Genomic DNA, 144,179 nt, shown 5'->3' on the forward strand with positions numbered 1-144,179 from the left:
CGGAAGTGTTCAGCGAAACGATCTCCGAGCCTGCATTTGGTCTCGTTGATGTACAGAAGTTGACACCTGGAACAACAGATACAGTCGATGAGGTTGGAGGAGGTGCAAGTGAACCTCTGCCTCACCTGAAAAGACAGTCGGGGTCCTTGGATGGAGTCGAGGGGGGAAGTAAAGGGACAGGTGTTGTATCTCCAGCGATTGCAGGGGAAAGTATCTGGGGACGGGGTGGTTTGGGTGGGAACAGACGAGTTGACCAGGGAGTTGCGGAAACAGTTTCTGCAGAAAGCAGAAAGGGGGGAGATGGGAAAATCGTAGACACACTGTCTCTTGACAGAGATGGGGAATCGAGAACCAAAGGTTTAAGGTTTTGTGTGAAAGATTTAATAGAAATCTGAGGGGTATCCTTTGCACAAAGGGTGGTGGGTGGTAGCTGTCGGAGGATGTAGTTGAAGTAGGGACTATCGCACCATTTAAACAATTAAACAGATACATCGATAGGACAGGTTTAGAGGGAAATGGGCCAAACTCAGGCAAGTGGGACTAGTGTAGATGGGACATATTGGTCGATGTAGGCAAGTTGGGCTGAAGGGCCTGTTTCCACACTATAGGATTCTGACCTGAAACGTCATCTATTACTTTTCTCCAGAGATGCTGTCTGACTCGCTGAGTTATATCAAGCTGCATCATAGTCTTGATTTGGGATAGTATTGTTTGCAATATCAATGGTGTTTACTGTAAGTGCTTCAAGGATTGTAACTAAGTGTGTTTTTTGTGTATATATACAATGTAGAAATATCAGCATTCCTATTAGTTTTCTGGTTTTCCTTTACAAATTGGGCTGAATGCAGTGACGATTAAATAAATTGAACAAATGTGAACGTAAGTTTTTAGCAAACAAGCTTCACCGTAACATAAACTGGAAATCATGTATGGTTACACAAGGTCCTAGTGAGTTTTTAATGGTGAACTAGGCTCTAATGTCTGTTTCATAATCTGTAAGGTCATAAAAATTTAATTTTATATGTGGGTGTTGTAATTTACTTCATGAATATTTAAAAACATAAGGAATTTTAAATTTAAAAGTTGCAGACTAAAAATTCACTTACACCCATTTGGTTCCTTACACAAGTGAATGTTATTTATAAACCCAGGACTGTGCAGATGTCCAGTTGCATGTGACACCTTTTCATAAGCCAAAGGAGCAGAATTAAGCCATTCAGCCCATTAAATCTTCTCCGCCATTCGATCACGGTTGATCTATTTTACCCTCTCCACCCCATTCTTTAGTCTTCTGCCCATAACCTTTGACACCTTTACTAATCAAGTACATATCGAACTCTGCTTTAAAAATAAACAATGACATGCCCTCCACAGCTATCTGTGGCAATTAATTCCACAGATTCACCACGCTCTGCCTAAAGAAATTACTCCTCATCATTGTAAAGTTATGCCCTTTTATTCTGAGTCGATGCCCTCTGGTCCGAGATTCTCCTGCTACTGGAAACATCCTCTCCACATCCACTCCATCCAGACCTTTCAATATTAGGTAGGTTTCAATGAGATCCCCACTCATCCTTCTAAACTCCAGCAAGTACAGGCTCAGAGCCATCAAATCCTCCTCATTAGGTTATTTCTGCAAAAGTAATTTGTGCATTTGAGGCCTGTGACCAACATAAGCCATTCCCACTAAATATGCCTAAAACTGGATCGTTGCGGCCTCCTGCAATGCTTGTGGGAGGGCACCATTGTTTCCTTATCCAAGACTGATGGATCCTCTTTATATTTTCCTCAGTGTTCAATCCCATCATCAATAACCCATAGTCCCAATGTCCATATGGCTTCTAATCATGTGTCCAGTGGATTTCTTTCCACTTGACTTTCGGCAGCACAGAAAGCTGCTGCCTCACAGTGCCAGAGGCCCAGGTTCAATACTGATCTCGGGATTTCTGTGTTGAATTCGCATGTTCTCCCTGTGACTGTGTGGGTTTACACCGGATGCTCTGTTTTCCTCCCACATCCCAATGATGGGTGGGTTTCTAGGTTAATTGGCCTCTATAAAATTGCCCCTAGTATGCAGAGTGTGGATGAGAAAGTGAGATAACATAGAATCAGTGTGAACAGCTGACTGATGGCTGGTGTTGATTGCTGGGCTGAATTCTGGGCTCTCTTGCATTCTCTATCTCATATGCTCTTGCTCTCGTGCCAGAGACCCGGGTTCGATCCCGACTACGGCTGCTGTTGGTATGGAGTTTGCACGTTCTCCCCCGTGACCTGAGAGGGTTTTCTCCAAGATCTTTGATTTCCTCCCACACTCCAAAGACATACAGGTTTGTAGTTTAATCAGTTTGATGTAAATGTAAAATTGGCTCTAGTGGATGAAGGATATTGCCAATATATACGGTGATCACTGGTCGATGCAGACTCGATGGGCCGAAGGGCCTGTTTCTGCGCTATATCTCTGAACTAAACTAAACTAAACACTGAGTCCGTGTCGACCAGCGATCATCCATACACCAGCACTATCCTACACACTAGGGACATTTCACAATTTTACCGAAGCCAATTAACCTACAAACCTGTACGTCTTTGGAGTGCGGGAGGAAACCCACATGGTCATAGAGAGAACGTACAAACTTCATACAGCCAGCATCCGTAGTCAGGATTGAAATCGGGTCTCTGGCACTGTAAGGCACTGTTCCGCCTCTCCCTATCATTGGATAAGCCTACGCAGAAGTTACATGGTTTGACAGCTCCAGATAGTTTTTTTGCATTATGTCAAAACTTGTGTGTGAATCGTTTAACATGTTTGACTGCTTAGCTGCTTCAGTCAGCCCGATGAGGCCTCAACCATGGGGCACCAGAGATCTAAATGAACTAATGACTGCTTGCAGCAGGTGTCTAGGAAAAGGAACATATTTGTGCAGAAACCATTAAATTATTGAGATTGAACTTTTTTGCAGTTAGGGGGAAGCAAATATTAGTTTGTTGCTGAAGATAGACAAAAATTGTTAGAGTAACTCAGCAGGTCTGCAGCATTTCTGGAGAACATGGAGCGGTGACGTTTCGGGTAGGATAATCTGATGAAAACATCAAAGATTCTTCGAGGGCTGGACTGGATAAAGTTTAGTTTATTGTCACATGGACTGAGGTACTGCGAAAAGCTTTGCTCTTGCATGCTTTCCACTCAGCGGAAAGACTATGCATGATTACAATCAAGTTGTCCACTGTGTACAGATACAGGGTAAAGGGAATAATGTTTGGTGTGAGGTAAAGTCCAATTAAAGATAGTCCGATGATTTCCAATGAGTTAGATGGTAGCTCTAGGCTGAGTTGGCTCAGTAAAGGAATTGAGGGCAATGGGCAGACTGTGGGAAAGTGGATGAGCAATGTCAGATCTGCAATAGTCTTGTTGAATTGTAGGGCAGATTCAAGAGAACATATGGCCTACTCCTTTTCTTGTTACTTATGGGGATCAAGTTTCACTCTTTGAAGAAGTTTTGCATTAGCTGGTGAATCTGAGCTGGTGAAATCAATCAACAATGTCGTCAACATTTGGTGGTCTTTAGGGTTATGGTTGACCCACACACACAAAAGCAGACACATACTTCCTGGTATTACTTCGCTGAATAAAATTGCATTTTGGTCTCTTAATATTATTCCTTTATAATGTGGCTTGTCTATTTTTATGGTTGGACATTATTTGGAGATTAAGGCACTTTGGCATTCAAATGACTAAATTTGAACACCTCATCACAAGCACTTTGGCTCCAAATGAAGACTTACAAGAACTGGGACCAAGATAAACATTAAAAGATGGTGTTTCTTGGTGTAGATGGTGTTGCCTAGCAAGATTGCCAGATCGTATTAATTAAATATTGTACTGTAGCTAATTGTAATTAAACGTTTGCACATTCAAAAGACATTTCTTTTTAAATGATTTTAGCATTACTAATTAATTTTGAACAGCTAGCTAGTATTGCCATTAACATATCAGGAAAAATAAGTTTTTAAATGTTTTTATTACAGCATGGAGTGAGATGAATATTGTTGAAAATTCTGTTTACAACTTAGTGTAAAATTAACTGAAATAGCATAGTTCCTCTAGTCTCAATGTATCGCATTAAATATACTGTCAGGATATTTTTTTAATTGTGTATCCAGAAGCTATATATATTTACTTTCACAAAAATCCTGTTGGTTTAATTTCTTATAACTACGTTATTTCTGAAACATCAGGGTCTCTCAGGGTAAATCTCCAAGTTTATACCCTCTCCCCTTTTGAAACTGCACTTCCCGACCTTCCATTGTGACTTGACAAGGTGGATGTGAAGGGCAGCAAGTGGGGCAGTTGGTAGAGCTGCTGCCGCACAGTTCCAGACACCTGGGTTCGATCCTCATCGGTTCTAGGAGCAGAATTAGGCCATTAGACCATTCGGTCCATCAAGGCTACTCCGCCATTCAATCATGGCTGATCTATCTTTCCCTCTCAACCCCATTCTCCTGCCTTCTCCCTATAACCCCTGACAATAGACAATAGACAATAGGTGCAGGAGTAGGCCATTCAGCCCTTCGAGCCAGCACCGCCATTCAATGCGATCATGGCTGATCACTCTCAATCAGTACCCCGTTCCTGCCTTCTCCCCATACCCCCTCACTCCGCTATCCTTAAGAGCTCTATCCAGCTCTCTCTTGAAAGCATCCAACGAACTGGCCTCCACTGCCTTCTGAGGCAGAGAATTCCACACCTTCACCACTCTCTGACTGAAAAAGTTCTTCCTCATCTCCGTTCTAAATGGCCTACCCCTTATTCTTAAACTGTGGCCCCTTGTTCTGGACTCCCCCAACATTGGGAACATGTTTCCTGCCTCTAATGTGTCCAATCCCCTAATTATCTTATATGTTTCAATAAGATCCCCCCTCATCCTTCTAAATTCCAGTGTATACAAGCCCAATCGCTCCAGCCTTTCAACATACGACAGTCCCGCCATTCCGGGAATTAACCTAGTGAACCTATGCTGCACGCCCTCCATAGCAAGAATATCCTTCCTCAAATTTGGAGACCAAAACTGCACACAGTACTCCAGGTGCGGTCTCACCAGGGCCCGGTACAACTGTAGAAGGACCTCTTTGCTCCTATACTCAACTCCTCTTGTTATGAAGGCCAACATTCCATTGGCTTTCTTCACTGCCTGCTGTACCTGCATGCTTCCTTTCATTGACTGATGCACGTACTAATCAAGAATCTATCAATTTCCGCCTTAAACATATCCGTTGACGACCTCCACAACCTTCTGTGGCACTGAATTCCATAAATCCACCAGCCTCTGGCTAAAGAAATTCCTCCTCAGCTCCTTTCTAAAGGAACGTCCTTTTATTCTGAGCCTATGGCCTCTTGTCCTAAACTCTCCCACAAGTGGAAACATCCTCTCCGCATCTACTCTATCCAGGCCTTTCACTTTTCAGTAAGTTTCAATGAGGTCTCCCCTCATACTTCCAAACTCCAGCAAGTACAGGCCCAGTGCTGTCAAATGCTCATCATATGTTAACCCAATCATTCCTGGGATCATTCTTGGAAATCTCCTCTGAACATTCTCCTGAACTCTGGTACTGTGTGTATGGAATTTGCGCATTCTCCCTGTGACCAGGTGGGTTTCCTCAGGTTTCCTCCCATATCCTTAAGAAGACGTGCAGGTTTGTTGGTTAATTGGACTTTATAAATTATAGACAATAGACAATAGACAATAGGTGCAGGAGTAGGCCATTCAGCCCTTCGAGCCAGCACGCCATTCAATGCGATCATGGCTGATCACTCTCACCCTCACCCGTTCCTGCCTTCTCCCCATACCCCCTCACTCCGCTATCCTTAAGAGCTCTATCCAGCTCTCTTTTGAAAGCATCCAACGAACTGGCCTCCACTGCCTTCTGAGGCAGAGAATTCCACACCTTCACCACTCTCTGACTGAAAAAGTTCTTCCTCATCTCCGTTCTAAATGGCCTACCCCTTATCCTTAAACTGTGGCCCCTTGTTCTGGACTCCCCCAACATTGGGAACATGTTTCCTGCCTCTAATGTGTCCAATCCCCTAATTATCTTATATGATGGGAGTGGATGAGAAAGTGAGATAACATAGAATTGGCATGAACAGGTGATCGATGGTCGGCGTGGGTTGAAGGGCCTGTTTCCACACCCTATCTCTAACCTAAACATCAAATATCACAATTTTGCAAGTGGATTTCATAGCAGTTTCATTTAGTACGTTGAAATATAAGCTTTTTTTTGTCTTGTTAGTTTTTTACACAATATTTTAAAAAAGGGTATCTCAAAAAAAAAATTACTCTGCAATCTTCTTAATAATCATTTCCAGTATTTTTCAAGTTGTTTCTGTTTTTTTTTACTGTTTAATATACAAAGAGAAAATTAATTACATCACTTTGGGCATTTAACAAAAAGCACAATTTTATATTTTATATTCTCAGCTCGCTGTTTGATTTTATATGATGGAAGATTGTTACCTGAAAGCTTCCCATGATGAATGTAATACTTCATAACTCTGTAACCAAATAAAAATATAAAATACAACAGTGTTCTGTACGCCCATGTTTGAGCACACCTAAGAAGACAGGTAAATCGACTATGTTACCTGTAAACCGTAATTTTAAAAAGGTATACTTCAGTCAAAGGCATTAACAATCCATTAATATTTTCATTGATAATTTAATGATGTTATGATTGTTGTGAAGTGCAACTTTAAGTTTGAACATGTTACTTGCTCCCAATCCACATATGGGTCAAAATGTGATGTTAATGGCTGGTGAGACATGTGTGCCTGCTTTATCGTCACATTGTGCATGGTTGTTGTAATTATGTACCTGCCTGGAGAAAAAAATACTACTTCTTTGGATACATGCCGCGTTTCATTGCATTTTGGAAGGCTTTATACAGTGATCACATCATTCGATGAACCATCAGCTGGGAGACTCAATTGATCACCCAATTAAGCTGGTGGACCTGGTTTTCAACAATCAACAATCTATCCTGAACATGTTTTGACATGGAATATAGAACAATACAGCACAGGAACAGGTAGGTACAACAATTGTAAAGTAAGAATAGTAGATTAAACTGAGACAGTACACAAAGAGTCGCCATGTTTCCAGCACCAGCTTGTACTCTTCAAGGTTGGTAGTTCTTAAAAATATCTAGTCATATCTTGGCGTTATAGACCTCATCCTTGCAGTGGCACAGTTTCAGTGTTGCAGAGGTCGGCGTGGGCTGGTCCACTGTCAATGTCCACTGCTGCTGCAGGGCTCGTCCGATCCGTGCGCTCGTCCGACCTCTGTGGGGCCTCCAGCGGCGCCCGATCCACACGATCGGGCACAACAGATATGTAAGAATTGTACTCTGTAAGCTGTACATAGCATGATTTTGGAACAGCTTCATCCAAGACCGCAAGAAATTGCAGAGGATTGTGGATGCAGCCCAAACAATCACGCAAACCAACCACCCTTCCATTGACTCTATCTACACTTCATGCTGCCTCAGTAAAGACACCAGCATAATCAAGGGCAGCTCTCACCTCAGACATTCCCTCTTCTCCCCTCCCATCAGGCAAGAAGGGATATAGGGAGAAGGCAGGCATGGGTTATTGATTGTGGACGATCAGCCATGATCACAATGAATGGCGGTGCTGGCTCGAAGGAACGAATGGCCTCCTCCTGCACCTATTTTCTATATTTCTACAGTAGTGTGATAGTTGGTTCTCACTATCTGATCTGACCTGACATTCCAGAACATCTCCTTTGCTGGTGGATGTTTGATTTTTGGTGCAGGAAACTATGAGCAGTTCTGAAACTAGATAACTCGGCTTCCGACCGAGCCTCCTTGCTATTAACAGTAGCAGTATGGGGGACAGCTGGCTGGCATGCATGTCTGTGGGTAGATCAGAAAAAATTGCCCCACAGAATCCTATTAAATCTTTCCTTTCAAGCATGTTCATTTCATGCAGAGCAGTGCACGATTATGGTCGATCTCCACATCCCTTGACTCCTGCTGGAAGACAATTTGCTGGGGTGGAATTGCAGGTTGGAGGTGCCACCCTTGCAGTGAAATTTAGAGCCTTGATGCAGAGAACCTTTGACTTTACTGAAATGGAGGTTGTGACCTCTGCCATGTGATGGAACACTGCTTGCATTCATGAACCTTGGCATTGAGCCACCACATCCATTTCCACAAACCATGAGCTTCATGGCTCCATATAAAGCCATGTGCAATGATGGATGAGGATTCCATTCTACTTGTGGAGATCACATGCAGGTCTTGCGGTGGCTGGACTATGCCTGATGCATCTTCATAGCACGCTCAATGGCATCCATCTACAGATTGTCCCAGCATGGACCATCTGAGTGCTCCAAGCAGAAATTCCAAGTAGGAATTTGTCATCTGTGAAGCTGCAACATAAGCAACCTACGTATTCTGTTTGACCAACAGTTGACGGCAGCACAAGAGGATGAGGGGATGATCTTACACCAACCCCTCTACTTCCTTAGAAGGCTTAGGAAGTTCGGCATGTCTCCGACAACCCTCACCAACGTCTACAAGGTGCACCATAGAAAGCATTTTATCAGGATGCATCACAGTAGTTTGTGAACAGCTCCATCCAAGACTGCAAGAAATTACAGAGAGTTGTGGATGGAGCCCAGACCATCACACAAACCAACCTCTCTTCCAAGTACTCTATCTACAATTCACGCTGCCTCAGCAAGGTGACCAGTATAAACAAAGACTTGTCTCACTCCGATCACTCCCTCTTCTCCCCTCTCCCATCATCCAAGAGGTACAGAAGTTTGAAAAAACATACCTCCAGATTCAGGAACAGTTTCTTCTTAGCTGTTATCAGGCAACTGAACCATCCTCTCACCAGCTAGAGTGTGGTCCCGACCTCATTCTACCCCTTTGGAGACCTTTGAACTATATTTAATCGGAATTTATGGCACTTTATCCTGCACTAAATAATATTCCATTTATCCTGTATCTGTACACTGTGGGTAGCTTCATTGTAATTATGTATAGTCTTTTCTTTGACTGGAAACAACAGCTTTTCACTGTACCTTGTTACCCATGTCAATAATAAATGAAACTAAAACTAAACTAAACTATAGAGGTGTATAAGATATAGAGGGGGATATATAGAGTCGATGCACAAATTATTTTACCCAGAGTATTGGAAATTAAGAACCAATTGATATAGGTTTAAGGTGAGAGGGGAAATAGGAAACTGAGGGACAACTTTTTCACACGTAGGGTGGTGCATATATGGAATGAGCTGCCAGAGGAGGTAATTGAGGCAGATTCTGCAGCAACATTTAAAAGACATTTGGACAATTAAATGAACTGGAAAGGTTTAGAGGGATATGGGCCACACATGGGACTAGCTTAGATGGGGCAACTTGATCAGCATGGGCAAGTTGGACCAATGGGGCTGTTTCCGTGCTGTATGGCTCTCTGACACATGCACAAGACATTCATAAAGAAAGACAAAGTACAACGTGAGAGATGGCTGGCAAGAAACATAATACCAGAGACAACAAGAAATTGCAGATGCTGGAATCTTGACCAAAACACAAAGTCTGTGGGAGCTCAGTGGGTCAGGCAGCATCTAGGGTGGGTTGACAGAGGGCACTGGGTTGAAACCCTTCCTCCATGCATAATACCTGCTGTAAGAGCTCCAATAAATATGTAAAAAGGAAAATATTAACAAAAGTTAATCTATTCTCTTAAAGGCTGAGGCAGGAGAAATTACATCAAGTATGTGGAACCTTGTCAACATTTTTGTACAAATTCATCTGGGTTACATAAAATTCACGAACTCAAAAATTCCAACTAAGTTTAGTTCAGTTTAGAGAGACAGCATGGAAACTGGCTCTTCGGTCCACCAAATTCACATCGACCATGGTCACCTGTTCACACCAGTTCTATGTTATCCCACCCTCTGATCCACTCCCTACAGACTAAGGACAATTTACACATACTAATTAGCCTACAAGCCTGCATGTCTTTGGGATGTGGGAGGAAACCGGAGGACCTGGAGGAAATCCACACTGTCACAGGAAGAACGTGCAAACTCCACGCAGACAGCACCTGAGGTCAGGATCTCAGGCAGATGTGAGGCAGCAGCTCAAACAGCCATTTAATAGTCACAAGTTGAAGGTCACACCTTTTCTTCAACATATGTGTGTTGATAGTGCTGACAAAAGATCATTGAGATTTATCTGTTTTTCTCTATAGAAACCGCCTGACTTACTGAGCGCTTCCTATATTTTCTGTACCTGTTCTGGATTTCCAGCTTTGCAGTTATTTTCTTTCAGGTCGGGACCTTTCTTCAGACTGAACTTTAGACAATATGTTTTTAATACTTGGTATATTTGCCATAAATTCTCTTTGATGTGGACATATGTATTGCATGTCAGAGCAACAGTGAATATTTTAAGCTGGACACAAAATGCTGGAGTAACTCAGTGGGTCAGGCAGCATCTCTGGAGAACATGGATAGAACATATGTGATGTTTTGGGTCGGGACATATGATTTTGGGTCATATCCATGTTCTTCAGATACTGCCTAACCCATTGAGTTTCTCCAGCACTTTGTGTCTTATTTTGCAAGCCAGCATCTGCAGTTCTTTGTTTCAACGATACTTTTAAGCTTCTGTTTGCAACAAGGACTTATAAACAGTGTACAAATTCTTCTGTCTGGACTTTCAGTGACACTATGTCTCTGTGGAATAGACAGTGGGCTATTTTAATTACAGATGACAACATTAGTTTGTCTTGTTTTATATTTAAGATGTGATTCAAATATACAATTTTAGGAAAATAACATTTGAGTCATAGAGTCATATCGAGTCATAGACTCATACAGCGTGGAAAAAAGGTCTTCTGCCCGACTTGCCCATGCCGAGCAACATTACCCATCTACCCCAGTCCCACTTGCCCACGTTTGACCCATATCCCTCCAACTTTCCAATCCAAATGTATCTGTCCAAATCTCTCATAAAAGTTATGATAGTATTAGTCTCAACTACCTCCTCTGGTAGCTCGTTCCATATGCCCACCACCATTCTGTTTTAACTTGCCCATTAACCTCTGCTCAACATGTGAACTGCCTGTCTTTGAAACTATAAGCCGACATGGCAACATTTGTTCCATTTCCCATCATTATCACCTCATCAATATGAAGTGTACGTTATACTTTCAAAAAAAGAGCATCAAATGCTGTTTGTTAGTTCACTTAAAGGCACCCAACACACATTGTTTGAGGACATAGGTATTCACTGATGTATTTTTAGTACTCATTTTCATCCATCTAAAAATCTTTTGCGGCCAACTTCAAACCTTTTTTTATTTTCTGTTATAGGTTTCTCAATTACAGTACCCTATTTCTAAAGGGTAGAAACGTATTTGTCCAATTGGAGCATGTATGTCAATGTATTTTCCAATTGGAACACTTAAAGTATCATATTAAAACTGCTTCTCTCATCAAACTTGCTGCTGAGGATGTAAGATTCTAGTGTTTCATTGTCATATGTATTGGCAACGGAACAATGAAATTCTTATTTGTTGCAGCCTAGCAAGCTCTTTAACACGATAATGCACAGATACTGTAATTGTATATTAATCAATAAACAATAAGTTAATAACCATTATACTAGGTGACCATAATAATGCAAAATCAAACTCCATAGCACAATCAAAGATACAGTCCATAGTTCATGGTTGCCGAAGTAGGGTTAATGTTGTGCAGTGTTCAAGAACCTGATGCGAGTTGCTGGGGAAAGGCTGAACTTGAACCTGAAGGTAACATTCTCAGGCTTAAGTATCTCCTTCCCGATATTAGTAGTGAAATGGTGGCCAGGATGGTGTGGGTCATTGATGATATTGGCTACCATTTTGAAGCAGTGCCACCTATAGATTCTTTCCATGGGGCATCTATTTTACACAGAGGATGGTGAGTGCCTGGAACATGCTGCTGAGGCTGGTGGTGGAATCGATAGTGGTGTTTAAGAGACTTTTGGACAGGCATGAATATATGCAGGGAAAGGAGGCATATGGATTATGTGCAGGCAGATAAGAGTAGGTCTTTGCATCGTGTTCGGCATGGACCCTGTGGTCCAAAGACCCTGTTCCTGTGTTGTACAGTTCTATGTTCTACTTCCTCTGATTTTTTTTATTATTGTGGCTGCCACTAACAACATTAGAGAGGTTTGCATGCATTATGAGAGAACAAGATTCTGGAACCCTAAGAGGTCTCAAATATCAGTTTTAGCATCCCTCAAATGTGGTAGGCTGTTGCTTGTCTTTCTTTTGATCCTTTGCATGTGCCAGTATGCCCTGCAAATGGTGCAAACAGCGTCCCCTGAATCAGTGGCAGCTATATCCTTAAGGGCACCTGCAATCTGTGGGCACTGCAAGTTCCCTGTGCCAAAGTTTGTGGAAACTATTCAAGAGTCAAGAGTGTTTTATTCTCATGTGTCCCAGACAGAACACTGAAATTCTTACTTGCAGCAGCACAACAGACTATGGAAACGTCGAACTCTGTAAACAATATCATAAACAAGAAAAAAAGTCCACACAAACAATAATGGTGCAGAGACCAAGTGCCCCCAAGTCTATGTAGTTCAGAGCTTATTTGGAGGTTGTAGTGTTTAATAGCCTAATGGCTGCAAGGAACTATTTATTAATTATTACTATTTAACATTGCTGCGTGTGTGTTTTTCAGCATGATTTGATATTGAATTATTTTCTGCTATCTTCAAAGCATGCACGTTTATTGGATTTCTGTCATTTGGGTAAGAAGGCTCTGGGATGTCTCAAATATCTACTTGCGGATTAATAGGAAAGGCGTTCATAAACTAAACAGATGAAATCTGTGTGGTCCATATCTAGAGTCTCCTGTGGCATGTGCAAAAGAGCGGAAGGCAGAAGCATAGCAACCCATCACATTTGAGGGATGTTAAATATGATGGTCTTGACCTACTAGGCTTTAAGAAATCCCGTTATTCCATAAACCCGCAATGCATAACTGCCTGGATTTGCATCCAGATTTACGTGCATCATCAGTTTGAGCGTGGTGTAGCTTAACACTGTAAGTTCAATTTCTTGTAATGTAATGTAATGAGAAGGAACTGCAGATGCTGGTTTATACCAGATAGAAACACAGTGCTGGAGTATTTCAGCGGTTTAGGCAGCGTCTCCAGTTTATGGAGTAACGAAGATAGACTGACAGACTGAAGAAGTCTTTTCATACCTCTCGCTTACCTCTCCGCTGACTTTCAATCTGAAGAAGTCTCGACCCGAAACATCACCCATTCTTTCTCCCCAGAGACACTGCCTGACCCGTTGAGTTTCTGCAACATTTTGTGTCTATCTTTAGCTCATTTTTTAAAACTTGTCACCATCATAACGAATTAGGAAATCTCATTACCCTATAAACTTGCAATGCATAAAGCGCTCGGATTTGCAACCCGCTTTACATGCATCAGTTTAAACATAAGGCTGCCTAAACCCGTATGTTCAATCTCTTTGGTAGACACAAAATGCTGGAGTAACTCAGCTGCACAGGCAGCATCGCTGGAGAGAAGGAATGGGTGACGTTTCGGGTCGAGACTCTTCATACAGATACAGATTCGTTACAGATTAGGAAATCTCGTTACTCCGTAAATTGGAAATGCACCAATGCCTGGATTTGCATCGTGCTTAACATTTAAACATGGGATTGGCTAAAACTGTAAATTTAATTTATTTGACTTGTCACCATCACAATGAATCTCGTTACTCCACAAGTGTAGGAATTAACTGTGCTGAAGCTGCTTTACACCGAAGATAGACACAAAATGCTGGAGTAACTCAGCGGGAAAAGGCAGCATCTTTGGAGAGAAATAATGGGTGACGTTTCGGGTCGAGACTTCTTCAGATTGAAAGTCAGGGGAGAGGGAAGCAAGAGGTATGAACTGACTTCTTCAGTCTGTCAGTCTATCTTCGTTACTCCATTAACTTGCCTAGATTTGCAACTTGCTTTCCGAGCATCATTTAAAAACGTGGGACCGTCTAAAATTGTCAGCTCCTTTCATTCGACTTGTCAGCAGCACAATGCAAAGACCAAATGAAGGGGGGAGTTTCTGGGTTGACAGCAGCGGCGCTTTTGCTGCCCGGGAGCGGAACGTTGACCCGGGACGTAGCGAGAGCCGCTGGAGGGGGAGGGGAGGGGAGGGCGGGGTGACGTCACAAAGCCACCGGGCAACCGGGCACCAAGTAACCCGCCCCACCCCCTCCCTCTCCATGGCAACCGGCGCCCTGGTTACCGGGGACTTTTAAATAACGAGCGGCTGCCAACGACAGAGCGGTGGCGATCGTCGTGACAGGAGGTTAGTGGGTGGCGCCGCCGCCGGCAACCGGGCGGTTTAACTTGGGGGGGGGGAGAGAGATAATCTATAGGCCTCTTACTCCGTAAGGGAAGCAGGCCGGAGCCTGGGCCTCGAGTGTCTTTCAACCTCTCCCGCCTCATATTTTCTCCGCCGTTTGATGGCCGAGCCGAGCCCCGGGCCGACGCCGCGATGGCCGGTGTCTTTCTTCGACGACGGTGGCCGGTTAAAGACACGAATAATCCGAGGCTTTTACTCGGAGGGACGAGGAGGGATTGACCCGCGGACATCTCGTCCGCTTGTGGGCGGGATGTCAGTCTTTTTCTCACGGAAAACACCCCCTCTGCCTCACTTTTTTTCGGGTTATTACTCTTATTTTTTTGTTATTTGGGGCGGAATTCACCTCTTCTGTCACACACTTATTTCTGTCACTGTTTTTTTCATTTGTTTCGCTATTGTTTTTGGGCGACGTTTTGATTTCGTCCTTCAGCGAGTCGAGCAGCGGCGGTGCTGGCCTTTACTGGGGCTGATGGGCACCTGGATCTGGGTGGTGTGCGGGTCGAAATAAGTTTATCTTGGGCATAGTCAGACACTGCGGGCCGAAGGGCCGGCTCCTGTGTACTGCGGTTGTTTTGTAACGGTGCAGGGGTGCTGGGCAACAGCGTCCCGACCCCGTGGCCAGCTGCTAACGTGCTTTTGTTTTATCCCCCCCGGCCGCAGCTTCCAGCTTGGTGACGGCCGGCGGACCGTTGGTTGATGCGGCCATTGTGATTATTTTCATCTCACCAAGACTCCAGGGTGACTGACGCCGGGGCTCTGCGGTCGTCGGCTGGCGGTGAGCATCTCACCGGACAGGGAGAGAGAGGCAAGAGCTTTTATGGTCATGTGCCCCGAAATGGGACAATGACATTCTTACTTGCATCGACACAACAGATATGTAAACATAACAACTTGTGCAAAACCCATAGTAAATAACAAAAAAAAGTTCAGTGTTCCGCTTTAAAACAAAATATAGATACAAGATACAAAGCATTTATTAACCAAGTATGTATGAACATACAATATATATAAAATTATATATATATATTATATTATACATATAAAAATATATAATTTTATATATATATATATATATATAAAATGTATATATAAAGAATAACGATATATATATATCCTTATTCTTTATAAACAGCACAAAAAGTAAGGAAAGTTGTGTTTGGTAGATTATTTCTTTGTTGTAACAATGCTTCTTGGCAATAAATCTTATACCGTTGGAAAGCCTGTTTATTTCCCTTTTAAATGGTGCCACATTTGTAAGGAACATGCATTTGTGGGATGAGCAGCAGAGCTGAGTATGTGGGTTGCGCCCATGAAAAATCTGCCAAATCTCTGCCAATGCCAAACAGCTTATTCTGCCATTGACTCTTGTTCGGTGTTGTTTGGTGGATTGGATGATTGAAGTCTGAAGAAACAAGACATATTGGCAATTTAACAATTTATTCATTTAATAAACAGGAGCCACAGTAGCGTGTGGAAGAACCATACACAGCCATAACAGCCTGGCACCTCCTCCTCATGCTGGTCACCAGCCTGGTCACACACTGTTGTGGGATGGCATCCCATTCTTGTCAGCACCTGGGGGTACCAGAAGCTCAAAACAAGAGTCAATAGCAACAGCAGAATAAGCTGTTTGGCATTGGCAGAGAAGATTTGGCAAATTTTTCATGGGCGCAACCCATATACTCAGCTCTGCTGCTCATCCCACAAATGCATGTTCCTTACAAATGTGGCACCATTTAAAAGGGAAATAAACAGGCTTTCCAACAGTATAAGATTTATTGCCAAGAAGCATTGTTACAACAAAGAAATAATCTACCAAACACAAATTTCCTTACTTTTTGTGCTATGTTTATATACATTTTTTTGTGCTATTGAGGTCATTAAACACTTCAACCTCCAAATAGACTCCAAACTATACAAACTTGGGGCATTACTTGTTTATTTGTCTGTGTGTGCGTGTGCATGGAAATACTGAACGCTGAGCTGCTTTGTTATTTATTATAATAGTATTATTACAACCCCATAATAAAGAAAAAAGTCCAGCATACATGTATATAGAACTTTTTTGTTTATTATAAACAACAAATTATTTAGCTTATTTATGCTAATGTAAAAAATCCAATATATATATCCAATATATACTGAACACTGAGCTTTTATTGTTATTTATTATAATAGTGTTATTAAAACCCATAATGAACAAATAAAATCCTATATATAATTGGACTTTTTTGTTTATTATGGGTTTTAATAACACTATTATAATAAATAACAATAAAAGCTCTGTTCAGTATTTCCATGCACACACATACCCACACACACACACACACACACACACACACACACACACACACACACACACACACACACACACACACACACACACACACACACACACACACACACATACACAAACAAATAAATAAACAATAATAGTGCAAAGTCAAAAATAATGGCCCAAGTCTGTATAGTTTGGAGCCTATTTGGAGGTTGTGTTTAATAGCCTGATGCTTGAAGGGAGGAAGTTGCTCCTGAACCTGGACGTTACAGTTTTCAGGCTCCTTTACCTTCTTCCCGATATCAGGGTTGAAGTAAGAGCTTGGCAAGGGTGGTTTGGCTCTCTGATGATGCTGACTTCCTTTTTGAGGCAGTGACTTATAGATCCCTTTGATGGTGGAGAGGTCAGTAACTATGATGGACTGGGCAGCATTCACCACTTTTTTCAATTTTCTTCGTTCCTACGTCCAAGTTATTGAACCACGCCATGATGCAACCAGTCAATATGCTCGTGGAAGTTCAAGAGAGTATTTGTTGGCATACTGGATTTTTGCAATCTTCTAGGAATGCACGATTAGGTGTGATGGTGTGTCTGTGTGTAAAATGCTGTGTTCCGGTAGTGCCATCATGCGATTAAACACCACTACCTCCTCCAACTGAGATCTGAACCACACAGACTGGGTGTTGTTTTTGAGTTTGCTCTATTAATGTTTGTTTTTAGAAATTGAACTTTTTTTGTTTATTATGATGTTTGCAGAGTACTAGGTTTACATACGTGTTGCGCTGCTACAAGTAGGAATTTTGTTGTTCCGTTTCAGGACATGACAACAAAACACTCTTGATAGAGAATGTGATGGCCCTTACACGGTCTGCACAAATTCACAAATAGCTTACTTCCACATTAAAACCTTCAACTTGTTTTGCTTGTCAACAATCTTTCCTATTGAGGACACTTTCTCCATAACTTTCCAGGTTTTTGGCAGATCATTAACTATATATTTTCCCCATGTAAACCATTTGACTTCATATCATATCATATCATATATATACAGCCGGAAACAGGCCCCTTCGACCCTCCAAGTCCGTGCCGCCCAGTGATCCCCGCACATTAACACCATCCTACACCCACTAGGGACAATTTTTACATTTACCCAGCCAATTAACCTACATACCTGTACGTCTTTGGACTTGTTCTGTACTTCCAGTAAGTAGGCACTGAATGTATATAGAAACATAGAAAATAGGTGCAGGAGGAGACCATACGGCCCTTCGAGCCAGCACCACCATTCATTGTGATCATGGCTGATCACCCACAATCAGTAACCTGTGCCCAACTTCTCCCCATATCCCTTGATTCCACTAGCCCCCAGAGCTCTATCTAACTCTCTCTTAAATTCATCCAGTGATTTGGCCTCCACTGCCCTCTGTGGCAGAGAATTCCACAAATTCACAACTCCCTGGGTGCAAAAGTTCCTTCTCCCCTTTATTCTAAGACTGTGGCCCCTGGTTCTGGACTCCCCCAAACATTGGGAACACGTTTCCTGCATCTAGCTCGTCCAGTCCTTTTATAATTTTATATGTCTCTATAAGATCCCCTCTCATCCTTCTAAACACCAGTGAATACAAGCCTAGTCTTCTCAATCTTTCCTCATATGACAGTCCTGCCATCCCAGGGATCAATCTCGTGAACCTACGCTGCACTGCCTCAATTACAAGGATGTCCTTCCTCAAATTAGGAGAGCAAAACTGTACACATTACTCCAGATGTGGTCTCACCAGGGCCCTATACAACTGCAGAAGAACCTCTTGGAGGCCAGTTCGTTGGATGCTTTCAAGAGAGAGCTGGATAGAGCTCTTAAGGATAGCGGAGTGAGGGGGTATGGGGAGAAGGCAGGAACGGGGTACTGATTGAGAGTGATCAGCCATGATCGCATTGAATGGCGGTGCTGGCTCGAAGGGCTGAATGGCCTACTCCTGCACCTATTGTCTATTGTCTATTGTCTTTACTCCTATACTGAAATCCTCTAGTTATTAAGGCCAACATGCCATTAGCTTTCTTCACTGCCTGCTGTATCTGCACGCCAACTTTCAGTGACTGGTGTACAGACATCCAGGTCTCGCTGCACTTCCCCCTGACCTAACCTGACACCATTGAGATAATAATCTGCTTCCTTGATTTTGCTGCCAAAGTGGATAACTTCACATTTATCTACATTATACTGCATCCACAGGAACTGATCCTGAATCTATTGAACATTGGAAAATGATCACCAATGCGTCCACTATTTCTAGAGCCACCTCTCTGAGTACCCTGGGATGCAGACTACCAGGCCCTGGGGATTTATCAACCTTCAGTCCCATCAGTCTACCCAATACTATTTCTCGCCTAATGCAAATTTCTTTCAGTTCCTCTATCCCCTTAGATCCTCTGTCCTCTAGTACTCCTGGGAAATTGTTTGTGTCTTCCTTAGTGAAGACAGATCCGAAGTACCTGTTCAACTCTTCTGCCATTTCCTTGTTACCTCCCATCTCTGCCTTCAAAGGACCTACATTTGTCTTTGCTAATCTTTTTCTCTTAACATATCTAAAGAAGCTTTTACTGTCCTTCTTTATATTCTTGGCCAGCTTCCTCTCGTATTCCATCTTTTCAGCCCGTATTGCCTGTTTTGTTGCCTTCTGTTGTCCTTTGAAAGTTTTCCAATCCTCTGGCTTCCGGCTACTCTTTGCTGTGTTATACATCTATTCTTTTAGTTTTATTCCATCCCGAACTTCCCTTGTCAGCCACGGTTGCCTCCTACTCCCCTTAGAATCTTTCTTCCGTTTTGGAATGAAATGATCCTGCATCTTCCGGGTTATGCCCCAAAATTCCTGCCATTGCTGTTCCACCGTCATTCCTGCTAGTATCCCTTGCCAATCTACCTTGGCCAGCTCCTCTCCCATGCCTTCATAGTCCCCTTTGTTCAACTGCAACACTTCCACTTCCGATTTAACCTTCTCCCTTTCAAATTGCAGATTAAAACTAATCATATTATGATCACTACCTCAAAAGCAGTTCCTTTACCTCGAGTTCTCTTATTGAAACTGGTTCATTGGACAACACTAAATCCAGAATTGCCTTTTCTCTGGTCGGCTCCAGTATAAGCTGCTCTAAGAATCCATCTTGGAGGCACTCTACAAACTCTCTTTCTTGGGGTCCAGAACCAACATGATTTCCCCAGTCTACCTGCATATGGAAATCCCTCCTCACCACAGTGGCATTACCTTTGTTACATGCCAGTTTTAACTCCTGTTGCAACTTGCACCCTACATCCGGGCTACTATTTGGGGGTCTGTAGATAACTCCAATTAGTGTCTTCTTACCATTACAATTCCTCACATCTATCCACAGTTGACTCTACCTCGTCAGTCCCTCTGTCACCCCTCGCAAGGGACAGAATTTCATCCCTCACCAACAAGAGCTACCCCACCTCCGCTAGTAACCAAAATTGCTGGCAATAGGAAGATGATTGGTAGAGGATTATGTGAAGAAAATATGAAATTAATACAGAGCATGAAAAGCATGTTACAAAGAGATACTAACACTATAAATGCAAAATATTAATATCCAGACAGAGCACTTTAATGTACAACTAGTACCTGCAGTATGGCCATTCAGGTAATGGAAATTAGTCTTTACTGCATTCACAAATCACATAAACATTTGAGATATACAATATAATTTTCTAATTGAATTCATATAGGGTTAATGTTTGCTTTACATTCAATTGATAGATCTTTAAACAGTTACCAACACAATAAGACCAAAATCTAAAAAGTACCATTAAAACCAAGTATTAGTGAACAGCCACAAAAATAGTCCGCTGAGTGTTCCCAGCATTTTCTGTTTTGATTTCAAATTTCCAGTATACAGTAAACTTTTTGCTTTGACTATTTAAATCCATTTCAGACATGGGGAAGAAAGTTAAATATAACTATACGTAGAGCTCAAGTCTTCACTGTTTGCAACTCCAAACTTTGTGCCATTTGCAAACTGACTAACCAATCCATCTACATTTTTGTTTATGATCACAAATGAACGTCCCAGCACCGATGACTGCGGAGCACTACCGGCCACGTAATGTGCGGATAGTTTTCTTTGTAATACTATTTCTAAGTCTGGAGTAAGATCTTGTGTAATCACACTATATTTCAAAACACTAATGACAAGAATGATTTAACCTTCTAATTTAGAAGGATGAGAGGGGATCTTATCGAAACGTATAAGATTATTAAGGGGTTGGACATGTTAGAGGCAGGAAACATGTTCCCAATGTTGGGGGAGTCCAGAACCAGGGGCCACAGTTTAAGAATAAGGGGTAGGCCATTTAGAACAGAGATGAGGAAAAACTTTTTTAGTCAGAGAGTTGTGAATCTGTGGAATTCTCTGCCTCAGAGGGCAGTGGAGGCCAATTCTCTGAATACATTCAAGAGAGAGCTAGATAGAGCTCTTAAGGATAGCGGAGTCAGGGGGTATGGGGAGAAAGCAGGAACGGGGTACTGATTGAGAATGATCAGCCATGATCACATTGAATGGCGGTGCTGGCTCGAAGGGCCGAATGGTCTACTCCTGCACCTATTGTCTATTGTCTATTGTCATAATTTCTTTAATTCTAATTTTCACAAATAGAATTCAAAAATACTCCCTTATCAAAATGATTGTTAACTTCTTTTAATCAATTTCCATTAATAAAATTTTCTTTGTCTGAAGCACTAGGCTGTGGAGGTTTGCACAGTTTAGGCTTGTAGATGCAATATTGTTCATAACATTTTCCAACACGCTGGGTTTTGATCCCATCTCCATTTTATGACTACGCAGTCTAGTCCATACAGACCAAACTCTCCACCATTTACACTTCACGATGTATCGGAAAAGCTGCCAACATAATCAAAGACTTGTCCCCCCCCTGTACATTCCTCCTATCTGCTCTCAGTGGACTTTGTACTTCATGCCATTAATCCTTTATCGTTTGCATGGAATAACAATAAGTTTGTTATTTCTAACTTTGCAAGTATTTTCTAGTGAACGCTGGTTGATATAAACTTCATTTTGTTGCAGAGAATTATCTCTTTGTATGGCGGATGTGTAGCTATAGGCCGGACATGTTTACACTCATGATGAATTGCTGCAGTTGGATCAAACGTCAACGAGAACCTGTCAGGTATGATTTAAACATATGATTCCTGTTAGCAATGAATTTTTCCATTATACGATACGATATGATAGAGCTTTATTTATCCCAGGAGGGAAATTGATCTGCCAACAGTCATAGAAACACAAAATACATGAAACATGAAATTAAAGCGATGAGTGGAAAGGATTGGGGATGTGCAGGGTGGGGGGAGGGGAGTCGAGTCAGTCTCAGTCTACCCCACGACAGAAGGGGGAGGCGTTTGATAGCCATAGGGAAGAAGGATCTCCTGTGGCATTCTGTCCTGCATCTTGGTGGAAGGAACTGTTGCTGAAGGAACTCCTCAGGTTGACCAATGTGTTATGGAGGGGGTGAGCTGTATTGTCCAGGATGCTCCGCAGTTTGAGGAGATTGCACCTCTCCAAGACCACCTCCCATTAATCCAGCTCCACCCCCAGTTTGTTAATCCTATTGGCGTCCGCAGCCTTCGCCCTGTTGCTCCAGTACACGACAGCGAAGAAGATGGCACTGACTACCGATTGGTAGAACATCTGCAGACTTTGAAGGAGCAGAGCCTTCTCAAAAAGTACAGCCGGGTCTGACCCTTCTTGTACAGGGCCTCAACATTCCTGGACTAGTCCAGTTTACTGTCCAGGTACACACCAAGGTATTTATACTCGCTGGTAAACTGCACATCCACACCATTGATGGAGACAGGGGACAGGGGTTTGACTGGATGAAAAGAAAATATATGAATTTCAACTGGGTTTGAAAATTTCCCTTGTGTATGACAATTTAAATGTAATAAAGGAAAGGATGTTTCAAAACTAACTTCCTTCAAAGGCAAGGACTGGTTTTCAAAACTTTGTATAACAATGATCCCTATCTATATGTAAGACAGAAACATAAATTGTACAGTCAAATCAAAAGAATTCAACCATTTCTAATGTTAAATGTTTAATAATCCATTTGTGTACTTCAATATTTTTAATGCTTTAATTTATGTAATATCCATGTACATTTGCTTAAGCTTAGTCTATTAACATTGCTTAAATGTCTGCTAAAGGCAAGTGGATATCAATGAAGATAAGTATTTATTTATCTCTTATCTAAGGATATTAGCATCTGGTAGCCAAGATATGTTAAAAAAGTATTGTGAATGGTGATAATAAATAATGTGTGTTCTATTGTCTCTTTGTTATTTTTGTAACTCTTAAAATCAATGGGTTTTTTTTGCATTAAATTTGTCAGTGCAGTGAGAAACATTTTTTGTGGATCGAATGCCACAATTTATCTTCCTCCTTTCCTTCCTTCCCTCCAACTGGTACAGATTTAAGCTTGTCTTGTGTTGCCTTGCCCCTGAAATGTATAGCAATACATTATTGCCAATTCGGCCTCGTCCAGTGTACAGCTGAGCCGTGGCATGTTTCTAACAGCCTTTCAGAAAGCAAAACTCTCATCGGTTTTCCCTACTGTCAAGTCAGTAAGAAAGTTTACATTTGTCTGGTTGTCAAAGTTCTTTGAAGCTTATTTGAATTATTTTAATAATTCAAAGAAGTTAATTAAAAATAGAAAAAAACAACATAAACAAAGTAAAGAAACCAAATTTTATATTTTATTTCCAGGATAGGAATTTGGGTTCAGTTTATTGGGGATTTCCCATTTAGACTTGTTTTGGTTGATTTTGTTCTTCCTTGCAGTGTTGGGGAATTTCAGTCCAATTTGCCACTGCCTCTAATATTTGTTTATAATTAAATATAAACTTCAGCCCAATATTTTTTTGTTGGCTCAGTTGATATTCAGGATTTGTGATCCATTGCTGAAGTTCTATCCCAACAGTTCACCAAATATATTAATAATAACTGGGCTTCTACATAGTAAATACTTTCCCTGTAATGCTATTTTACAAAGCAAAAATATAATTTGGGGAATTTCTGATTATCATGTCTCTAAGTGAAATATGTCATGATAAATATCAGTTAGGTGGGATCACTGGCAAATTACTTATGCAGAATAATTAATCTTGCCAGTTCCATTTGCCTTTTGACTTTTTGAGGATTGGTAGTTTAATAGTTTCTTGAATTTTATTTATTTCGTTCAACATGTGGCGGGTGTTGGAATTGACAGAATGTTGATAAATCCGCAGTTGGACGGGTAATCGTTGTTCGGAGCAGACTCGGTGGGGCTTGTTTCTACACTTTATCTCTAAACTAAATCATCACATCCACAAAAAATAATCTTTTACAGTCCCTTATCCTACACTTTCCTTCCAGCCAAACCCATAAAGTCGCCTCTGCTTCTTTTGTGGGTCCTGATCTGTATTTATCTTATTGTTGCAAGGAATGTTCTTTTATTGTTTCTGGCTGATTTCTACATATGTTTCTGATGATGCCTAAAATCAATTCTTCATTTATTCACAGACCCTTAACAAATATTGAATACTCAGTTAAAGTTTTGTCCCTTTGGTTTGCCATGTGGTTTGCTCCTTGTAATGTGCCAAAGGGCACATATTTTGTGCTCTTTTGGAACCATGCAACAGAATTACTGCAGTGGTGGGAATGTGATTCTGAAAAATGATTTTATTGGTAAACAATTTATAATTTCACCATTTTCCGAGCTCTGCACTTTAACATTTGGTTCACGCTTATTGTTGAATGAATGGAATAATTGTTCGCAATTAATGTAATGTGTTCATTTCACAGGAAAATAACACTCGTGCTGTTGGGTTTGGATAATTCTGGAAAAACAGCAACTCTAAGAGGGATTTTGGGAGGTAAGGAATCTCTGAAAGTACAGTGAATTGTAAATCTCTGCTTCTGTTGTAGATATTAAAACAGTAAAGTTGACTCAAAGTTTTGCCAAAATGCCGCGTTTTGCTACTAATACTCAGAATTTAATTTTAATCACATAATTGCATAATTATGTTATAGAGGTGGCATTACTTTCAACTAAGAAAGGTCTTACTTGCACAGATGGAAACCTGTATGATAAGTTTATTAGATCATTGGGATGTCAAGATATTTTTATTTAATGATCATACAATACATACACTTAGCATCTTGTGATCAGCACATTACATTTGGATTCTGCAGTCTGATCTGCTTTGAATCACCATAGAAAACCATGGCGTCTTGTTCACATATAGCTACTTCAATGCGGGAAATAAGTAATGCATTATGAAATCCACATTTCTAGAATTTGTAGGTTCAAGTGCTGCTCACGACAGCTGTTACCACAAAATTTAATTTTGGTTACAAAAAAAAATCAAGAACATTGACAGAGGGAGGTATGAAGATGAAAGTTGAGAATTTTCTTTGCATGAGCACTTTGGGGGAGGGGGGGGGGGGGGGAGAAAAAGACAGCTGGAGTAATAATATAATGAAGCAAATAAGTAATGAAAACTAAATTCTGAGTATTAGAACCAAAACAAACCATGACTATTCGACAAAAAAACAGGAGATTGGCCTCCCCTGCATTTTACTTATTTGCAACTTTTTTTGCATATCTTTCACTCATTTGTTCTATATATCTCTACATCATTGTCTATATCTCATTTTCCTTTCCTGTGACTTTCAGTCTGAAGAAGGGTCTTGACCCAAAACTTGAATTACTCCAGCATTTTGTGTCTATCTTCTCAAAATTAGCTCTTTTCCATTCATCCCTGCAGAAGCAGCTGCCAGTACCCCTCCAGATGTAGCGGCCCCTGGTGGTGAGCCACACGAGGTACATCACCTTCGGCTCGTCAGAGGTCACAAGGTGCCCCGGGGGAGTATGGGTTTTGGCGCGCGGGCGGCAGATAAGTGAGTGGAGAAGAGAGTAAATCGGTGTGCAGTGAATTAAAATGGTGTCGGATAAACTTGGTCTGCTGCCTCGTTCTTGAACAGACAGCTCCGTGTCCGCTACATCTGGTGACCCCGACGTGATTTGAACATGCAGCCTTCTGATCTGTCGATTTCCTGGGCCACCGTGTGACGCAGCACGGTGCGGTGCCCTTACCAGACAGGGTGGAGGCCATTCGCCGGTTTCCATGGCCGTCCACAGTGCCGGGCCTGCAGGAGTTTGGGGACATGGTTCAATTTTACCACCGATTAGTGCCGGCGGCGGCAAGGATACTGCGGCCCCTATTCCAGCTGTTGTCGGGTAAGCGGCGGGACGTGCAGAGGACCGACGTCACCGTGGCGGCATTTGAAGGGGCGAAAGAAGCATTGGCTCGGGCGACGATGTTAGTGCATCCACGTGTCGACGCCCCTACTGCACTAACCGTGGATGCCTCGGACTCTGCGGTCGGTGGCGTGTGGGAGCAGTCTTTTGACGGTCACTGGCGGCCTCTTACCTTTTTCAACTGTCAGCTTAGTCCGGCAGAGTGTAAGTACAGCACATTCGACCAGGGGCTGCTCGCGGTTACGCATTTTCGGTATTTCCTGGAGGGCCGAGACTTCATCGCCTTTACCAACAATAAGCCCCTCACTTTCGCTAAGGTTGCGGATCCCTGGTCCGCTCGGCAGCAGCGCCAACTCACGGCAATCTCGGAGTTTACCACGGACATCCGCCACATCACCGGGAAAAGTAACCTGGTCGCGGACGCCTTGTCCCGCCCGGTGGTGGTAGCCGCTCTCGACATGGCCCCGGGAATTGTTTATTCTGCTTTGGCAGCAGCACAGCTGGCGGACGAGGAGATGAAGGCATACCAAACTGCCATCACGGGTCTGGTGCTCGAGGACGTTCCTTTGGGTCCCGCCGGTATCACCGTCCTGTGTGGCACCTCCACAGGGCAACCGCGGCCTTTTCCGGTGGCCTGGCACCTTCGGGTTTTCGATGCCATTCATGGTTTGGCCCACTCATCTATTCAGGCGATGGTGACGTTGGTTGCTGCAAAATTCGTGTGGCATGGGTCGCGGAAGCAGGTCGGTCATTGGGTCGGGACGTGCATTGCATGTCAAACATCGAAGGTTCAGCGGCACATCCGGGCGCAATACTTTGCAGTGCCTCGTTTTGATCATATTCACGTGGATATCGTGGGGCCGCTGCCTCCGTCCCGCGGCATCTCACATCTACTTACGGTGGTGGACCGCTTCACGCGGTGGCCAGAGGCCATCCCGCTCATTGACACCTCGGCCTTGTCCTGTGCACGTGCCCTGGTGGCCTATTGGATTGCCCGTTTCATAGAAACATAGAAAATAGGTGCAGGAGTAGGCCATTCGGCCCTTCGAGCCTGCACTGCCATTCAATATGATCATGGCTGATCATTCAGCTCAGTAGCCTGTACCTGCCTTCTCTCCATACCTCCTGATCCCTTTAGCAAAAAGGGCCACATCTAACTCCCTCTTAAATATAGCCAATGAACTGGCCTCAACTACCTTCTGTGGCAGAGAATTCCACAGACTCACCACTCTCTGTGTGAAGAAATGTTTTCTCATCTCGGTCCCAAAAGACTTCCCCCTTATCCTTAAGCTGTGACCCCTGGTTCTGGACTCCCCCAACATCGGGAACAATCTTCCCACATCTAGCCTCTCCAACCCCTTAAGAATTTTATATGTTTCTATAAGATCCCCCCTCAGTCTTCTAAATTCCAGCGAGTACAAGCCCAGTCTATCCAGTCTTTCCTCATATGTAAGTCCCGCCATCCCAGGGATCAATCTGGTGAACCTTCTCTACTCCCTCTAAGGCAAGAACGTCTTTCCTCAGGTTAGGAGACCAAAACTGCACACAATACTCCAGGTGCGGTCTCACCAAGGCCCTGTACAACTGCAGCAGAACGTCCCTGCTCCTAAACTCAAATCCTCTTGCTATGAATGCCAACATACCATTCGCTTTCTTCACTGCCTGCTGCACCTGCATGCTTGCTTTCAATGACTGGTGCACCGTGACACCCAGGTCACGTTGCATCTCCCCTTCTCTTAATCGGTCACCATTCAGGTAATACTCTGCTTTCCTGTTCTTGCCGCCAAAGTGGATAACCTCACATTTATCCACATTATATTGCATCTGCCATGCATTTGCCCACTCGCCTAATCTATCCAAGTCACTCTGCAGCCTCCTAGCATCCTCCTCGCAGCTAACACTGCCACCCAGCTTCGTGTCATCCGCAAACTTAGAGATGTTGCATTCAATTCCCTCGTCCAAATCATTAATATACACTGTAAATAACTGGGGTCCCAGCACTGAGCCTTGTGGTACCCCACTAGTCACTGCCTGCCATTCCGAAAAGGACCCGTTTATTCCTACTCTTTGCTTCCTGTCCGCCAACCAATTTTCTATCCACCTCAACACTGAACCCTCAATACCGTGTGCTTTAAGTTTGTACACCAATCTCCTATGTGGGACCTTGTCGAAGGCCTTCTGAAAGTCCAGATATAACACATCGACTGGTTCTCCCTTATCCACTCTACTAGTTACATCCTCGAAAAATTCTATAAGATTCGTCAGACATGATTTGCCTTTGGTAAATCCATGCTGACTTTGTCCGATGATTTCACCACTTTCCAAATGTAATGCTATCACATCTTTAATAATAATAATCCATTAATAACTGACTCTAGCATTTTCCCCACTACCGATGTTAGGCTAACTGGTCTATAATTCCCCGTTTTCTCTCTCCCTCCCTTTTTAAAAAGTGGGGTTACATTAGCTACCCTCCAGTCCTCAGGAACTACTCCAGAATCTAAAGAGTTTTGAAAAATTATCACTAATGCATCCACTATTTCTGAGGCGACTTCCTTAAGCACTCTGGGATGCAGCCTATCTTGCCCTGGGGATTTATCTGCCTTTAATCCATTTAATTTACCTAACACCACTTCCCGACTAACCTGGATTTCCCTCAGTTCCTCCATCTCATTGGACCCCCGGTCCTCCGCTATTTCCGGCAGACGGTTTATGTCTTCCTTAGTGAAGACAGAACCAAAGTATTTGTTCAATTGGTCTGCCATCTCCTTGTTCCCTATGACCAATTCATCTGTTTCGACTGCAAGGGACCTACATTTGCCTTAACTAATCTTTTTCTCTTGACATATCTATAAAAGCGTTTGCAGTCGGTTTTTATGTTCCTTGCCAGTTTTCCCTCATAATCTATTTTCCCTTTCCTAATTAAGCCCTTTGTCCTCCTCTGCTGGAATCTGAATTTCTCCCAGTCCTCTGGTATGCTACTTTTTCTGGCTAATCTGTATGCTTCATCTTTTGTTTTAATACTATCCTTGATTTCCCTTGTTAGCCACGGATGCACTACCTTTCCTGGTTTGTTCTTTTGCCAAACTGGGATGAACACTTGTTGTAGTTCATCCATGCGACCTTTAAATGCCTTCCATTGCATGTCCACCGTCAACCCTTTCAGCATCAATCGCCAGTCTATCTTGGACAATTCACGCCTCATACCCTCAAAGTTACCTTTCTTTAAGTTCAGAACACTTGTTTCTGTATCGACTTTGTCACTCTCCATCCTAATGAAGAACTCTACCATATTATGATCACTCTTGCCCAAGGGGCCTCGCACAACAAGACTGCTAACTAACCCTTCCTCATTACTCAATACCCAGTCTAGAATGGCCTGTTCTCTCGTTGGTTCCTCGACATGTTGGTTTAGAAAACCATCTCTCAAACATTCCAAGAAACCTCTTCCTCAGCACCCCTGCCAGTTTGGTTCACCCAATCTATATGTAGATTGAAGTCACCCATTATAACTGCTGCGCCTTTAGTGCATGCATTTCTAATTTCCTGCTTGATGCTATCCCCAACCTCCCTACTGCTGTTAGGTGGCCTGTACACAACTCCCACTACCGTTTTCTGCCCCTTAGTGTTTCGTAGCTCTACCCATATCGATTCTACTTCCTCCAAGCTAATGTCCTTCCTTTCCACTGCTTGAATCTCCTCTCTAACCAGTAACGCTACCCCACCTCCTTTTCCTTTCTGTCTATCCCGCCTGAATATAGAATATCCCTGGATGTTGAGCTCCCAGCCTTGGTCACCCTGGAGCCATGTCTCCGTAATCCCAACTATATCATAATCATTAATAACTATCTCCACATTTAATTCATCCACCTTATTACGTATACTCCTTGCATTGAGACACAAAGCCTTCAGGCTTGTTTTTACAACTCTCTTACCCCTTGTACGATTATGTTGAAAAGTGGCCCTTTTTGATTTTTGCCCTGGATTTGTCTGCCTGCCACTTTTACTTTTCACTTTGCTACCTGTTGCTTCTATCCTCATTTTACACCCCTCTGTCTCTCTGCTCCAGCTCCCATCCCCCTGCCACATTAGTTTAAATCCTCCCCGACAGCACTAGCAAACACTCCCCCTAGGACATTGGTTCCATTCCAGCTCAGGTGCAGACCGTCCTGTTTGTACTGGTCCCACCTCCCCCAGAACTGGTTCCAATGTCCTAAAAATTTGAATCCCTCCCCCTTGCACCATTTTTCAAGCCACGTATTCATATGAAATATCCTCCTCGGGGTACCGTGGGGTACCGCTGGACATCTTGTCCGACCGGGGTGCCCAATTCACGTCAAAACTGTGGTCCGCAATGGCTCGCCCCAGTCCAATGGGTTGGTGGAACGTTTCCACCGCCGTCTTAAGGACACTTTGAAGGCACGCCTCTCTGGTCCCAGCTGGATGGACGAGTTGCCGTGGGTCCTGTTGGGTTTCCGCACCGCCCCTAATGAAGACTCGCAATCTTCATCGGCAGAATTGGTTTACGGCTTTCCGCTCACCGTGCCCGGGGAATTTATTCCAACCATGGGCGGTCCCCAGGAGTCACCATCCTCCATGTAGGTCTGTCTGCGGGAGAGGATCGATGCCCTGTCCCGTGTCCCAACGTCTCGGCATGGGGTCACTCCATCATATGTGCCTCCGGCTCTCGCCGACAGCTCGTATGTTTTCCTTCGGCCCGATGCATACAGGTCGCCCTTGTAGCGATCGTATGAAGGTCCTTTTCAGGTGCTGCGACATGGGCCCACGACTTTTGTATTGGACATGGGGGGTCGGCTAGGGACAGTACCGGTGGCTCGCTTGAAACGGGCCCATTTGGACCTGAGCGAACCAGTACGGGAGGCCCAGCCTCGTCGTCGGGGGCGTCTGCCATCTCGGGTCCAACCTAATTTGTCCTTACAGGGCAGGCCCCTATTGCGCGGGGACGCTTTTGCGCCCGTCCGTTTTTCCGCCTCTGGTTCTGGGGGGGGGGGGGGGGTCATGTAGCGGCCCCTGGTGGTGAGGCACACGAGGTACATAACCTTCGGCTCGTCAGAGGTCACGAGGTGCCCCGGGGGAGTATGGGTTTTGGCGCGCGGGTGGCAGATAAGAGTGAGTGGAGAGAGAGTAAGTCGGTGTGCAGTGAATTATAGTGGTGTCGGATAAACTTGGTCTGCTGTCTCGTTCTTGGACGGACAGCTCCGTGTCCGCTACACATCAATACTATCAATTCGCACTGCAATACAATAGCTAGAACAAAGGGGAAGATACAAAGTGCAGATTATAGTTCTCAGCATTGTATTGCACCCAGTTCCATAGACAAAGTCCAATGTCCACTTTGGGATAGGGGTAAATTGGACAGTACCCTAGTTTATGGAAGGACTAATTTTACAGGAAATCTTGTCATCTAAGTAGGTTTCCAACGGAATTAATGATAGGTAGCTCCCGTCACAAATTCAGAAAACAGAATTTCTTGATGGCTGCAGGTGTAAGCCATACTGGGTGTTGGCTGCAAAATGGATTCACATTATAGGAGCCACTGATTTTTGATTTTGTATTAGGTGGACATTAAGAGTAAGTGCAACTGGCTAGATTGTCTTACGATATCGGACTCAATTTCAAGTTCTGCAACTTTATCTTGCTAGTTTTTACAGTAGGTGGCAATAATGAATTTATAAATCATTCTTTCCTTACTTTTAGCTTTATTGTACTTCTTAAACACAGTTTAGGGGACCAGATGCTATGGTTATCCCTGCACGGGGAAGATGGGGCACAACATTCCCGTCTATAAAAAGTCTCTAAACCAGACCTTTTAATTTTGCACTTCAGGGTCTCGTCTTTCGCCCCCCCCCCCCCCCCCCTCTAACATGCCTTGATGGAAGTTTGGAGAACTAGTTGCTCCAGCTTTTTGTGTCTAATGACTGCTTACTTCATATCCATTTAGACTGGTCATTTGAGTACAATTATTCAGATCAGAAATATTCTATCCCTTTTGTTTTTGAGACATTTGCTTTTGTTATTTATAACTCATGTGGACTCTGCTTGTCCAATTATCATTCCATCATAACTTAATTCCTCCTGCCTTTCAATCTTGTACACCTTCAATTTTGTTCTTTGCTCCCTTTTCTCATCCTATTTTTTCTTAAAACTAGTTACATGAACAGCATTTTCTAGTTATTTTGTACAGTGCTTTTAATATAGCCTAAACATACCAAGGTTTTTTAATAGGAGTGCTAATCAAACAGAAAATTAGCAATAAGCTGCTAATTTAATTGAAATTTAATGGTGAATGGACTTTAGAGTTGGGATAACCCTAACGTGTCTGGTAGTACAGAGAAATACAGACCTTCAACCTATCAATTCCATGCTATTAACCACTCATTTACATGAATCCTACATGAATCTCACTTTATTTCCTCCACATTCTCATCAACTCTTCCTCCCCCCCCCCTCCCCCCTGGATTCTATCATTCACCACACACGGAGCAATATATAGTAGCCAGATAATTTACCAACCTACTTTCCTTTGGGATGTGGGAGTGAACCAGAAACATTAACTTTGTTTCCATCCCTGCAGGCACTGCCGGTCCTTAAATATTTCAAGCTTTTTCTGTTTTGTTTTTAAATTTTGGGCATCTAGTATTTTGATTGTATTTTCTTTTTTTTTTTGCAGAATCAACAACAGATACAGAACCTACAGTTGGTTTTTCAAGAGCTGATGTAATGAAGGGCAAATATGACATCACCATCTTTGACGTGGGAGGTGGGAAAAATATCAGAAAGATTTGGAAGAGCTATTATGCAGATGCCTTTGGAATTATTTTCGTTGTGGATTCTAGTGACATTCGGAGAATGGCAGAAGTTAAAAGGGTTGTGGCTGAAGTAGTAGATGATCCTAGGATTGCTGGCAAACCCATCCTAGTGTAAGTATCTTGCCTGGTTAGTCGGAAGCTGATTCTCCAGCAGCTTAAACATCTGGCTAATATATTTTGCTTTTGTGAACTCCAGGATTCAAGAAAATCCAAGATTTTCTGTTCATTTGTAAGATCTTAGTCTTGGAGTATTATGATTAATGTATTGAATTTAATGTCAGATTTTAAAATTCGAGCTAAAGTAGATTTTCTCCACAGGAAAAGTGAACCTTTCCATTATTAAAGCTAGACAAAAAGTACTGGCGTAACTTAGGCAGCATCTCTGGAGAAAAAATGACTAGTCTGAAGACGGGTCCCGACCCGAAACGTCACCTATCCTTTTTCTCCAGAATTGCTGCCTGACCTGCTGAGTGACGCCAGCACTTTGTCTATCTTTGATATAAAGCAGCATCTGCAGTTCTTCATCTACTTTCTGTTATTATGTTGATGCCCATCTTTTAAAGTAAAACTTGTATTTTTCCTAATTAATTTCTTGATTATTGTTATGGTGAAATATCTACTCATTCCAGAATTTTACCAAATATATCACCGAGTACAGGAATATTTTGGCAGGGAGGAAAGAATGACACATACTTGAATATAACTCTGGCAAGTGTGAAGTGAAGCACTTTGGTAAGTCCATACAAGGTCAGGACTCTTGTAGAAACGAGAAACATTGGGAGCAGGTGTTCTCTTCAGCTAGAATGGCTTGTTTTTAAATGCTTGTTTTTTCTTATCGTTCTCTTTGGTTTGGAAAATCGTTCTCTTATCGTTCTCTTCATTGGTTTGGAAAATCACCATAGAAAATCATGGTGTCTTGTTCACATATAGCTACTTCAATGCGGGAAATAAATAATGCATTATGAAATCCACATTTCTAGAATTTGTAGGTTCATGTGCTGCTAACGACAGCTTTTTTTCGACAGCACAGTGCTGGAGAAACTCAGTGGGCCAGGCAGTATCTGTGGAAGAAATGGACAGGCAGCGTTTTGGGTCAAGACAACTTCTTCAGAAAAGGAGTTCTGAAGAAGGGTCCCCACCCAAAATGTCGCCTGCTGAGTCCTCAAACACTTGCGTTTTGCTCGATTCTAGCATTTGCAGTTCCTTGTGACTCTATCTCTCAGCTTTTCTTAATTAGCCCCTTATTATTTTTAACAACTTGCTGAATTTGCCTGTTAAATTGACTACAATAAACTATTTAACTAAAATTAACATTCTAGTTACCTTTTTAATGATTAATGTGATGAGCTTCAAACATCTCTGATATAGAATAAGGAATAATTTAAACTGTTCAATCTCATTCTATCTGGCACATAATTAATTGTTAAATTAAAAGAAAATATTGCCTTTTGTCTCCCTTCTTGGGCATTTTTCCCCTTAACCCTTTCTTTCCATCCACTATATCTGTTTCTGTTCACTTTTACTTAATTCCCCTCTTCTGTTTCAATCAATTCTTTCAGCACATTTTTAGATGAGATGGGAAAATGGTTGCACTCTTCACTAAGTTTGCCCATCATCAGCTTCCACTTCCAGCAAATCACAAGGCCTTTGTTTTCTAGTTGAAGAAGAAAGCGCCACTACAATTGCTGAATTATCCAACTCCTATAATGCTCAGCCTGACATTTGTTTTCAGTTTGTAATTGATAGGTCTGACGACTCTATTTGAAAAATCTTGGATGTTGTGCAGTTATTTTCATTATTTGGTCGCAATGAAAATTGTAGTAAAAGAAATCCCCCAAGAAATGTAATTTCTCATTTTATTTTAAAGATGGTTATCTTTGTAATGTTTGGTGTGTGAGATTGCTCTTGCATAGTAAAGCAAAAGATCAGTTCACTATTACAGATTTCAGAGCTATCTGAAGTATGAACTCAAAACAAACTCATTGCTCCAAGTATCTGGTGACCTCTTGCGCAAATCCAATTCGCATAAATCTTTTGCAAATCCAATTTGCATTGACTATTTACTTGACAAATAGACATGGGGTTAGTTGGGTTGCCCATGATATTTTCAGGCTTCCTTAATAACAGTTTGTGATTTGTAATTCAAGAATCACCAGTCTCAATTTGACCATTGAAACACGATTAGTAATGTTGTTGGTTAAATTCACTCATAAATTTTGTTTTTGCACCCTGGATGGTAGAGCCTAGCTTTACTTTTATCTTTCTGTATATTTACTTATTCCTTGGAGTTACAGTGTTTGAACCATAGTCTCAGCATTCTATTAACAGATGTGGCTTAAGGTAACTGTCAAGTCAATAGTTTCTCATTGAAATTATTATCGGAAATTATTAGCGGCCTAAGATGGCGCGGCCGAGTCCAGTCGCCGTCGTGGTAGGTCCGTGGAGATTGTGCGTTTTTTAAACTTGTATATTCTTTTTTAACTTATTTTTAAGTACTAACACACTAGCACTAGTACGACCGGAAAACTCTCGTAAAACTAAACCTTAGCGTAACCGAAGATTTATTAGACATTGTACTCACCGATCCAGCGTGGCCGACGGAGATCAAAAGAGCGCGCCGCGGCAACATCAATGGGAGCGCGGCTCCGAGAAAAAGTCGGAGAAAACATCGAGGAAGGCGGGGGGGATTCGGAATAGGCTGAGAGCCCAAGCCTTCCGTCCACCTCTGCCCAGCATCCTTCTGGCGAACGTCCAGTCCCCGGAGAACAAGCTGGATGACCTCAGGGCGAGGATCAGATTCCAGCGGGACATAAGAGACTGCAACATCTTCTGTCTGACCGAGACATGGCTGACCCCGCTGGTGCCGGATCAGGTGATCTGCCCAACCGAGTCGTTCACTGTTTTCCGTGCGGACAGAACGGAAGAATCCGGGAAATCCAAGGGTGGAGGAGTTTGCTTCATGACCAACAATAACTGGTGCAACCCTAGGAATATTAAGACACTTTCTCGTTCCTGCTCGCCGGACCTGGAACATTTGACTATCATGCCGTCCATTTTACCTTCCCCGGGAGTTTAGCTTGGTGATCATCACAGCCGTCTATATTCCACCGCATGCGGACACCGACGTGGCACTATCGGCCCTACACGATGTGTTGAGTCGACACCAAAACAAGAACCCTGATGCGGCTGTGGTGGTGGCTGGAGATTTTAATAGGGCAAATCTCAAAAAGGTCATGCCTAACTTCTGCCAACACATCACGTGTGTCACCAGTGGGGAAATAACTTTGGACCACTGCTGCACTCCATTCAGGAAAGGCTACAAGGCCGTTCCTCTCCCTCCTTTTGGAAAATCTGACCCCGCTGCCATTTTCCTGCTGCCGGAGTATAAACAACGGATAGTATGGGAAACGGCGATGACGAGGAACGGAAAGCGGTGGTCTGCCCATTCAGAGGCCATGCTGCAAGATGCACTGAGCGATGTCGACTGGAATATGTTCCAAGCAAATTCCAGAGACGTCAATGAGTTTGCAGAAGCGGTTACGGACTTCATTGCAACACTAGCCGATAACATTGTCCCCACGGTAAGGGTTAGTATCTTTCCTAATCAAAAACCCTGGGTGGACAGGTCTATTCGCGTTGCCTTGAATGCTCGCACCGCTGCTTACAACTCTGGCCTGGCATCCGGCAATATGGACGACTACAAGGTGGAGTCCTACGGACTGCGAAGGGTGGTGAAGGACGCAAAAAAGAGGTACAGGGACAGGGACAGGATGAAGTCGCAGATGGAGCAGCAGGACATCAGGTGTCTTTGGCAGGGGCTACGGACTATAATTAACTACCGGTGCAGCCCCCCCTCAACCGGAAGTGCTGGCACCTCCCTAGCTGATAACTTGAACTTCTACGTACGGTTCGAGACGGGCAACATTACCCCTAGCTCGCCGTCTAAAAACAACACCGCCAGCTAGCGAGGCTGGTGGGGGATCCACCGCGGGGGACGTGCACACATTCTCGATGTCAGAGCACGACGTGAGGAGGGCTCTGATGCGTGAACACGAGGAAAGCTGGAGGCCCAGATCTCACCTCGGTGGTCATGAAATGCTTCGAGAGGCTGATCAAGAACCACATCTGTGCCTTCCTCCCTCGCAATATGGACCCACTGCAGTTCGCATACCGTCCGAACAGATCCATGGATGATGTGGTCTCCCAGGTTCTGCACACCGCTCTCTCTCGTCTTGACAGCCAGAAGGGGGGCTATGTGAGGATGCTGTTCATTGATTTTAGTTCAGCTTTCAACACAATAGTCCCCACCAGACTGGCTGAGAAGCTGCTAAAACTGGGGCTTAACACTCCCCTGTGTGCCTGGATCCTGGACTTTCTCACCACCAGGCCCCAAGTGGTCAAGATGGGGAGACATACTTCTAACCCCCTCACCCTGAACACAGGATCCCCCCAGGGTTGCATCCTTAGCCCCCTTCTGTACTCCCTGTGCAGATATGACAGTGTGGCCAGGTTCAGCTCCAACTCCATCGTCAAGTTTGCTGATGACACTGTGGTGGTGGGCCTAATCTCCAATAACGATGAGAAGGCCTACCGAGAGGAGGTGGCTGATCTGGCACTCTGGTGTCAGGACAAAAGCCTCCTCTTGAATGTCACAAAAACTAAGGAGCTGATTGTAGACTTTAGAAGGGCTCAACATCCGAGGACATACACGCCACTGGAGATAAATGGGATTACTGTGGATAGGGTGAGCAGCTTTAAATACCTGGGAGTCCACATCACAGAGGATCTGACATGGACAACACACATTGCCGTACTGGTGAGTAAGGCAAGGCAGCGCCTTTACCATCTCAGACAGTTGAGGAAATTTAGATTCTCTCTGAGGATCCTTCAGTGCATCTACTGTAGAAAGTATCTTGTATCAAGGGGCTGTAGAAAGCATCTTGTCCGGGAACATCACAATCTGGTTTGGGAACAGCTCTGCCCAGGACAGGAAGGCTCTGCGGAGAGTAGTGCGTTCGGCTGAACGCACAATGGGAACTACATTCGCCCCCCTGCAGGACCTATACATCAGGAGGTGCAGATCCAGAGCCAGCAACATTATGGGGGACCCCTACCACCCCAGCAACGGACTGTTTCAGCTGCTACGGTCAGGCAAACGCCTCCGCTATCACGCTGTGAAAACAGAGGATGAGACGGAGTTTCTTCCCACAGGCTATCAGGACTGTTAACTCTCATATCACCAGGGACTAATTTAATTTACTGTCTTAATTTATTTTTTGTATTAAAAAAATAATAATTCTATTCTGTTTTGTAGTTTAGCACAATCCACAGGCGTTGCCTCTTTCATTTCACTGCACATCTCGTATATGTATGTGACAAATAGATTTGACTTGACTGAAAAAATGGACCTGTCTATTACATGTTCTTAGTTCAGTTTAGAGATACAGCGTGGAAACTGGACCTTTGGCCCACTGAGTCCGCACCGTCCAGCGATCCCCGCACACTAGCACTATCCTACACACTAGGGACAATTTACAATTTCACCGAAGCCAATTAACCTACAAACTTGTACGTCTTTGGAATGTGGGAGGAAAGTGGAGCACCCGGAGAAAATGCACGCAGTCACGGGGAGAGCATATAAACTTTGTACAGACAGCACCCGCAGTCAGAATCGAATCTGGGTTCCTAGCGCTGTAAGGCAGCAACTCTACCTCTGCGCCACCGTGTCGCCCCATTAAATAAAGCTACAGTCAACAAATGAAACACCAACAACAGCACTGTCTGCATAGACTTTGCTTTGCGTATTTTCCTGTTTGTGTGATTTTATCCTTGCTCTTCTCAATATATTCTTTTGTGTTTCATTGTTGCTCTTTCAATGTTGTTGAGGAGGTCCCCTTGCTCTTGCATCAAAAGTGAAATCTTCACAAACAGATCTTGCAGCTCTTTGATCTGGTTCTCGAGGCTGATCAGCTCTTTATAGCGGAGTTCAATTTCAGACATGTGTCGTTTAGTAATGTTGAGGTCACTGAGGTAATTTTCATTGAAAATGTCCTACTTGTTATGTTCTACCATGATGTTTAACTCCTCTTCTGATACTTCCTTTCCAATGACTTCAAGCATGAATTTCTTGCAACTTTCCTGCTTGTTAATTTAGAACAGTGTGTATATTGAACATGGCCATCTGATATTGTTTAAACATGAAAGAATATTGTGCTCTCTTAACTCTTACAACATCTGTGTAATGGCCGTTTCTATACCTTCTCAAAGTCCAACTTTGATAGCCATTACTGCTCGGGGATGGAATGGAGGTATAGCTTACGCACACATCGCACTCTGAGATAACAAAAACGAATTCCAAACGCTGTTTCTTGATTAGTTGGTCTTTATTAAAGTAGCACAAATCAAAAGAGTAATTCATAACTTTTTATTCTTATCCTGTTTCTTCTTCAAACAATACAGTAAAGATCGTGTAGTCGTTACCGTGTGGTCGGGGTGGTTGTGTGGTTGTGGTAAAAAACTATATTCTCTCCATCCTCCGAGACTAAACTGATCCACAATCTCTGTGGCTACGCTAGCCTCCTCAGATGTAGACACTCCCCACCACGCACCAAACCACACCCAGAAGCATGCAAAAAAGACAGAAACTAGAAATATTAAACATAGCCACAATACAATGACAGTAACTAATTTAATCATAAATGGCTCCTACAAACTGCTTCTCCAAACTCTGCCATTGCATCATTTGATAAAGAATCTAACTGCTTGTGGGTGGATGCAGCGTGGACTTTGAGACATTTAATGAGGTTGGAACTGTCCTTTTTTATAATACTGAATCGTGATGTGAAAAGCATAAGAGGCAGTGCTTTGTTCATTCAGTTTCTTTATATCTTTTCTTAGTTCATTAATTTCATCTTTTATTCCATGCGTGTGGGCTAAGAAAATAACTGGTTCATTTTCAAAAATGATAACCTTGTAGCGACCATAGAAAGTCGTCCTAGTTGTCGAACCCTCAGATTGGCCAGCAAGGTCACGTGTGGGTGCGACCATAGGGATTGGTCCAGAGAGCGACACCGCTGATTGGACAGCGTGGTCATGTGTGCTTTTGGCGCCCGAAAAGAGTCAGTTGGGAGACGTCTTCGAAGAGAACAGTTAGTTTTAATGGTTGTCTGTAATCTTGTTAAGAAAACTTTGTAATCGAATATTGCTGTCGCAATAAACTTCAACAAAGAACAAGTTTCCAGACTCGCCATATTGGTGACCCCGATGTGATCCAGCCGATCACTTACCATGAGTGAATCAAACGCCTCGTTGTTGGTTCCTACGCCCAGCAAACCGGAGCTAAGCGCGGTCAGCGTTCACCTTCCGTCGTTTTGGATACATCAACCACAATCTTGGTTTGTCCATACCGAAGCCCAGTTTCACTTAAGAAACATCTCAGCAGACGCAACAAGGTATTACTACCTCGTCAGCGCTCTACCGCACGGGTGATGCGGTTCATCATCAATCCTCCGACAAAAAACAAGTACGAGGCCATGAAGGCACTGTTGTTACGGACCTTCGGGTTCAGCAGGCAGGACCGAGCTAAGCGTCTTATGCACCTACCGGATCTCGGAGATCGGCTGCCGTCCGTTCTCATGGCTGAAATGTTAACGCTAGCAGGTGAACATACAGATTGCCTCATGTTCGAGCAGGCATTCCGAGAGAAGCTTCCCGAAGATGTCAAACTTATGCTCATGGATTGTTCTTTTAAGGACCCCGTGGCATATGCAGAAAAAGCTGATGCGCTCATGGCGTCCAAATCGAAAGAAAGAGGTTCGATCAACAAGGTCTCGACATCAGCGGCCGCGCCACAGCGACATCAAGATGGCGCCGCGTCTCCCGCCATTTCTCCAAAAGCTCGCCAAAAGGATCCGCACAAGCGCGGCTGGTGCTATTACCATCTACGATGGGGTGGAGAATCCCGCAACTGTCGCTCACCTTGCACCTTCTCGGGAAATGCCTCGGCCAGTCGTACATAGAGGCAGTTGCGATTGGCCAGAACCGACGCCTCTACGTCCGAGACCGATTCACGGACACAGAATTTTTGGTTGACACGGGAGCCATTGTCAGTATCGTACTGCCGACCGACCTTGAGACCAGATCGGGTAAGACAGGTCCTACCCTCATTGCGGTTAATGGCAGCCCCATCCGCACGTATGGTACGCGGAAAATGTCCCTGGTTTTAGGCCTCCGCACTTGTGAATGGCCATTCATTATAGCAGACGTCAGCCAGGCGATCCTAGGCGCAGATTTCCTCTGGGCCTTTTCACTAGTCCCCGACGTCCGCGGTAACGACCTCCGACCCTCAGCCAGCAACGATGAGCCCGCCGCTCCGACAACCGCCACCCCGCCCAGCCCGACTGTCCAGGCCGTCGTCGCGGCCCCCGACTCGTATGCTGAGGTCCCGGCGGAGTTTCCAGAGCTGCTCATCCAGCGTTTCGACGCCCCTTCGGCCAAGCACGGCGTGGTCCACCACATCCGCACCGAGGGCCCACTCGTTTTCGCTCGGGCCCGGAGGCTACCGACCGACAAGCTGGTGGTGGCGCGGGCCGAATTTAGGAAGATGGAGGAAATGGGCATTGTCCGTCAGTCCGACAGCCCGTGGGCCTCGCCGTTGCATATGGTCTCCAAAGCATCTGGGGGGTGGAGACCATGTGGCGATTATCGGCGTCTCAACGCTGTCACCACGGCTGACCGCTACCCCATACCGCACCTGCAGGATTTCTCGTCTGGGCTGGAAGGTGCGGTGGTGTTCTCCAAGATCGATTTGGTGCGGGGATACCACCAGATTCCTGTGCGGCCGCAGGACATACCAAAAACTGCCACGATCACTCCGTTCGGGTTGTTCGAATGGTTGCGCATGCCTTTCGGTTTAAAGAATGCGGCACAGGCTTTCCAGCGACTGATGGACCGTGTGGGTCGGTATTTGCCTTTTGTGTTTATTTATTTAGATGATATCCTGGTCGCCAGCCCCTCAGTGCAGGAACACCGGGCCCACTTGCGGGCTGTATTCGAGCGGCTCCAGGCACACGGGCTCGTCATCCAACCCTCCAAGTGTCAATTCGGCCTCCTCTCGATTTCTTAGGGCACAGAATCACCCCTGCCAGCGCCACCCCTTTGCCCGAGAAGGTGGAGGCTATCCGGGCATTTCCGCGGCCCACCGCAGTGAAAGGCCTGCAAGAGTTCGTAGGCATGGTTAACTTCTACCATAGGTTCGTCCCGGCAGCAGCGCGGGTCATGCGCTCGCTCTTCCAGTGCCTTGCGGGTAAACCTGTAGAGTTGATATGGTCCCTGGCCGCGGAGTCGGCTTTTGCAGCAGCTAAGGCGGCTTTGGCAGACGCCACCATGTTGGTCCACCCGAGTGCCTCCGCCCCCACGGCCCTGACGGTTGATGCCTCTGACGTGGCGGTGGGTGGGGTTTTGGAGCAGCAGGTGGGTGGCTTTTGGCAGCCCTTGGCGTTTTTCAGCCGGCAACTGAGTTCGGCTGAGCTGAAATATAGCGCCTTTGACCGAGAGCTTCTGGCCCACTAATTAGCTGTTCGTCACTTCAGGTATTTCCTTGAAGGCCGCCCGTTTGTGGCCTTTACGGACCATAAACCATTAACTTTTGCTTTTTCAAAATTGTCCAACCCATGGTCGGCCCGCCAGCAGCGGCACCTGACTGCCATCTCCGAGTTTACCACCGATGTCTGTCATGTCGCTGGTAAGCTTAATGCCGTTGCTGACGCCCTGTCTCGGCCTGCTTTTTTCCCCATTTCAGCGGTGGACTGCGAGGTGGATCCCCAGGAGCTTGCGGAGGCACAGCTTCTGGCGGATACCGCCTCGGTATACCAGTCCACCACTTCGGGGTTGAAGTTGGCCCAGGTGGCCTGCGGGCCGGAGGGCACAAAAGTCTGGTGTGATGTTTCCCTTCCCCGTCCCAGGCCGGTAGTGCCGCCCTCCCTTCAGCGCCGGGTGTTCGATGCCATTCACGGGCTGGCGCACCCGTCCATCCGCTCCACCTCTGCCTTAGTAGCCGCTCGGTTTGTGTGGCATGGCCTGCGTAAAGCTGTTTGGGCCCGTTCCTGCGTTCCCTGCCAGACCGCTAAAGTCCAACGCAGGAACGGGCCCAAACAGCTTTACGCAGGTCCAACGCCATGTCCAGCCCCCGGTACAGGAGTTTGAGGTCCCAGCGGTCCGTTTTTTCCATATTCACGTGGATTTAGTAGGACCCTTGCCTTCCTCCCGGGGCTACACCCATCTGCTCACGGTGGTGGATCGGTTCACCCGGTGGCCAGAGGCTTTCCCATTGTCAGATACCTCTGCTGCCTCTTGTGCCAGGACCTTGGCCCTCCATTGGGTGGCACGTTTCGGGGTTCCGGCTGTTATTACCACCGACAGGGGGCCACAGTTCACTTCGACCCTCTGGGCCACGCTAGCAGAGCTGTACGGTTCCCGGTTGCAACACACCACAGCGTACCACCCCCAGGCTAATGGGCTTGTGGAGAGGTTCCACCGACAACTCAAGGCGACCCTCAGTGCGAGGCTGGAAGGCCCGGACTGGGTAGACCAACTTCCCTGGGTCCTTCTGGGCATCCGGACCGCTCCTAAGCAGGATCTCGGTGCTTCGTCCGCGGAACTAGTATATGGCTCGCCACTTCGAGTACCCGGGGATTTGCTTCCGGACTCCTCCGGCCAGCTGCCTCCAGTTCAGTCAGTCTTAGCAGCTCTCCGGGCACGCGTGGGTTCCCTGGCCCCGGTTCCGACTTCACGTCATGGGTGTCCCATGGTACACGAACCGCCTGCCCTGAAAGACTGCGAGTTTGTATTTCTGCGTAAGGATGCCCATCGTTCCCCGTTGCAGAGGGTCTATGAAGGGCCGTTCCGGGTTTTGCGTAAGGGGACGGTCACCTTCACCTTAGACGTGGGCGGCAGGAGTGAGCTCGTCTCAGTGTCCAGGCTTAAACCTGCGTATTTGGATCCGGACCGCCCGGTCCTGGTCGGCCAACCACCTCGGCGAGACCGGCCTCCTGCAGTTCCGCTCAGTCCAGGACCCCCCGCTCCGGTAGTTCCACCAGATCCGGAATCCCCTGCTCCTGTGGTTCAGGCTGCCCTCTCCTTACTCGTTCTGGTCGCGAAATCCGGCTCCCTGCTAGGTTCCGTACCTCGGGTTCTGGGGAGGGTCATGTAGCGACCATAGAAAGTCGTCCTAGTTGTTGAATCCTCAGATTGGCCAGCAAGGTCACGTGTGGGTGCGACCGTAGGGATTGGTCCAGAAGGCGACACCGCTGATTGGACAGCGTGGTCATGTGCGCTTTTGGCGTCCGAAAAGAGTCAATTGGGAGACGTCTTCGAAGAGAACAGTTAGTTTTAATGGTTGTCTGTAATCTTAAGAAAACTTTGTAATCGAATATTGCTGTCGCAATAAATTTCTTCAACAAAGAACAAGTTTCCAGACTCGCCATAACCTGGTGTTTAAAAGCCACATTGCTCCTTGTTTGCTTTAGTTTTTCACTTTCATTGTCTGTTGTAAGTTCAGTCTATTTTGCCCGTTGTCTAAGCTCTTGAAGGAGGTCCCTCATTTTGGCTCCTTTGGTTTATTACCAAAAGGTTTTGCTCTTCAGCACCACTGCTTTCTCTACAAATTTGTAGACTTTGAATCATTACAAATACTTTTGATTCTGTGCAACAAGAAGAAGAAACGTTCTTAAGTTAAAATGTAAACCATTTGAATATTTCCATTGCAACCTCTTTACAATGCATTGTTTTCCTTCAGAAGTGTAAGTAATTTGAAACTGTTCCTGTAATATTAATTTTCAAATTTCTGTGAGCACAACTTTCCTAGTCATCGTGCATTAACTTGCCCGTGTACAGATGAGGGAGGAAATGGGAAAGGGGCCAACATAAACCTTTTGTAAAAGACCTCTGCTTAAAGTAAAGATTAACGGGAAAAGATGACAGAATTATAGATTTTTGTTTCTCTTAATGGATGAATCAAAAAAATTATTGCAATGATTCTGTCATAGACACTACTGTGGACTTTTTAATGAAACCAGTTAAGAATGCAATTGATACATTTTTTTAATTTTTGTTGCATCTGGCATGGACTTTTTCAAGAGAGCAAACCCTCTCTTGCCATTTATTTACATTTAAAATGCTTTTCCAAAAGATGCATACCTACTGTAGGAGCCATTTGTATTTGTGCTAGTTGTTTTAGCATATTATATTATTTTGTATCCTACTGTATTATTTTTGGACACTAGGGGGATGTTGTGAGATGAATACATAGATGGGCATAATGGACTGGGAGGAGCCAGAATTTAGGAGTATATCTGGAAACGCAGAGATGGGAGGGGTCAGACACGAGATGTGGCGAGATAGTTCTTACCAGACCTGCAACGAGAGAAAAGTTTGGAGAGATACAAATCTGTTTGTATTACTACTTCAATAAACAACTAATTAAACTGAAACGTTTTGAAGAACTCTCTGTTGGGGCTCTGTGTCAAGATCGATCACAATCTCTGGCTTTTATTCAATAATACTCCATCTTGTTAAAACAAAAAACAACTTGTTTCTCAGAGTAGATAACTTGACAAGCTTCCAAAAGAGATTTGATCAAACAACTTGACCTTCCTAATCATGTCAAGCATGGGAATTTTTTGGGGTCTGGGAATCTAGTTCTGTCCACTGGGAATTGAATTTGGCTTTTTCTGCAGAGGAATGCATTCCTTGTTGGCTACCCTTGTTGTCGAAACAATTCCATAATTATTGCAGCAAGAAGCAGTGCAATGTAAATTAATTGATTATAGATTTCAAATGATGTTTTTAAAACTAAAATATTGAAGACTAATCTGCCATGTTATATTCCCCTTGAGTAGCCATTTCATTGAACTGGTTCTGGTAAGGATATTTGGGAACTAATTCATTATTTGTATTATGGTTCTAGTTTCAAGGTTGAAAGAAATGACAAGTCATTTTATAGATTGATTTCATCATTATAAATACATTAATTTCTGTTTTGAATCAATTTTATTTAAACATCAGTTTTTGTAATATAGTAAATTCAACTTCCTATCTTCCATAAGTTATAATCATGAATATTTTAAAATGGGGATCATAGTAACTCTGAAATCTAAGGAAAATTAGACTAGCATCCTTATTTTGTAAATCAAATTCTGAATTGCCTTTTTAAACAATATTGGGTTTAATGATAGAGGTATAAGTAGTAGAATTGATTAGTATGTCCAAACATAATATTGCAAATGAATTAAATTATATAACAGATAAGATAAAGATGCTAGGATATCCTCTGATGAATGGATGACAGTCTAATTCCTTTAATAATTTATCTTTCTCAAAGAAATGTGAGAAAATAAAAGTCCACACAAAGGCATCTTAGGAAGTTCATTTGTCAATGCTCAACATAACAATTTGTCCCATTTAATAACTGACTAATATTTTACCAATTATGTGATTAGATTTCGTAAATTAAATAGTTGACATGAAATATTAATTTATTTACTTTAGGCTGGCAAACAAACAAGATTGTAAAGAAGCTTTAAGGGATGGTGAGATCCTAGAATACCTTTCATTGAATAAAGTGGTCAATAAGAATAAATGCCACACCCATATTGTAAGTAACTATGTTCAATTACTTCAATTTAAAAGCACCTTTCTTTCCTCTCCATTATTAAAGCCTTTGTGAAATCACAGTGATCCACTTCTGTCTTCTCTATTGCTATGCCATCTAACAGTAAATGCATAGTATCAATTTTTCTCTATTGTCTTGACATCTCTCCTAGATTAAGATACCTTACAGAGAATATGAAATTGTTAGTCTAATAAATCTTTTTAAAATGTTTACCATTACTTATTTATCTTCTGTTTACTAGTTTACACACATAGATCCTGCTCTCAAACTGTTCTTGTACTTGGCAGTTTGTGTTTCTGAGACCTTAATTGTTACTGCTGCTATATTTAAGTCTTTACAGTTAATGTTTGTTCCCATTCTTGCTTTTCTTTGCAAAAATTGGTTCCTTGCATTCAGAGGAAGGCAGTACTTTTGAAGGATAGAAAGCCAACACTGACAGTACTACAAAATAACTGGAATTGATTTTTGTATAGCTGTTTACTATATCATTTAACATTGTGGATAATGGTATCATATACATCAACAATAATGTGGTAATGGTGGTCATCAACTTATTAACTAAGGTTCTTCCATCCTATTGCACATTGCTATGTATGTTGAGTAAATTAAGTAGTTGATTTATGCAACAACAACAAAAAATCTACTTCTCCTTTCTGATGAGCTGTGAAATCAAGATGTGCAACTGGCTGATATTCTGGTACACTCTTTGCAGAATTTCTTGAAGGTTGAATGAAAACCACTTTTTTAAGAGAAAAGGTATTATTGGTTGTTTTCCCCTTTTACTTTGTAAAATATATTTGTCCATCAATCTTCCACGTCTGTTGCTTCTCTGAATTACGGCATTAATAGACCTGCTGATATTCGTGTCAGTCTTCAGATGTTGGCAAACATCTTCTCTATTGCTATGCCATCTAACAGTAAATGCATAGTATCAATTTTTGGTTACTAATCAGCATAAAGGTTTTGCACCCCAACCCTGCAACCTATTTTCTCCACCCCACCCCCCCCTCCTGTCAACACGTTCCTTTGCAACTCCAGAATTCAACATACCCTCTGAAGTACAGTCCTCAATGCTCATCATCCTTCTTCTTTTCTAATAAACCCTGTCCTTATTTTAAACATTGCTAGGTCATGTTTCCACTTCCCAGCTCTCTCCCTTCCACTGTAATTTTACTGTTGTAACTCAGAGTGGAGCCAAAACCCTGACCTTCTGTACTCTACTCAATCCTCAATTGATCTTCTGGATGGCGCATTTCCCGGGCCTTTCTTTTTGCATAATATCGAATGCTACTACATCCAACTGTGTGGCCAAGCAACGACATTGCTCCCCATCCTCTATCCTGATTGCATATTTAATAATTTGTTTTTCAAATGCCAAATTTCATTGATATCATACATCTCGATCACATTCAACACTGAGTGCTGAAGCAATGGGAAATGTTCGTAGTCCTATTGATTCCACCCCACTATCAATGTTAAACAACAGTATATCCAAACTGTAAAAAGTGGTGGAAAAAGTAAATCATAGAATCCTAGAAGCTCATTATACTCTCACTGTCCTTCAAAATAGTGATGGCAATATAAAACACTTTGATGACTATGTCTATGGTCGTCATAAACAACTTAATGTCCAGATGATTTTAGTTTAGTTTAGAGACACAGCACAGAAATAGACTCTTCGAGCCATCCAATATGCGCCAACCAACACTCCCCGTATACTAACACTATCCTACACGCACTAGGCACAATTTACAATTTTACCAGGCCAATTAGCCTACAAACCTTTACGGCTTTGGAGTGTGGGAGGAAACTGGAGCACCCAGAGAAAACCCACGCAAGTCACGGGGAGAACATACAAACTCTGTACAGACAGCACCCATAGGGAGGATTGACGCTGTAAGGCAGTAGCTCCACGGCTGTGCCACCATGCACGGGAACTGCGTAACCCATGATTAAACCAGGCACCTTTTAGATCTTCAGTCTGGCGCTGAAAGATTGAGATCAAGTTCTTCAATAAATTTGTTGCCATTTCTGATTTTGTCTGTTTTTAATGCAAACAAGAGTTATATGCATTGTCTTTGAAGTGAAGTCACAATTTCCCAACGAGCATCTTTTTCTTCCCTTATTTTATATCAATAGGAACAATGTTGTGCCATTGTGGGAGACAAAATACATATGGACGAAGGTGTTAGGAGAGGTCTTTCTTGGCTTTTGAGTAACATAGTAGGCAACTATGATAACCTAGTAGAACGGGTTGAAAAAGATGTAAGTGAGCGGACTGAAGCAGAAGGAGCAGAGAGACGAGAACGTGCAGAGAGAGTACAAAAAATACGCGATGAGAGGTAAAAGACATAACAGTCACACTTGCCTGATTTCTTTAAATCATTTCTAATTAATTGATTGTATGCAAATAGGCCCCTTGGCATGCCGACTATCAAACAGCTTTTTGCACATTTCTATGTTGTTCCACCTTCGCATCCATTCCTTACACACCAGTGACAATTTGTAGGGGCCAATTAACCTGCAAACTCACACTTTGGGATGTGGTAGCGAACAACCACACAGAAGACAGAACCCGAGGTCGGGGTTGAACCAGTGTCTCGGGGGCTGTGAGATAGCAGCTTTAACAGCTCATTACTGTACTTTCCTTCTCTTCAACATTATGCCTTTGAAGAAATTGTTCTCCAGCCCCTAGGTTTTAATTTCAACCATATTTATTTGAGGAAAAATATTTTGAAATAAATTCCTTCTCTGGATACAATCTAGATTGTAAAAGTGAAATAAATAATGCAATATTCACATGCTTTCAAATCTAATAGATTGTATTTGTATAGTGCCATTAACATTATAAAACATTCTAAGCTGTTGCATGGTAAAATTATCATGAAGAAAATTTGATTCTACGTCACAAAGACGAATTAAGGCAGATGCAAGAGAGGTTCTGGGTCAGAATTCCAGAACTCGGTGCTATTGCAAACCACAAATCAGGATGAAAATTTTAATTTGCCTGGATGAGGATTGCTAGAACTTCCTGGGTCCTTTGCTGTCTTCCCGCAACCTTTCCCAACTCCTCCACAAGTCCTTGGTTTTATGTTAAGCATGAATCATCCGCTTGAATGATGCTTTATGTCACGAATAAGCTTTCTCCCACCAGTAAATAACGTGATATCCCTAAAGGCCTTTTGAGTGCCTAGGATGTCATCCAGCGAGAAGTTAGTAAATCCTTCCAATATCAAGTGTGCAATATGCCTTTAGATATTGGAGCTGAAACTGAGCCGTGCGTGTTGCCACGACACCCATTCAATCTAATTTGACAGGAAAATGGAAAAAAAATGGTTCTGTTGTAGTTACCTTAAAAGCCACTCGACTAATCACACACCCTGGCATATTTTGGGTGTATGCTCACTGATAGTACCCTCCTTTGCTCCAAAAGTGTTATGAAGTTAAAATTCAACCTTTACATGTTTTATGTTTCCAAATACACAGGACAAGATGGTAGAAATCCAAAGTGCCAAATGTCAACTTGCTCCCGGTGGTGATGGGAGGCTTATGCACTCACCTATGCTCCTCCGATGTTGAGAAAGGCTAGGCAGACACGTCATTGGAGTTATCAAGTGGGCACCTACTTTCATCGACATTTCGCTGATTGGACCCACAACGTCTCCAGTTGGCTCAGCAGTGCATTCTGGCATCCCAGAACCACCCCCCTCTGCATCTGCCTAGCCGTCTTTCCTCTTCAGCCAGAGCCACTGGCTACTCCGCTCTGCCACCCGTGATGTTTCCTTGATAGCCTGGCGTAGGGCTTGTCCGCTGATCCCCAGGCCCTTCATCAGTCATACGGTAGATGTTGCCACAAATCCTCGACATCCAACTTCTACCGGGCAGATCTTTGCTCTCCAGCCCCGCTGTTCTGTCTCCGCTGCAAGTTCTGTATATCGCAGATTCTTTCTTTCGAAGGCTTCCTGCACAGCATCCTCCCAAGGGACTGTGAGCTCCACAAAATACACCATGCGCTGAGAGTTCAACCAGAGGACAAGATCAGGCCTCAAGTTGGTGATGGCTATCTCTGATGGAACTGTAAGCCGTTGGTCCACATCCACCAGCATCTGCCAATTCGGGGCTGCCTCCAGCTGTCCAAACCTTGTCCTTGGTGGAATTTTCCGTTGCTTTTGTTCCCCCTCCCGAACAAAGTCAATTGGCATAACTGGGTTGGTTGTTCTGGGCGGCAGGGCACTGTTGGTTGTTCTCCTGCTTTCCAGAGTCGCTGCCAGGCATTTGAGCACTTGATTATGTCTCCAGGTGTGCCGTCCTTGGGAGAGGCTTACTTTACACCCAGTGAGGATGTGCTTAAGCGTGGCTGGTGTTGAACACAGGGGGCATGATGGATCTTCGCCCAGCCATTGGTTGAGATTTTTTGGGCTTGGAAGGACATCATAGGTTGTCCGAATGAGGAAACTTATCCTGCCTCCATCTCCCACATGTCCTTCCAGCTGATCTTCCGCTTTTCCACACTCTCCCATCTTATCCACTGGCCCTGTTTAGCTTGCGACACAGCCTTGGCACACCTACTCGACGACTCCTGTCGGCTGACTTCGGCTGTGACTAACTTCCGGCGCTCCAGTGAGGATGCCTTGTACCAGCAAGGTCGCTTTCCGCCAAGCCCCAAGCCACTTCTTCCGTGTTGGACTTGCCCAATCATGTCGCCTTGGTAGAGAGCAGATTTTGCCTGCTGTGTCGCATTCTTAGCCGTCCACTTCTTTCCTGTTGCCAGGGTTGGGGCAGCAGCTCGGATGACTGTCCCTCGATTCTGCCAGGGTCATCTCTAGTCTGACTTTAGTGCACTTGAACTCCTCTGTGAGGCTAGAGAGAGGCAGCTGAAGTACCCCCTGACCGTACAAGCCTACGCTGCTCAGGCATCGAGGAACACCTAACCACTTTCTCACAAAAGAGCTGATTGTTCTTTCCAGCTTCTCGACTCTTGTGAGGGTGATGTCATACATGGTTAGTGGCCACATAAGGCGAGGTAGTAACCCAAACTGCAGGCACCAGATTTTCAGCTTTCCAGGCAACATGGATCGATCGATGTTCGTTAGACCTTTGATGATTTCTTGCCTAAGCTCGTTTGCCTGATCAGTGTCCTTCAGTTTAGAGTCATACCATCTTCCCAGACTTTTAATTGGCTTCTCTGACACAGTTGGGATTGGTTCTTGATCAATGAAAAACCTTTGATCTATCAGTTTGCCTTTGATTATACAAATGCTTCTTGATTTGGATGGCTTAAATTTCATTCTAACCCCAGTGATGTTCTCTTGAAGCTTCCCTAAAAGGCGCCTGGTGCAAGGTGCTGTTGTTGTTATGATTGTCATGTCATCCATGTAGGCCCTGATGGGTGGTAGACAGACTCCATCCAGACTTCAGCCGCTCGCCTCCCACCACCCACTTGGAGGCCCTTATGATGACTTCCATAGCCATTGTAAAAATCAATGCGGAGATGGTACACCCTGCCATTATGCCAATCTCCATGTAGTGCCATGTGGTGGTAAAGGCTGGCGTGGTGAAACAGAGCTGCAGATCTTGAAAATAAGCCTTGACAAGGCTTGCGATAGTCTCTGGTATCCTGAAGAAGTCAAAGGATGCCCAGAGGAAACTGAGGGACAGTTCCGAACGCATTGGCAAGGTCAAGGAAAATGACATGCAGATCTCTCTTTTCTTGCAGTCTGGATTTGGTGCCAAATCATGCTGGTATCATATCATATCATATCATATCATATATATACAGCCGGAAACAGGCCTTTTCGGCCCAATATGTTCGAGACATCCAGAGAACCTTGGGATGCCTGCTTTTTGGACTGTTGTATCCACAAGATTGTTTCTCTCTAAATAGCTGGTCATCCTCTGAGCTATGATGTTGAAGAAGCTTTTACCCTCTACATTGAGGAGACTGATAGGACGGAATTGGCTGATATCTGTGGATTCCTTCTCTTTTGGAATCAGGACTCCACCTGCCCTGTGCCTATCTTTGGGTATAATTCTCTTCTCCCAAGCCACTCTCATTAGCCTCCACAGGAAGGGAAGAACATCAGGAGCACTCTTGTAGAGTCGATACGGAACCCCATTTGGCCCTGGGGCTGAAGATGCTCTTAGCTGCTTTACTGTCTGTTCCACCTCCCTCCACTTTGGAGGACTAATGTCCATCTGGTGCTCTGGTTGTTCAATTGGTGGAATGTCCGATGGAATAGCTGTCTTCAGGTGTCTCTTGTCATCTGCATGTATTCTTTTCAGATGCTCATCTAGCTCCTGCCTGATGTTTTCAGGTTTCCTCCCTTTTCTTTGATGAAAAGTGATTTTACGAACTTATAGGGGTCCTTGAAGAAGCGTGATCTCGTTCATCTTTCTATTTTCGTGATTTCCGCAGGTATTCTGCTCGTCTCAGGGTTGCTAAACGGCTTTTGATGTTTCCCTGGAGAATGTTGATGCCCTCCTTCTCACTATCAGAAGCCTTCCTCCACTGCTTCTTGAGCTGCCTTCTCTCCCGGATTAGGCATTCCATCTCCTTTTGCCGTCTGGACTTGCTTTCCAAAGCTGGTGCCCTTTCCTTTTCCTCCCTTGCTCAATATCGTTCTGCTCCATAGCCATAGATGATGTCCCCCATCTTGTCAAGCTTTCTTTCGACTGTACCCCTTACACCCTGTAGGATACTGGTCAGGTCTGCATTTATGGTCTCCCATTCTTTCTTCTCCGAGGCTCCAGGCCATTTAACGCGGGGTTTTCTTCGGCTGATCTTTTTCTCCATTGCTGTTTTTCTTGGCTGGATGGGCTCCATATTTTCCTCTGCCTGCATAACTGTGCTTGAGTTTCCTTCATCAGGGGGACTGATGCCCTGCGAACTTTGGTGAGACTCCAGTCGCTGGACTTCATTCGACTGACTTGATTGACTTCTCAGGAAGTACTTATCAATGCGAGGTCCCTGTTTTCCCTCCCTCAAGCACCCTTTCTTTCCTCGATGTATTTTCAAGCCCTTTGAAGATGTTATTTTCATCCAGCCGCAGGAGCAGACCTGAAGCCTCTTCTCGGATGCTCATTGTGCGCATGGTTCTTGTTGAGTGCATGTATTGCTCATGGTCTTTTCCGTTCCTAGGTCTATGGCCTTATTATCCGTCAATGAGTCTTCTTCCGCCCCCACTCTCGCAGACTCTAGGGATATTCTTTCTTTAATTCTGTTCGTAGCCATAAGCGGGTGAATCCAAAATACTGAATAGTATTGGATCTTGCTGACATGGGGAGCTAGCCCATGCCTGCCCCAGGTGGGGTCTATTTCCTCCTGTCAGCTGTCTTTCCAGCAGTCACAAGGTCTTTCCCTTGTCAGCCATTCTATTCACGGCAGTCACTGGATGATTCCAGGGTAAATGTTGCCAAATACACAAGACAAGATGTTAGAAATCCAAAGTGCCAAATGTTAACTTGCTCCCGGTGGTGATGGGAGCCTTATGCACTCACCTATGCTCCTCCGATGTTGAGAAAGGCTAGGCAGACACGTCATTGGGGTTATCAAGTGGGCACATACTTTCATTGACGTTTCGCTGATTGGACCCACGACGTCTCCAGTAGGCTCAGCAGTGCGTTCTGGCGTCCCAGAACCACCCCCCTCTGCATCTGCCTAGCCGGCTTATTTGGGAGACCAGATGGGGTATTTCCTCTTCAGCCAGAGCCACTGGCTACTCCGCTCTGCCACCCGTGATGTTTCCTTGATAGCCTGGCGTAGGGCTTGTCCGCTGATCCCCAGGTCCTTCATCGGTAGATGTTGCCACAAATCCTCGACATCCAACTTCTACCGGGCAGATCTTTGCTCTCCAGCCCCGCTGTTCTGCCTCCGCTGCAAGCTCTGTATATCGCAGATTCTTTCTTTCGAAGGCTTCCTGCACAGCATCCTCCCAAGGGACTGTGAGCTCCACAAAATACACCATGCGCTGAGAGTTCAACCAGAGGACATGTCGATCAGGCCTCAAGTTGGTGATGGCTATCTCTGATGGAACTGTAAAGCCGTTGGTCCACATCCACCAGCATCTGCCAATTTCGGGCTGCCTCCAGCTGTCCAAACCTTATCCTTGGTAGAATTTTCCGTTGCTTTTGTTCCCCCTCCCGAACAAAGGCAATTGGCATAACTGGGTTGGTTGTTCTGGGCGGCAGGGCAGGGCATTGTTGGTTGTTCTCCTGCTTTCCATAGTCGCTGCCAGGCATTTGAGCACTTGATTATGTCTCCAGGTGTACCGTCCTTGGGAGAGGCTTACTTTACACCCAGTGAGGATGTGCTTAAGCGTGGCTGGTGTTGAACACAGGGGGCATGATGGATCTTCGCCCAGCCATTGGTTGAGATTTTTTGGGCTTGGAAGGACATCATAGGTTGCCCGAATGAGGAAACATTCTGCTCGCCTCCATCTCCCACATGTCCTTCCAGCTGATCTTCCGCTTTTCCACACTCTCCCATCTCATCCACTGGTCCTGTTTAGCTTGCGACTCAGCCTTGGCACACCTACTCGACTCCTCGCCACGACACCCATTCAATCTGATTTGACAGGAAAATGGAAAAAAATGGTTCTGTTGTAGTTGCTTTAAAAGCCACTCGACTAAATCACACACCCTGGCATACGCTCACTGACAGTACCCTCCTTTGCTCCAAAAGTGTTATGAAGTTAAAATTCAACCTTTATATGTTTTAAAATAAAATACAGAAAGGTTCCAGTGGTATGTGTAAATTATATGCCTTGAGTAATATTTAAAGATAAAATAACAACATTTATTGTTCAAAAACAAATCCGGGTCACATTTACACATCTCTTCAGATTTTTATTTTAGTCAATCCTCATTTTAATGCTTCTCGTACATGACTTTGTCATTATATAAGGCACTATTTTGACTGTGTGAGCACTAGTGCTGGGTACCACTGCACCAATAATCCTGAGAGCAAGAGTTTGGGTTGTTACAAGTATGCTGTTTGAATCAAAACACCGTGTTTTTGACAATTTGAAAGTTTGCACAGTAAGACGTAGTTGTTGGGAGGTCATGCATATGCATTCTTGGGTGTCTTTCTTTTGAGACCCACCAACTTATAAGAGGTTCAGCTGTGTCAATTGCTAAACTGAAGTATGGGTAATCAGTGATGGCATTGCCAGCATAAATATTGACTGAATTAATTATTTAAAATATTAAAATTATTAAAAATATGTATATTTATGTCTTTGTAGAGAACGCAGAGAAAAGGCAGAATGTTCATATCCGGAACACTCTTCAAATCAGGAAGATAGTGATGAACATGACCAAAACAGAAACCCCTTTCAACCCATATCCAAAGTAATTAACTTGGTGGGTAGTGATATATATGCACAAACTGTTTTAATAATAATAATAATAATATATTCCTTTATTCGTCCCACACCGGGGAAATTTACAATGTTACAGCAGCAACATGGATAGCAAGAGATCATTCATTATAAATAAAAATAAATAAATAAATAAAAACATCATGCCATTGGAATAACATTCATATCTAAACTGAAGTTTTCAGTTAATGTTGATGTAATTTAACTTATCTGCCATTCTCCATCTTTAATTCTACTGTCTCTGCATGTAAGGGCCCAGACGTGCCATTTTTAGCATTTTCCTCCAGCAGTCCATTTTATGTTCACACCATTCGAGGCATACAGTATGGAAACAAGCCTTTCGGCCCACCTTATCTGTGCCAACCAAGATTTATTCTAGTCCCATTTGCTCACATTTGGCCCATATCTCTTCAAATCTTTCCTATCCATATGTGCCTGTCCAAGTGTTTTTTAAATGCTGTTATTGTACCTGTTTTAACTATCTCCTCCGGCAGCTCCTTCTATGTACGCACCACCCTGTGTGTGGAAAAAGTTGACCTGGTTCCTCTTGAATATTGCCCCTCTCACCTTAAATCTATGTCCTCTGGTTCTTGATTTCCCCTACTTGGGGTAAAAGGCTGTGCATTCATCCTATCTATTCCCCTCGTGATTTTGCACACTGTAAGGGGTTTCTGCGCCGAGCTTTCGCCCGACCTAAGGTCCCCGTGCCTTGCTCTGATCCCTTGACCAGGCCGTGCACACTGGTTCCCCGTGAGTGGTTCGACCCACTCACCCCTTACGGTTCTAAACACTGGGCTTAGATGCAGGAGCTCTTATAGTGCAGAAAAAATTCAACCAGACCAGATTTTAAAACCAGGGTTTAAATGAAAAAGGCTTTTATTCAGCACTTGGGACTATTGTCCATGAATACTTATACAGTTCTATAATACATGTCTATGAAACACATACCGAATCACACGAATACTTATAACTATGAATCATAAAACACACACGGTTCTATAAGACATATACACGAATACCTTTTACTTATGAATTCTTAAACACAGTTCTGCAAGACACATACACGAATACCTTTTACTTATGAATTCTTAAACACAGTTCTGCAAGACACATACACGACTGTAAGATGGGGAACGCACGACGCATCGCAACCTTGACCAACACAAATTTTAGTACACACCCAACGTTTATTCACAACCACTCTCCACTAAACTATGTCCAGGATATGTAGGATTTGGAATGCATGCTCACCATGGGGCTATTACTGGGGTTACTGGCTGTTCGTTTGGCAGTATTTCTCCTCGAGTTGCGTGCCTGTTCCTCTCTCTTGCATCCGTTTTTCTTGCCTGTCTTTTCTTCCTCCTGCATTCGTTTTCTTGCCTGCTTGCGTTTCTTGCAGGTTTTCTTCTAGCTTCAGCTTCTTCTTCCAGTATTTCTTCTTGAGTTTAAAACCCAAAAGTAGTGGCCAGTTATACTGTTTCTGACCCGTCCTATCTCCCGCCAGATCTTGGAATCTCTTTGTTCAAAAAGATATGTATGAGGTTTTCTTCTGATCTGCCTTATGGTCGGGGATACCGGGGATGGCCAGACGGTGCAAATTGGGATTTCATTGTGAGGTGATGGGTGTTAACTGGTTTCCCATCACCTACCAGGTAGTTTTCTATGGGCTATTGTGCCCCCTCACTGAGATGAACTGTTTAGGTCGGCTTGGGGCATTGTGAGTATGCTGATGTCAGCGCCCCAGTGTCTGGACTCCGACCTGGTTTCGTAGGTTTCTGCATGGCCAATACCCATCCTTTGTTCTGGCCGTAGCTTTGCAGAAACCTAGAGACTGGGTTGTAAGGTTTTTACTTTTTGTGGCTGGTCACGAGGTCCTGCGGCCATTTTAGGACCCACGGATTGTGACATCCTTTGTTAATCTGACCGCAGCCTTTCTCCGCTATCAGCCCCAGTCTCTCGTTTAAAATGTCCAAACTGCAGCTCTTTGGTATTGTGTTGCTTTCCAAATGAGGGAAAACTTCTCAAATCTTACAGTCCCTCCTGTTGATTTGCATAACCCCAGCTTATCGAATCAATTAAATAATGTGGTTGAGCAATGTTTTCCCGATTCTCCATATCCAGACCCCTGAGGTTTTAACTAAACTAGTGTTTCATTGCGAACGTACAGTCCCCATCTTAGGCTGACATTTACTGCCCGTGTCCCGGGCAAAACTATATTACAAGTATGTACATTTTCATGTCAGACATATACACCTACACCTTGTCCCAGGCCGATGCCTCCGCCATCCTCCTACTGGTGTCAGCTGTAATGTAGGACACGAAAACAACACAACAGCAAAACGATACATTTTGTACATTTCTTCACAATCACTCTTGATACAAATTTGAAGAAAACAATACAAAAAAACACAGTTTATACAAATTTTAAAGGGGACAATATAAAACACAGTCTACTCGGTGTGGAGGGGGGCACGTCCTCCTAGCAGCTTGCGGCTGGGTCCTGCTCGCCCACCCGCACGTAACGGTCTCTCCATTCCCCTTGATGTACCCGGTTAGTCTTTCAGTTTCCCTGGGGCACCACTCCGGCATCCGCACCTCGGTGAGGTTTAAAATCACTGAGGCTACCGCGTAGTGCACCCCCTGGTACAATACCTGGTCAGTCGGTATCAGTACCAGGCCATTCCCGGGCCCCTTAGTGGTTTTTGGGCACTCACCCTCCTGTGCTACTGCCAGCGGAACTGTGGGAGGTGTCATGCGTGGCCGTGTGATGAGTTCAGTGGCGTTTACCGGGATTGGGGAAAGGGGGACCCCACAAGCCCGTGAGCTAACATCCCACCTCATCCCCTTACCGTCATCCTGCCACTGTCTCTGGAAAAATATGCTGTTGCCCGTGGGGCAACGATACCTTGGACCCCACATACACATACACATACACATCCCCTCATCCGGTTCCCACCATTTGTCCCAACACACACTCAACTGTTCTTTAGTCCCAGAAATAGTTCTGTGAGTGTTGTTGTTAAGTCTCTCCCACTCAACAGTGGAGTTGGCCATTGTCCTGCTCGTTTTCCTCAGCCACCACCGCCTGCTCGCGGGGACCTTCCCCGTGCATACCAGGCAGATCCTTTTGCCAACGGTGGCGCTTACCCTTTGGGCGATGATCTTGACTCTCGGGCACAATAATGAAGCGTCCCGATAAGCAAAACCTGGGGCGCTGGAGTACTCTGAAGAGTTCGATCCCAGCCACCCCGGCCACCGGCCTTCATGGAAGTAAACTGCGGTCTCCTCCGCTTCTCTCCTTCCAGTCCCATCGGTCGCGATGGGAGCCGTGTCCCCGGAGCAGCCGTAGACGATGATGTCCTTGGTGCGGCCCCGATAGGTCCACCCACATCCGATCGCCGTGGCAAAGATCCACCATACGAGTGCCTCCTTCCACTCCAGAAAACAGATAAAGAAGAATGGTATAGCCAGCCTCTTGGGGAGCGCTTGGCTTTGTTAAACGCCTCTGCGGGCGGGTCTCTTGACCCCCAGCCTGCACCCCACACCCACACATCCTGGACGCATCAACTTTATTTAAACGCTAACTATCCCCACAAAACTTATCTAAAATACTTAAACTTATCTAAAATACCTATCCTTATCTATATTACCTAAAATATCCATATCTATAATAGCTTATCCTTATCTAAATTTACCTAAAATATAATACAGTGCCGCCTTCCCAGGGCGGCTCAGCTAATCCCTGTCAGGGCTGCAGCGGGTCGTCTCCTGCGGCTGCACCACGCTGTCTCCCACCTTTGATCCTCCGCAGCCTGTCGCTGCCTGGCGGGGGCTAGGTCCCCTCCGGGACGTAAGCTCCCTCCTCCCTACTTGGCTCCCGTACCTCGGGGCGTGATTGACCTCTGGCCAAAACTTCCTAAGTTGGGGTTTCCTGCTGGACCTACGGAGGATCACCTTAGACACTGCCCCCTGGACAGCCTGGCTGAGGACCGGTTCCTGCCGTGCCGCAGCTCGGGTACCCCCCGCAGCTGCCGACCCTGGCCCCGCCTCATCCAGCTCTGCCCCCTTGGTGCTGGGTATACCCGCGGCATCCGGCCTCACTCTACCTGTATCTACAGGTAGTGAGCCTTCGCTCGCTACCCCCGCCTTCCTGGTGCTTGAGTCGGGGACGTTACTGTCGTCCCCCTCCGACTCCTCTTCCACCGTAATGGGATCCAGCCCCTGGTCGAGCTGATAAGGCTCTTCCTCACCTGAATCCCACCCAAAACGGGAGACCCTCCATTCCTGGAGAATGTCCTCCCCCCTCACGCAGGCAACCTTGCCTGTCTGCGTGACCTGCCTCATCCTTGGCTGTGAACGCGCGCCAGCCTGTTCCTTCCCTGTGAACCCCGCCAGTGCGAAAGGGACCCCCGTGGACAGGGGAGAGTCAAAGGGTTCCTCTGTGTGGACCACGGTGCATGAAGCCCCCGTGTCCAACAGATAACTGCCCCTTTGCCTCTCCACTACCATCTCCACAAGCGGTCTCTTCCACGCATCGTAGCGGAGAGGACACAGATAGGCAGGCTGCGTGGGCTGATGTCATTGGGGAATGTCCAGTGCCCCCCTCACACCCGGGGAGCCGGTAGCGACTGCCACCTTCCCCTGGGCGGCCATGAGGGACTGCATCACCTCGATCATCGTTTCGATAATCTCGGGCTTAACTGGGACCTCGGCGCGCAGGGTGGTGCCAAACCTATCTTCCTTGGTGTGGGCCCTGCAATCCTTCCGCCAGTGTCCCACCTTTCCGCACCTGAAACACTTGGACTGTGCGGTAGGGTTACCCTCCTGTCGCCACTCCTTCTGGGCCAGTGCAGTAGCCTCCGCTACGTACACCTTCCCTTTTTCGAGTCGGGTAGACGTACTCCGGGTGTTTCTATACCCTACCGTGAGATGGTTCAAAACCGCCTCCTCCGTGCTATTTGTGGGATCAAACCAGGCTTTCGCCTGCTCCCTGACGGCTGCCAGGCTGTTTGACACCAAGCAACGGAGCCACTGGGCTCTCCCATTCCCGGCCAGGTCATCCCGCGCGGGGACGTGCGGGCAACTGCTCTGGTATACTGTCCACAGTCGCGCCGCAAAAACCTTTGGGGGTTCTCCCTCCATCTGGAGGGTCTTCCCTAATCGGGCAAATGGACCCTCATCGCCCACCCCCAAGACTTCCAGGACCTCGTCCCGCAGGAGATCGTAGGTCCTGGTCCCTCTTTTACTCTCATCTGAGAGGCATTGGAGGATCGAGCTGTCCAGGGAGAACAGCAACAATTTTGCCCGTTCTCCCTCGTCGCAACCGTTGATTGCGGCGATTTGCTCGATCTCCCTGAAATGTATTGAGGGGTCCCCTGATCCGGACAATTTTGTAACATGCCCGATTATAGCTCTTAAATGCTGGGAGCTGTGGGGCACCATGATCTCGCTCTGAATGGGTCCTGTGTCCCCATTGTCCAGGGGGGGTCCCCGTCGGGTTTCCAGGACCGGGCACATGGGTGCCGGTGCCGAGTATTCTACCGGGAGCTCCTCTCTCTCTCTCTCCCCTACACTACCCCTTTCCCAGGATGCCTCGTAGCTAGGGGGATCGCGGAGTTTGGGGGCTGAAACCACCACGGTCTTTCTAGGGATCGGAACCGGGACCTTCGCACCCGTTAGTGACTGGCCCGCGGGGGGGTTCATCAAACAGACCAGCCCGCTTGCTTTATTTAAAGCACCCCGCAGACCCTCTATCTCCTGCAGGCAGGCCCCGTGGTCGGCCCCTTCCGACCTGTCCTCCAAAACCATTTTGTAGGCTGCCCTAACTCCCTTAAGTTTCTCTTCCTGGGTCTCCAGCTGGTGGCTCAGGGAAGCGCACTGCTCCCTGAGCTTGCCCTTACTGCGCATAGCCTCAGTGATCTGGCACTCCATCAGATCTACCCTGGCTTCGTGGCGGTTGGTCACGACCCGGCGCTCCTTGTTTAAAGAGTCCAGAGCCTCAATCAACTGGTTCCCACCCGCAGCCTTCTCCTCTACCTCCTCCTGAAGGTCCCTGATCTGGGCTGCCTGTGCCACAACCACACGGTCCAAAAGCTGGACCTGCTTTTTATAGCAGGTCAGCCAGACCGCCTTCTCTACAGATTTCTTATGGGCTTTACTGGCCGTCCATCGGATCGCTGCATCCAGTGGGCGCTTGTCATCTAGTAACGCACACATCCATTGTTTGGTGATATTCACCTTACTAAACACATAGTCCGCAATGCGCTCGTCCATTATGTCCCTAGTTTTAAAATCCTTTTCTGGTACACTATCATCCTGCTGCCAGTGTCCCTTCGTGGTCGCCATTATCTGTAAGGGGTTTCTGCGCCGAGCTTTCGCCCGACCTAAGGTCCCCGTGCCTTGCTCTGATCCCTTGACCAGGCCGTGCACACTGGTTCCCCGTGAGTGGTTCGACCCACTCACCCCTTACGGTTCTAAACACTGGGCTTAGATGCAGGAGCTCTTATAGTGCAGAAAAAATTCAACCAGACCAGATTTTAAAACCAGGGTTTAAATGAAAAAGGCTTTTATTCAGCACTTGGGACTATTGTCCATGAATACTTATACAGTTCTATAATACATGTCTATGAAACACATACCGAATCACACGAATACTTATAACTATGAATCATAAAACACACACGGTTCTATAAGACATATACACGAATACCTTTTACTTATGAATTCTTAAACACAGTTCTGCAAGACACATACACGAATACCTTTTACTTATGAATTCTTAAACACAGTTCTGCAAGACACATACACGACTGTAAGATGGGGAACGCACGACGCATCGCAACCTTGACCAACACAAATTTTAGTACACACCCAACGTTTATTCACAACCACCCTCCCCTCTCCACTAAACTATGTCCAGGATATGTAGGATTTGGAATGCATGCTCACCATGGGGCTATTACTGGGGTTACTGGCTGTTCGTTTGGCAGTATTTCTCCTCGAGTTGCGTGCCTGTTCCTCTCTCTTGCATCCGTTTTTCTTGCCTGTCTTTTCTTCCTCCTGCATTCGTTTTCTTGCCTGCTTGCGTTTCTTGCAGGTTTTCTTCTAGCTTCAGCTTCTTCTTCCAGTATTTCTTCTTGAGTTTAAAACCCAAAAGTAGTGGCCAGTTATACTGTTTCTGACCCGTCCTATCTCCCGCCAGATCTTGGAATCTCTTTGTTCAAAAAGATATGTATGAGGTTTTCTTCTGATCTGCCTTATGGTCGGGGATACCGGGGATGGCCAGACGGTGCAAATTGGGATTTCATTGTGAGGTGATGGGTGTTAACTGGTTTCCCATCACCTACCAGGTAGTTTTCTATGGGCTATTGTGCCCCCTCACTGAGATGAACTGTTTAGGTCGGCTTGGGGCATTGTGAGTATGCTGATGTCAGCGCCCCAGTGTCTGGACTCCGACCTGGTTTCGTAGGTTTCTGCATGGCCAATACCCATCCTTTGTTCTGGCCGTAGCTTTGCAGAAACCTAGAGACTGGGTTGTAAGGTTTTTACTTTTTGTGGCTGGTCACGAGGTCCTGCGGCCATTTTAGGACCCACGGATTGTGACATCCTTTGTTAATCTGACCGCAGCCTTTCTCCGCTATCAGCCCCAGTCTCTCGTTTAAAATGTCCAAACTGCAGCTCTTTGGTATTGTGTTGCTTTCCAAATGAGGGAAAACTTCTCAAATCTTACAACACCTTTGTTCCATCTGGCATTTCTTTATTAATTTCTTGGTTCTCTTAGTTCTAAATACTCCCATTCTTCAAATCAAAAAGTATTTCTGACAACTTATGGGTTTTTTAACACTCCCTATAATTCTTCATGCCAGCTATGGATAATTCACATTTTTTTGTTGGGTTTTTGTGCATTAAAATAATTTTCTTTATTCAGGCATGTGATTTTTTCGCATTTTTAAAATCCATTTCCGCGCTTTTTGCATGGTTTCCGCGTTTTTCACTTAGCCAAATAAACGGAGAAATCGGATCAAAAAAAAGAAAGGAAAAAAAAAACTATGTACAGGCTTGTAATGAACACTAGGGTTCCACGAGAAATCCCCCGGCGCCCTAGAAGTCTCTCCGAAAATGTGGCACCTAGGCTGGGCAAGACAGCCAATCTCGACCTCATCGGGACTTCCACAGCCGATCGGTGGCAGGGCTCGTACGGTCCTTGAAAGTCCTTGAATTTGAAACTTTTTCAAGGCCTTAAGTCCTTGGATTTACCAGAGGTCCTTGAAAATCCACTTTTTATGATAAAAGTATTAATTCATGTAGAGTAATGTGGCATTTATTCATCGTTTATAATGCGTATTTTTATTAAAAGTCAGGAAACATTGTTAGACATGTTTGTCTTTGTCGCCTATATATCCCTCCTCGTCACCGACGCTCACCCCGGGGATGCGGTGCTTCTGAACAACTACAACACTTGTGTTTGTTCTTATTTCGCTGCGCTCAAGGGAGACGAGGCCGGGGAAGAGAGTGGAGGAGTGGCGCAGATCTCTCTGGCACTGGGAGAGAGAGAAGGGGGGGGGGGGAGAGGGGAGAGAGCAGCCCCCACAAATGGCGGCGCTCATTCACCGAACCCTCTGACACCCTCCCCCTCCCCGCTCTCACTTACAGCTCCCCCAATTCTCCCTCGACCCCGACTCTCGCTCTACCCCCGACACTCTCCCTCTACCCGACACTCTCCTTCTTCCCTCTCTCTTTTCCCCTCTCTTCCCCCTCTCTCTTCTCCCCTCTCTCTTCTCCCCTCTCTCTTCTCCCCTCTCTCTTCTCCCCTCTCTCTTCTCCCCTCTCTCTTCTCCCCTCTCTCTTCTCCCCTCTCTCTTCCCCCCTCTCTCTTCCCCCTCTCTCTTCCCCCCTCTCTCTTCCCCCTCTCTCTTCCCCCCCTCTCTTCCCCCCCCTCTCTTCCCCCCCTCTCTTCCCCCCCCTCTCTTCCCCCCCCTCTCTTCCCCCCCCTCTCTTCCCCCCCTCTCTTCCCCCCCCTCTCTTCCCCCCCTCTCTTCCCCCCCTCTCTTCCCCCCCTCTCTTCCCCCCCCTCTCTTCCCCCCCCTCTCTTCCCCCCCCTCTCTTCCCCCCCTCTCTTCCCCCCCTCTCTTCCCCCCCTCTCTTCCCCCCCCTCTCTTCCCCCCCCCTCTCTTCCCCCCCCCTCTCTTCCCCCCCCCTCTCTTCCCCCCCTCTCTTCCCCCCCCCTCTCTCCCCCCCCCTCTCTTCCCCCCCCTCTCTTCCCCCCCCTCTCTTCCCCCCCCTCTCTTCCCCCCCCCCTCTTCCCCCCCCCTCTTCCCCCCCCCTCTCCCCCCCCTCTCCCCCCCCTCTCCCCCCCCTCTCCCCCCCCCCCTCTCTCCCCCCCCTCTCCCCCCCCTCTCCCCCCCCCCCCTTCCCCCCCCTCTCTTCCCCCCCCCCTCTCTTCCCCCCCCCTCTCTTCCCCCCCCTCTCTTCCCCCCCTCTCTTCCCCCCCTCTCTTCCCCCCCTCTCTCCCCCCCCCTCTCTTCCCCCCCCTCTCTTCCCCCCCCTCTCTTCCCCCCCTCTCTTCCCCCCCTCTCTTCCCCCCCTCTCTTCCCCCCTCTCTTCCCCCCCCTCTCTTCCCCCCCTCTCTTCCCCCCCCTCTCTTCCCCCCCTCTCTTCCCCCCCTCTCTTCCCCCCCCTCTCTTCCCCCCCCTCTCTTCCCCCCCCTCTCTTCCCCCCCTCTCTCTTCCCCCCCCTCTCTCCCCCCCCTCTCTCCCCCCCTCTCTCTTCTCCCCTCTCTCTTCTCCCCTCTCTCTTCTCCCCTCTCTCTTCTCCCCTCTCTCTTCCCCCCTCTCTCTTCCCCCTCTCTCTTCCCCCCTCTCTCTTCCCCCCCCTCTCTTCCCCCCCTCTCTTCCCCCCCCTCTCTTCCCCCCCCTCTCCCCCCCCCCTCTTCCCCCCCCTCTCTTCCCCCCCCTCTCTTCCCCCCCCCTCTCTTCCCCCCCCTCTCTTCCCCCCCCTCTCTTCCCCCCCCTCTCTTCCCCCCCTCTCTTCCCCCCCTCTCTTCCCCCCCTCTCTTCCCCCCCTCTCTTCCCCCCTCTCTCTTCCCCCCTCTCTCTTCCCCCCCCTCTCTCTTCCCCCCCTCTCTCTTCCCCCCCCTCTCTCCCCCCCCTCTCTCTTCCCCCCCTCTCTCTTCCCCCCCTCTCTCTTCCCCCCCTCTCTCTTCCCCCCCTCTCTCTTCCCCCCCTCTCTCTTCCCCCCTCTCTCTTCCCCCCCTCTCTCTTCCCCCCCTCTCTCTCCCCCCCTCTCTCTCCCCCCCTCTCTCTCCCCCCCCTCTCTCTCCGCCCCTCTCTCTCCCCCCCCTCTCTCTCCCCCCCCTCTCTCTCCCCCCCCTCTCTCTCCCCCCCCTCTCTCCCCCCCCCTCTCTCTTCCCCCCCTCTCTCTTCCCCCCCTCTCTCTTCCCCCCCTCTCTCTCCCCCCCCCCATCTCTCCAATTTTTTGACCCCCGCTGTGCAAGCCTCTCACATGCCTGTTTATTGTTCTTGATGTAAGATTGAAGGAAAGATAGAGAAGCGAAAAAGGAAGCACAAAGAAAAGTCTACTGAAGAATATGTATCAGACAATGAAGCAGAAAAGGAATTGCCCACGACCATTGGAATGCATACTGGGGATGGTATTCAAAACCTTCACCAGGTGAAATCAGATGTCGAGTCAGCAGATGAAGAACAATTAACTGAAGATTTACAAGGAGCTAAGCAACAAAAATCAAAATTGCGTGGTAAGTAAACAAAGTGAGTTGCTTAGAAAGTATGAATACTGTTTAGAATACCAACGAATGGCATGTTGGCATTCATAGCGAGGGGATTTGAGTATAGGAGCAGGGAGGTTCTGCTGCAGTTGTACAGGGCATTGGTGAGACCACACCTGGAGTATTGCGTACAGTTTTGGTCTCCTAATCTGAGGAAAGACATTCTTGCCATAGAGGGAGTACAGAGAAGGTTCACCAGATTGATTCCTGGGATGGCAGGACTTTCATATGAAGAAAAACTGGATAGACTCTGCTTGTACTCGCTGGAATTTAGAAGATTGAGGGGGGATCTTATAGAAACTTACAAAATTCTTAAGGGGTTGGGCAGGCTAGATGCAGGAAGATTGTTCCCGATGTTGGGGAAGTCCAGAACAAGGGGTCACAGTTTAAGGATAAGGGGGAAGTCTTTTAGGACCGAGATGAGAACGTTTTTTTCCACACAGAGTGGTGAATCTGTGGAATTCTCTGCCACAGAAGGTAGTTGAGGCCAGTTCATTGGCTATATTTAAGAGGGAGTTCGATGTGGCCCTTGTGGCTAAAGGGATCAGGGGGTATGGAGAAAAGGCAGGTACGGGATACTGAGTTGGATGATCAGCCATGATCATATTGAATGGCGGTTTTCCGGCCCGAAGGGCCGAATGGCCTACTCCTGCACCTATTATCTATGTTTCTATCCCTTTGCAATGACTGTTGAAATGTGGGACATGCACTGTTTAAAAAATGTTCATATTTTGTACGTTTAAAAGCCTGTATTTTCAACAATAACAGGGCTCAGAAAATTCAAGAAGAAGCACTTGAGGAGAAGGAATAAGGTAGAACCAGTCGAAGTAAATGATGAACCTGACGAACCAATTCCACGCCTTGTGCATGGTAAATAAAAATCCTTTTGTTCTGACATTTCCATAAGGAAACAGCAATTTATTGGGAACTGAACATAATACTTGAAATGAAGTCACCAAAAAGAACAAATGGATTGAATAGTGTGCTCAGAGTAAATGAGATAATACTTTGCAATTGGTGAATAAAATTATATTTTTATGTATTAATAAGACTGGTCAATCCACCTTTACTCTTCCTTTCTCCACCCCTCTCTTTAAAAAAAAAACATTAACCTGACTTCTGTTTGTATCTATTGTTGGGTGGTTCAAATTCATGCAGACCATGAAGAACTCCAGTTGCTTTGTGTCTTTGGACCAAATAATAAGAGTAATAAGATAGGGAGGGGGGAAAATTCAGACAGGGTTCCGATTTCAAAATCCTATTTAATGATCTATACCAGAAATTGTACGTCATGAATACATTCTCTACCCATACAATTGGAAGAATTAGTATGCAGGTGATTTATGTGTTTGCAGCTTAGCAGAACTTTTTATGTTAAACACATTTGTTATGGGGTAGGGGTAAAGAAGGAATGTAGCACTCTACTGTCCAAATGAAAGCTCGAGAGCTTTTAATATTGAACATCATTTTGAAAGCCACTTCTGTTTCTCACATTTAATGATTCAATACTTTATTGTCTCATGTACCTAGGGTAGAGTGAAATTCATTTTTTGTATACAGTTCAGTGACAATCTTGTTGTAAATGGGGCACAATCATACTTAAGTACAGGAGTGTGAGATTAGTAGATCACAGTGAGGCACTACACGAGAGTCGCCATGTCTCCAGCGACATCTTGTGCCCTTCAAGTTCAGAGTTATTAAAAATGTGAGAGTCTTAACTTGGCCATAAAGGCACATTGTGCAGGCGGGGGCAGTGGGTTGGAGTTGCAGGGGTCAGCCTGACCAGGCGATGTGTCGATGCCCTCCACCGTTGCTCTGCCGCTCCGTGCCGATGCAGGCTGCATCTGATCCACATGCATGGCCATTTGGAGCGGTGCCTGACCTAATTGAGGCTTTTGCAAGGCCTCCAGCAGCCCACTCTTGCCGACACATCAATCCAGAACACGTCGACCCGCAAACGCCATCCCTCGCCTCACACGACCACCACATCTCAGCCTACGTGCCCCATGGCGCCTCCCAAGCACCTGACCTTGGAACAAGCGGAGCACCTCCAAGTGCGTGGGAGGTAAGACCCCAGCCACATCACGGGCACTGTCGGGATTTTAAATTGTAGTTTCTTAAAATGGTGAAAATAATTTAGATTAGAAAGGCCACCAGGAACTGCTACTTCAAAGTAAATAAAGGGGAATCAAACGTCAGTATCGTTTATTTATATTATCCCTTCATGTTCACCTTTCTTTCTCCACTACCCTCTTATTATACAATTATCAATGCATGCTAAATTTATTGGAGGTGGATAATAGTTGCTCAATATATTTTGAAATAGATATGCAGGGAATTGTCTTCCATGAGCTACAGCAAAGGGTCAGTCCGAACATTAATTGAATTAAATTAATTAAAATATTTGTGCCTTTGAAGTCAGCTGGGAAATCAAAGAAGCTAGCCTTACCAATGGCATATATTCGTGAAATGTGTTTAAGTTCTGTACCAAGCTTCTATTCTCCTAAGTTACCTTCTAGGTGCCTAGTTCCTGTAACTCAGCAATAACAAACAATAAATGAATTCTCCCAATACGCTTGAACCATGGATAACATTTCTTTGCTAATGTAAAACTGGGGGGGAAAAAATGAGTCTTAATCAGTTAATTTGCTGAAGCTGCAGGATGTAAAATTAATATTTAAGTGCAACATATAATAGATTTATGATAAATGTTGTCTTTTAATATAATTATAGTTAATCTTTAGTTTGAGTTCTGCAGCTACTGAAGATAAAATATACATTTCAGTATTAGGGTGATACAGCATGGAAACAGGCCTTTGACCCAAGATGCCCCATCTACACTAGTCCTTGGTTTACTTTATTGTCATGTGCACCAAGGTACAGTGAAAAGCTTTTTTGTTGCATGCTATCAGTGAGCAGAAAGACAATATGATTACAAGCAAGCCGTCTGTAGTATACAGATACATGATAAAGGAAATAACTACATATCTGTGTTTAGCCCAAATCACTATAAATCTTTCCTATCCATTCTTTTAATATAATAAATTATATTTAATCTTCAGTTTGAGTTCTGCAGTTGCTAAAGATAAAATAGATATTTCAGTAAAACAAATGGCGTACCACTATTTAAGAAAAGTGTACCACTATTTAAAAGGTTCTAGGTTAAGATCTGCACGTCCCCTTTTTTATAACTTTTAAACCAGGGTGAGGTGTTTAATTCTAGGGCAACAGAGATGTCCTCATTCTTTAGGAAACGGGGGTTCCCCTCTTCCATTATAGATGAGGCTCTCACTAGGGTCTCCTCTATATCCCGCAGCTCTGCTCTTGCTTCCCCTCTCCCCATTCGTAACAAGGATAGAGTCCTCCTTGTCCTCACCTTCCACCCCATCAGCCGTTGTATCCAACAAATTATCCTCCAACATTTCCGTCACCTCCAACGGGATCCCACTACTGGCCACATCTTCCCATCTCCACCCCTTTCTGCTTTCCGCAGAGACCGTTCCCTCCGTAACTCCCTGGTCCACTCGTCCCTTCCCACCCAAACCCAGGTGCTTTCCCCTTCAACCGCAGGAGATGCAACACCTCCCCTTTCAACTCCATCCAAGGATCCAAACAGTCTTTCCAGGTGAGGCAGAGGCTCACCTGCACCTCCTCCAACCTCATCTATTGTATCAGCTGTTCCAGATGTCAACCTCTCTACATCGGCGAGACCAAGTGCAGGCTCGGCGATCGTTTCGCTCAACACCTTCGCTCAGTCCGCCTTAACCAACCTGATCTCCCGGTGGCTCAGCATTTCAACTCCCCCTCCTATTCCCTATCTGACCTTTCTGTTCTGAGCCTCCACCATTGTCATAGAGAGTCCCAGCGCAAATTGGAGGATCAGCATCTCATATTTTGCTTGGTCAATTTACACCCCAGTGGTTTGAACATTTACTTCTCCCACTTCAGGTCGTCCCTGCTTCCCCTCTCTATTCCCTCCCCTTTCCCAGTTTTCCTACTAGTCTTCCTGTCTCTGTCTACATCCTATCTTTGTGTCCCGCCCCCTCCCCTGACATCAGTCTGAAGAAGGGTCTTGATCCGAAACATCACCCATTCCTTCTCTCCCGAGATGCTGCCTGCCCCGCTGAGTTACTCCAGCATTTTGTGTCTACCATACTTTATATCCTTGTAATTAAAGGTTACATTCAAACTGCTCGCTTCCACATAAAAAAAAATTGTCTAATTTCTTTCTGTTAAAATTATTTTTTTGGAAGTGTGTATAAGTTTTGATCCTATGTGGCTGGGAATGTTTAATACCAGAATAGTCAAAATAGTAGGGATATATGTGTTGATGCTTGGTGTATAGATGACCATTACATTGAGAATTCCAGTTAGAAATTAAGGATCAGTATTTCTAGAAGGGCTGATCTTCTGTCGAAGATTTCTTGAATCCAGTTTTGGTCATGGCTAAGAAACCCCACAGCTGAATCAAGATTTATTTTACTACCAAATGGGAAATTTATCAGTTAAAGTAATCTTGCAACTTCTGTCTTTTCCTAAATGAAAATATAAAAGATTCTGGATAACTGCTGTATTTTGCTTACAAATACTGCACATAGCCATTTGAAACTAAACATAATTTCTCAATTTAAAATACATGGGGTGATTGCATGGATTATTTTTGCCTTTGGCTATTTCATTTAAAAATATATATTTCTCACTTTATTGATGTTTACCATCAAAATTGTAGCAATGATCTCGTAAGCCAGACTTGCATGTTTAATGGTTATTTTGTCTGTCTTCATTTAGGTAGACGGGTTTCTTCCAAAATTATCAGACTTCCAAGACTTGACGTTTGCGATGAATCTGAATTTGGTAAAAAAAAAATCCCGACATTTGCCGTTATATGTGTATACTTAGTTTGAACACTATTTAATTTTTGCAGCTTTAGCTTTCACTTGTAAAGCTTACAGCATAAATATCTTAAAGCAATTATTCTTCAGACTGAGAGTCCAGGGAGAGAGAGCCACAGAGAAAAGAAAACATAAGGTGTGAAAACGAGACATCATAGAAAATGGAGAATAGATCATTGTTAGCTAGGAGGTGACAACGAAGCATGCAGAGATAAAATGTAATCATGGGGGATAGTCAGACTGGTCAGAGAATTTGGAAGGGGAGGGATGGAGAGAGAGGGAAAGCAAGGTTTATTTGAAGTCAATATTCATACCGCTAGGGAGTAAACTGCCCAAGCAAAATATGTGATGCTGTTCCTCCAATTTGCGCTGGGCCTCACTCTGACAGTTGAGGAGGCCCAGGACAGAAAGGTCAGTATGGGAATGGGAGGGGGAATTAAAGTGTTTAGCAATTGGGTAGGTTTAGGTAGACTGAGCGGAGTCGAGGATCGAACCTGGGTCTGGCGTTGTGGGGCAGTAACTCTACCATCTGTGCCACTGTGCCTCCTTTCTCTACATGGAAACCCAATCACAGATTAGGCAACCGGTTTGCAGAGCCGTTACATTTAGTATCCCAAGGGTGAAGCAGTGTGACTATTCTCATGGGGTAATTACATTTTTTTAATGGAAAGTCATTCATTGAACTGTCAAAATATTAATATTATTATCTAATATTAATTAAATATATTAAGAAATGGAATTAGAGTCCAAATAATGCCTAGAATAATACAAAATGGTAAATGCCATCAGAGCTAAATGTACAAAAGAAATTTAGCAAACTATGACTTACACCCTGCACTAGGATGTAAGTTGATTGGAAAAACTCAATGGCTTGTTTTCAGAAGAATTTAGATTTGTACAATTAGTTTGTACTTTTGGTGCTGATCAGAAAACGTTATTCTTCTACTTTTAACTTGGTATATTTCTCATTTATCCTATTTTGCAGAACATTGCAATCAGCTATTGCCACCATTGCAATCAAGGTCGAAATTAACCGCTGGTACCTGGGTTATCACCTAACCATATGGATGTGATCAATAATTTTAGATAAATGCACATAGAATTTATAAGAAAAAAACATTCAAATTAGATAAGACTTTTTGGATCTACCATCAATTTGGACAACAATTGACTAATGGCCCAAAAAACAAATTTCTGTATTCTGCATTGAAGGTCATAGTATTGAAACAGCATTGTGTACAGATATATTAGGTATCTGGCATCTTTTACAATCTTGGTGAATGGAACAGGTGATGTGATGATACACTATGGAAAATTCCTTCTACATTTGCCTAGAACACTTTATATCATTTGAATGTTTAAGGACAGCCACTGAAATACAGCAGAAAAATCTATTAATTTAGTAATATTTATTTTTTATATAGAACAAACTGTTTTAGAAGTCATTTGAGCAGAATGCCTTTTGACAAATCTTTACAGAAAATACAATGTAGTCATCAGATTAATTATGTTTAGAACTATAATTGTGTTCGATTTGGTTCAAGGTAAGTCAAGAAGCTCAAGTTTCATAAAATTTCATCTCTACTGGCTACTTTTTAAAAAATGACACAACAATTATTTACTCCCTAAAGCACAAAGTTTAAAAATAAAAAGACATTACAATAAATAATTTGCATAATCTATTTATTCCTTTAAACTGTTGAACTGTCCCTATGCCTTGCAACTACTCTTATCTCAGTTTTAGATTGCTGTAACACTTGTCTTCAAAGACTATCTTCCCCGTCAATTTGAAAATGAATCACAGCAATGTTGATTAAGGTTAAAAGAATTAATATGGATACAGCTTCGACTTTCTGAGATGCTAAACCTATTTTTCAGGCGGACTCCTAAAGTATTGTTTTAAACAACATGCATTAAATCATTTGCATCATCTATTCAGTCCCTTAAACTTGAACTGCTTCCGAAAAACCTCTCAACTGATGCAAAAGTTATCCCAGTTTTTGACTGCCTTAACACTTGCAACAGTCATCCCAGTTTTTGATTACTGTAACACTGCAACAATTATCTTTTTTTAAAAATTGTAGTAACACTTGTCTTTAAAGATTATCAACCCCTTCAATTAGAAAATTAACCACAGCTATATTGATTAAGGTTAAAATTAGTGTAATATGGATGTAACCAACTTTCAGATATGATTAATCTGTTTTTGCAGTGGACACCTTTATAATTTGGGTATGTCAATAGTCATTAAAGGTATGTGTCAAATTTCGGGTTTAATTTCATTTTAAAAAAATTGGCCCACGCATCTTAAACTTTGTCTCTTTCATTCTGAAATGTGTGCATCCACATTTAGCTAAATGGGAGGATTCAATGTTCATGCTGTTGGATTGTAAAATATCCAAGTAGAATATAAGGTGTTCTTCCAGTTTTGAGTGTGGCCTTGCTCTTATTGATGGAGGTGCCCTAGGAGAGGAGGGTCAATCAAGGAAGAGGGGGTTCAAAGAACCTAGCTCAATTTCACCATCTCTGTTGCATCTGCTCTCAAGATGAGGCTTTCCACTCGAGGACATCCTCTTTCTTTAGCAAACATGGTTTTCCGCTGCTGTCGTATATACGGATCCTTCACCTGTATCTCCTGTGTCCTGTAGTTCTCTCACTCCCCCTCTCCTCAAATGAACAAGGATAGTTATCCTGCTCCTTACCTTTCAGGCTGCCATGTCATTTCAGCCACCTACATCGCCACTTCCAGTCACCTCTTCCCGTACTTATCCATAGAGACTGCTCCCTCCACAATTCCTTGGTCCCCTCGTCCCTTCCCACCCAAACCATCCCCTCTCAGATACTTTCCCCTGCAACCGCAAGTGATGTAATACCTGTTCCTATACTTCCTCCATATACTTCCTGTAATTCAGCTCTCACTCCCTCTTCTCCACCCCCCCAGACCACAGGCAGAATTTAAGCATAAAACTCCCCATGTCCTGGTCCTTTGCTTTTCATTCCACCAGCCTTTGCAACTTCCCATCCCCACACCTTTCCACACAGACTGCTCCCTCCGCAACTCTTTAGTTCACTCATCCTTTCCCACCCAAATGACCACCTTTTCCGGTACTTTCGGTACTTTTCCCTGCAGCCACAGGAGGTGTATCCTCTGCAAACTTACTAATCATGCTTTTGTACATTAGATGGAAATGTACAATGATTAGTAAGTTTGCAGATGATACTAAAGTAAGCAGCTTTATAGACAGTGAACATGGTTATCAAAAATTACAGCAGGATCTTGGTCAGCTGAGCAAGTGGGCTGAAGAATGGCTAATGGAGCTTAATGCAGGTAATTGTGAGGTTTGCATTATGAAGTCTAACCAGGACAGGATGAATGGTGGGGCTCTGGGAAATGTAGAGCAGAGGGCTTCTAGTACAGCTAAATGGTTCCATGAAAGTGGCATCACAGATAGCTAGGGTGGTAATGAAAACTTTTGTTACATTGGCCTTCATCAGTCAGGGTGTTGAGTATAGAAGTTGGAACGTTATGATGTAATTGTGCAAGACATTAGTGAACCTACATTTAGAGCATTGTGTTCGATTTGTCAGGGATGTCATTAAGCTGGAAAGAGTCCAGAGAAGATTTACGAGGTTGTTGCCAGGACTCGAGGGCTTGATTTCGGAGAGGGAATCTAGGGAGAGATGGAATCGAGATATTTGGAGATTAGTTCTGTGCAGCAGTGAGAAACAAGGCAGTCCAATTTGTGGATTTTGGGAAGGAGATAGAGATGGGCAGTATGGAACTGAGACCATAAGGTTGGAGTTGTGGATGAGAAATCAGCAGAGGTGATGACCCACCCAAACCAGCACCTCCCCAGGTACTTTCTGCAGGAACCAGAGGAAATGTAACACTCGTCCCTATACTTTCTCGCATCCATCCAGGATTCCCAATGTCCTACCAGGGAGACGGAGTGTCACATGCACCTCCTGTAACCACTACTGCATTCAGTGCTCCTGATGTGGCCTCCTTTACTTCTTCGGCAAGACCAAACTTAGACTGGGCAACCATTTTGTCGAATATGTACATTTGGTCTGCCAAGGCCAGCTAGATCTCCTGGTTCCTTAACCATTTTATCTCCCATTCCCATACTGGCCTTTCTGTCCTGGGCCTCCTCCATCACCAGAATGAGGCCACCTCGTATTCCTTCAGCACCTCTTATTTTGCTTGGGTAGATTAAACGCATGTGATAGTTCAGCTCTTGCAACCCCACCTCCAGATAAGCAAAGATGGTCCTTGCGTATCGGCCCTCCACATCCAACACATCATTCTCCGAAACTTCCACCATCCCACTACCAGTCACATCTTCTCATCCCCACCCTTTTCCCCTTCCCGCAGAGACCACTCCCTCTGCAACTCCTTGGTTCACCCTTTTCTTCCCACCCAAACCACCCCTTCCCCCAGATATTTTCCTCTGCAACCACAGGAGATGGATCATTTGCAAACTTAGTAATCATGCTTTTATACATAAGTTGAGAATGTACAAGGCATGATTAGTAAGCTTTCAGATGACACTAAAGTAGGTGGTATTGTAGGCAGGGAAGCTGGTTATCAAAAATTACAGCAGGATCATGCTCAGCTGGGAAAATGGGCTAAAGAATGACTAATGGTGTTTAGTGCAGATAAGTGTGAGGTGTTGTATTTTGGAGAGTTCAACCAGGACAGGGCCTTCACAATAGTACGGCTCGAGGGAGTGTGGTAGAGCAGAGCAATCTTGCAGTATGAGTACATAGTTCTCTGAAAGTGGTGTCACAGATAGTGGTAAAGAATGCTTTTGATACATTGGCTTTCATCTGTCAGGGTACTGAGTATTTAAGTTGGGATGTTATATTAAAGTAGTACAAGACGTTGGTGAGGCCACATTTGGAGTACAGAGTACTCATTTGGAAAGAGTGCAGAGAAGATTCATGAAGATGTTGCCAGGACTTGAGGGCTTGGATTGCAGAAAGAGATGCAATTGAGGTATTTGGAGATTTGTTTTGTGCGGTAGGAATGGACAGAACCAATTAAAACTGTCGGCGCTCCTGTTGTGGATTTGGGAATGGAAATAGAAATGGGCAGCACAGGGCTGGGGAGAACTATAAGATTGGAAGCGTAGAGGTGAGATTTCAAGAGGTGATAACTCCACCAAAACCACCTCCTTCCAGGTACTTTTCCCCTACAAATGCAGGAGATGTGACACCCGTCTCCCTACCTCCTCCTTTGCCTCCATCTAGCGAAGCCAGCAGTCTTTCTGGCTTGCTTGCATGCTCTTCCTCCTTCCTTGTCTGCTGCACGCAGTTTCCGATGTGGCCTCCTGCATCGGTGAGAGCTGGTATGGATTGGGTGGCTGTTTCGCTGGGCACCTGAGCTCAGTTTGCCTGGGTCTGCTGGGTCTTCCGGTTGCTGGACAATTTAGCCCCCCCCCCCTTCTCACATTGCCCTCCTGTCCTAAGCTGCCTTCAATACTGGAGTGGGGCCACACGCAAAGAGAGCTGCTATTTTTTGGGGAACTGGGAATGAAATGGACAGTTGACAATTCTGGGTAAAGGTCCTCGTCTACAATGGAAAACTGGATCTGGATCCTTCATCTCTCGAGTAATAAGTTTGATGACAAATTTATATTTGCACATGATTTAAAGAACCCAGATTGAGCATTTCTATCAGGTGAATTAAATCCATTCCAAATTCTAGGCCTGTTTCATGCTAGTATGAAATAACACACAGAATGATCAATTTTGCTGATAACTAGAGTGTCAGCTTTAGCTCTGCGAGGCCAATCGTTGCTTGCTGTAGCAGCAGTTAATGGTGTGAATAATTCTGTTCATTAGACATAGAGGCTTAAAAAAATCTTTGCAGTTATCTTCATTCAAGATCTTGTAATTCCTGTTATAATCCCTGCCTCCTGATTGACGTGAATCGTACAGATGTATTAGTTCAATTTTTTTTCAGGGAGTTTTCCTTCGGATGTGTGATAGGAGCATCAGAATAATTGCAAACTGTTGAGATTTATCCTGCAAAATTCTTCCAAGGCACAAAATGTTGTACCTGTGGGGGTTAATTCTTCATCAGATTGTTATTCATCTCTGGATAGAAGGAATGGCCAACGTTTCGGGGTGAGACCCTTCTTCAGTCTGCAGAAAAGGGACCCTACCCGAAACGGCACCCATTCCTTCTATCCAGAGATGCTGTCTGTTCTGCTTGGTTACTCCAGCATTTTGTGTCTATCTGTGGTGTAAACCATCTGCAGTTCCTTCCTATACATTTTGTCTGCTCCACTGTGAAATCTCAAGGTATGCCTACTTTGAAGAATTCTCTTCTTTCCCAACGAGAGTTCTGCAATCTGAAGAAGGGTCTCGACCTGAAACCTCATCCATTCCTTCTATCCCAAGAAGCTGCCTGTCCCGCTAAGTTACTCCAGCATTTTGTCTATCTTCAGTGTAAACCAGCATCTGCAGTTCCTGCCTGCACATGTTTTTCACTATATATTCTATATAAATATATTCCTATATATTCATGACCTCAAAATGTACAGAGCGTGATGTGACCAAGAAAGTTGCTTTGAAGTGCAACTAAATAATGCACAGTAAACTCATGTAAACAGGAATGTGATAGTTATGGGGAATTGACAGGGTGAATGCACAGGAAGGGAATTGAGAACCGGAGGACATAGGTTTAAGGTGAGAGGGAAAGATTTTACAGGAACCTGAGCGGCAATTTTTGGCACAGAGCAGCCAGAGGGGGTAGTCGAGGCAGGTACTATAACAATATTTCTAACACATTTGGACATGTATTTGCATAGCAAAGTTTGAGAGGGATATGGACCAAAATGTGCAAGCAGGTGGGGAGTAGCTTAGCTGGGGCACCTTGGCCAGCAATTTTACAGAGGCCGATTAACCTACAAACCCGCACTCCTTTTGGATGTGGGAGGAAACGGAGCACCCAGACGGTCACAGCCTGGGAGAATGTGCAAACTCCATGTGGCAGCCCAGCCACAGTCAGGATCAAACCCAGGTCTCTCACGCTGTGAGGCAGCAGCTCTTTGGGCTATACCACTGTGCTGCCCCCTCTTGCTGATGAAAAGACAAAAAGGGTGAGATATGGATAGAAAAGATGTGAACAGTTTTCTGGATTACTCGTTCCCATCCTGCCTCTTGCAAAAAAAATTATGCCCTACCCTCAATCTCTGTCTCATCCATTCCTTCCAGAGATGCTACCTGACCCACTGAGCACTTTGTGTCTTTTGTTGTAAACTCGCATCTGCAGATCCACCTATCACTTGCCAGGCTTTGTACCACCCGCACCTCGGCCCTCGCTTCCAGCTTTCTGTCCCCTCATCCCCAGTGCAATCAGTCCACAGATGCTGCCTGCCCCACTGAGTTACTCCAGCAGTTTGTGAATAATTATGTTCATTAGACATACTGAATGTTAAAATCTTTGTAGCTATCCCACATTCAAGAAGGTGAATGATGAAGAGTTCGGACCCTAAACGTCACCCATCCTTGTTCTTCAAAGACGCTGCCTGTCCCGCTGAGTTACTCCAGTATTTTGTGCCTGTCCTTTGCATCTGCAGTTCCTTGTGTCTTCAAGGTCCGGTTACTCCCTGACTCTGCTGTTTTTACAAGAATCACACAGGACCATCAGTCCAAGCTTTTTAAAAAAAAAGTGAGTTGCCCTTACGCGTGACTTACGCATTGCTGGTCTCCCGGGTGGATTGCAACCGCCAGCAAGCACTACAGGTCAAAGCTAACAGAGCGGACGCGGGAACGTGCAGCGCGCGCTGCAGGGCCCGGGGGCGCGAGCAGCGCGTGGCCGTATCCGGGAAAGCGCGAGGCCGGTGCGGAGGGAGCGCGCGCTGCAGGACCAACGGCAAAGATACTAGACCACTCGACCCAATAAACCGTAGTATGTTATGGCGCCGTTTTAGTAGGCAGAATCGCGCAGAAACATTTAAAAAGAAAAAGAAAAACCTGTGAATTGATAGATGAGAAATATTCTGCATGTTAATGGTATCACACATACTGTTCCCCCAAAACACTGATTACACTGCGAGAGGCATAGCGAACGGCGGGTCGCCTACTAAAATGGCGGACGGTACGCTCCTTTAAGTACTACACCTCAGAAGAGGCGATTTCAACGGAGTGGTCCATCTTGTTCCTCTAGTATCTTTGTCCAGCGGAGGCCGCAGGTCGTTGCCGCCGCCGCCGCCGCCATCATGGTGCCAGGCGCCGGGCTGGCTTCACTCCTCAGGCGGCCGGGGCACAGCACGCGTGGCCTCGGCTCAGGGACACAGGCGCGGGTGAGAGTCGAGAGAGTGGCCGCTGGGCGAACCGGCAGCCTGAGGCTCCATGTTGGCCCGGGGAGGCAGAGCCGGGAGAGGGCTGTGGGAGGATAAAGAGGAGGTGGTGTGGAGGGTCTGATGCCTGGTGATGGGGGGTCTGTGAATGTTGTGTGAGGTCTATGATGATGATTGGGGGGTCAGTGGGGCAGTTTGCGGTCGGTGAGGGGGCTGTGAGGTCTGATGGTGATGTTATGTGAAGGGGTTTATTCACAAAATGTTGGGGTAACAACAGGTCAGGCAGCATCTCAGGAGAGAAGGAATGGGTGACGTTTCGGGTCGAGACCCTTCAGACTTCTGTGAAGGGGTGTGAGGTCTAAGAGGAGGTGAGGGGGTCTCTGAGGGGCTTTGGAGTCAGTGAGGCTGTCTGGGGGTCTCGGGCTGTGGGGTGGGTGACGGTGAACGGAGGGGAAGAGGGTAAAGGGGAGAAGAGGGTGAATGGGGTAGGAAAGGGCTAGTATAGGGGTTGGGGAAGGGGCTGGTGTGGGGGTAAAGGAAGGTGCTGGAGGAGGTGGTGGAAGTGGCAGGAGGAAGAGCAGAGAGAATGGGCAGAAACCAGGGCAATAGATCAGATGGAGGGCGAGGGCTTGGGAGATTTGGAGGTGGGGTGGCGGTTTGGGGAGGCAGAGGGGCTGCATAATTTGGGAGGGGAAAGAAATGCAGCAACTGAAAGATCCAGCAGGCCTCGGCAGACTTTAACACAAGTGTTCCGTGGAACGGTCACTTGTCTATGCCTGGTCTCAGCGATAGAAGGGAAGCCACATCAGGAGCACTGAATGCAGTAGATGAGGTTGGAAGGGGTGTACATGAACCTCTTTCTCACCTGGAAGGGCTTTCTGGTCCCTAGATGGATTATGAAGGAGGAGATAGAGGGAAGGTGTTTTTTCTCCTGTGGTGGCAGGGGAAAGTATCTAGGGAAGGGATGGATGAACTCACGAATTGCGGAGGGAGTGGTTTCTGCGGAAATCGGTGGGGATGGGAAGAAGTGGTGGGGTGCTTATGGTATCAAAGGGCAGATATGGATATCAGGTTGGCTGGATGGTAGAAGGCAAAGAGTAGCAAAAAAGGGGGCTTTTGCTGGTTGTCTGCCAGTGACTAGCGGAGTTCCACAGGGTGCGATGCTGGGGCCGCTGCTCTTCATGTTGTATATTAATGATGTGGATGAGGGGACTGAAGACTTTGTGGCCAGGTTTGCAGATGATATGAAAATAGATGGAGGGTCAGGTAGTGTAGAGAAAGCAGGAACTCTGCAGAAGGACTTGGATAGGTTGGGAGAGTGGGCAGAGAAGTGGCAGATGGAATATAGTGTAGCAAAGTGTGGAGTCATGCATTTTGATAGTAGGAATAAAGGCGCAGATTATTTTCTAAATGGGGAGAGAATCCAGAAATCAGAGGTGCAATGGGGCTTGGGAGTGCTGGTGCAGGATTCCCCAAAAGTTAATCTGCAAGTCGAATCGATAGTAAAGAAAGCAAACACAATAAACACATTTATTTCGAGAGGGCTTACATACAAAAACAGGGATGTAATGCTGAGGCTCTATAAGGCGCTGGTCAGGCCGCATTTAGAATATTGTGAGCAATTCTGGGCACCATATCTGAGGAAGGATGTGCTGGCTCTGGAGAGGGTCCAGAGGAAGATTACAAGAATGATCCCAGGAATGAATAGGCTAACATATGATGAGCGTTTGATGGCACTGGGCCTATATTCGATGGAGTTTAGAAGAATGAGGGAGGACCTCATTGAAACGTACAGAACAGTGAAAGGCTTGGATAGAGTGGATATGGAGAGGATGTTTCCACTAGAGGAAGAGTCTAGGACTTAGAATTAAAGGATGTTCTTTTAGGAAGGAGAGGAAGAATTTATTTTGTCAGAGTGGTGAATCTGAGGAATTATTTGCCACAGAAGGCCATGGAGACAAAGTCAGTGGATATATTTAAGGCAGAGATAGATTCTTCATTAGAACTGGTGTCAGAGGTTACGGGGAGAAGGCAGGAGAATTGGGGTGAGGAGGGAGAGATAAATCAGCCATGATTGAATGGCGGAGTAGACTTGATGGGCCAAATGGCTTAATTCTACTCCTATCACTTAGGACCTTATGACCTAAGTGACTGGCAGTGAGATCACGTTGAAGGTGGTGGAAATGTGAGGCTGGTGGGGTAAAGGTAAGAACGAGGGGAACTATTTTGTCTTGTGGGGAGGGGGAGTGAGAGCTGAACTACAGGACACAGGAGACATTGGTGAGAGATCCATCTACAACAGTAGGAAAGAAAACACGTTTACGAAAGAAAGACGACATCTTAGATGTTCTGTAGTAGAAAGCTTCAACTGGCAGCAGATATGAAGTTGAGAGTCGGGGATGGTGTCTTTTCAAGGGACAGGATGGGGGATGTAAACCAGATAACTGGGAGTTAGGTTTATAGTAGACGTCATTCGATAGTCTGTCCTTGTGATGGAGACCGAGAGATTGAGCGTGGTGTGAGAGCATTGTCACTTTGGCTGCATGGCTTTTTTTTCTGGATCTTCTAGTCTCCCATATCCCAAAGACATTTGAGTTTGTCGGTTAATTGGCTTCTATAAATTGCCCCTAGTGTGTAGGGATGTGAAGGTGACATAACATCGAGCTAGTGTGAATGCGTGATCATTTGTTGGCATGGACTCGATGGGCTTGTTTCCATGCTGTATATCAATCAACCGGCAAGTACAGGTTCTCCCAGTGTTATCAATGGCCGACCTTTGGCCACCTCATATTTAAGGAGGAACAATGGAGTGCTGGGTTGAGCTGAGCAGACTCGCTCGCTTAGTGAATCAATGAGAACGACTGGCTCACTCACTGAGTCACAGAGCTACTCTTCCCACATCTGCTCGCTCTCCCCACATAGCTCATTCTGTGATTCTCTTCCACACACTTTTTTTGTTCATTTCCAACTCAATAAAAATTTGGATTACGAACAGTTCTCAGGAATGGGTGAGCCTTTTGTAACCTGGGGTGAGCTTGTAAATTAAAACATGATGACAATGCTGAACAAGTCACCAAAATAAAGGATTCATTTGCTGCTATGAATTTTGTTTTCATTCTTTTAGATCGATAAGAATAAAAAACCTCGTATCAGACAGAAGCCACAGAAACAAATTTGCATACCAGTTTTGGAATATTTTGATAAAAAATATAGACAAGAACATGGAGAGTTGTGGGACAAAGTAAGGTAATAATGAGATTGTTTCCTTCTCAGTAAATAGTGAAATAAGGTATAACTATCATAATGCCCATCAGTGTTCTGATTGTATACAAAATAATTGATCCTGGTCTCAATTTATCATACCACTCTATCGTATCTTTAAAATAGTATCTGTTTAATACTGCATTAAAATGTTGGCATATGTTACGTGCTGAAATTCCTAGAACGGGTCTTGGGTTCATAATTATTTGACTGAAAGGATTGTGGTCTACAAACGAACTACCTTGATGTCGAAGGAAGATTTGTGAACAGATTATTAAAATCAGTGTTATGACAGGAGCGCCCAGAGAAAACCCACACGGTCACAGGGAGAACGTACAAACTCGCACAGACAGCACCCTTAGTCAAGATCAAACCCGGGTCTCTGGCGCTGTAAGGCAGCAACTCTACTACTGCGCCAAAATACCTCCATAAGGTGCTTTGAGTGTAACCGGAGTGAATAACTGCGGTGCATTTTGTAGATGGGACACACTGCTGCCGCTGTGCTGCATACAGTGGAGGGAATGAATATTCATTGTGGTCCGTGGGACATCATTTAAGTGTGCTGCTTTGTCCTGGAATGGCATCGAGCTAAGAGTTATTGGTGCTGCACTCAGACAAATGAAGAGTATTGAGTGACGCTCCGGACTTGTGCCCTGCAGAGAGAGTGCTTTGGGAAATGAGACACTTGCTGCAACATGCCCAGCCTTCTGCCTGTACTTGTAAGTGTGGTATATATTTTGCTGATCTAGTTAAGTTTCTGGTTAGTGATGATTCCCAGGATATTGATGGTGCAGGACTGAAAATATTGACAATGGTAGATAGACTCTTGTTGGAAATGGCTTTTACCGATTACATCTGCAGTTCCTTGTTTCTGCCTCCTGGAGCAACAATTGATTTATATCCAGCTTCCTTATTCAATTACGGAGAAGATATTTCTGCAAGGCAAGTCCCTAATTGTCAGGCTCTGACCCTGTAACTATTTTCCTTGCATCATTTGCTTGTTTCAAACTTTATCACACACAGTGGCACCATCACAAAAAAGGCTCCACTTGAAAAAGATCTGTGCTGTACTTGAATGAACATAGAACAGTACAGGAACAGGCCTTCCATGTCGACATGATGCCACGTTAAACTAGGCTCTGCTTCCATATGATCCATTTCCTGGATATCCATGGACCTATTCAAAAGCTTCTCAAATGCCACAATGAATGTGTGAAGTATTGGTAATGGAGCAGAACATTAAGAGTCCAATTCAATGTAAATGCACACAATGTAATTGCCACTTCCCTTCCCCCGCACGGAGGATCTGAATGATCGTCGGACCAGGAGGGAGTCGCTGGAGACGTTGGACGCGAGGAGCAAGGGCCAGTAGGAGGGTGACCCGGGGTAATGCCTCCAACGCCTTCAAGGTTGGCTGCAGGAAGCGTCCTGGGACTCATGATAGCTGGGCAAGGAGAGGGATGTCAGATCAGGGGCCAATCCGGTTGTAGGTGACAGAGGAAGGCAATGCAGGAGCCTGGGGCTTACCTGGATCGGGAACTGCTCCTGTAGACAGAGCCTGCGGGCGAACCAAACTTTGGAAATGGCACTAAAACATGGCAGCGGCTGCATGTGCAAATATGCAAAAATAGGTTCACTGTGCAGTTGCCCATGTGACATATAAAACACCATTGAACCATTCATTATTCAAACATTAATTATTTTACTCTGGCGCACAGAGGCTCCAATATGTACCACCTACAAAATAATCTGCGGTTACTTACCCAATTTATTCAAACAGCACCTTGCAATCACAAACACAAGTGCAGCAGACATGAGATTGCATGCTGCCCTGCAAGTTGCCGACCTTCCTGATGAAATATATTGCCGTTCCTTCATCGTTGCAGGATCTGCAGATCCTGGTACTCGCTCTCCTATAGCTTCATCAGAGTGACTGCTGCAGTTCAAGCAGGTGACTTGCCATCGTCTTCCTGAGGGCATTAGGGATATGTAGCAAATGTGTACCAGCTTAATCCAAGAAATTTATAAATAAGAAAGCATTTGCAAACTTTGTGGTGCATTTTGAAAATGATGCACATTGAGCCATGATGCAAAAGAGGCAGACAGAATGTGAGTTTGGTGTGGTGGATGGGGTGGCAGGCAAGTGTGATGTTTTATCTTGGATGACATCCAGTTGTTGGTGAGTGTTGTTGAAGCTACTCTGAGGCAATACATCATGCTGGTGACAAGTGCCTTTTAGAAGATGGAAGGGTTTTGGGTGAACGGAGGTGATTTTATTCACTGCAGATTTTCCCAGCCTCTGAACTGTTCTTATTACCATAACATTTATGCGGTTGGCCCAGTTGTTTCTAGATAATGGTTTTGCCCAGAACGATAATGATGGGAGTCTCGGCAAAGTTAATGCTGCTGAAAGCATGTGTGGGTTGGTAATCTCTGCTGTTGGAGACATTCATTGCCTTTGTGTTTTAGGGTGCAAATGTTACGTGAAGTTTCATGGAAGTTAATGTGGTACACAAACTCTTTGCTAGTAGTGGATGTATATTTTGGGGAGTACTTCTGGTTTTTTATTCCATCTGCATCTAATTAATGCTACATTTGGAACACCTGCAACTAATTAGTGCTGCAAGATTATTGGACCTGCATCTAATGAACATCACAGGAGATGACCTACCTATGTCTAATTAGACATTGCAGCTAGTCTGGAGGAGCTGAACTGGGTGATTACCATTGTGACTTGGACTCTCTTAAAAGGAATGAGTATTCATCATACCAGTCAGTGACCATTCAGGGGAAAAGCTCTGTCACAAGCTTTTGAAAGGCTCATTAATTAAGATGCAGGCATGGTCTTTTAATCCATTGCAATAAGTTTGCAATCAACCAGTGAAACAATTCAACTTGGTTGAATGAAAACATGGCATAATTTGTTGATGTGTGTTTATGCTTTATAATGTGTAGCCTGTGTATTCCAAGCTATTTGTTTGTATTTGATATATTTTTAGTGATGGCGAAAAATTAAGCAGGGTCTAGAAGTAAATAGAAGGGTCTCAACCCAAAACATCAAATATTCTATTTCTCCTGAGATGTTGCCTGACCTGCTGAGTTACTCCAGCGTTTTGTGTCTATCTTTGGTGTAAACCAGCATCTGCAGGTATGAATGTTGATTTCTCTAATTTCAAATTACCCCTGCATTCCCTGTCTCTCTGCCCCTCCCCCACCCTAATCTTCCTGCCAGTTCCACTTTTCGCATCCTTATATCCCTTTGTTATAACTTCTTCCACAGCCAACAATGGACCATTGTGGGTTCCACCTTTCCATGGTCATTGGTGCCGGCTCTGATTTGTTTGGAACCTTTTCATACCTCTAGTTTCCCTTCCCCCCTGACTGTCTAAAGAAGGGTCATGACTTGAAACACCATCTAATCCTTCTCTCCAGAGATGCTGCTTGACCCGCTGAGTTACTCCAGCATTTTGTTTCTATCTTCAGTGTAAACCTGCATCTGCAGTTCCTTCCTATGCATCTTTAAAGTACTCATTGTTTACTGGTAGATTATGGTGAAGGTACACATTGTTGGGATGAGGACCAAAAGGAATTGACTTTAAATTACTGAAATATTAAAAAATGTTATTTATACAATAAAATGTGAATTAAATTAAATATGCTTGAAAAGGAAATGAGATCATTAGACATTGTGGCATAATATTTCAATGTTTTGTCACTGGCCAATAATTACATGGATTAGTGGAAAAATAATACCATGTTGATATTTTATCAACTTTTTTTCTATTAAATATTTGAAATATATAATAAAACAAAATGTCTAGTTTTCAATTGGGATGCAAATTATTGGAAAGTTTGATTTTTAAAACCTATGTCATTTTCCTTAACACTTTACTGTTTATTGATAAAGCAGAATATAATAATAAATCACAATGTAATTCTGTGGGGAAGCAGTTATTTCATGAGAAGAAAGTATTAGAGTTGCAGCCTACCCTGTCATGAGTCATGAGTGCTCCACAGAGCTGTTGATAAGGTTAAAATTGCTGAAAATAACAATAACATCTATCTATATATATATATATATATATATATGTGTGTGTGTGTGTATATATATATGTAATGTATCTCACTACCCTGTAGTCAGCTTGTCTCACTTAATGGCATCTTTCCTTATGGACCAGAAGTTGGATGATATACCAAATCTCCAATTCCTGGAGACAAGAGAACAAGCTGGTGTATGGATTTGTACCTAATAAGGCTTCAAAGCCGTGTGTACCATTCGTTCTGAAGAAGAGCTACTGGCTATCTACCTGGGGATGAAGAGGATGAACATGAACTAAACCACATGTGTGACACAGGAGTTGCAGAACTGTTAATTTTAATTGGCAAAATTAGTTATTGGGAAACTGAGCCAGTCATTGCTTCTATTATCCACTTTAATTGATCAGCTGCTCTATCTCATTGGTACTGAAGGCTTCTACCTGTTAATGAAGGTGGTGTTTTTTCCATTGACTCCAGATAACTCAGCAAGTCAATGCCCAATGGAGAATGCAGTGTGCAGCTAGGTCATGCTATTAAGCTACATCATTTCAGATTGCTCTGCAGCTCTTAACAAAAATGGTATAGTTCTGTCAGAGCATAACTTTTACTGTTGGTTTGTTTGTCTTTCAGAGAAGTGCTGCTACTTCCTTGCAGCTGGCAGTATGGCGTGCTTGTGAATAAGTTCAGCCACTGTGTACCACTTGAAGACCTGCTTCAATCACGGGGATATAGGAATTTTCTCCAAGATGTGTTGCCATTTCCCCAGCATTCCTTACGATGTTACATCAGCAAGGACCAGAACCGGTTCCCCAGACTTCTGCATCATGCAGAAAGGTTGAAGGAATATTACCTACTGAATGCGACCTCTTTGCTGCCTGTCCTTGCATTGGATGCTCAAGATGGAGAATGTGTGTTGGACATGTGTGCTGCTCCCGGAGGGAAATCTGTAGCAATACTGCAGAGTGCCACTCCACGTAAGTGCAATGCTGCTTATGTTGTTTCCATGCGGGCCGCACAGTAGCGTAGTGATAGAGTTGCTGCCTCACAATGCAGGAGACCCATGTTCGATCCTGGCAATGGGTTATGTTTGTACAGAGCATGTACGTTCTCCCTCTAACCACGTTAGTCGGCATGGACTCGTTACACAGAAGGGCCTATTTCCACGCTGTATCTCTAAACTAAACCATAGAATGCAACACTTGCTTATTGCCTTCTATTGCCCTCTGTAAATTGCCCCATATGTATGGAGTGGATAAGAAAGTGGGTAAAATAGAACTCGTGTGAATGGATGACGGATGGTCGGCGTGGACTCGGAGGGCCGATGTGTTGTATCTATAAACTAAACGTGAACTAAGATGTTAGAAACAAGGAACTGCAGATAGTGGTGTACACAAAAGGACACGAAGTGCTGGAGTAACTTAGCAGGTCAGCTAACATCTGGGGAACGTGGATAGGTGTTTCCAGTTGGGACTCCTCTTCAGAACCTCCTTGTGTAAACTAAACTGCAACTGCCAACATTTCTTATGGTTATCTCTAGGTTTTCTAGCTGTTCGTTTTATCTTAATAAAGCGCAAATTTAAGATGACAGCATTTAAGTGTTGAGACGTGTACCTAAATTACCTGTGCACAGGAAGCTATGGGCCCCGAACTGAAAGGTAGGATTAATTATGGATGGGTCCCCACTGGTTAGCGTGGATGTGACGGCCCAAATGGCCTGTTTCCATTCTGTGCAACTGGTTGGCAGGAGGACCAGAGACGATATAAAGAAAGTTTGTTTTTAACTGAGTGGCATTAGGATCTGCAATGTTTTGAGGGGAGAGCAGATTGGCTCAACCAGCAGAACCGCAGTCGCACCGTTGCAGCAACCTGGCTTCAGTCCTAATCTCTGGTGTTGTCTGGTTGATGATTACACATTTTCCCTGTGACTTGGTGAGTTTATTCCCTATGCCCCAGTTTTGATGCACATTACAAAGCTGCACAGGTTAAAATTGGACACTTGGACATTAAATATCAGATTTGTTTTGTCAATGTTCTGCTGTTTGTGTGTGACTCTTCCAAGATACTTGAAGTGCTTAATGTTCTCCAGCCTCCCCTCTGAATCTGCACTACTGGAACAAGAGATTGACCATTGAGAACACCCTGATGAAGGATTTTAAACTTCTAAGTATTAAGAAACATTCCTATTTTCCCTTATCTTCAGTAAACGCACTGGCGATTGGCTGAGCGTCCTGTTTCTGTACAAACATGCAGTGCAGATTTGTTGCTTGATACTGAAGTCAGGATATTTTTGGTTCCTGATTAGTTTAGGTGAGGTTAATGACCTTTCTGTCCACCCAGTAGCTTGGTGGGAGACTAGTAGGGGTTAATAAGTCATTGCAGTAGGAAATATTGATACACCCTTTTTTATTCCTCTCATTCCTGGTGAAATTTGTGCTAGAGCTGGTACTATGTGTATATTAGTACTGTGTGTATGTTAGTGTTGAGCTTCAGTAATGTGGTGACATTTGGGGTGCGACCATACTTTAGAAAAAATATTCACAGTGCTTCTTGGTAGAGTTGAAGGGCTTTGTGGATGAAAGAAAATTATACAGAGAAAATTGTGCTGTGCCTGAATCCAGAAAAAATCACATCTCAGTTAGTCTTTCTTGAAGATTGTCATGATCTAAGGATGAGATGTCCTCAACATTCTAGGCCCTCAAAGAAAGTGTACCTCAAGAAATCATATTCCACATCATCAATTTCATCAACTTCAGATGTCTTGATTTTCTTCTGTTTGAATGCATCATTTGCCTTTTATAAAAGGATTGGAGAGTTTCCAACCTTGTCTTCCTGGATACAACAGGATAGAGTTTAAAATGGTCTTTTCAACAACTAGTGAAATTAGTTTAGCGTTCAGCATGCCTTGGGTTTTACGAGTTATGCAAGGAACCTTTGGATGAAATTCTCAAAAATTCAGCAGATGCTAGAAATCTGAAATAAAATAGGCTTAAACTGCCAAAGTGTGTTCACGTAAGCACCAAGCAACTACTCGTGTTTGGCTACGTACTGACTGAATAGGGATCATAAATTACGTTAATTAATGCAGACATTGAGATCATTATTAATTAGGATAAATCAATTAGAGCACACTGAAGGAGGCAAAAGTGAGTTTTGTCCACCTGGTAGCAAAAAAACCCCTTAAGATATAATTTAACATGGGACTTGGGAATAAATGCAATAGACGATTAAGTTTGGACAATTTAATTGTGGAACCCTGTCTCTCTCTCTTAGCTGCTCTTTCACAGAATCACTGTGGTTATGTAGAAAAAATGGTTCATATTGTAATGGTCCTCCATACAAACAGCTCATTTTGCAATGTAGACGGATCGTAGTGACCAAACTTCAGGCCTGAGGCGTTTTGAAAACCAAAAAGATAGATGCTGCTGTCAAAGGCTTTTGATCTATTTTTAAAGTTCCCATACATCCCAAGTATTTAAGCAGATATGTTTATAACAAAAATATTAAAATAATTACAACACATAGTTTTTGAAATTAGGTTTAGGCTTATTATTGAGACGTATCTCAGTATATTGCAAAGCTTTGTATTGCATGCTATCTGATCAGATAATACTATATGTAAATACAATCAAGTTAAACTCGTACAATAGGTAGAGCAATGGGTAAGGTAGAGTGCAGTATATAGTTGTCAGCATTGTAGTGCATCAGCTCCAAAGACAAAGTCCACAATGGGGTAGAGGTGAATAGGACAGTGTCATTGCTGATGGAAGGATCATTCAGAAGCCTTATAACAGAGGGGAAGAATATCCAATTTGTATAATTTACTAACAATGTGTTATACATGAAGTATAACTATCAGTATATTAATATCGTCAAATAATTTTTGGTCACATTTTTGAATGGAAAGTATGTAAGTATTATACTTAATCTTTTCTGGGACTTGTGTAATATGGTAGAATTCAAGTTTTTTCCTGTAAAATGAATACTTCCACATAATGTCACAGATATTTTCTACTTGAGCAGTTAGCTTCAGATAGCATATGCAAATTTAGAATCCATTTAAAGGCTCCATTAATTTTCTAACAGACATGACTGCAAATGACTCAAAAGCTCTTGTAAGTAGATTCAGATTTTTCCAGGTACAATGCTTTTGAACTTTCTATCCAATTGTAGCATCTTCCTACATTAGTAAAACACATAGTTGCAGAATCGTGTAAATAGGGGCTCTAAGAAACAGTTTGTTTCTTTAGTGGTGTAACATATCGAAACAGAATAATGTTACAACACTTAGCTAAATGAAATGTATTTCAATTAAAAATGTTCAGTGAAGTTGATATCAATTTTGTAGCATTGTTACAGTTAGAACATTCTAGTTATGGAAACATCATTCATCTTTATAACTCTTTATAACTCTTTTAAGCTCTATTTATGCCATATCATCTGTTCGACCCAGAAGTGGAACTTGGCTTATGGCCTGAAGGGAATAGTTATGTGCTTAGTCAATAGACAATAGACAATAGACAATAGGTGCAGGAGTAGGCCATTCAGCCCTTCGAGCCAGCACCGCCATTCAATGCGATCATGGCTGATCGCTCTCAATCAGTACCCCGTTCCTGCCTTCTCCCCATACCCCCTCACTCCGCTATCCTTAAGAGCTCTATCCAGCTCTCTCTTGAAAGCATCCAACGAACTGGCCTCCACTGCCTTCTGAGGCAGAGAATTCCACACCTTCACCACCCTCTGACTGAAAAAGTTCTTCCTCATCTCCGTTCTAAATGGCCTACCCCTTATTCTTAAACTGTGGCCCCTTGTTCTGGACTCCCCCAACATTGGGAACATGTTATCTGCCTCTAATGTGTCCAATCCCCTAATTATCTTATATGTTTCAATAAGATCCCCCCTCATCCTTCTAAATTCCAGTGTATACAAGCCCAATCGCTCCAGCCTTTCAACATACGACAGTCCCGCCATTCCGGGAATTAACCTAGTGAACCTACGCTGCACGCCCTCCATAGCAAGAATATCCTTCCTCAAATTTGGAGACCAAAACTGCACACAGTACTCCAGGTGCGGTCTCACCAGGGCCCGGTACAACTGTAGAAGGACCTCTTTGCTCCTATACTCAACTCCTCTTGTTACGAAGGCCAACATTCCATTGGCTTTCTTCACTGCCTGCTGTACCTGCATGCTTCCTTTCATTGACTGATGCACTAGGACACCCAGATCTCGTTGAACTCCCCCTCCTCCTAACTTGACACCATTCAGATAATAATCTGCCTTTCTATTCTTACTTCCAAAGTGAATAACCTCACACTTATCTACATTAAACTGCATCTGCCATGTATCCGCCCACTCACACAACCTGTCCAAGTCACCCTGCAGCCTTATTGCATCTTCCTCACAATTCACACTTCCCCCCAACATAGTATCATCTGCAAATTTGCTAATGGTACTTTTAATCCCTTCGTCTAAGTCATTAATGTATATCGTAAATAGCTGGGGTCCCAGCACCGAACCTTGCGGTACCCCACTGGTCACTGCCTGCCATTCCGAAAGGGACCCATTTATCCCCACTCTTTGCTTTTTTGCATGTCTATTGTTCCCATCACCCAGTACAATTAAAATGCTGTATCATGCAGCCTGACAATTCATGTTTTAGTAGGATAGACTTACAGTGACCACATCACATAATTTATTCTTCAGTTCTTCACCACATACTATTGCTCTTATGTCAGCTACTCAACAGCAAGAGAAGGGATTTAAAATCAAGTGCATCTCTCTTTGTAGAAAATTTCCCAATATCTTTAATAGAGTGGAGTGAATTTTGAAGAAATGATGATAAGATAATTTCATTTCTATTAAACCTCTAGGCTTTTGTATTTGTGGTATATTGGGCATCATTAAATCATTACAGCTCTTTCACTTTTTTTTATTTTGCAGCAATATACTTATCTGATTTGCCTATTTCCAATCTTCCAATTCACCTCAATGTGGCCCGTGTACTTTGTTAGTGGCACTTTTTGCTATAGCCGTAGCACCATGTTCTGCTTTGTTTATTTTCTAATTTTGCACTACATGATAGAGTCATAGAGTGATACAGTGTGGAAACAGGCCCTTCGGCTCAACTCGCCCACACCAGCAAACAATGTCCCAGTTATACTAGTCCCACTTGCCTGCGCTTGGTCCATATCCCTCCAAACCTGTCCTATCCTTGCACCTGTTAATTGTTTCTTAAATGATGGGATAGTCCCAGCCTCAACTACCTCCTCTGGCAACTTGTTCCATACACTCACCACCCTTTGTGTGAAAATGTTACCCCTCGGATTCCTATTAAATCTTTTCCCCTTCACCTTGAACCTGTGTCCTCTGGTCCTCGAACCCCCTACTCTGGGCAAAAGACTCTGTGCATCTACCCAATCTATTCCTCTCATTTGTACTGGTGTACCTTAGGTTCACAGAACCTCGTTCCACATTGTGTGATTCTCTCGTCTTAACATGCTGATGGGGTCAAGGAAAGAGCCTTCATGTCGCGGCCCTGTTTCCACCAATCTTTCCACCACCAGCTCTGGCTGAACAATTTCTAATCTCGTGATGTGGACTCAATAAGAACATGCTGACAGTCAGAAACAGTGGGAATTCACGATTTGTTATGGCACCAGTTTTAGACTGTTGTACCGTGTATGGTAATTTTTCCAGGGTAGCGCACAAAAAAGTCATTCAAATATCATGGTACATATGAGAATAATAAACAGGGTGGCGCAGTGGCATAGCGGTAGAACTGCGGCCTTATAGTGCCAGAGACCCGAGTTCGATCCTGACTACGGGTGCTGTCTGTAGAGTTTGTACGTTCTCCTTGTGACCGGTTGGGTTTTTTACGGGTGTTCCAGTTTCCTCCCACACTCCAGAGAAGTACAGGTTTTCAGGTTAATTGGCTTCGATAAAATTGTCAATTGTCCCTAGTGTGTAGGATGGTGTTAGTGTACGAAATGATCATTTGTCAGCAAAGACTTAGTGGGCCGAAGGGCCTGTTTTTGTGCTGTATCTCTAAAGTCTATACCGATATCAATATTAATTTGGTTTCATCACAACAAAACTGCATTAATTATCTGAACAGGAATGTCTTTTCAGCACGAAGGTTAAGCATTTCCCAATCTAACCTACAGGTTCTGAGAATATTGCAGGTAAATATTGAATCCAATGAATGGCAGCTCTCTGGTTAAGATTCCCAACGAGGGAGGTGCCTTTCTGAGAAAGCATGTAATCAAGGCAGAGAAAGACAAATAATCAGGGCAGCTCACCACAGTGGATTCTGCACTATCAGATGCAATTAGACATGAGTGTTGCTCGTCAACTGCAAGAGGAAAGCACTGAGCAGCATCAACCATGTAGACGTTTGACTTGTTTGCAGCTAAGAATGCTCAAAGGGTACCATGGAGGATGCCATTTTTTTTTCTTCCAAATTTGGCCCGCCACAGAAATTGGTCTTCATGATGGTATGCTGGGGGCAATCTAACCAACAGATGCAAATCAGAAGGTAGACACAAATTGCTGGAGTAACTCAGTGGGTCAGGCAGCATCTCTGGAGAAAAGGAATAGGTGACATTTTGGGTCGAGATCCTTCTTTAGACTCCTTTTCTCCAGAGATGCTGCCTTCACTCCACAACCAAAGTCAACCACAACCACCAGGTTTGTTGTTTGTATGTGTTAAATGTATGTTTTTAGTGTTCTTTAACGTTTTATGTGGGGGGGGGGGTTGGGGGGAAACTTTTTCTAATCTCTTACCTTGACGGAGATGCAAAAAATTTTCCGTATCGTATCTCCGTCCACACTGCAGCCTAACATCGAGGAGTTGGCGGCCTTTGCTGGAGACCGACTTCGAGAGCTCAACCGCGGGTGCCTGCAGACCTAACATCACGGAGCCCGCAATCCCCTTGCCAGGGATCGACCTCTTGAGCTCTACCTCAGGAGCCTGCGGACTTTAACATCGTAGAGCCCGCGATCTCTGGTCAGAGACCAACTTTGGGAACTCCAAGCCTCGGGAGCTTGGACCGCCACGACTGCGGGTGCTTGGACTGGTGGGGCTTCGATCGCCCCGACCACGGGAGAATAAAGAGGAAGCAGATTGGACTTTATTGCCTTGCATCACAGTGAGGAACGTGGGGAATCTGCTGTTGTGGATGTTTATGTTAACTTTTATGTAGTTGTGTATCTTGTTGCTTTTTTTTAGTATGGCTGTATGGTAATTCGAATTTCGCTGTACCTTAATTGGTACATGTGACAATAAACTGACCTTTTGAAACCTTGAACCTCAACTTCAATCATTGAGCTGCAGTACACGAATGACGTTTACTTACATTCAGCTGTGGAGTTCACGTCACTGTCGACACATTCACTGAATTATACTAGAGAATGGGCCTTGTACTGAATATCACAACATACAACTCGTGCGTTTATATAATGTTGCCCTTCAGGATGAGATGCTGGAAAAACAACCTCGCACATATCTCCAGAACTCGCCTCTCAATGAAGGCAGACATCGATAATGAAATTCACCTTTCATGTGGCAGCACATACTTTGACCATCTGAGGAAAAGGGTTTGAGCAAGGCCTCGGATAGTCTGCTGGACAGCAGTGATTCCTGCCTTGCTGTGTGATTAAAAGACATGGACTCTCTGCAGCAGCCACCTCGAAGGACTGGAAGATGCCATCAGTATGAAATTCTCCAAATCCATTGGCAGGATAAGCAGGCCAACATCCCCAGTAATGAAGTCTTTTGGTTTGATGGGAAGGCCACTTTGTTCACATAACCAGCATTTTACTCCTGAAACAGAGCACTATTCCAGCCAACACGAGACTGGAGGCTGGAACCTTGAGAAAAACAAACCACTGGAGGAACTTTGCACGTCAAGCAGCATCTGTGCCGGGAAATGGACGCCTGAAACGTCATTTGTCCATTTCCCTGCACAGACGCTTCCTGACTCACTGAGTTCCTCCAGTTTTTTTTTTGCACACAATGCTCCAGGCTCTGTTAATGCAAGAGATTACCAAGTAGATAGACGAAACAATTCAAGGATGTTCTTAAAGCTATGTTGAAGAACACGTAACCTCGCCATTGACTCCCAAGTACCATCATCCATTTCCCCACTTCTGTCTTCCCCTACCTGTCAAATACCTCCTACCTCCCCTGGCAGACTCCTACATTTGCCCAATCAATACTTTAAAACCTGCCGAAATAGAGTGGATGAAAGTTATCCTTGATCCTAGGGAAGTGTTTAAGGGGAAGAAAAGGGTAATGTTTCTAGTGTAGTGCACAAATTCCCAAATTTTGACAGGTAAAACGGGATAATATCCTTGTAATGATGGGAGGCAAAAGTCTTGTGTATTGTTAATGTGGGTTTTATCTCTAGTTATGACTTTTCAGTTTTATTATTTGTAAGAGAAAACATTTTAAAAAGCTTTTTCTTACCATATTTCTCTAGTCAATGTTTTTTCAGAAAACTAAGTAGAAAGCAAATGTGGTAATCTACTGGGGGAGATGCATAAGTGACTTCATATGAGACTACATTCTCATATTTGTTTCACTTTCTTCAAAAGGTCATTTTCTCTGCAATGAACACGACAGTTTGCGATATCAATGGCTGAAGCAAACACTCGAGTCTTTTGTACCTGATGGCTTAAGAGGGGTAATTTCTGTGACGAATCTGGATGGAAGAAGCATTGGTCCACAAAAGCCACAAATATTTGACAAGGTGAGTCTGTATTTTGATCGTTCTTTGCTGGACCACAGTGAATGCTCTTTCTTTCCACTCCCCGTCTCTTTTCCCCACCCCTTCTGTCTCATTCACACTTACCCTCTCTTTGATACCTTTTTCTTACCCCACTCCCCCTCCCCCAGTTCTGTTCCCTTCCAACCACCATATCTCTACATTCCGCCCCTCACCACCCTTATGTTCCACCATCCGCAGCCTTTGTTTTCTCCACTTGTTACCTCCAGCCTTTGTGAGCACCTCCACCCTTCTCATTCCCACCTCACTCATCTGCCTATTAACCCCTCCTTACCTGGATTCACCTTTCGTGCCAGTTTTTGCCCCTTCCCTTCCCCTTGCCTCTTTCCACTAGCTATCTCCCCTCTCCTCCAGCCTTAAAGGGTCCCAGTCTGAGATATAATTTGTCCACCTCCCTGCACAGATGCTGCCTGGACCACTGTTCCTCCAGCAGTTTTTTTTCCATAGTGAATTTACAGCAAGAAGGAGACATATGAAACTGCTGATGCTGGTTTGCAAAAAAAAGGCACAATGTGCTGGAGTAACTCAGCGGGTCTGACAGCATCTCTGGAGAACATGGGTAGGTGACGTTTAGGATCGTGATCCTTCAGACTGATGAACATTTAATAGCATTCCTGTGCAATTGAGACTCTCATTTGTACCTGACGACCACATAGCGCTGGCTTAATTTTTCTGTTTTACTTTAGAGTAGAGGCCAGATGATGCAAAAGCAATAAAAAGTACAGACTAATACAGTCAAATGTGAATATGGAAAGAAAAGGGGGAAGTCAGATAGCCTAATTCTGTTTCTTCAGTGCTCTAATTTTCATGCCTCCATGTAGTACTGACATAGCCACATGGGGGTGCTAAGTTGTCAGTTTTCACTAAGCATTTTTGATCATGTGAAATCAGTTTATTTTAGTCTGCAAATATATTGTTTTATTCCTTTGTACCATGCACAAGGACACTCATTCCAAGAGTGAATATAATGCAATTGGATTGTCCTTGTAGTTTCACTAAAAATAACAGTAATTTATGTTCAATAATTATTGACCATTTAAGTTTCAAATAATTTCTTCAGTTACTTATTTATAAATTACAAGGAATTAAATTATATCCATAAAACTACATGTCCTCAGTATTGATTAGTTGGGTGTGTCTACATCTTTCTACTCCATGTCTTTGTCATTAACTGCTACATAATCAGACTAGACTTTATAGACTGGACTTCATTGATTAATTGAACCTGGCACTATCAGAAATTGTGCTTGGCCATACATACGTAAACCACACATAGAAATGGTACTGTTAAATATTGGGTTCTGTTGCCAATCCCTGATGTTATTACCAGGAGAATAATATTTCCATAATTTTCCCCCAAAGCAACCTATCAATACTAGTGAGTCAAAGATGTAATTGACTAAATAATGTCTCAGCTCATAAGTAGTTCTTAAAATTCACCAAATGTCACATTGACTGTGAGGCTTTTTGCTTTCCTTTGGTGGTAAGCTTTGCTTACAAATTCACTTCCTGATTAGATTAGTGTTCAGTTTTTGACAAATTTCCATCCTGGGACATCTTGGAGCGCAAATAACCTCAAAATTGAGGACCTCGCTGTTAATTCATTTAGCCCTTCTCAGCACATGTTGAAATAGTTATTTGATCAACAGCTCATATTGTAATATTTTGGAGGGTTGTGCACTGGAATGATGGTGCCAATTCCACAGAATACAGTACTATATTATTTTGTGACGGGTACAAAGAAGTACCTTATCACATTTTTAGTTGTCCTTTAAAGCTTTAAATTACCAGTGCAGGCAATCTTTTGACTGTTAAATTGCACAAACAGTAAATGAATAATAGGTCATTTAAATTTGGAGATTTTGTTAAAGGGAGATTACTAGATAGGCACAAGGCTGGAGTAACTCAGTGGGTCAGACAGCATCTCTGGAGAAAAGGAATAGGTGATGTTTTGGGTCGAGAAGGGTCTCCTATTCCTTTTCTCCAGAGATGTTGTCTGACCCACTGAGTTACTCCAGCTTTTTGTGTCTATCTTCGGTTTAAACCAGCATCTGCAGTTCCTTCCTATATATTACTAGATAGGCCACCTTCCTGTTCCTTGGAGTGGGAAAGAGAGTGGCATTTTGAGTCCAATAGCATTCTTTCACCTGCACTTGTACACTTTTTTTTGCATACATTTATTTATTGTTTTCTTAGGTGCTGGTGGATGCTCCTTGTTCAAATGACAGAAGTTGGTTGTACTCTTCTGATGTCCTTAAGGCTCGCATAAGGATTGCACATGCACCTAATCTACCTGTTTTACAGGAGCAATTATTGAGGTATGGCAAGAAAAATCATGAAGCTCATCTGTTCATGTTTTGACATTTTAAATTAAATAATTGTCCAATACTTCAATAAGCAAATGGTCAGTCCGTGGAACAAAATCTCCTGAGAGATGGATATTGATTTGTTCAAACGTAAATTGGATAGACTTCCTTCAGAAAATGACATTTGAGATGTGTTTTCTGGTAAGAATAGCAACCTAGGAAAGAAAGATGACCTTGAACTTATGGCACCCCAAACTCACTGCCACTCGGATTGCCCTTTCATCATTTCAGGGCCTGATGCAGACATTTTGATAGATTGATTATTAGTTGGGTGACATCTCCACTTTCACCTATCACGTAACTGCCAAGGTAGGTTAACGACATGGATTGTGCCCTTTTTTCTGGTGAATCTTACAGTAAATCAGAACTTGATCTTAACCTTGTAGGTCACTCCTCGAGGCTGTGTTCTTTATTTTTGCTTTAAGTTAACAAACTATTTTGTGCATGAACTGGTGTTTATTATTTAACAGTGATGCCTTGTCTTAAAAACAGAAAATGCTGAAAATAGTCGGAGGTCAACAGCATCTGTGGGGAGAGTTAATGTTTCAGGTACCGAAGCTCTCATCAGAACTGGGAATTGGAGATAAACTTGTTTTCAGTAGAAGGGAAGATGGGGCCATGATGAATAGACCAAATTTAATGTATCTGATAGATTGCATCCATAGATAATAAAGCATTCAGTTATAAGCATATAATGCTTCATTGTTTAATATGTTGTCAACAATGAGACTTGCCCATCAGGACAGACTATATCAATAGAGTAGGAAAAGTTGAGCCAGAATGATGACGTGCAGGTACACCCATTTCTGAAGGAAAGAGTGAAACTTACCAAATGGTTAAAGGCCTGGATAGAGAGGATATGGAAAGAGTGTTTCCACTAGTGGGAGAGTCTAGAACCGGAGGTCATAGCCTCAGAATGAAGGGATGTACCTTTAGAAACATAGAAACATAGAAAATAGGTGCAGGAGGAGGCCATTTGGCCCTTCCAGCCAGCACCGCCATTCATTGTGATTATGGCTCATCATCTACAATCAGTAACCCGTGCCTGCCTTCTCTCCATATCCCTTGATTCCACTAGCCCCTAGAGCTCTATCTAACTCTCTTTTAAATTCATCCAATCAATTGGTCTCCACTGCCTTCTGTGGCAGAGAATTCCACAAATTCACAACTTTCTGGGCAAAAAAGTTTCTTCTCACCTCAGTTTTAGACTGTGTCCCCTGGTTCTGGACTCCCTCAACATTGGGAACATTTTTCCTGCATCTAGCTTGTCTAGCCCTTTTATAATTTTATACATCTCTATAAGATCCCCTCTCATCCTTCTAAACTCCAGTGAATACAAGCCTAGTCTTTCCAATCTTTCCTCATATGACAATCCCTCCATCCCAGGGATTTACCTTGTGAACCTATGTTGCACTGCCTCAATAGCAAGGACATCCTTCCTCAAATTAGGAGACCAAAACTGCACACAATACCCCAGATGTGGTCTCACCAGGGCCCTATACAACTGCAGAAGGACTTCTTTGCTCCTGTACTCAAATCCTCTCGTTTTGAAGGCCAACATGCCATTAGCTTTCTTCACTGCCTGCTGTACCTGCACGCTTACTTTCAGTGACTGGTGTACAAGGACACCAAGGTCTTGTTGCACTTCCCCTTTACCTAATACAATACAATATATCTTTATTGTCATTGTACCCAGGGGTACAACGAGATTGGGACCATTGAGATAATAATCTGCCTCCCTATTTTTGTTGCCAAAGTGGATAACCTCACATTTAAGAAAGGAGATGAGGAGGAATTTCTTTAGTCAGAGGGTGGTGAATCTGTGGAATTCATTACCATAGGCCAGGTCGTTGGGTATTTTTAAGGTGGAGATTGACAGATACTTGAATAGTAAGGGTGTTAAGGGGAGAAGGCAATGATGGGGTTGAATCAGCCAAGATTGAATGGCACTCACTGGGCCAAATGGCCTAGTTCTACTCCTATGACTGAGGAACTCATGAGTGAGTTATTTAAAAGTTGGAGAATTCAGAATTGAGTTCCAAAGACTGTTGTGTGATAGTTGTTGTAAGTGAATCTCAGAAGAAGTATTCACCTCAAAACCATGCAGCTTTTATCAGATGCATTTACATTAATTTTCCATGTTTTTTAATCTAAAAACTCTACCATTTTAAGGCTTAAAATAATTGTGTTGTTTCAAAAACATCTGCAAAAATGTACGATTATTAATAAGAATCCATTTGATTGCCACTGCGTAATTATGGATGCTGTGTAATAACACAACCAGTTTAATTTTAGTATGCTCTTTCATGTGCAAAGGGGAATATTCTTCCAAGTAAACGTAGCACAAAAAGTAAGGACATTTGTGTTTGGTAGATTATTTCTTTGATGTAACAATGTTTCTTGGCAATAAATCTTTGTTGTAACAATGCTTCTTGGCAATAAATCTTATACCATTAGAAAGCCTGTTTATTTCCCTTTTAAATGGTGCCACATTTGTAAGGAACATGCATTTGTGGGATGAGCAGCAGAGCTGAGTATATGGGTTGCGCCCATGAAACATTTGCCAAATCTTCTCTGCCAATGCCAAACAGCTTATTCTGCTGTTGCTATTGACTCTTGTTTTGAGCTTCTGGTACCCCCAGGTGCTGACAATCAGGTGCCTGATTGGCACCTGATTGGCACCTGATTGGCAGCATCTGTGAGCATGGGCCCTGCTACAGTGGTCAGTAGGTGTCTGCTCCTAGAATCGGCATGCCGCGTTTGACTGATCTGGATAGGGCCCGTGCGATAGGGCAACTTCAAGCTGGTGTTCCGCAAAACCAAGTTGCGGCATTATTTGGAGTGAGCCCTAGTACCATCTCCAAAGTGAAGGCCAAGTTCCATATAATGGGGGATGTCAGAGACAGGCCGCGAAGTGGGCGACCCAAGAAGACGACACCCGAAGAAGACCGTTTCCTCACCCTGTCAGCACTTAGGAACCGTAGGCTGTCTTCTACAGATTTGCAGTCAAGGTTTGCAGGACGATATGGCCGACGGCTCTCTGCCCAGACAATTTGGAACAAACTGCACGCAGCCGATCTCCGGTCTCATAGGACTGCCAGGAGGCCTGCCATGACTGCACTTCACCGTCAGGCCCGTTTGTGCTGGTGTCGGCAACACGTGCACTGGAACCTGAACATGTGGAGGAACGTTATGTTCAGCGATGAGTCCAGATTCTGCCTACGGCAGTTGGATCATAGGGTCAAAGTGTGGAGAAGACGCGGAGAACGCTATGCTGATTGCTGCACCGATAGAGTAACATCTTTTGGTGGAGGCAGTGTGATGGTGTGGGGCGGCATCTCCCTCACTGGAAAAACGAGGTTTGTCATCATTGGAGACAATCTCAATGCAGAGAGATATCGAGATGAGATTCTGCAACCAGTGGCAATCCCATATCTCCACAGTCTGGGACCGAACTCTATCCTCCAAGATGACAATGCTCGCCCCCACAGAGCAGGGTTTCTCAGAGACTACCTCCAGAATTTGGAAGTGGAGAGGATGGAATGGCCTGCCAGCAGTCCTGACCTCAACCCCATTGAACACTTGTGGGATCAGCTTGGGCGTGCTGTTTGTGCCAGAGTGACCAACACAACCACGTTGGCTGACTTGCGACAAATGCTGGTGATTTTATTCTTTTCTTTCCTTTTTGTACTGTTTGCCTGACCTTTTAATAGGCTATATAAAACTTGCGGGAAATGACCACACAGTACTCATACATTTTGCAAGGCAATATCACCGCATCCACCTAAAGCCGTAAAATTTCCAGGGAGAGGCAGATTTTAAATAATTCTTGCCTTAATTACAGCATCTACCTTGTTCAGTTATTAATTATAAAACAAGCATAATGTGAAGTTTAAATTCTATAATTAAAATAGGAAAAGACCTAGCAGCAATATGTAAAACAATTTGTAATGTCTTTAGCAACAAGAAATATGAATGGGCTGAATTTTATGACAAATAATGAGGCTAAACGAGGTTTTACAGCATCTACCAGAGTTCTCAAATTTGCAGTTAATTACTCAGTTCAGAATATTGCTATCCAAAATGTCTGAATGATGTCAAGTTAGGAACAGGGGACGAGATCTGGGTGCCCTAGTGCATCAGTCACTGAAAGGAAGCATGCAGGTACAGCAGGCAATGAAGAAAGCCAATGGAATGTTGGCCTTCATAACAAGAGGAGTTGAGTATAGGAGCAAAGAGGTCCTTCTGTAGTTGTACAGGGCCCTAGTGAGACCACATCTGGAGTATTGTGTGCAGTTTTGGTCTCCAAATTTGAGGAAGGATATTCTTGCTATTGAGGGCATGCAGCGTAGGTTTACTAGGTTAATTCCCGGAATGGCGGGACTATCATATGTTGAAAGACTAGAGCGACTAGGCTTGTATACACTGGAATTTAGAAGAATGAGAGGAGATCTTATCGAAACGTACAAGATTATTAAGGGGTTGGACACGTTAGAGGCAGGAAACATGTTCCCAATGTTGGGGGAGTCCAGAACAAGGGGCCACAGTTTACGAATAAGGGGTAGGCCATTTAGAACTGAGATGAGGAAAAACATTTTCAGTCAGAGTTGTGAATCTGTGGAATTCTCTGCCTCAGAAGGCAGTGGAGGCCAATTCTCTGAATGCATTCAAGGGAGAGCTGGATAGAGCTCTTAAGGATAGCGGAGTCAGGGGGTATGGGGAGAAGGCAGGAATGGGGTACTGATTGAGAATGATCAGCCATGATCACATTGAATGGCGGTGCTGGCTCGAAGGGCCGAATGGCCTCCTCCTGCACCTATTGTCTATTGTCTGGATTGTTAAACACTGGGTTAAGGACTTGGTTTTATAAATACAGCATGAAAGTACTTAAACCCAAGGGATGTGAGCTGTACGTGTCAAAATAGGTTTGGGCCTCTGAACCAGAAGAACCACTGTTTTAAGGTGTGATTGGTCTTAACTGTTGCCAAGTATTCTTGTTTTCATCTGTTGGGATAATTTTTGGTTTCTTTTCAACCTGATTTGAGAATGAATTTAGGGGCAACACAATGGTGCTGCCATTGTCTTGCCCTTAAATTTATTCTCAAATCAGGTGCCATTGTGGTAGAGCCACTGTCTCACAGCACCAGAGGCCCAGGATCGATCCTGACCTTGGGTATGGTCTATGGGGACTTTGTATGGTCTCCCTGTGACTGCTTGGATTCCCCTCCCCACATTCCAAAGTCTTGCGGATTGGTAGGTTAATTGGCCGCTGCAAATTGTGTGCGCGTGAGTAGTAGAATCTATAACAATGTGGAGGGAATAAAATTGATTTAGATTAGTGTAGGAGTAATGTAAATGAGTGGTTGATGGTCAGTGGGACTTGGTGGGCCAAAGACCCTGGTTCCATGCTGTGTCTCGTCTCTAAAAAAAAATCCTGAATTGGACAATGCACTCTTTAATAATTCTCTCAGAATTTTATGGGGAAAATAAACAATTGTTAAACCGTCTCTGAGTTCCAGATGCAGAGTGGAGGCCATTAATTTACAGCAAGTGTCAATGCAAAACCTATGAGAAACTGCAGGCAAATACAAATGTAACACATACTCGCCAATGAGAACAATACGCAGCCAATATTTTTAATGTAATGAAAAACTCGGATTCTTTCAACTTGGAGGATATTGGTTTCAGAGAAGTATTTTCCCAGAGGGATCCGCAATGACATTTTCAATATAGACAAGACTCGGACAGGCCAATACACCTATTGTCGAATGTTTCAACTACTTTTCCTATCTGAGTGCCACCATTATTGTCCAAACAATTTTATAATAAAAATATTATAGAAGCAATAACCCTTATGATTATTTGCAATATTGTGAGCAAATTTATCAAAGTAATTTACAGCTACCAATTTTTAATGTTTAGAAAGTGTTACCATTTTTTGAATGCTTTTAAAGATATAGTGCAGATAACTATAGTATGTTAAAGAAAGAATTTGATATTTAAGATTTTTTTGTCTTTGGAACATCGGAGGCTGAGGAATGACCTTATTAAAGTGTACAATCATGTGGGCCATGAAAAAAATGAATGTTCCAGTCTCTTTGTCAGAGTAGTGAGAGGGAGATTTAAGAGGGATCTTGTGCAACTTTTACACTCGGAGGGTAGTCCACATCTGCATCCATTTCTATATCCACCGTTCCTCCACATCTGGAACAATCTGCCAGTGGAAGCTGTAGTAGTGAATACAATTACAACTTTGAAAAGACATTTGGACACATATGAACAGGAAGGTTTTAGAGGGATATGGGCCTTGAATGCCAATAGTTGGCATATATAAGTTTGGCTCAAGCTGCACATCTCCATGATAGATATATTGGTTATTGTTGCACAAAATCAAACATTACACCATTCAACTATTTTTAATGTGACTAGTAGATTCATTGGCATTAATCTTAATCGGGTGATATATTACACATTTAGATTTCGGTAGCGATACTACTTTTTACAATTGTTTTTCCATTAATATATTAGAATTTGAGTGGACTTAACCCTTTTTACAAAGTAGATGAAATCCACTGTTGGTTAATAGCTCAGAAATTTAGTTGCTTTTACATCATTTTGGATTGAACATGCTCCACCCTGAGCCCTGTTATCCACCCCAACTAGATAAGATGCACAGCTTTCATCAGTGTGCATTCTATTGTATCCTCTCCAACAGTGGTTTGGATTCTGTAAATTTTGGTTGCTGTAACTTTAAAATAAACCTTTTAAGTGAAAGGAGGTCCAAGTTTCCACATGGCAACCAATGCTCTAACCCTCTGCTTTGAAAGTTGCTTTTCCATGTCAAGCTGGTAATTTTACATCCCCAACAGTATATTTCCTCTTTCAGCAGTGGCTTCATAATCCCTTTGCACCATATCTTTTTGCAAATGTCCCATTAGCTTGTTTCGTGGTCAAATCTAGTTCCCACTATGTATTGATTACTTCTTTCTCTTCATCTTATGCTGATTATCCTACTTTTCTAATGCCACGTGTTTTGAGTTTCTTATTCCATGTACATTTCTTTCTTTCCTGACATGCACTTGGATTGAAATAATAGGACTTTCTTTTTGCATTCTACAAATACAAGATCATTGTTATTTTCGTACCAGGATAAATAATACGTATCATGCATCTGCAGTAAAATTGCAATAATCCAACACAACATTTTGCTCAACCATCGGGATCTCTGGCCAGTCATATAGCAGATATTCAGTTTTTACTGCAAACTAATGTGCTTCAACGTCTTGCCAAGTTATCTAATTGCCTTCATTTTCCTAATCCATATCTTATTTCTGGAAGACTTGCTTACTTTTCCCTTCGACCCTATCCTATCCTGAATCCAAATTAAAGATAACCTAGTGATGTTGATGCTGGCAGTTTTATATTGTACAAAATATATATATTTTTTTAGAATATATTAAGCAAAATACAGTTGTTGGATATGTTGTTCCTGCCTACATATGTTTATAACGAGCCAGAATAGAACAACCGCTGTGCTAGAGTCGGACCCTGGGGTAAAACGTTTTCATTATATTCTAGTGTGATCTACCTATACTTGGGATTACGAGATTACAATAAAGTTAATGTAATGACTGCCACTGGATTCGCTCTCGCTCTCCTGCACGTTATGTGCAAAGATTGACAAAATGGATCTGGAGCTGCCAATGAGGAGCAAATGGTGTGAATTCAACATTTCAAGTTTTTTTTCAGTGAAGCTAGATCCATCCTGCAGGAGAATTGTAAACCTCTTGGCAAAATGTAACATTTGAATTATATTAGCAGCTTAATTCTGTTGAATAAATGTATCGACATTTCATGTAATATAATTGTAGAAGAGTGAATAGAGGGTTCCAGGGGCCAAAGTTGTAACTTTTGCGATTTGTGTATCCAAATTCAGCACATTTCCATTAGGTGGCACTGTTGATATTGTTCATAAATGTTCTGGCCAAATAATTTGTAACGATGAAAATAGCCAAAACCGTCGTAAGTTTATTGTTGAAGCAAATCATGAACCATTATGTAGGTGATTATATAATGGATTATATTAGCTATTGCAAAAAATATGAAGAATTGGGATAATAATTCACTGCTCAGTGAAGGAATGTATATCTAACTTTATTTTTGGTAAACTGGATGTTTGTTGTCAGTTACAGTTATATTCAGAAATCTGTCATATGACTGGTCCACTGCAGAGATATCGACTGAAGCTAATCATCAAAAGTAGGGTTTTTCCCCCACTTCTGCATAAGAATTAAATGGTTAGATGCATTTGGCAAAAATAATGAGAGGGAATCTTGAACATTAGGGCAGCCACTAATTACTTGAGCATTGAAAAGCGGCAACTTCAAGTATAAATTGATTCAATTTTTGCTTTTATAAACAAAACATTGCCTTGACTATTCTAATTTAGTTGAATTGGCACAACTGTGGTGCTACTTGGTGTACTGTGGGATACCATCTATCCTGATACAACGAACTGCTTTAAAAAACATTTTATTCTAAAACCTAATAAGCTTTATCTTTGTACCACCAAGAACCTGAAAGGATAAAGTGTAATAGTTATGCATGTATCATCCTTCTTTGAATAAAATTATTTCTACAATCAATGAAAATTTAATTACAGGATCCAAAGTAAAACAAGTCCTGTCTTTTCTAATTAGATGGCTTATGAGACCATATTGTAAAGTTCAAGCTTTCACACCAGGAATGGTCATGCTTCATAAGTATATTGTGCAAAATTATCACTCTTACTCAGTGAAATTTTGAGTTATGGATTTTGAAATGCAATAATTTGTGGTTAAAAAGGATATTGGTAAATGTGTTAAATAGTTTGTTCTGGTAAAATTATCAAGATTATCAAAGTGAACTTGTGATCTATTGCATTGCATTTTTTTTTAAATTGGTGTTTTGCTGCTTGTATGTATTTGTTCACTTTGTTAACTGCAAATATGACCTACAACAGAACAATTATAGTTATAGGTCATATTTCCAGTTAACAAAGTGAACAAGTAATATTTGGGCCATAATGTTTGGGACAAAGACCCATCATATATTTATTTGCCTCTGTACTCCACAATTTGAGATTTGTAATAGAAAAAATCACATGTGGTTAAAGTGCACATTGTCTGATTTTATTATAGGCCATTTTTATATATTTTGGTTTCACTGCAGAAAGTACAGCTGTGTTTATACATAGTCCCCCCATTTCAGGGCATCATAATGTTTGGGCACATGGCTTCACATGTGTTTGTAATTGCTCCGGTGTGTTTAATTGCCTCCTTCATGCAGGGAAAAGAGAGCTCTCAGCACCCAGTCTTTCCATCACCTTTGGAAACTTATATTTCTGTTTATCAACATGAGGACCAAAGTTGAGCCAATGAAAGTCAAAGAAGCCATTAAGAGACTGAGAAACAAGAATAAAACTGTCAGAGACATCAGCCAAACCTTAGGCTTACCAAAATCAACTGTTTGGAACATCATTAAAAAGACAGAGCACTGGTGAGCTTACTAATCGCAAAGGGACTGGCAGACCAAGGAAGACATCCACAGCTGATAACAGAAGAATTCTCTCTAATAAAGAAAAATCCCCAAACACCTGTCTGACAGATCAGAAACACTCTTCAGGTGTTAGGTGTGGATTTGTCAATGATCACTGTCTGCAGAAGACTTCATGAACAGAAATACAGAGGCTAACCACTGGTTAGCTGCAAAAATAGGATGGCCTGGTCACAGTTTGCCAAGAAGTACTTAAAAGAGCAACCACAGTTCTGGAAAAAAGGTCTTGTGGACAGATGAGATGAAGATTAACTTATCAGAGTGATGGCAAGAGCAAAGTATGTAAGAGAGAAGGAACTGCCCAAGATCCAAAACATACCACCTCATCTGTGAAACATGATGGTGGGGGTGTTATGGCCTGGGCATGTGTGGCTGCTGAAGGTACTGGCTCACTTATCTTCATTGATGATACAACTGCTGATGGTAGTAGCATAATGAATGCTGAAGTTTATAGACACATCCTATCTACGCAGGTTCAAAGAAATGCCTCAAAACTCATTGGCCGGCAGTTCATTCTACAGCAAGACAATGATCCCAAGCATACAGCGAAAGCAACAAAGGAGTTTTTCCAAGCTAAAAAATGGTCAAAACTTGAGTGGCCAAGTCAATCACCCAATCTGAACCCAATTGAGCATGCCTTTTATATGTTGAAGAGAAAACGGAAGGGGATGACCCCCTAAAACAAGCATAAGCTAAAGATGGCTGCAATACAGGCCTGGCAGAGCATCACCAGAGAAGAGCCCCAACAACTGATGATGTCCATGAATCGCAGACTTCAAGCAGTCATTGCATGCAAAGGATATGCAACAAAATACTAAACATGACTACTTTCATTTACACGACATTGCTGTGTCCCAAACATTATGGTGCCCTGAAATAAGGTGACTATGTAATTAGGGGGACTGCTGTAATTTCTACATGGTGAAACCAAAATGTATAAAAATGGCCTTTATTAAAATCTGACAATGTGCACTTTAACCACATGTGATTTTTTTTCTATTACAAATCTCAAATTGTGGAGTACAGAGGCAAATAAATAAATGATGGGTCTTTGTCCCAAACATTATGGAGGGCACTGTACATCCTATTAAACGCTTAACAGTGATGCTGATTCAGTCGCCCTTTTAATGGAAACTAGTTTTCAATCCATAATGTCATATTTTTATTGAATCAGCTCTTTTTTGAGTTAATTGGTTGTTTTTCAGGAACTCACAATTCCAGTAACCCATTTAGCAGAAGCTAACTGTACTTTTGAATTACATTAAAGTGCATTTAGTGGAGAGGTGCTTAGTACAAAATACCAAATGCCAAAGTCTCTTGTAGCATAGTTAACTTTAATAATTATTTCAGTCGATTGCCATTTTATTTTTAATGTTACACATTTAATGGAGTTAATTGAGTGAGTTATTTGTTAAGCTTTTTTCATTGGCTGATATTTTACATACCATCATGTATCTTTACCATGCTGCATTACTTCCATAGTAATTAGTTTTGTGTTTTAACTGGATGTAGATCTAATGGAGCTATTGCTTTAAAAATGTAACAATATTTAAATATTGTTTTATTTACAATGGTGATGCAAGCTGTGCAATTAGAAGCCTAAAACTGAGATGTAAAATAGCATTGCCAAGCTCATGCATGTTTTATTGAAAGGTTGACCTAAAATTGTAGTACAAGTGCAGTTTATATATGTGTAAATATTATATTTGTGAATTGTATGAATATCAATTGATTTGATTGTCTCCTGGGCCAATTAACACTTTCTTGCATTTCCTTAAATCTACATTTTTTCATACTGGTCAGCAACTTGTACTAACCTGTTTATTTGAAATTGTTTAATCCCTGTATTAAAGCAGAGCACAGCGAAAAGTTATCCACATTTAAAAGGGATATTCTAAAATTAATTTGCTAAGGAATTAAAACCACAGTTTTCTATTTGGATGACTTTCATTGAATTACAGCCCGTAATGCAGAGTTGTAAAATTTGTATATGACATGGGCTTCCAATATTAACTGTTAATAGTTTAACTGTTAAAACTATTTAAAGTTTTAAGTGAGGTAAAATGTCTTCCGAATTTCCTAGTTTACTGCTGATAAAAAAAATTAAAGTTCACTTACTATTTATGAAAAAACATTTGATCTCAATCTTGATTTAGAAAGTCTTCCCGTGGTTCAATATTGTGGGCACAAGGACATGCACGGAATAATGGGATATGGATCAAGTGCAGGCCACTTGAGATTAGTTTACTCACAAAATGCTGGAGTAACTCAGCAGGTCAGGCAGCATCTCGGGAGAGAAGGAATGGGTGACGTTTCGGGTCGAGACCCTTCTTCAGACTGATGTCGGGGGTGGGACAAAGGAAGGATATAGGTGGAGACAGGAAGATAGAGGGAGATCTGGGAAGGAGGAGGGGAAGGGAGGGACAGAGGAGCTATCTGAAGTTGGAGAAGTCAACGTTCATACCACCGGGCCGCAAACTGCCCAGGCGAAATATGAGGTGCTGCTCCTCCAATTTCCGGCGGGCCTCACTATGGCACTGGAGGAGGCCCATGACAGAGAGGTCAGACTGGGAATGGGAGGGGGAGTTGAAGTGCTGGGCCACCGGGAGATCAGTGGCGTTAATGCGGACCGAGCGCAGGTGTTCAGCGAAGCGATCGCCGAGCCTGCGCTTGGTTTCGCCGATATAGATGAGTTGACATCTAGAGCAGCGGATGCAATAGATGAGGTTGGAGGAGGTGCAGGTGAACCTCTGTCTCACCTGGAAAGAATGTTTGGGTCCTTTGATGGAGTTGAGGGGGGAGGTAAAGGGACAGGTGTTGCATCTCGTGCGGTTGCAAGGGAAAGTGCCCGGGGTTAGGGTGGTTTGGGTAGGAAGGGACGAGTGGACCAGGGAGTTGCGGAGGGAACGGTCTCTGCGGAATGCAGAGAGGGGAGGGGATGGGAAGATATGGCCAGTGGTGGGGTCCTGTTGTAGGTGACGGAAATGTTGGTGGATGATATGTTGGATCCGCTGGCTGGTGGGGTGGAAGGTGAGAACGAGGGGGATCCTGTCCTTGTTGCGAGTGGGGGGATGGGGAGCAAGAGCGGAGCTGCGGGATGTAGAAGAGACCCTAGTGAGAGCCTCATCTATAATGGAGGAGGGGAAGCCCCGTTTTCTGAAAAACGAGGACATCTCGGAAGCCCTAGTCTGAAACACCTCATCCCGGGCACAGATGCGGCGTAGACGGAGGAATTGGGAGTAGGGGATAGACTTTTTGCAGGGGACCGGGTGGGAAGAAGTGTAGTCCAGATAGCTGTGCGAGTCGGTGGGCTTGTAATAAATGTCCGTCACTAATTTTTCTCCTGTGATGGAGATGGTGAGGTCCAGAAACGGGAGGGAGATGTCAGAGATAGTCCAGGTGTATTTAAGGGCAGGATGGAAATTGGAGGTGAAGTGTATAAAGTCAGTGAGTTCTGCATGGGTGCAAGAGGTAGCACCAATGCAGTCGTCGATGTAGCGGAGGTAGAGTTCGGGGATGGGGCCAGTGTACGTCTGGAACAGGGATTGTTCGACGTACCCGACAAAGAGGCAGGCGTAGCTAGGGCCCATGCGAGTGCCCATAGCTACGCCTCTGGTTTGGAGGAAGTGGGAGGAGTCAAAGGAGAAGTTGTTGAGGGTAAGAACCAGCTCTGCTAGGCGGAGGAGAGTGTTGGTCGATGGGGATTGGCTGGTTCTACGGTCGAGGAAGAAACGGAGGGCTTCGAGACCATCCTTGTGGGGGATGGAAGTGTAGAGTGACTGGACATCCATGGTGAAAATGAGGGAGTGGGGGCCTGGGAACCGGAAGTTATCCAGGAGATGGAGAGCGTGTGAGGTGTCTTGGACGTAGGTGGGGAGGGATTTGACCAGGGGGGATAGGATGGAGTCGAGGTAGGTAGAGATAAGTTCGGTGGGGCATGAGCAGGCAGAGACAATGGGTCTGCCGGGACAATTGTGTTTGTGGATTTTGGGTAGGAGGTAGAATCGGGCCGTGCGGGGCTGGGGAACTATGAGATTGGAGGCACTGAGGGGTAGTTCGCCGGAGTTGGTGAGGTCGGTGATGGTGCTGCTGATGAAGGTCTGGTGTTCATCGGTGGGGTCATGGTCCAGGGATAGGTAGGAAGAGGTGTCTGATAGTTGTCGTCTGGCCTCGGTGCGGTAGAGGTCAGCACGCCAGACTACCACAGCCCCTCCCTTGTCAGCGGGTTTAATTATTAAGTCCGGGTTGTTACGGAGTGAGTTGAGGGCTGCACGTTCAGGAGGGGAGAGGTTAGAGTTAGTCAGGGGGGTGGAAAATTTGAGGCGGCCGATGTCACGCCGGCAGTTTGAAATAAAAAGTTCTAGTGGGGGTAGTAGGCCATACTGGGGGGTAAAAGTGGAGGGGGTCCGTTGGAGACGGGAGAAGGGGTCATCAGTGCGGGGTCGGGACTCCTTACCATGGTAAAAGGCTCGGAGGCGGAGGCGGCGGAAGAAGAGCTCCACGTCATGGCGGACGCGGAACTCGTTGATGTGGGGGCGGAGGGGAACAAAGATTAGTTTACCTTAGCTTTATGTACGGCACAGACATTGTGGGCTGTACTGTTCTGTTTTATGTTCCAGAGAACCCTAGAATTATTGTGATACACTGTGGCATAACTTGAAACACTCTTAGAATATACTGTCTCTGTAGAGAGAAGTTTTAAAGAAACGATTGTGTATGTTTGTGATTGGACGATAGCATTACTTATGATTTGATGTTAACTTCTGTTCTGCATTTGATACAAAAGGTTTAACTTTCTACTGTTGGCTTGCAGGTCTGCTCTTGAGGCATTGCGCCCTGGAGGGACATTGGTTTATTCTACATGCACACTGTCACGGGCAGAAAATGATGATGTTGTGGCCTCTCTCCTGAATTCTTCTGACAACATTCAGACTGTGGATTTAGCAGACTTGGCACGTTCCCTTTCTCATAACTTCACATTTGCTAAAGGTGTTCAGCATGGACAATTAATTGTGCCAGTGAAGGGTAAAACCTGGGGTCCTATGTATGTCAGCAAACTATGGAAGGTGCATTGACTTGTAATCAAGTTATAGGTTTAAAAGATGGATGTGCACAATAATGATCATGGCACGCTGAGCTTGTTCAAAGTTTTAAAATAAATTGACTGGCAGAAATGAAAATTTTACCTCATTGAATAGTTGCATTTTATAAATTTCAAATATGTGAAAGGTTTACAAGACAATTAGTCATTAATAACTTTAAACATTTAAATGTTAGTAATTAAATGTTATATCTTGTAAATATTCAGACAATGTTATAATGTCAAAAGTGAAAGGTGGAGATTATTTTTGTAATCAAATAAAATAACATTGACCACTCACAATTTTCTGTGCCTTGAATGCTTCCAGTGGTATTTTGGTGAAGGTAGTGATAGTGTGTATACCGGGTTACCAGAGCCATAATTTTCAGCTAAGGAATGCCAGGTCATGTCAAGAGCAGCAAAAAACCCAAACAATGCCAGGCGGGTATTTAAAGAAGTGGCCATGTAATCAGCAGATACATTGATGGCTATTTTCCAACATTCTTGAGACTTTGAGACACATCCAACAGATTGGAGGAAAGCTAACCAATATTTAAAAAAGGAACTAGAGAGAAAACAGTATTATACTGATTAGCGTGACGTTGATGGGAAAAATGCTAGAGCCCATAATAAAAGATGTGAGAGCGGAACACCGTAGACAGCACCTGTGGTCAGGATTGGTCTCTGGCACTGCACAGCAGCAATTCAACCCATGGAGTTACTCCACCACTATGTCTTTCTTTGGTAACCCAGCATCTGTAGTTCCTTGTTATTACAGTATTTTATTCGTTGCAACACCACATCATCTGTGTCTTGTCCTATCCTCTACATTTAGTAAAAGGAAAAGTGGATTTTATCTGTACGTCCTTGGAGTGTGGCAGGAAACCGGAGCACCCAGAGAAAACCCACGTGGTCACAGGGAGAACGTACAAACTCCATACGGATAGCACCCTTAGTCAGGATCGAACCAAAGTTTCAGGCACTATAAGGCAGCAGCTCTACTGCTATGTGGTGTCGCCCTAATGTGTTCATTAAATACATTAGGGCAACACCACATAGCGGTAGAGCTGCTGCCTTATAGTGCCTGAAACTTTGGTTCGATCCTGACTAAGGGTGCTATCTGTATGGAGTTTGTACGTTCTCCCTGTGACCACGTGGGTTTTCTCTGGGTGCTCCGGTTTCCTTCCACACTCCAAGGACGTACAGGTTTGTAAGGTTAATTAGCTTCAGTGAAAATGTTAAATTATCCCTAATGCGTAGGATAATGTGTGTTAGTGTAAGGGTTATAGACAATAGGTGCAGGAGTAGGCCCTTCGAGCCAGCACCACCATTCAATGTGATCATGGCTGATCATTCTCAATCAGTACCCCGTTCTTGCCTTCTCCCCATACCCCCTGACTCCGCTATCCTTGAGTTCTATCTAGCTCTCTTAAAAAGCATTCAGAGAATTGGCCTCCACTGCCTTCTGAGGCAGAGATCCACAGATTTACAACTCTGACTGAAAAAGATTTTCCTCATCTCCGTTCTAAATGGCCTATCCCTTATTCTTAAACTGTGGCCCCTGGTTCTGGACTCCCCCAACATCGGGAACATGGTTCCTGCCTCTAACATGTCCAACCCCTTAATAATCATGTTTCAATAAGATCCCCTCTCATCCTTCTAAATTCCAGTGTATACAAGCCTAGTCGCTCCAGTCTTTCAATATACGACAGTCCCGCCATTCCGGGAATTAACTTTGTGAACCTACGCTGCACGCCCTCAATAGCAAGACTATCCTTCCTCACATTTGGAGACCAAAATTGCACACAGTACTCCAGGTGCAGTCTCACTAGGGCCCTGTACAACTGCAGAAGGACCTCTTTGCTCCTATACTCAACTCCTCTTGTTATGAAGACCAACATTCCATTGGCTTTCTTCACTGCCTGCTGTACCTGCATGCTTCCTTTCAGTGACTGATGCACCAGGACACCCAGATCTCGTATGACCCCTTTTCCTAACTTGACACCATTCAGATAATCTGCCTTCCTATTCTTACCACCAAAGTGGATAACCTCATACTTATCCACATTAAACTGCATCTGCCATGCATCCGCCCACTGACACAACCTGTCCAAGTCACCCTGCAACCTCATAGCATCTTCCTCACAGTTCACACTACCACCCAACTTTGCCATCTGCAAATTTGCTAATGTTACTTTTAATCCCTTCATCCAAGTCATTAATGCATATTGTAAATAGCTGAGGTCCCAGCACCGAGCCTTGCGGTACCCCACTAGTCACTGCCTGCCATTCTGAAAGGGACCCATTTATCCACACTCTTTGCTTTCTGTCTGCCAACCAATTTTCTATCCATGACAGTACCCTACCCCCAAATCCATGTGCTCTAATTTTGCCCACTAATCTCCTATGTGGGACCTTGTCGAAGGATTTCTGAAAGTCAAGGTACACTACATCCACCGGCTCTCCCGTCCATTTTCCTAGTTACATCCTCAAAAAATTCCAGAAGATTAGTCAAGCATGATTTCCCCTTCGGAAATCCATGCTGACTCGGAACGATCCTGTTACTGCTATCCAAATGCTCCGCAATTTTGTCTATATCACTGATCAGTGCGGACTCAGTGGGCTGCAGTGCCTGTTTCCATGCCGTATCACTACAGTAAAATCTAAATTAATTGTACTGAGTTAGTATGAGATTTTTGTGTATTTCATAAATTAATAGCACAAAACCCAAGTCTGAGGTGAAAGTCAATTTCCCAATTGTGTAGCTAGCACACCTGTGGAGCATCAGCCAATCTTTTGCCAAAAAACAGACTTTTAAAGTGCTTTTTCGCTCACATTAATTTTTCTTCTCGTGTTTTCAATTATTCATCTCACGGTAACACTTCCTCCACCCTGCCTCTTCTTTCTCCCTCTGTGAAGGTATTGATGGCTTGCAGAGGTAAAGATTGCTGGTGCTTGGGTACGTTTAATCCAGGTAGCTATAATTCATTTTGAAAGGTTACTTTTATTGTCGGTAAGGATCTCCAATGGGAAAATAGAGGTTTTTCATGAAAGAAGAGGATGGTGCAGTGGTAGAGTTGCTGCTTTACAGTGACTACAGTTCAATCTGACTACAGGTGCTGTCTGTACGGAGTTTGTACACTCTTCCTGTGACTGTGGGTTTTCTCCATGTGCTTGGGTTTTCCCTCACATTCCAAAGATGTACAGTTCTTTAGGTTAATTTGCCTCTGTAATTTGTCCTTAGTGTATAGGATAGAAATAGTGTACGGGTGATTGTTGGTCAGTGTGGACTCGTTGGGCTAAAGGGCCTTTTCCATGCTGTATCTCAAACTGTAACTGCAGGAGCAAACCTACAAAACATGATCCAATGCCTTTTTCATAATTGTGAGGGCAAGCAGCATTTCAATTTATCATTGGAATACAGCTCATGCATTCGTTAGTCCTAGCTTGTCACATGATTCATTTTGAACAAATGATTGGAAGAATAGCCTTTATAGCTACTGAGTTCTTTCTAATAGCATTCCCATTGCATAGTTTTCCATGGTACATAATGGGCCTCAGCAACTTGTCATCTTCAACTGACATTAGCGCTTCAATTCATTACTGGGACAGCACAGGCCAGCCGGGGTGTGCACATAATGGGCATGGTACACAAAACAATGACAAGCTGCCTCAACAGCGAATGCTTTTGATGGATAGGAGAGAGAATAACCTTCAACGAGAGACAGGCAGATGTCTGGTTTCTATTGTCTGTATGAACTCTGCAGTTATGCACTGACTTATTTAACTAATGTCTGTTTCTCTGCATTCCTAAAAACAGCAAGTGCTTCTGTGAGTGTGGTTCAATAAATCTTCACTGAATATTTCTAATGGAAACAAAACTAGAAAAGCCATCAAATTTTAGGTTAAATAAATATAAGAAAGCCTTGGTGTACCATGATTTTCTTTTACAATCATCATTCTTGAAGTGGTTTATATTTTATAAATAACTACATTCAGTAGTTACTTGTACCTTACATTCCCTTCTTTGGGTGGCACAACGGTAGGGCTGCTGCCTTCGAGCGCCAGTGACCCGGGTTAGATCCTGACTACGGGTGCTGTCTATGGAGTTTCTACGTTCTCCCTGTGACCATGTGGGTTTTCTTCAGTTTCCTCCCACCGGTTTGTAAGTTAATGGGCTTCTGTAAATTGTAAATTGTCCCTAATGTATTGGAGAGAACTAATGTGTGGATGATTGCTGGACATGGTGGGCCAAAGTGCCTGTTTCTACACTGTATCTCTAAAGTCTAAAGTAGTTGGATTAAGATTAAAGTGTGTCCTTTCTTTTCCATACATCTTGACAATTTAGCAACCCAAATAAAGAATGCAGACCACCCTGGAGAACTGTGGAGGTGCAAAACAATGTAGATTTAGATCTATATTGACAAGAAACTGCAAATGCTGGAATCTTGAGAAAAGCACAGTGCTGGAGCAATTCTGCATATCAGACAGATCGCTGGACATAAATAGATGATGTTTCAGGCCAGGACCCTTCTTCAGACTGATGCATATAGATTTTGATAGAATTTGCAATCGAATCCAAGCTGCTCATGGCCTGCTAATCTGCATCTGTGTTTTACACTCAAAGGGAGCTTTGTCCTCCAATTGGCTCTTCCCCACCCTACCCTAGTGTCTTTCAATCTTGTTGTGCTGGAATCCCCCAACTCCTAACCCCCACAACTTCTTTAGGATTAGGTTTATTATTGTCTTGTGTTCACCGAGGCACAGTGAACAGCTTGTTGTGCATGCTGTCTGCGATCAGGCCAGATAATACTACATATAAATACAAACAAGTCAAACTCCAGTATAATAGATAGATCAAAGGAGATACAGAGTGCAAAATATAGTTCTCAGCAACACCCTGCTGAAAGCTTTGCTCTTTTCTGCCTCCCTCCAACGTAATAGTTGAAGGATGGCAAGACGTGGGCCTTTAAAAACAGCTGAATGATGAGGTGAGAGAAAGAATCGATCATTTTATTGGAATGAGAGAGTTCTCAGTCTTGCACGTGGTTCATTCCATTTTAAGTCATCGTTAAATTTCAAATGAAAAACTTAGTTCTTACAAGTCATCTTGAACGAAGAAAGAACCACTTGTGCAAGTTTGAGATTTTATTCCAACAAAATGGTAATTGTTTCTACTGTTTCTCCCACCTCATCATTCAGCTGCTTTGAAGGCCTGCATTTTGCCATGCTCCAAAAACCTCCAAACAGCCTCCCGCCCCCCTTCCTTCTCCCCACTCCACCATCCCAAATACATCAATGTTGCACGAAAAATCCACTTAATCCACACGTGAATTAAAGTGTATGGAAATGATGGAGTAACTTGTCTACCACAGGTACTTCCTTTGTGGATGTAATTAGCTTTGAGGATTTTTGTGTAAATAGGATGAAATCTGGTGCTGATTGAGGTCGAGCTCAGGTGATTCTGGCTTTAAATCTTTGAGATACTTCCAAAGTTGTAATGAGTTAATTACCCTTATGGCCTGTACCCAGTAATATTGAAGAGACATCAGGAATCTTAAATTATTGTCTAAAAATGTAACAACAATCATAGAATGCAAGCAAAATAAAAACCTTCTTCCAAATTGGAGCATCACCATATTTAAAAGGTGTTATTATAAAAGGTTATTTTTCACTTGTTGGTATTTGATAAAAGCTTTGTCCTCTGTGTTAATCAGCCTTGGTTGATTAGATCAGTTTCTGTATGATGGACTGTGATAATGATTCAATGACTCAAACTGACCTTTCCATCTGTATCCTAAGTGAAGTGATTTAATAGTAACATTAGATTAGAGGAAAACCATGCGAGCAGGAAATCAGATTGGTTAAATCCTCAACGTGTTATCAGCCTGCATCAAGGGAAAGCACACGGCGTTTTCAATTAGAATAAGAGTTGCCAGGTTTTTTTTTTAAAAACAGTCACTGTTTTTGAACTTTCAAGTATAGAGCAGCACAGTGGCACAGCAGTAGAGTTGCTGCCTTGTGGCACCAGAGACACGGGCTCGATCCTGATTACGGGTGCTCTGTCGGTACGGATTTTGTAAGTTCTCCCTGTGACTGCGTGGGTTTTCCCTGGGTGCTCCAGTTTCCTCTCGCACTCCAAAGACGTGCAGGTTTTTAAGTCAATTGGCTTCAGTAAATTGTCCCTAGCGTGTAGGATATTGCTAATGTACAGGGCGATTACCGGTCGATGTGGACCGAATGAATGGCCTGTTTCCACGCTGTATCTCTCCAAACTCTTATGTCTCTAAAGCAACAAGGTAAAAAAGTAGATGCCAGAAATGATTGCCAGGAGTGTGCCTCTTGATGAGTGGCTGATCCCTTTTCCTCAATCAGACAGCTATAGAACCTGAACCCTGCTCCAGAAAGTAAAATATGTAGAGAAGAACTCTGAATTCTGAATTTGCAATCCAGGAAGACACTGATTGTCATTCAACCCTAGAGTCATACAATGTGGAAACAGGCCCTTCGGCTCAAATTACCCACACCGACCAACATGCCCAAACTACATTAGTCCCAACTGCCCCCCTCTCCCCTGCCTGTCCAAATGTTTTTTAACCCTATCTTATTGTATTGGTTGTAAATTCCACATAACCTACACTTCTATAAAAAAACATTTTATCTGTTACATCTTTGGCTCTGGCTCTGGAATTGATATTCGTGTTGTGGCCCATTGCACTGTTGGACTATTTATCAGCAATAAATTGTTCACTGCTTCACATAACTCTACAAGGAAAGTCTGTAGATGTGGAAAATCTATCCTCCAAGAATGCTGTGTTGCAATGAATTAACTTCCCATATACAGTATACACGACATATGTGTGTTTAAATTTGTGTTCTTGAGGCATTAGATAAAATACAGTTTAACCATTAAACTTCTGATGTTCTCTAGTAGTTGTAGCTATGCTCTCATTGTGTTTTCAAAGCAGATTCTTTAAAGCTTGCCAATGGAGTCATCCATACTAATCCCAATACTATTCCAACATGCACGGCAGAAACTCCCGAAGAGGTGCGGGCCGTGGCCATACCCCAGCAGCAGGCATGACTCGCCCGCTGGGGATCCAGGAACCCACCTAGATGAGGAGTCTTGTCCATGGCTCGTCTCCTGCTCACCCCTGAAGAGCGGGAACCGGAGGAAAGGGTGGAGGGAGTCAGTGACACCGGTAGACGCAGCAACAAAGGTCCAGAAAGAAGAACCAGGGGTCTTGCCTTCTGTGTCCTCAAGGTCGGCTGTGGGAGGTGCTACCAGAGCACGAAGGTTGAATATGGCTGGGCGAGGAGAGGAATAACCATTTGCGGGGCAATCCGGATGGAGATGAGGGCCACAGTGGGCCTTTATGGCCAGCTGGAACTTTGAAAATGGTGCCAACACCTGGCGACTCACATGTAAACTCAATGGGCTGTTTCTATACATTCTGTACTTAATTGGGGATTGTACTTATGTATGTTAGTAATCTTACTGATATCACCTGGCCATCTTCAGTCTTTGTGCAGCCACCCCTCTCAGTTTATTTTATTTAGGGTAGCCAAGATTTCTGTTAAAGTTGTTCATCTCTGAAAACAGTCAAGGTTACCCATTAAAGCTGCATCAGCTATCATCTGGTCTGGCTTCTGTGACCTTTTTCCTCACAGTACGAATCTTTATTTACATCAAACCCCAGAAAACTTGCTGGAGCAATTCTACTGCTTCAAACACTTGTACAAGTTGTTCAGGTTTGTTCCGACCTGGGGCTTTGTTCCTCTGTTGCCAAAGAGTCCCTTGCCACAGTTCACCAGGTAGGGTGATGCCTGCCCATCTCACAGGAAGATGGAACACCGTGAGGGGTGACGGAAGTGAGTCTGAGCTGACAAAATCATGTAAGATCACCACAGAAAAAAGTTCCTCGACCCTTGGTAAAAAAAATAGCATCATGTTTAATCTTTGTAGCATCTGGTATAACAGTGGGGAGTGAGGACAGTTTAAACTCTGCCTACTTGGTCCTGCTTTGTGCAATCAGTTCCAATCCAAATTGGCATATGTAAGCATATTTGATAAATGTTTTGGGCAAGTGGGGTGCTTGTCCATTTAAAAACCTGCTGGAAGATTGCATTGTGCGTCTTGGGACTCAGAGCAGAAGGTGCACTTTCCCACCAATTCCTGAAACTGCTGGGTTCTTGGATTGCTGATGATAAATACTTGGCTAAGAAATGAATTATTCTCCTAACATTTACTCCTGTGAAAATCACAAAGTGAAGATCAAGGTCTTTGACTGAAACAATAACCCTGTCTCTCTTCCCATAGATACAGCCTGAACTAATGTATATTTTCTGTTGTATTTACTAATGCGAGCTTCTCACAGATCTCCAATGGCAGTTAAATCCAACATGAAATAGCCCCACATTCAAAACATCACTGAAGTCTCACCTGTTCAGCACTGCCTTCAATCACTGACCGTCACCTCACCTTCTTTTTCCTTTTCTCTTCGTTTACTTATTTATCTATTTATTTTCTTTTATGTTTTAATAAACCTTGTAAAGCGTCTTTGAGTGTTTAGAAAAGCGCTATATAAATGTAATGCATTATTATTATTATTATTATTATTTCCCATTCTTCCTTATATTCCCTTCAGTAGCCATTCCAACATCTCCATGATGTCCATCTATCTGGTTCCAGAGAGGCAATTCATTGGTCCATGGGTTTTATTTTCTCAAAGTAATACTGAATTCTTTACATTCTATAGATTGTTTCCAATTTCTGATTCTAACCTTTGCCAATAGTACAAGCTAATGCCTCATGGGGGCAGCACAGTGAGCAGCAGTAGCGTGGCTGCCTTACAGCGCCAGAGACCCGGGTTCGATCCTGACCTTGGGTACTGTCTGTGTGGAGTTTGTACGTTCTCCCTGTGACCATGTGGGCTTCCTTTGGGCGCTCCAGTTTCCTCCCAGGTTTGTGGGTTATTTGGCATCTGTAAATTGCCCTTGGTGTATAAGAAGCAAATCTGGGATAATATAGAACTAGTGTACAGGTGATCATTGGTCGGCATGGACTCGATGGGCCAAAGGGCCTGTTTCCGTGCTGTATCTCTAAAACTAAAAACGAATTATCTGTTTTTTACAATAACTTCCAGTTGTGATTTGTCCATTGTAATTTGTCTTTATGTTGATCCATTTTTGTTAACCACACTACTCATTTGCTGCTACATCAGAGGCCTTGTTCTGCAAAGGGCCACCTCTACTTGGTTAGACTGCTCTACCTAAAGCTCCCCAGCTCATTCCAGAGGGAGGGTTCACTGAGGATGCGACAGGTACCAGCAGAATTTCAGGGCAACACTGTGATCGAACAGCAACGTTCTAAATCAAGATAGTACAAAGTTGAAGAAACAAGGAACTGCAGATAGTTTAGTTTAGAGATACAGCGTGGAAACAGGCCCTTCAGCTCACCGAATCCACACTGACCAGCGATCATCCCCTACACTAGCACTATCCTATATATTAGGGACAATTTGCAATTTTACCTAAACCAATTAACCTACAAACATTCACATCTCTGGAATGTGGGAGGAAAGTGGAGCACCTGGAGAAAACCTACATAGGTCACGGGAAGAACATACAAACTCCATACAGACAGCACCCATAGTCAGGATCGAACCCGGTTCTCTAGCACTGTAAGGCAGCAACTCTACTGCTGCGCCATCATGGAGTTGCTGTATATTTTTTTGCTGGAATTACGCAGTGGGTCAGGCAGCATCCCTGGAGAATATGGATTGGTAACATTTTGGGTCAGGACCCTTCTTCATGAATAGGTGATGTTTCAGATCAGACTGAAGAAGGGTCCCTATCTGAAATGTCACCTATCCATGTTCTCCAGAGATGCTGCATGACCCACTGAGTTACTCGAGCACTTTGTGTCTTACGTTTTAGTACAAAGTTGTTTTGCCTGCTCTTTGTTATGTCTTGCATATTTTCTTTTTATATATTAACGAAAGATTTGGGGGTTTCTCACTAATCTTTTAATATCCTTGTTATTTGTGCATCTTTTTCTTGCATGTTTATATACTGTAGAAACAAAGAACTGCAAATACTGGTTAATACATGAAAGGACTAAGTGCTGGAGTAACTCAGACAGCATCTCTGGAGAACATGGATAGGTGACGTTTCGGGTCAAGACCCTTCTTCACACAAAAGGGGAGATAGACACAAAGTGCTGGAGTAATTCAGCACCTCAGACAGCATCTCTGGAGAAAAGGAATAGGTGGCATTTCAGGTCGAGACCCTTCTTCAGACTGGAAAAGGGGAGAGGCAGGACAAAGCCTGGCAGGCAATGGGTAGACACAGGCAAGGGTTTTTTTTGACAAGCAGATGGTTGGTCTTTTTGTGCCTGTCATTTCCCATTCGTTTCAGGGTCCTGCTTTATGTAAGCCTCTCTGACATCCAGTTTGGTGGCCATATCTTTCGCAGTTGTTAGGGAAATGTTGGAATCCATGCTCAACAACTCAGTAATTGGGCATTTAGAAAATCATTGCAGGATTAGGTAACGTCAGCGTGACTTTGCGAAAGGAAAATCGCTTTTGACAAATCTAATTAAATGTGTTGGAGATGATACAAACAGTTTAGTTAAGGGGAAAAATGAGTGGATGTAGCATATCAAAATTTTCAAAGGCATTTGATGTGAAACTACATAAACAATTTTTATATTAATTTAGAGATGCAGCTTGGAAACTTGTCCTTCGGCCCACCGATTCCGCACAGGCCTTCGATCACCCATTCACACTAGTTCTATGTTATTCCACTTTCTCATCCAATCCCTACACACCAGGGGGGCGATTTACAGAGGCCAATTAACCTACAGACTCACACATCTATGGGATGTGGGAGGAAATATCACTGTACCTTAATTGGTACACATGACAATAAAAGACCTTTGAACCCATAAAATTACCTGGAGGAAACCCACGTGAACACAAGAAGAACATGCAAACTCCACACAGATAGCGCCCGAGGTCAGGATCAAACCTGGGTTTCTGGCGCAGTGAGGCAGTGGCTCTACCAGCTGCGCCACTATGTCGCCTCATAGATATGGACTCGCATTGATGAGGGTCATGTTAACTCAATACAGGAGACAGAGCAGGAAGAACCATAAGCATTTTAATTTATCTTATTTTACCATTGGAGTGGTACAGTGATATATTGCTATTTTACCAGACAATATCGGCTCTAAGACTCTAATGGGCAGCACATTGGTGCAGGTGGTAGAGCTGCTGCCCACAGCACGAGAGACCTGGGTTCATTCCTGACCTCGGGTAATGTCTGTGTGGAGTTTGCATGTTCTCTCTCTGTCTGCATATCTTTCCTTTGGATGTTTTCACCCACATCCCAAAGACGTGGGGGTTTTGTAGGTTATTGGTCTGTAAATTGCCCATTATGTATGGGGTGGATGAGAAAGTGGGATAACATAGAACTGGTGTGAACAGATGATCGATGGTCGGCATGGACTAGTTGGACTGAACGGCCGGTTTCCCTGCTGTATTTTTCAATTAATAATGTGAAAGCTGAGGTTATATTTATTCAATGTTAATTTGTCCTTATTTTTAAAACATCCTTTTCACTGAGAATCATGGGTACTCATTTAGCTAAATGGGGCCAACTTGCTTTGATTGTTGTACTGGAAGAAACCTTGACAACACCCGATAATCAAGAAAGATTCTTGAGGTTTGAAGCAGGTTGATAAGTGGCATTTCCTGTTAATTAGTCCCAGCATCCGATAGAGTGTGAGAAGTTATTGAAATGTGTAAGAACAGCTCATCACCATGGAGACCTTTTTTTGCTTTACATGTCATTGAGTTAATTATTATTCAAATGATCTGAATGTAGATCTTTTTTGGAGAGAGCTGTCAAAGGTTAGTGTAATGGAAGCTGAACTAATGTACCAGAATTAAATGAACCTAGAGGTCTACTTATGTTGTGATTGGACGTATCCCATGCATTTGAAGTTATTATTAAGGATCAAGGTTTACAGATGGTCCATATGATCCTCAGAATAAAAGGATGTATCTTTAGAAAGGAGATCAGGAGGGATTTCTTCAGTCAGATGGTGGTGAATCTGTTGAATTCATTGTCACGGACAGCTGTGGAGCCCAAGTCAATGGATATTTTTAAGGCGGAGATTGACAGATCCTTTATTAGTAAGGGTGTCAATCATTATGGGGAGAAGGCAGGAGAATGGAGTTGAGAGGGAAAAATAGATCAGCCATGATTGAATGGCGGAATAGACTTGATCGGCTGAATGGCCTAATTCTGCTCCTATAAATAACCTATGAACTTGTATTTTTCTTGGGAATCTTTGATATCAGGGGAGTTGTAAAATCCTTAATTCAATTTTAAAGTGGTTGGAATTAGACCATTCCTGAAACCATAATCTATATACTAAAACTCTTGTTTGTTTGTTTGTTCCTGAACTACAGCCAAAACGGTACACGACAGCGCGACAATTTTAGGCCCACCCTCCTCACCATCATCCCTTTGGTGCTAATGGAAGAAGTTTCATTGAAATCGGTGTTTTATTTTTAAAGTTATTCACATTCTAAAGTTTAAATCTATCTCCCAGGGAGGGAGGGGGGAGGGAGGATAAGGGGGGGTGGGGGGGTTGAGGGGATGGAGTGGGGGGAAGGGGAGGGGGGAGGAGGGGGTGCTGCACCAATGCAGGAGAGGTTTGAGCCCAACGGGTCCACTTGGTCTAGTATGTCTTAAAATTCTACCTTTACTTTTACTTTAGACTTTAAAAAGGGCTGTACGGTGGGCGACACAGTGGCAGAGCAGTTGAGTTGCTGCCTTACAGCACCGGAGACCTGGGTTCGATCCCGACCATTGGTGCTGTCTGTACATTCTCTCCGTGACCGCGTGGTTTTTCTCAGATCTTTGGTTTCTTCCCACACTCCAAAGATGTACAGGTTTGTAGGTAAATTGGCTTGGTATAAGTGTAAATTGTCCCTAGTGTGTGTAGGATAATGTTAATATGCAGGGATCGCTGGTCGGCGCAAACCCGGTAGGCCGAAGGGCCTGTTTCCGCACTGTATCTCTAAAAATATAAAAATAAAACTACACAGGAACAGGCCCTTCAGCCCGCAATGACTGTGCTGAACATGGCAAGTTAAACTAATTCTGAAAACTAGTCTGAAGAAGGGTCCCAACTCGAAACGTCACTCATCCATGTTCTCCAGGGATGCTGCCTGACCCGCTGAGTTACAGCAGAATTTTATGTCTTTCCCTCCTAAACTAATCTCCTCTACCTGCCATCCATATCCCTCTATTCCCTGCTTATCTTAAAGCTGCTTAAATGCACTACCATATGTCTGCACCACCACCACCCCTGACACTCCAAAAACCCACCACTCCAGGTAAAAAAAACTTGTCCCGCACATCTCCTTTAAACTTTGCCTCTCTCATGTTAAAGCTATGTCCTCCAATCTTTGACATTTCCTCCTCGGGACTAAGGTTCTGACTATCTGCCCTTTTTATGGCTCATAACTTTATGTAATATATTTTAAGATACAGCATGAAAACAGGCCCTTCGGCCCACTGAGTGCACATTGATAATCGATCACCCGATCACTCTACTGTAATCCCACGTTTTGCATCTTACATATAAAGGGGCAATTTACAAAAGCCAATTAACTTACAAACCTGCAGGTCTTTTGGAAAGGCGGAGGGAACCAGAGCACCTGGAGAAAACCCACGTAATCACAGGGAGAATGTACAAACAGCAACTAAGGTCAGTATCAAACACCTCTACCGCTGCACCACTGTGCTGCCCTTCCTGAAGTAATGGTGCAAAACTTACAAATTTCCAATCAATAAAAGGTATTTTGGAAAATTAAAAGTGCAATTTTTCACTTTTAAAAAATTGTCTGGATAGTTCCACCAAGTCCTGAACATTTCTTCATCTGATTTCATCATTTTCTTTGTCACCATTATATCTAACATAATAATAGTCTTAGTTTAGTTGATTTTAGAGATACAGCGCGGAAACAAGCCCTTCGCCCACCGAGTCCGCGCCGACCAGCGATCCCCGCACATTCACATTATCCTACACACACTAGGGACAATTTACACTTATACCAAGCCAATTAACCTACAAACCTGTACGTCTTTGGAGTGTGGGAGGAAATCGAAGATCTTGGGGAAATCCCACATGGTCACGGTGAGAACGTACAAACCCTATAAAGACAGCACCTGTAGTCGGGATCGAACCCGCGTCTCTGGCGGGTTGCAAGCGCTGTAAGGCAGCAACTCTACTGCTGCACCACCTTGCTGCCCCTCTACCCAGATAAATGCATCCCACCTTCCGAAGGAAACCGGAGCACCTGGAGAAAATGCTCGCGGTCACAGGGCGTGCATACACACACACACCCCCGTACCCGAGGTCAGGATCTCTGGCGCAGTGAGGCACCAGCTGTGCCACTGTGCCACCCTAATACACTGGTCTCCCCTCAGCCTCCAGATTGGCACTCTCAGTGTGCTGCCTATCATGATCCATGCTGCCAATCTGCATGCTACATGGTGTTTGCTGTTCATAAACCGCTTCATATATTGCACCAAGCTAATAGGCATTTCAGAGCTGAATTCTGCTGTCATAATATTTAAAATGGAGTTCAGAAGAAATTATGTCAACCTCATTTGATCTCCAGAGCTCAAAAAATGAATATAAGGATGTCAATTATTAAATTTCTGCCAAAAATCCTGTTGCATGTAATTTCCCAGTCTACATCTCAGCAGGCCGTGCCACATAGAGACATGATCAGCTTCTAGAGCCACCTTTATCTTAACATATGGAGACTCAAGTGATGCAATCTGTGGTGTTTATATCTTCCTTGTGGATTTAGATCCCGTCTCCTGCTTAACCTGTCACTGAAGGAATCTACAGGAGTCGCTGCCTCAAAAAGGCAGCCAGCATCATCAGAGACCCACACCACCCTGACCACCCTATTTGAAGGTTGTAGTGCTCAATAGCCTGATGGTTCCAGGGAAGAAGTTGCTCGTACCTGGCCATTATGGTTTTTAGGCTCTTATACCTTCTTCCTGATGGTGGGAGTGAAAAGATGGTGTGGGACTCTGATGATGCTGGCTGCATTTTTGAGGCAGTGACACGTGTAATTCCCTTCGATGATGAGGATGTCAGTACCCTGTGATGGACTGGGCAGTGTTCACCACTTTTTTTGCAATCTTCCTCATTCCTGGGCATTTGAGTTGCTGAACTAGGCTGTGATGCAACCAATCAATATGTTCTCTACTGCACATCTGTAGGCATTCAAGAGTGTATTCATCACCATACCAAATCTGCTCAATCTTCTGAGGAAGTAGAGGCATAGAAGGACTTTCTTTATGATTGCATCAATGTGCTGGGTACAGGACAGATCTTCAGGGATATGCAGACCCATGAATTTGTAGTGTTTGTTTCTCTGCACCACCGTATCGTTGATGAAGACAGGTTTGTGGATTGTTGACCTTCCTTCAATAAACTTCCACATGTAAAGCAAGGATTATTTATGTAAATTGTTATAATCAATGTTAAAATCATTTAAAACATCAAACCATTGAGAATGCATCAATCAAACGTATTGCCGGTTGAACATGAAAAGGACTATGGGCTGCAACAAATACATCTTCATTCTCTTTGCATCTTTGAGATGGCAAAGGAATGTTTTCATAGTTCTGTGGCTGGAATATTGTGAGATAAGGCAGCTTGTCATGAGGTGACTACTTGACTTGTGTAGGTTATAGTTGTAGTTTTACACAAAGTACGTGAGAACTAAAGGTATCCGATATTTGACAGTCAAATTGACTACAACCAACTGTTGACTGCAGTCCCACTTAACTATACAAACTTGGTCCATCTCACAGTAATTAAAAACTCCACAGAGAAGAATAAGGGAGTATTCAATGGTGAGCCATTTGTAAACACAACAGGTACCAAGACTCAAACACATGTACGAACAAGTAAATTGCACTTTGATAAAATGTTATTGGAATTACACGGGTTTAAATAGTGAAGCTTTCTTTCAGTATCAGTTAGAAAGCCGTTGGTAATTTTGTCCCAAAAATCTGTCAGACTGCTGCAGCAATTATTTTTCCAAGAGTGCAAAATTAATGTCAGCTATTACAGGCTTTCTGAGGAATGATTACCTTTCCACGAAGAGCATCTCCATTTTCAGGTGATTCCTCCAGATAGTTTGTTATTCTAATAAATGCAGTAGATATATAATTTAAATAAGTGAACTGTCGGAAGGTGTTTCAGCTGTCCTTTATCTTGTCGAGGTTTTCATTAGCAGTCTGTTACTGGCTAGAATTGCTGCCTATTCATTGGCTTTAACCACCTATTTATATTCAAGCTATATTTTAAACCCTTTAAATGACTTCATTATGTCCCCCTATTATATTTGCTACCTGGCAGCTGTAATAATTAATGACACCCCTGTCCATTTACAGCACCTTTTATGACTCTCATGTCAGTCTTCCCACTAGAAATCATCGTGGCTGCAATGGAACTATTCTCCAAGTCATTTCTGATATGTTCCAAAATATCCAACAAGCAATTAAGAAGCCTGATTCAATTTATTGAAATTAAATGCATCACCTATAACATCTCTTAAACTTTATTTAATAAAGTAAATATGTACAACAGAAAATCAAATACTGATTTAGTATGGTACATAAGTACAATTTAATCTGAGTAAATTCTTGAAGTAATCTGTTGATGTACTGCTTAAGCCACGGTGTGATTTTGAAATGGAAATTGAAGACTCCAGTGAAAACGTGGGTTAACCCACTCCCTGCTGGAAAAGATATCCATATGAAGACTATTATACAATAAGGATAGAATATTTATCTCTGGAGGGAAATTGATCTGCCATGAGTCATGATACACAAAATACATGAAACATGAAATTAAAGTGTCGAGTGGAAAGGATTAGGGATGTGCAAAGATTTGGGTGGGGGGGGGGGGTGGGGAGGGGAGTCAGTCCACCCCATGACAGAAGGGGGAGGAGTTGCACAGTTTGACAGCCACAGGGAAAAAGGATCTTGTGCCTCAACGATTTGGGTGTGAAGAAGCCTCCTGACCCAAAATGTTACCTGCCTATTCCCTCCAGAGATGCTGCCTGACCCACTAAGTTACTCCTTCTCTTCATAAGTTCATAACTCAAAGGAGCAGAATTAGGCCATTCGGCCCATCAAGTCTACTCTGCCATTCGATCATGGCTGGCCTATCCCTCAAACCCATTCTGCCTTCTCCCCATAACCTTTGACACCCTTACTAATCAAGAATCTGTTAATCTCCACCTTAAAAATACCCATGACTTGGTCTCCACAGCAGTTTGTGGCAATGACTTCCACAGATTTACCACCCTCTGACAAAAGAAGTTCCTCCTCATCTCCATTGGGTTTTACTCAATATAAATGAATGTTTTTATTTTCCAATAGTCTGTCAGATATCTTGGGCAAAGAATGACTACACAGTACTTGAGTAGGGCCATGGGTATGTATAGGGTTCTGGTGTTGCAATGTACAAGGAACAATTTGCAAAATAAGGGAGAGCTCAAATGAAGGAACAAGGGCAACACCACCACCAATTTACATGTCATCTGCAAGCTCACTAATCAAACCTCCTAGAGAGAGATAGAGATAGAGATAGAGATAGAGATAGAGATAGAGATAGAGATAGAGATAGAGATAGAGATAGAGATAGAGATAGAGATAGAGATAGAGATAGAGATAGAGATAGAGATAGAGATAGAGATAGAGATAGAGATAGAGATAGAGATAGAGATAGAGATAGAGATAGAGATAGAGATAGAGATAGAGATAGAGATAGAGATAGAGATAGAGATAGAGATAGAGATAGAGATAGAGATAGAGATAGAGAGAGAGAGAGAGAGAGAGAGAGAGAGAGAGAGAGAGAGAGAGAGAGAGAGAGAGAGAGAGAGAGAGAGAGAGAGAGAGAGAGAGAGAGAGAGAGAGAGAGAGAGAGAGAGAGAGAGAGAGAGAGAGAGAGAGAGAGAGAGAGAGAGAGAGAGAGAGAGAGAGAGAGAGAGAGAGAGAGAGAGAGAGAGAGAGAGAGAGAGAGAGAGATATATATATATATATATATATTATATATAGATATATAGAGAGAGAGAGAGCGTGTGCATGTATACTGCAAATGTTGGTTTAAGCCAAAGATAGACATAAAAATCTGGAGTAACAGCGGGACAGGCAGCATCTCTGGAGAGATGGAATGGGTGATGTTTTGGGTCGAGACTCTTCTTCAGACAGGTGTGTGTGTGTATATATATATATATATATATATATATACAGTAGCACATTGTGCAAGAGAACAAGGATTAAGGAAAAGAAAGAATCACATTGAATATCTTACATAATGTTGTTGCAATAATATAGATGGTTAGTTCCTTTGAAATGGAAATCATTCATTCCCCACCTTTCCAGTTGTGATTCATTGCTATCCTGGAAATAAACAGTGAACAATAAAGTTGAAAGTTTAACTATCAAAAGGCACAACACCCTGCAACATGGGAATGTAATATCTAGCATGTGATTTGCAACAGGGACAATAGATGAGCGATGAGAAAAAGTGTTATAAAAGTGACACTGAAAAATACCTAACAAAAGATTGGAGCAGCTGGGAGGCAGACTGAAATTCTGATTAATGTTTCTCCACGATAAATTACACAGAAAACTATTTATAAGCATCACCAATCCTCGAGAAAACCATGTATGGATCCCCTAAGTGCATCAAAACTCTTTGTAATAAAATAACTCAATATTATCTAATCTATGTTATAAAATCCCCATTTTTATATATGAACAATTTTTGCCTATTTTCAGTAATCCCAAGAAAATCTGTGTAAGAACAGAATGTAGAAACAAGGAACTGCAAATGCTGGTTTACATAAAAGTACACAAAGTGCTGGAGTAACTCAACAGGTCAGGCAGCATCCCTGGAGAAAAAGGGATGGGTTCTTTGTGTGTAGGAAGCAACTGCAGATGCTGGTTTATACTGAAGATAGACACAAAATGCTGGAGTAACTCAGCGGGACAAGCAACATCTCCTTAGAATGTGGGACTGAGGAATGTGTAACGTTTCGGGTCAGAATTCTCGTCGGAGAGAGTAGGAGAACTTTTTCAATGGCTCTTTGTTTCCAGTTTAGTTCAGTTTATTATTGTCACGTGTAACGAAGTACAGTGAAAAGTTTTTTGGTTGCGTGATACCCAGTCAGCGAAAGGACAATACAGGATTACAACCAACCCATCCACAGTGCACAGATGCAGTACGCTGTAGACGGCTTGACTGTCTTTTCGCTGTGGATAGCGTGCAACAAAAAATATCTTTGCTGTACGCTGGTACACGTTACAATAATAAACCAAATTAAAAACATTTTGTCACTTGAGATGTCCTGCAAAAGAGTGAACTTTAAAACAATCAGCAGTGTAAGCACACCATCAAAAACACACAGCATTAGCTCTGCACTGTGTAACAAACACATTTAGACAACAGACGTTGACACCTGCCCCATATAGAAGCAAGCTGCAATGTTCCCGCATAAAGCAGTGCTCAGTCCCACATGATATGGCTTGAGGGAAGTCCAGTGATTGACAGAGTACTCATACCTGACTGCCATTCAAGCTGGGAAGTATGGGATTGTGCATATGTCAGAAATGAGAGCAGTCTCCCTTTTTGTTACTTTGATTGAAATAAGCAAATGCAAGCATTGTCAATAACTTCAATATCAGCAATGCCAGATGGTAGGAAATGGTGACCGACAAACATTCATCATGTTACTGCTGTTGAAGTTTGAAATAATTGAGAAATCAGAAAATGATGTATTTATTGCTACAAAGATTTTTTTTTTTTTTAACAAGTTCTCGTGTTTAATTGCAATTCACAGTGACAGCATCTGATTTTGTGCAAATGAATATATTTCCTTCTTTTAGACTTTGAAAATAATATTAGTTGGTGAGCTGGTGTTTTATTGAGTCGAGTTGAGTTTAGTTTATTGTCACGTGTACAGTGGAAAAACTTTTAGACAGACAATAGACAATAGGTGCAGGAGTAGGCCATTCGGCCCTTCGAGCCAGCACCGCCATTCAATGTGATCATGGCTGATCATTCTCAATCAGTACCCCGTTCCTGCCTTCTCCCCATACCCCCTGACTCCGCTATCCTTAAGAGCTCTGTCTAGCTCTCTCTTGAAAGCATTCAGAGAACTGTCCTCCACTGCCTTCTGACGCAGAGAATTCCACAGATTTACAACTCTCTGACTGAAAAAGTTTTTCCTCATCTCTGTTCTAAATGGCCTACCCCTTATTTTTAAACTGTGGCCCCTGGTTCTGGACTCCCCCAACATTGGGAACATGTTTCCTGCCTCTAAAGTGTCCAACCCCTTAATAATCTTATATGTTTCAATAAGATCCCTTCTCATCCTTCAAAATTCCAGTGCATACAAGCCTAGTCGCTCCAGTCTTTCAACATACGACAGTCCCGCCATTCCGGGAATTAACCTAGTAAACCTACGCTGCACGCCCTCAATAGCAAGAATATCCTTCCTCAAATTTGGAGACCAAAACTGCACACAGTACTCCAGGTGCGATCTCACTAGGGCCCTGTACAACTGCAGAAGGACCTCTTTGCTCCTATACTCAACTCCTCTTGTTATGAAGGCAAACATTCCATTGGCTTTCTTCACTGCCTGCTGTACCTGCATACTTCCTTTCAGTGACTGATGCACTAGGACACCCAGATCTCGTTGCACATCCCCTTTTCCTAACTTGACACCATTCAGATAATAATCTGCCTTCCTATTCTTACCACCAAAGTGGATAACCTCACACTTATCCACATTAAACTGCATCTGCCATGCATCCGCCCACTCACACAACCTGTCCAAGTCACCCTGCAACCTCATAGCATCTTCCTCACAGTTCACACTGCCACCCACCTTTGCGTCATCTGCAAATTTGCTAATGTTACTTTTAATCACTTCATCCAATTCATTAATGTATATTGTAAATAGGTGCGGTCCCAGCACTGAGCCTTGAGGTACCCCACTAGTTACTGCCTGCCAATCTGAAAGGGACCCATTTATCCCCACTCTTTGCTTTCTGTCTGCCAACCAATTTTCTATCAATGTCTGTACCCTACCCCCAATACCGTGCTCTAATTTTGCACACTAATCTCCTATGTGGGACCTTGTCGAAGGCTTTCTGAAAGTCAAGGTACACTACATCCACTGACTCTCCCCTGTCCATTTTCCAAGTCACATCCTCAAAAAATTCCAGAAGATTAGTCAAGCATGATTTCCCCTTCGTAAATCCATGCTGACTCGGAACGATCCTGTTACTGCTATCCAAATGCTCCGCAATCTCGTCTTTTATAATTGACTCCAGCATCTTCCCCACCACTGATGTCAGACTAACTGGTCTATAATTTCCTCTTTTCTCTCTCCCTCCTTTCTTAAATAGTGGGATAACATTAGCTACCCTCCAATCCACAGGAACTGATCCTGAATCTGTAGAACATTGGAAAATGATCACCAATGCGTCCATGATTTCTAGAGCCACCTCCTTAAATACCCTGGAATGCAGACCATCAGGCCCTGGGGATTTATCAGCCTTCAGTCCCATCAGTCTACCCAACACCATTTCCTGCCTAATGTGAATTTCCTTCAGTTCCTCCATCACCCTAGGATCTCTGGCCACTAGAACATCTGGGAGATTGTTTGTATCTTCCTTAGTGAAGACAGATCCAAAGTACCGGTTCAACTCGTCTGCCATTTCCTTGTTCCCCGTAATAATTTCTCCTGCTTCTGTCTTCAAGGGACCCACATTTGCCTTGACTATTTTTTTCCTCGTCACATACTTAAAAAACCTTTTACTATCCTCCTTTATATTATTGGCCCGCTTACGTTCGTACCTCATCTTTTCTCCCTATATTACCTTTTTAGTTATCTTCTGTTGCTCTTTAAAAGAGTCCCAATCCTCTGGCTTCCCACTCTTCTTTGCTATGTTATACTTATTCTCTTTTATTTTTATGTTGTCCTTGACTTCTCTTGTCAGCCACGGGTGCCTCTTACTCCCCTTAGAATCTTTCCTCCTCTTTGGGATGAATTGATCCTGCAGCTTCTGCATTATTCCCAGGAATACCTGCCATTGCTGTTCCACCGTCTTCCCTGCTAGGGCCTCCTTCCAGTCAAATCTGGCCAGCTCCTGCCTCATGCCTCTGTAATCCCCTTTGCTATACTGTAATACTGACACTTCCGATTTTCCCTTCTCCCTCTCAATTTGTAGATTAAAACTTATCATATTATGATCACTGCCTCCTAATGGCTCTTTTACCTTGAGTTCCCTCATCAAATCAGGTTCATTACACAACACTAAATCCAGAATTGCCTTCTCCCTGGTAGGCTCCAGTACAAGCTGTTCTAAGAATCCATCTTGGAAGCACTCCACAAACTCTCTTTCCTGGGGTCCAGTACCAACCTGATTTTTCCAGTCTACCTGCATGTTGAAATCTCCCATAACCACCGTAGCATTACATTTTCGACACGCCAATTTTAGCTCTTGATTCAACTTGCACCCTATGTCGAGGCCACTGTTTGGGGGCATGTAGATGACTCCCATTGGGGTATTTTTACCTTTACAATTCCTCATTTCTATCCATACTGATTCTACATCTCCTGATTCTATGTCACCCCTTGCAAGGGAGTGAATATCATTCCTTACCAACAGAGCAACCCCACCCCCTCTGCCCACCTGTCTGTCTTTTCAATAGGTCCTATACCCCTGAATATTCAGTTTCCAGCCCAGGTCCTCTTGTAGCTATGTCTCTGCAATTCCCACAACGTCATACTTGCCAATGTCTAACCGAGCCTCAAGCTCATCCACTTTATTTTTTATACTTCGCACATTTAAATACAACACTTTAACTTCGGCACTCACCTCCCCTCTCACACTGATCACAATTGGCCCAGACATTACTCTCTAGAACTTTCCTTCCCATTTATTCTAGAGTCCTTTGCAATTTCTCCTGTATTCGCTTCCCCTTTAACTCCATCTTCATATTCCCAATTTGTCAACCCCTCCCCCATTACTTAGTTTAAACCCACACGTGTAACACTAGCAAACCTGCCTGTCAGAATGTTGGTCCCCCTGCTGTTCAGGTGTAACCCGTCCCTTTTGTACAGGTCACCCCTACCCCAGAAGAGATCCCAATGGTCTAGAAATCTAAATCCCTGCTCCCTGCATCAATCCCACAGCCATAGATTCATATCCCCGATCTCTCTGTTCCTGCCCTCACCAGCATGAGGTACAGGAAGCAGTCTAGAGATATCCACCCTCGACGTCCTACTTCTCAGTCTTCTTCCTAACTTTCTAAACTCACTTAGCAGTACCTCCTTCCTCTTCCTCCCGACGTTGTTCGTGCCCACGTGCACAACTACTTCCAGTTGATCACCTTCCCTCGCTAGGATGTTCTGAAGCCGCTCCGTGATGTCTTGAACCCTGGCACCAGGGAGGCAACAGACCATCCTCAAGTCCCGCCTGCGGCCACGGAATCTACTGTCCGTACCTCGGACAATGGAGTCACCCACTACTATGGCTCTTCCTGACTTTGGTCTCCCCGGTCGAGTCTCCTTGCCTGGATTAGAGCCGCCAACTTGTCCGCCGCTCGGACTGGAAGCATCTTCTGCCCCGACAGCTCCCAAGAGGGTGTAACTGTTTGCAATAGGCACAGCCACTGGGGTCTCCTGTAGTGCACGTTCGCTTCCCTTTGAAACAGTCTCCCACATTCACTCGACCTGGACCCTTGGCGTGACAGCCTCACAGTAGGTCCTGTCCAGGAAACTCTCGTATTCCCGGATGGCCCTCAGGTCATCCAGCTGCTTTTCCAACTCCACCACACGTCCAGTCAGGAGCTGCACCTGGACACAGTTCTTGCAGGTGCAGCTCCCAGAAGCTCCAGCGGTGTCCCTACCTTCCCACGTCCTGCAGGAAACACACTGCACCAACTTATCTGCCATTACTTTAGCATCAAAAAACAAATCAGGCTCAAAAACAAGTGTATCCTCCTCACCTCAGCCTCCTCACCTCAGCCTCCTCGCCTCAGCCTCCTCGCCTCAGCCTCCTCGCAGAAGACTCGCACGTTTGTCACGGGGCACTTCCCTCCACAGGGCCACACCCCTTGTGCAAGCCTTGTTTATATCAGTCACTAAATTGACTAACTGGCCAATTTACCAAGCTTCTCATTTAGTTGCTCAGCCAATCCCCGCACTCACTCCTATCCTGCCTTCCTCTGATGAGCTTGGAGGTACGCGCTTCACTGAATGCCTGCTAGCGTCTCTTTGGCGCTCTTTTTTAAACGGACTTTTACCTGTAATTCACACTTTCTTTCAGCCAACGGTCGTCCTTGCTCCTGCTGCTGCTCTCCCGACCTTTGCTGACTGACTGCTAGCGTCCCTTTTGTTGCGTGCTAACCAGTCAGCGGAAAGACAATACATGATTACAATCGAGCCCTTCGCAGTGTATAGATGCATGACAAAGGGAATAAAGTGAAGTAATTAATGTTGTTGTTGGAGTGGAGATTTAAAAGAGTGGAGCGATTGTAATGTGTGATTGCAGATCTGCTTTTGTGACGAGCACACAAAGAGTCGCCTGGGTTGGGCACCATCTTAGATATAGAAGTGTATTAAATGATCATAAAGCTAGACAGGGTATCTCTCTATATTAAAACCAACCTGATTCATGCAACGTATAATCCTCCATGAAGATTTTTAAGCTAACCTCGCATGAGGGGTTTGTTTTAGTACTGAAACCGATTTGTACTAGTATGATTTTGCATATGTTGGTGGAATTGTTTCTCTGCAGTCACTATTTTCTAAACAGTAAGCAAGCAGCCTGCAACAAAATGATTTGAAGTATCAATTAGATAAGAAAGGTCAGAATCATTATGCACAATCTCAAGCATTTCATGCAATTGCTAATGAAACCATTCTTAATGCACTTGATTGTGCCGAACATCATTTTATTCCATCACACAGCTGGGGACTTACCCAAGGATCATCATTACAAACATCCTTCTTGAATCTCACTGGATAAGCATTGACCTTTGGTTGTAGCTGTAACCTTCCATTTTGTCCCCGAATTCCTGCTGGGTGATGGAGAAGTGGCTAGTTTAATTTAGTTTAGTTTAGGAAGGAACTGCAGATGCTGGTTTATACTGAAGATAGACACAAAGTGCTGGAGCAATTCAGTGGGTCAGGTGACATCTCTGGAGAAAAGCAACAGGTGACATGTCAGGTCAGAACTCTTCTTCAGATTGGCCAGTCTGAAGAAGGGTTCTGACCAGAAATGTCACCTGTTCCTTTTCTCCAGAGACGCTGCCTGACCCGCTGAGTTGCTCCCAGCACTTTTGTGTCTATCTTTGGTTTAGTTTAGAGATACAGTGGGGAAATAGGCCCACCGAGTCTGCGCTGACCAATGATCACCTGTACACTAGTTCTATCTAAATCTGAGCCGCATGTAACTGCAGATGCTGATTTACAAAAAAAGACACAAAGTGCTGGAGTAACTCAGCAGGTCAGACAGCATCTCTGGAGAACATGGATAAATGATGTTTCAAGTCGGACTCAGTCTGGAGAATTGTCTCGACCTGAAACACCACCCATCCATATTCTCCAGAGATGCTGCCTGACCTGCTGAGTTACTCCAGCACTTTGTGTATTTATTTATTAAAAGGTCTGAGCCAGTTAACTTTAAATAGCTTAATTGGGGAAGTCTATATTACAGTTAGTAAGATACAATGGTATTGTTTAGTATAAATGAACAATGCTGTAAATTGATTGCTCTCACTGCAAATGAATTTCATACAAATTCACAAATGAATTAGGCAAATGCAAGTGTTCAACTAGATGGTGACATTTACTCTCATTTCCAGCTTTTACGTATTATAAAATAAACCACTGTAAAGTTTTTAATTTATTTATCCTCTCAGTTGTGTGATTGCCATGCTTATCATCAGAACTCCTTCATCTGAAAGGAATAGTTCCATGTTCTTAAAAGTTTGTGAACTTGCCCCTAATTTTGCACAAAACACATGCCCGCAGGAAGAAGTGTAGAGAACTTTTTGGGAAGCTGGTCTATAAATTACATTTTGAAGCTGCCAGAAGTTATAGATTTTTCTTCATTGAGAGTGTTCCTCCAATGAATGACCATCGGCGAATGCCGACAGCAAGGGTTTAACACTCAATTCAACACCATCTTGATTTCGAGTCACACAGCGTGGAAACAGGCCCTTTGGCCCAACTTGCCCACACCGACCGAATGTCCCATCGCCACTAGTGCACCTACCTGTGTTTGGCCCACATCCTTCCAAACCTGTCCTATCCATGTACCTGTCTAATTGGTTCTTAAACGTAGTGATAGTTCCTGCCTTGCTCCTCGCCTATCGCATCTGTCGCCATCACCGTCGCCACCCTCCCGGCCTCTGGACATTGGGAACGGGCAGGGACCAGCTCAATGGCCTCCCCCTGCAGGTCACGGGAGATTTTTGATAAACAAGGGTTTGAAAGATTACAGAAGGGAGCAGAGTCTGTGATCAATTCTGATCAGATCAGATCTGCCACAACGTTATTAAATGGCCGAACAGGTTCAAGGGACTGACCGGTCTTTTCCGACTTCTTGGATGTTCATATTAGTCTGGTGTAGTTTAGTTTATTGTGACACGTACCGAGGTACAATGAAAAGCTTTTTTGTTGTGTGTCCAATCAGCGGAAACATTATACATGATTACAATCAAGCAGTTCAAAGTGTACAGGTACAGTATAAAGGGAATAATGCTCAGTGCAAGATAAAGTCCAATTAAAGATAGTCCAAGCTTGATTGTAGCTTAGGACTGCTCTCTGGTGTTGATAGGACAGTTCAGTTGTATGATAACAGTTGGGAAGAAACTGTTCCCGAATCTGGAGGTGTGCGTTTTCACACTTCTGTACTTGCTGATGGGAGAGGGGTGAAGAGGGAATGACCGGGGTGAGACTAGTCCTTGATTATGCTGATGACCTGGCCGAGGCAGCATGAAGTGTAAATAGAGTCAATGGAAGAAAGGTTGGTTTGTGTGATGGTCTGGGCTGCGTCCACATTTCTTTGCAATTTCTTAGCAAGATCAAGCTTGATAAGGTTTAAACTATGTAGATCCTTCCTTTCAGCCCCTGCTTGCCTGGGACTCCTAAAGAATAAGACATTACTTCAGAACATGTTCAGGATGGAGGACGGGTGCAGCAAATTGTTCTCTGAGAACACACGGAATAGCAGATGCTGGTTTACCAAAAAAGACACAAAGCGCTGGAGTATCTCAATCGATCAGGCAGCATCCCTGGAGAATATGGATAGGTGTTCCTTCAGGTCAGGACCCTTCAGATGAGAGTATTGTATGGAGTTTCAGATTGCCTACCTACAAAGAGGGAGTGTAGTGAGGATTCCAAGATTAGTGGGTTTGTTGGACGTGACGAGGATGTTTCTCTGGACTGGGGAATTGGAATCAGTTGCTACAGTCACAGAGTAATAGAGGTGACAAATTCGGAATGAGAGGAGGAGAGGCTCATTCACTGAGAGGCTGGGGAACTCTCTGGACTCTGGGTAGAGGAATCCATCACTGTGTTCATTCAAAACCGAGAGATAGATTCTGGAAAGAACATCGACTGATAGTGCAGAAACGTAGCACTGAGCTAACTGATCAGTCTCGATCTTCATAACGGAAGCGAGGTCAGATGGCCAACTTGTGCTCCCATTTCTTATGTTCCTAGTCTTGTCATTTTTTATATCTTCTTTGACATTTCCATCTATTTATCAACATTTACCGTTCCCATTTATCTTCCATGGACTCATTCTAATTTCCTCAGTTATCTTTCCTCTCCTTCTTTCCTTCTGTAGTTGTTTAATATGTGTCATTCTCAATCTCTGTAACGCTGCTTGACATGGATATTTATCCTTTCTCAGGGGATGCGATGGAAGAAATTTATCTTCGATATCTGGCAATAAATAGGTGCAGAAGTGATGACCACTAGTTGGATGCCACACATTGAAGCTAAAGACAGAGTAAATAGGTATTAGTGTTGGCATTTATATAGAGCTTATGACCAGAGATTCAGTTGTACAGTTGTACCGGGCCCTGGTGAGACCGCACCTGGAGTACTGTGTGCAGTTTTGGTCTCCAAATTTGAGGAAGGATATTCTTGCTATTGAGGGCGTGCAGCGTAGGTTCACTAGGTTGATTCCCGGAATGGCGGGACTGTCGTATGTTGAAAGGCTGGAGCAATTAGGCTTGTATACACTGGAATTTAGAAGGATGAGGGGGGATCTTATTGAAACATATAAGATAATTAGCGGATTGGACACATTAGAGGCAGGAAACATGTTCCCAATGTTGGGGGAGTCCAGAACAAGGGGCCACAGTTTAAGAATAAGGGGTAGGCCATTTAGAACGGAGATGAGGAAGAACTTTTTCAGTCAGAGAGTGGTGAAGGTGTGGAACTCTCTGCCTCAGAAGGCAGTGGAGGCCAGTTCGTTGGATGCTTTCAAGAGAGAGCTGGATAGAGCTCTTAAGGATAGCGGAGTGAGGGGGTATGGGGAGAAGGCAGGAACGGGGTACTGATTGAGAGTGATCAGCCATGATCGCATTGAATGGCGGTGCTGGCTCGAAGGGCTGAATGGCCTACTCCTGCACCTATTGTCTATTGTCTATTGTCAAATTACACTTAATTTAGTTTAGTTAAGAGATACAGCACAGAAACAGGCCTTTCAGCCCACCGAGTCCACGCTGACCACTATCACTATCCTACACACTAAGGACAATTTATATATATATTTTTAACCAAATTAGTGGGAGGAAACTGGAGTACCTGGGGAAAACCCATGCGGTCACGGAAGAACATACAAGCCAGGGTGGAGCCCAGGTCTCTGGCACTGTAAAGCAGCAACTCTACCCCAGCACCACCATACCACCCCCTAAAATAAAATCTATGATGCAACAAAAAAAATCTATTAAGACATCAGTTATTTACCATAACAACATTTAAAAGATATTTGGACATGTACATGGTGGGACTAGTGTAGATGGGGCATCTTGGTTGGCATGGGCAAGTTGTGTTGAAGGGTATGTTTCCATGCTGTAGGACTCTATGATCCTATCATTCACAGCCCCATGATTTGGTTTGGGTTCATAATGCAATGAGTGAAACATTAGGTTGCAACTGCATCTTGAAGGTTGATTTTACTTTGTATCAGGGAATAATAACAAAATCTAGTAAAATCAAAATCACATAACCACTGAAACATAGAAGTAAGGAAACAATTACACAAAAATGTGTGGACATTTGATCATGTTCGTCAAAGCTAAAGAGCAAAACTGTGTGAAAATCTGGATGCAGTCAACAGATTTAAGCTTTAAAGTTGTAATAGACAATAATATTATTAATTATGAATATTGAAGGGTGACACAAGGAACTGCGGATGCTGGTTTACAAAACAAAAACCCAAAGTGCTGGAGTAACTCAGCGGGTCAGGCAGCATCTCTGGAGAATGTGGATAGGTGACGTAAGGAGTTGGGACCCTTCTTCAGACTGATTGAGGGATGATAGGATTTGCTTTCAGCTGGTGTGAACTCAGCAACACCTGTTTGATCTCTGATCCCTGAGGGTTAGGTGTAAACCCAGCACATCAGGTGAGGTAAGCCTCATCTCACTGACGGCGAGCGATGATTTAATGCAAGTTGAGCTTTATTTGTCTTGGTCCAGTTCCCAAAGGACAAGGGTTCAAAGCAAACAGTGCCACAAGTGACTTATCTTAGTCTCAGAGGAGACAGTGAAGATGCTGAAAATGTGGAAACCAAATATACAGGGAGGGAAATACTCCATTAAATCAGTGACAGTCCATTCATCACAAACTGGTCACTGATCTTCCTATTGAGCAATGACCTCCTTAAACATAAAATATAGGTTGGGCAAACTAGGACTTTATTCCTTGCAGCGTAGGAGGATGAGGGATGATCTTATAGAGG

At 43.8% G+C, this 144,179-nt stretch overlaps 2 protein-coding genes and 1 pseudogene across 7 annotated transcripts; 2 read left to right on the forward strand and 1 right to left on the reverse strand.

The window, feature by feature from the left end:
* Positions 1-14,189: 14,189 nt before the first annotated feature.
* Positions 14,190-73,281, forward strand: arl13b (ADP-ribosylation factor-like 13b). Of its 4 annotated transcripts, none has more exons than XM_078409152.1 (12): positions 14,190-14,417; positions 15,135-15,279; positions 21,847-21,949; positions 24,622-24,692; positions 32,772-33,021; positions 46,456-46,561; positions 48,719-48,921; positions 55,822-55,939; positions 66,484-66,709; positions 67,508-67,609; positions 71,528-71,593; positions 72,617-73,281. In XM_078409152.1, exons 3-12 carry the CDS (start codon positions 21,870-21,872, stop codon positions 72,688-72,690), a joined length of 1,296 nt encoding a protein of 431 aa, XP_078265278.1. In that variant the 5' UTR covers positions 14,190-14,417; positions 15,135-15,279; positions 21,847-21,869; the 3' UTR covers positions 72,691-73,281. The 4 variants fall into 4 exon arrangements, 2 of the variants coding, with proteins under 2 accessions (XP_078265278.1, XP_078265279.1); XM_078409153.1 differs by having other exon boundaries at positions 15,135-15,249; XR_013547894.1 differs by having other exon boundaries at positions 14,192-14,417; positions 67,508-68,804; positions 72,617-72,674.
* On the reverse strand, positions 38,661-44,510 carry LOC144598625 (syntaxin-19-like; annotated as a pseudogene).
* A 6,153-nt stretch (positions 73,282-79,434) lies between the features above and the next one.
* LOC144598763 (tRNA (cytosine(34)-C(5))-methyltransferase, mitochondrial-like) lies at positions 79,435-114,217 on the forward strand. 3 transcript variants are annotated; one of them, XM_078409155.1, is made up of 6 exons: positions 79,435-79,552; positions 83,068-83,184; positions 87,873-88,216; positions 96,834-96,988; positions 99,221-99,342; positions 113,798-114,217. In XM_078409155.1, the coding sequence occupies exons 2-6, from the start codon at positions 83,165-83,167 to the stop codon at positions 114,057-114,059; spliced, it is 903 nt and encodes a 300-aa protein (XP_078265281.1). In that variant the 5' UTR covers positions 79,435-79,552; positions 83,068-83,164; the 3' UTR covers positions 114,060-114,217. The 3 variants fall into 3 exon arrangements, with proteins under 3 accessions (XP_078265281.1, XP_078265282.1, XP_078265280.1); XM_078409156.1 differs by lacking the exon at positions 79,435-79,552 and adding an exon at positions 79,669-79,741; XM_078409154.1 differs by lacking the exon at positions 79,435-79,552 and adding an exon at positions 79,799-79,946 and having other exon boundaries at positions 83,068-83,189.
* Positions 114,218-144,179: the final 29,962 nt, after the last annotated feature.

Source organism: Rhinoraja longicauda, chromosome 12 (assembly GCF_053455715.1).
Source record: "Rhinoraja longicauda isolate Sanriku21f chromosome 12, sRhiLon1.1, whole genome shotgun sequence".
Classification (NCBI taxonomy): Eukaryota; Metazoa; Chordata; class Chondrichthyes; order Rajiformes; family Arhynchobatidae; genus Rhinoraja; species Rhinoraja longicauda.

Bases quoted from the DNA above. Each gene is read 5' to 3' on its own strand.
- arl13b (XM_078409152.1), top strand. From the start codon at position 21,870: ATGTGTAGCTATAGGCCGGACATGTTTACACTCATGATGAATTGCTGC. The intron at 33,022-46,455 runs GTAAGTATCTTG...TATTTACTTTAG, and splicing joins GCTGGCAAACCCATCCTAGT to GCTGGCAAACAAACAAGATT. The intron at 71,594-72,616 runs GTAAAAAAAAAA...CCTATTTTGCAG, and splicing joins TTGCGATGAATCTGAATTTG to AACATTGCAATCAGCTATTG.
- LOC144598763 (XM_078409154.1), top strand. From the start codon at position 79,863: ATGGTGCCAGGCGCCGGGCTGGCTTCACTCCTCAGGCGGCCGGGGCAC. The intron at 83,190-87,872 runs GTAATAATGAGA...TTTGTCTTTCAG, and splicing joins GAGTTGTGGGACAAAGTAAG to AGAAGTGCTGCTACTTCCTT. The intron at 96,989-99,220 runs GTGAGTCTGTAT...TTGTTTTCTTAG, and splicing joins AGCCACAAATATTTGACAAG to GTGCTGGTGGATGCTCCTTG.